This window comes from Oncorhynchus keta, chromosome 31, assembly GCF_023373465.1.
Source record: "Oncorhynchus keta strain PuntledgeMale-10-30-2019 chromosome 31, Oket_V2, whole genome shotgun sequence".
Classification (NCBI taxonomy): Eukaryota; Metazoa; Chordata; class Actinopteri; order Salmoniformes; family Salmonidae; genus Oncorhynchus; species Oncorhynchus keta.
In genome coordinates this window covers 6836239-6980417 of record NC_068451.1, presented here as the reverse complement: position 1 = coordinate 6980417, position 144179 = coordinate 6836239, and the positions used below count along the sequence as shown (strand labels likewise).

Sequence of the window (144179 nt, the reverse complement as noted above, 5' to 3'; positions counted from 1 at the left end):
AAAACACTTCTGTGAGCAGGCCTTTCTAATCGACCTGGCCCGGGTATCCTGGAAGGATATTGACCTCATCCCGTCAGTTGAGGATGCCTGGTTATTCTTTAAAAGTAAAAAATGCAGAACTAAGAACAGATATAGCGCTTGGTTCACTCCAGACCTGACTGCCCTCGACCAGGACAAAAACATCCTGTGGCGGACTGCAATAGCATCGAATAGTCCCCACGATATGCAAGTGTTCAGGGAAGTCAGGAACCAATACACGCAGTCAGTCAGGAAAGCAAAGGCCAGCTTCTTCAGGCAGAAATTTACTTCCTGTAGCTCTAACTCCAAAAAGTTCTGGGACACTGTAAAGTCCATGGAGAACAAGAGCACCTCCTCCCAGCTGCCCACTGCACTGAGGCTAGGTAACACGGTCACCACCGATAAATCCATGATTATCGAAAACTTCAACAAGCATTTCTCAACGACTGGCCATGCCTTCCTCCTGGCTACTCCAACCTCTGCCAACAGCTCCGCCCCCCCAGCAGCTACTCGACCAAGCCTCTCCAGGTAACTCCTTTATCCAAATCCAGATAGCAGATGTTCTGAAAGAGCTGCAAAACCTGGACCCGTACAAATCAGCTGGGCTTGACAATCTGGACCCTCTATTTCTGAAACTATCCGCCGCCATTGTCGCAACCCCTATTACCAGCCTGTTCAACCTCTCTTTCATATAGTCTGAGATCCCCAAGGATTGGAAAGCTGCTGCAGTCATCACCCTCTTCAAAGGGGGAGACACCCTGGACCCAAACTGTTACAGACCTATATCCATCCTGCCCTGCCTATCTAAGGTCTTCGAAAGCCAAGTCAACAAACAGGTCACTGACCATCTCGAATCCCACCGTACCTTCTCCGCTGTGCAATCTGGTTTCCGAGCTGGTCACGGGTGCACCTCAGCCACGCTCAAGGTACTAAACGATATCATAACCACCATCGATAAAAGACAGTACTGTGCAGCCGTCTTCATCGACCTGGCCAAGGCTTTCGACTCTGTCAATCACCATATTCTTATCGGCAGACTCAGTAGCCTCAGTTTTTCTAATGACTGCCTTGCCTGGTTCAGAGTTCAGTGTGTCAAATCGGAGGGTATGTTGTCCGGTCCTCTGGCAGTCTCTATGGGGGTGCCACAGGGTTCAATTCTCGGGCCAACTCTTTTCTCTGTATATATCAATGATGTTGCTCTTGCTGCGGGCGATTCCCTGATCCACCTCTACGCAGACGACACCATTCTGTATACTGCCGGCCCTTCCTTGGACACTGTGCTATCTAATCTCCAAACGAGCTTCAATGCCATACAACAGTCCTTCTGTGGCCTCCAACTGCTCTTAAACGCTAGTAAAACCAAATGCATGCTTTTCAACCGTTCGTTGCCTGCACCCGCACGCCCGACTAGCATCACCACCCTGGATGGTTCAGACCTAGAATATGTGGACATCTATAAGTACCTAGGTGTCTGGCTAGACTGTAAACTCTCCTTCCAGACTCATATCAAACATCTCCAATCTAAAATCAAATCTAGAGTCGGCTTTCTATTCCGCAACAAAGCCTCCTTCACTCACGCCGCCAAACTTACCCTCGTAAAACTGACTATCCTACCGATCCTCGACTTCGGCGATGTCATCTACAAAATAGCTTCCAATACTCTACCCAGCAAACTGGATGCAGATTATCACAGTGCCATCCGTTTTGTTACTAAAGCACCTTATACCACCCACCACTGCGACCTGTATGCTCTAGTCGGCTGGCCCTCACTACATATTCGTCGGCAGACCCACTGGCTCCAGGTCATCTACAAGTCCATGCTAGGTAAAGCTCCGCCTTATCTCAGTTCACTGGTCACGATGGCAACACCCACCCGTAGCACGCGCTCCAGCAGGTGTATCTCACTGATCATTCCTAAAGCCAACACCTCATTTGGCCGCCTTTTGTTCCAGTTCTCTGCTGCCTGTGACTGGAACGAATTGCAAAAATCGCTGAAGTTGGAGACTTTTATCTCCCTCACCAACTTCAAACATCTGCTATCTGAGCAGCTAACCGGTCGCTGCAGCTGTACATAGTCTATCGGTAAATAGCCCACCCAATTTTACCTACCTCATCCCCATACTGTTTATATTGATTTACTTTTCTGCTCTTTTGCACACCAGTATCTCTACCTGTACATGACCATCTGATTATTTATCACTCCAGTGTTATTCTGCAAAATTGTAATTATTCGCCTCCCTCCTCATGCCTTTTGCACACAATGTATATAGACTCTCTTTTTTTTCTACTGTGTTATTGACTTGTTAATTGTTTTACTCCATGTGTTGTCTGTTCTGTGTTGTCTGTTCACACTGCTATGCATTATCTTGGCCAGGTCACAGTTGTAAATGAGAACTTGTTCTCAACTAGCCTACCTGGTTAAATAAAGGTGAAATTTAAAAATAAAAAAAATGTGCATTTACCCTCCTCTACACCATTGCACGTGATGCGTTAATGGTCCTGACAGCGGAGTAATCAAGTTCAATGGAGGACGAAGTGTAACAGAGATGGTTCAATAAACTACCCAAGTAACCTGAAGACCTGTTTTTGCTTCACCAGCAAATGCCTAATGCAAAGCAATCATGCAGACAACCTGGAGGGAAAAAACGTTTTATATTTTTATATTAAACAAACTTTTATATAAAACTCTAATCACTCTTCTCCACAATCTGAAACGATTTGAAATGCAAAAATAATTGTTATAATTTCATCTAATTTTATAATAAATGGTGATGTCACAGGCAGCCCATATATAATGTAGCCTACTTGCCTGTTGGACATACTTGACAACTTGTTAGGCTTGGAGAGGCCTTTGAAAAAGTTATCCAAAATAAACACTTTTTTTTGTTGCAAGTTAAGCCTCTTTTTTTTTCTCTCGTCTGAGAGCCAGGCACAGATGTCCGATCTGGCTGATGAATTGAAACCATCTGAAACAACTCTCCCAGTCTTACTTCAATAAATATATCTTTCAACACGTTTAATGTTAGTTAAACAGAAAAAGGTGAAGAAGAAGAAGGAACAGGTTTTCCAATGTAACCTGTTACAGAGCAGCACTGTCACGGGGCTGAGTCACAGGTAGGCTACTCAGATCCTGGCCTATATTCACAAAGTGTCTCAGAGTAGGAGTGCCAATCTAGATTCAAACTTATAGATTATAATGAATAGATGAGGGACCTGATCCTATATCAGCCCTCCAACCTTGAGACGCTTAATGAATGCAGGCCGTGAACCTGAGGGAGAGGGTAAGTATGTTTACCATAAGTATTTTATAATTCCATAAATGTTTCGCAGGTTTCACCATAACAGTCAACAGTTGTATTCACTTGATTTCACAATATTTCTTTCTTATATTGCCACAAATCACCATTTACATAGTTGTCCATATTTTAATCCCACATTGTTAACGCAGATCCACTTCTCCACACAAAGATCCATGCCATAAAGGCCCTGATGGCCAAGGTGGCATCCAGAGGAGCTATTTCCTCACGAGCAGTTCAACAAAGAGAGTATACCCAGGGCTGGGGCTGTGTTTCCTCACAGAAAGAATAGTTTTTTAAGAAGGGAGAACTTCTCTCTTTTATGAGTCATGTCATGAGTGAGAGCAGTCATTAATGTTATGCTCTAATTACCTAGCATATGCAAGAGTTATTTATGCTCTACCGCAAATAAAGATAAACTAGACAACTATAGATAAAAGGAAAGTAGCATGCAAGATTGTGCATCGGGTAACTGGGTCATTTATTTAATGCGAAATGTTGCCTTTACAGAGGAACATGAATGATGGAATTTCCCTCCTTTGCATGCTATCCTTTTTACTATGTATCTTCAGGTTTGTGTGTGTGTGTGTGTGTGTGTGTGTGTGTGTGTGTGTGTGTGTGTGTGTGTGTGTGTGTGTGTGTGTGTGTGTGTGTGTGTGTGTGTGTGTGTGTGTGTGTGTGTGTGTGTGTGTGTGTGTGTGTGTGTGTGTGTGTGTGTGTGTGTGTGTGTGTGTATTTGAATGCGTGTATTTGAATGTGTAGGTGTGTGTGTATGCGTTTGTGAATGTGTGTGTTTAAATACGTGCAGTCGGTGTGTGCTTGCATTGGTTGCATACCTGCTTGCGAGCGTGTGTGTTCTAAAATACAGTAAATCACCCATATTGCAAAGATAAACCCTTTGAACATACATGTGTGTCATTTGGTGGAGGCTGCGGTTTAAGAGAGAAGTATCACATCTGCAGAAATCAAACACGAGAGAGACTATGTATTGGAAATGTGAATGTGCTTGTGATTAGTCTGTCACTGTGTGATAAACATCATGAGTCAAGTCGACCCCCCCCCACAACCCCAAATGTTGATGTGCACACTCCAGGCAAGGGTGATGTACACATATGTCATATTGTAAACTTCTTGTTGAAACTAAAGGTAGACCAGTATCAATATACAGAGACTCAAACTCTCCATCTGATTGGAGTTCTAAGGGACAGAGAGCACAGAAGTTGTATTTGGCCATTGATTGTTTTTGTTATGCAATACAAAGACGATAACTGGTGTTTTGGAAGTCACTGTTAGAACAATAAACGTGATAACACAGTACTCATCAAGAGGGTTTGATAATATTGTAGACTATAACCCTCTTCTGTTACTCATGTACATATTGATGGGCATGTATATGTAACCATATAGTTTCCATCGCTCTCCTCACCCCTACCTGGGCTCGAACCAGGGACCCTCTGCACACATCAACAACTAACACCCACGAAGCATCGCTACCCATCGCGCCACAAAAACCACAGGGGAACAACTACTTCAAGGTCTCACAGCGAGTGAAGTCACAGATTGAAACGCTATTAGCGCACCACCGCTAACTAGCTAGCCATTTCACATCAGTTACATATAGTCTGTGTGGATACACGCCCACTCACTCACACACAATCACACACACAGCAAAGTAAATTACCACTGGGAGTGTAAGTGTCAGTTGAGCTCCTGGCATGTTGCCCACAGCCCAAACATTGAGTTTATCTCGGAGTGCTCCAGTGGGAGACCGTCTCTGTTGAGGTTAAATATTTAATAAGAGGAATGTCGTCGAAAAGACAGTGATGATGTCAATGACTTGCCCCAATCAAAACTCAAAGCAAAGAGCCGGTTCTCTAAACTTTATGTTGCCGTTTCTGTTTTATTCTGACATTTCACCTTTCTCATAATTTTTGGGCAGTTACTGGATCATACCAACAGATCAAAAGGGGATAAAACGTTGAAATAAGCTCTTTTTCCCCGCATTATACTGACATCCACTAACGGTGTGTAAGATATTTCTTCTGTAATAAAATTACAATAGATTCAGCAGACATTGAGTATGAATTTAAATGTGATCATGACAACCACAATGTAGGCCCTACAGAATAAACTCACCCATACCAAGTCAAGAAGAGTTCAGCTATGCATAGTTCAGCAGTACAGCCAAACTATGACGGTTGGAAATGCAGTCCAGAATGGAAAGAGATTAGAATTCTCATGCATATATAAATGCCTTGGATTTGCATCCGAGGACTATAGAGGGCACTTTAATGCACTCTGTGTCATGGAGTGGAGAAGGCAAGCTCCATCCAACTAATTAGCCAATACAGCAGACATGGCTTCAAATACTATTTGAAATCTTTCGAATACTTTGAGTATTTGCTTTCATCTGCCTGAAGTGCCAGATGGGCAGGGCTTGCCATTTTGAGACTATTCTATTGGCTCCATTATGCCAGGCAATCTCAACCAGACACAAATAAAGTTTTAAAAATGATTTCAAATAGCATTTGAACCCAATGCAGTAAATGAAGAAGACTGGTAACCAGCAACAGCCATGTCACAGAAAAAACAAGATCTGCACACAAAGGAAGAACAACAAATAAGGCTGTGATCTTGCCCCCTCTCCTCCAAATTCATCCCAGCTGTCTCAATTACAGCAAGGTTTTGTTTCTAAAGGCGACGATATTTAATCCACTGTTATATGATTTTGATAGACTGCAAATGCATTCTTACATTAAGATACAGCCCAAAGAAAGTGTTGGCTCTGTGTTTTCTGTTGCATCTAAATTATGGTATCTGTTGGGTGGTCTGGCTCGGGTCATGTTTGTAGACTCCTTAATGTCTAGTTTGACTTCTAGCATCAAAGGCCCTTCCTCTTTGGACCCATAAACTAATTGACAGCTATAAAGTGAGATTTATTATGCATTATTGCTATAGATGGCCATTATATGGATCCCAGTGGACCCCTAAATTCCTAGTCTGGAAACAAGTAAATTGATAGGGCTGTGTGCGTATTTGTGAGTGTGTATGCACAGTTGAGTGTGTGTGACAGATATGAGGTGAAGAGAACTGAGACAGTTTGACCCGTACAGATGTAGGATCTTAATTTGATCACTCATTTGTTAATGACAATTAACAACTGCAAAATGTTTATGTATTTGAGTTTTCAAAATGCTTCTAACATGATTTGCCATAATGAAAAATGTATCGACTCCTACAAAAATGTTAAATAATTATAATCCACATCTTCTGTTGCTGTAAGATTATTTTCCTGCTGTAGCAAAATGACTCAAATTAGGATCCTACATCTGTATAATTTTCATTTTTTATATTTATTTAACTAGGCAAGTCAGTTAAGAACAAATTCTTATTTACAATGAAGGCCTACTTGTAAAGCCCCCCAGCCAAACCCTCCCCTAACCCGGACGAGGCTGGGCCAATTGAGATGGGATATAGGACGGGGCACAATCACAGCCGGTTGTGATACAGCCCGGGATCAAACCTGGGTCTGTAGTGATGCCTCTTGCACTGCAATGCCAAAGACCGCTGCGCCACTTGGGAGGCCATAATTGGAGGCTCCTCAGAGGAGAAAGGGGAGGACCATCCTCCTCAGTGAATTTCATACACATAAAACAGTGAAACATTAAAAAAGGTGTCATTTTTAGATAAAGATGCACTAAATATATTCACGTCACCAAATAATTGATTAAATGACACTTCTTTGCAATGAAGGTCTAGTGTAACCTCAACAGCACTCTGGAGGGTATCACCATGGTGTAGCCGGAGGACAGCTAGTTTACGTCCTCCTCTGGGAAAATTGACTTCAATATAAAGCTTAGGAGGCTCATGGTTCTCACCCCCTTCCATAGACTTACACAGTAATTATGACAACTTGTGGAGGACGTCCTCAACCTATCAGAGATCTTGCAGCATGAACTGACATGTTGTCGACCCAATCGAAGGATCAGAGAATTCATCGAGTACTGAAAGCATATGCTACAGCTAGCTAGCACTGCAGTGCATAAAATGTGGTGAGTAGTTGAATCAAAGAGAGAAAAGGTGAGAGGAGGAGAATGTGTAGATGCGAGAAGGAATTATACAACGAGAAAAGTGATCACGCTGTTTGTATGTAGTTGAAATGAAAGTGAACAGTGTTTGCGTGTGATCAGGAGTGTATTCACTCCACCGATTGTTGAAGAACATTTCTTAAGTGGAAGCAAACAAAATGGGGATAAACATACTTGAATTTGTCTGATAGAAACTGGTATTGAATGTTTCACTGTCTGTAACTTTACTCACATTTTTTTTAAACCTGTGCACCTACGTTGTAAACTCTGATTCATTGGCTAGGTTGTAGCAACCTCATGATGTGAATAGGGAAAATTAGAGTATCATGTAGTAGGTTGTAGCAACCTCATTATGTGTAAAGGGAAAATTAGAGTATCATGTAGTAGCTTAAAAACTTCTTAAGGCTAGGGGGCACTATTTTCACATCCGGATGAAAAGTGTGCCCAAAGTAAACTGCCTGCTACTCAGGCCCAGAAGCTAGCATGTGCGTATAATTAGAAGACACTAACGTTTCTAAAACTGTTAAAATGATGTCTGTGAGTATAACAGAACTTATTTGGCAGGCGAAACCCCGAGGACAAACCATCCAGGAATTATTATTTTGAGGTCACTCTCTTTTCAATGGGTTTTCTATGTGGATCTAGATTTCTAAGGCACTTGCTTGCAGTTCCTATCACTTTAACCAGATGTCAACAGTCTAGAAATTGGTTGATGTTTTTCCTTTGAGAAATGAAGAAGTAGGGCTGATCAGAACGAGGGTCGAGTCTAGTGTACTGTTGTGGTTGGGGAACACGACCTGAAAGCACGCTCCACTTTGTTTTTGTCCAGTATTGAGCACAGTTTATCCTGTCTTAAATTTGATCAATTATTTACGTTTAAAAATACCTCAAGTTGGATTAGTAAAGTTGTTTGAAATGTTTGGATCAGGTTTACAGGTATGGCATATTAGATACTTTGTAGTCATGTTGCGCGAGTTGGAACTGGTGTTTTTCTGGATCAAACGCTCCAAATAAATGGACATTTTGGAGTTATAACGACAGAATTTATCGAACAAATGGACCATTTGTGATGTTTAATGGACATATTGGAGTGCCAACAGAAGAAGATCTTCAAAGGTAAGACGCGAATTATATCGTTATTTCTGACTTTTGTGTCGCTCCTGGCAGATTGAAATGTGATTTTCATATGTTAGTTTGATGGGGTGCTGTCCTCAGATAATAGCATGTACAGTGCCTTGCGAATGTATTCGGCCCCTTGAACTTTGCAACCTTTTGCCACATTTCAGGCTTCAAACATAAAGATATAAAACTGTATTTTTTTGTGAAGAATCAACAACAAGTGGGACACTGAATCATAGAGGGAAGTGGAAGTGGTCTGACATTTATTGGATATTTCAAACTTTCTTAACAAATCAAAAACTGAGAAATACGGGGCGTGCAAAATTATTGACCATGTATCTCTTATAATCTCCACCCAGCACAGCCAGAAGACTGGCCACCCCTCAGAGCCTGGTTCCTCTCTAGGTTTCTTCCTAGGTTCCAGCCTTTCTAGGGAGTTTTTCCTAGACCACTGTGCTTCTACATCTGCACTGCTTGCTGTTTGGGGTTTCAGGCTGGGCTTCTCTATAGCACTTTGTGACATCTGCTGATGTGAAAAGGGCTTTATAAATAAATGTGATTGATTGATTGATACAGAGACATGAAAACCTGCTCCAGAGCGCTCAGGACCTCGGGATAACAGGATAACGACCCTAAGCAAACAGCCAAGACAACGCAGGAGGGGCTTCGGGACATGACTCGGAATGTCCTTGAGTGGCCCAGCCAGAGCCTGGACTTGAACCCGATCGAACATCTCTGGAGAGACCTGATAGCTGTGCAGCGATGCTCCCCATCCAATCTGACAGAGCTTGAGAGTATCTGCAGAGAAGAATGGGAGAAACTCCCCAAATACAGGTGTGCCAAGCTTGTCGTGTCATACCCAAGAAGACTTGAATCTGTAATCGCTATCAAAGGTGCTTCAACAAAGTACTGAGTTAAGGGTCTGAATACTTATGTAAATGTGTTATTACATTTTATAATTTATTTTGTCATTAAGGGGTACTGTAGATTGATGGGGGAAAAGCACTAATACATTTTAGAAAAAAGCTGCAATGTAACAACATTTGGAAAAAGTCAAGGGGTCTGAATACTTTCCGAATGCACACTATATTATATTACATTAATATCGATATAGCTGCCAGTCAGTTCTTCCTGGTGGCTTGCTTGGCTATGGGCTTAAACAGAATTGGAGGACAAATCTCTTCATCATATTATAGTGGTCATAACCAACACCTACTGACCTCATCAAAAGGTTTGGATCACTTGGCGTAACAGCTAAGGAGCTGGGTTGACAGCTGGAAGATCCCAGGTTCAAGGCCTGGTTGAGTACCGCCTGGCTTCGTAACAATGTTCAACACCTCACCGGACCATTAAGTCCTTCATTTACTATGCTTCATCAGTAAAATCTCTCACTTTCACTCTGAAGTTTAAATATGATGATTGGCACAGAAATTGACCAACGCTCCAAGTTTCTGCTTTGATAACCTGCACCAATCAACTGTTCTGCCTGTGGCTATGGAACCCTGACCTGTTCACCGGATGTGCTACCTGTCCCAGACCTATTATTTGACCACGCTGGTCATTTATGAACATTTGAACATCTTGGCCATGTTCTGTTATAATCTCCACCCGGCACAACCAGAAGAGGACTGGCCACCCCTCATAGCCTGGTTCATCTCTAGATTTCTTCCTAGGTTTTGGCCTTTCTAGGGAGTTTTTCCTAGCCAACATGCTTCAAAACCTGCATTGCTTGCTGTTTGGGGTTTTAGGCTGGGTTTCTGTACAGCACTTTGAGATATCAGCTGATGTACGAAGGGCTATATAAATACATTTGATTTGATTTGATCAGTAGATACTCCTTGGTGTGGTCCTCTTCTCCTTGGCAATAGGTATAGTTCCAGCTCCACCCTGACCAGATTGATGTTACACTGATTTCTATTGCTTCATCTAGATTCATACCCACTAAATAAACATTTAAATTGATGCTTTCTAAAATATTGTATTGTAGATTTTGATATATTTAGCGCGGCCATAAAATCTAGATTTCAAGCAAAGTTGCATTTAACAGTTAATCATCTATGCATCAGTCATATGCAATCTTATTTATCACTTGACAAAGTAAAGTTTGTTCTGTAAGGCGCCCTGGATGATCAAATAGGTTTGACATCACTCTTGTATCTAATGAATTGCTTCAGCCATTATGTTCTATCCTCTTTGATCTTCAAAAGAGGTCTTCTTTGGTCTTCCCTCTGTAGCTGTGAAGTCATGTGGCTATCTCTGTCAGAAGAGGTCACGATTGTGGTAATCAAAATGGCAGCCCAATGAAAACAACTCTAGACTTATGAGTGTGTCACACACTCCTCTAGACTTATGAGTGTGTAGCTACTGTGTAGCTGCTGGTTCTCAACTTCTTACCATACCCTATACACAAATAGGGCCCCTCGGAAGACCATTTGGGACTAAATGTTTTTCTCACTCTGTTCTGGATTAGCCTGGTCTTTTTTGTGATTGGTTCAGATATGGCATGTCTGCATTTGTCCTGACAGTGATTGGCCCAACAGTCTGCGATTAATTGCTTGCTGTAAGAATATTTTTTTATTTCAATTTTGTGCTTTTAAATCAAGTTTATCTTTGACTCCCACAAAATTATCAACAAAGCGATCTACCCACAGCAAAAAAACATCTAAATTCAAATTCTTGTGAGTTGTTTTTTTTCTCCATTTCCCACAACCATGCAATGTTTTCTTGTAATGCCTGTTATCCATTGGAAATACTTATGATAGTTACCTGACTCAACATCATAACACAAGATCAATTACAGCAGAAAAAAATGAGAAAAGAAAAGGTCAGATGTAGCCTGTGAGCTTGTGTTTGTTGGTGTGCGTGTGTGTGTATTTTAATTAGAGTGATTAAATGATACAGAGAGAAAGGGAGACACAGAAGGCGAGAGAGACAGCGAGAGGAAGCGAGAGACACTCACCTCACAGTTGAACTGCATCTGGAATGGATCATCTGGGAGGGCTGAAGACTGTAAAGAATTAAGAAGCACTTTAAACACAGCAATATATTTAAATTGAGCGGGCAGATAGGATGTGTGAACTATACCTCCTTGCACTACAGGAATACAGCTTTGTAGAGTGTCTGGAACATATATCCCTTCCTCTTCTCCGTTTCTCCCTCTCCGTCCTCCTGCTCTTCCTTGATGGCTTGGTTTATGTGTCTTGTTAGGTAGGCTGCTTGGTGTTCCATATATTTTCTTTAGGTTTCATCGTTCGTCTTCCAATACAGCTTAGCCCTGTGAAAATCTGTTTCTCTTCAATTGGGAAAGAATATCAATAAAATCAACAGATCAAATATATTTGCAATAAATTCCATAACAGTGAAGGTTAAGATAACGAAGCTCACAATTTGATCAGAAGACAACGTAGATCCAGACCAGGGCTTAAGATATTCAGCAGGAAAAGGTAAACGAGCAAGCTCCCTTCCCATGATTTTTAAAACATGTCATGCACACGCACACACACATAAACACATACAGTTGAAGTTTACATACACTTAGGTTGGAGTCATTAAGACTAGTTTTTCAACCACACCACAAATGTCTTGTTAACAAACTATAGTTTGGGCAAGTCAGTTAGAACATCTTCTTTGTGCATGACACAAGTCATTTTTCCAACAATTGTTTACAGACAGATTAATTCACTGTATCACAATTCCAGTGGGTCAGAAGTTTACATACACTAAGTTGACTGTGCCTTTAAACAGCTTGGAAAATTCCAGAAAATTATATCATGGCTTTAGAAGCTTCTAATAGGCTAATTGACATCATTTGAGTCATTTGGAGGTGTACCTGTGGATGTATTTTAAGGCCTACCTTCAAACTCAGTGCCTCTGCTTGACATCATGGGTAAATCAAAAGAAATCAGCCAAGACATCAGAAAGAAATTGTACACCTCCACGAGACAGGTTCATCCTTGGGAGCAATTTCCAAACGCCTGAAGGTACCACGTTAATCTGTACAAACAATAGTACGCAAGTATAAACACCATGGGACCACGCGTTCTCTCTCCTAGAGATGAACATATTTTGGTGCGAAAAGTCCAAACCAATCCCAGAAAAACAGCACTTTGTGAAGATGCTGGAGGAAACAGGCACAAAAGTATCTATATCTGTCACGCCCTGACCTTAGAGATTATTTTAGTTTCTCTATTTTGGTTAGGTCAGGGTGTGACTAGGGTGGGCAATCTAGTTTTCCTATTTCTTTGTTTGGCCTGGTATGATTCCCAGTCAGAGGCAGCTGTCTATCATTGTCTCTGATTGGGGATCATACTTAGGTAGCCTTTTTCCCACCTTAGTTTGTGGGATCTTGATTTTGTATAGTTGCTGTGTAGCCTGCAGAACTTTATGTTCTTTTTTTATTTTGTTGTTTTTTCAGTGTTCATTTTAATAAAGGTAAGATGTCTGCCTACCACGCTGCACCTTGGTCTCCTCATTCAAACGATGAGCGTAAAAGAAGATCCCACCACCAAAGGACCAAGCAGTGTGGCCAGGGATCCTGGGCCCGGGAGAAAACGGAATGGAGGACATCATGGACATGGGAGGAGGTTATGGCAGGGGACAAGACCCTGCCATGGAAGCAGGCGGAGGCAGCGAAGGAGGATCAACGACGACTCCAGGGTTCGCAACCACGACACAAGCACGAGAGGCAGCCCCAAAACATTTTTTGGGGGTGGCACACGGGGTGGTTGGCAGAGCCAGGTTTCAGACCAGAGCCAACTCCCTGCACTCGCTTTAAGGAGTGTGTGACCGTTCAGGCACCATGTTATGCAGTGATACGCACTGTGTCTCCAGTGCGCATTCACAGACCGGTGCGCTCGGTGCCAGCTCCCTGCACTTGCCATGCGAAAATGAGCATTCAGCCAGGACGGGTTGTGCCGGCTCAGTGTTCCTGGTCTCCAGTACGCCTCCTCGGACCAGGATATCCTGCGCCGGCTCTACGCACTGTGTTTCCAGTGCGCCTTCACAGCCCAGTGCATCCTGTGCCAGCACCCCGCACTTGCCGGGCTAAAGTGAGCATCCAGCCAGGACGGGTTGTGCCAGCTCTACGCTCCAGACCTCCAGTGCGCATCCATGGCCCACTATATCCTGTGCCAGCTCCACGCACCCGGCCTCCAGTACGTCTCCCCAGCCTGGTACGCCCTGTGCCGGCTCCACGCACCAGGCCTCCAGTGCGCCTCCTCAGTCCGGAGCCTCCTGTGAGGGTTCCCAGTCCGAAGCCTCCAGTGATGATCCATGGCCCAAAGCCTCCAGTGATGATCCATGGCCCGAAGCCTCCAGTGATGATCAATGGCAAGAAGCCTGCAGTGATGATCCATGGCCTGGAGCCTGCAGTGATGATCCATGTCCCAAAGCCTCCAGTGATGTTCCATGGCACGAAGCCTGCAGTGATGATCCATGGCCCGGAGCCTGCAGTGATGATCAATGGCCCAAAGCCTCCAGTGATGATCCATGGTCCGGAGCCTGCAGTGATGATCCATGGCCCGAAGCCTCTAGTGATGATCCAAGGCCCAGAGCCTGCAGTGATCATCCATGGCCCGAAGCCTCCAGTGATGATCCATGGCCGGAAGCCTTCAGTGATGATCCATGGCGCGGAGCCTCCAGTGAGGGTTCCCAGTCCAGAGCCTCCAGCGAGGGTTCCCAGTCAGGAGCCTCCCACGTCGGTTCCCAGTCCAGAGCCTCCAGAGACGGTTCCCAGTCCGGAGCCTCCAGAGACGGTTCCCAGTCTGAAGCCTCAAGCGGGGGTTCCCAGTCCGGAGTCCCCGGCGACAATCTACGGTCCGTAGTCCCCGGCAACGATCTACGGTCCGGAGTCCCTGGCGATGACCCATGGTTCGATTCCTCCGGTGATGATTCACGGTCCGGAGCTTCCGGCGAAGATCTCCACACCAGAGGCACCACCGAAGTTGGCGGAGCCACGAGTGGAGCGGGTCTGCATCCCGCACCGGAGCCACCACCAAGGGTAGATGCCCACCTGGACCCTCCCCTATAGGTTCAGATTTACGTCCGGAGTCCGCATCTTTGGGGGTGGGGGGGGGGGGTACTGTCACGCCCTGACCTTAGAGAGCCTTTCAGTTTCTCTTATTTTGGTTAGGTCAGGGTGTGACTAGGGTGGGCAATGAAGTTTTCCTATTTTTTTGTTTGGCCTGGTATGGTCCCCAATCAGAGGCAGCTGTCTATCATTGTCTCTCATTGGGGATCATACTTAGGCAGCCTTTTTCCCCACCTTACTTTGTGGAATCTTGATTTTGTATAGTTGCTGTGTAGCCTGCAGAACTTTATGTTCGTTTTGTTTTCTGTTGTTGTTTTTTTCGGTGTTCATTTTAATAAAAGTAAGATGTTCGCCTACCACCATTGGAGTGGCCATCACAAAGCCTTACCTCAATCCCATAGAACATTTGTGGGCAGAACTGAAAAAGCGTGTGCGAGCAAGGAGGCCTTACACCAGCTCTGTCAGCAGGAATGGGCCAAAATTCACCCAACTTATTGTGGGAAGCTTGTGGATGGCTACCTGACACATTTGACCCAAGTTAAATCATTTAAAGGCAATGCTACCAAATACTAATTTGACCCACTGGGAATGCGATGAAATAAATAAAAGCTGAAATAAATCATTCTCTCTACTATTATTCTGACATTTCACATTCTTAAAATAAATTGGTGATTCTAACTGACCTAAAACAGGGAATGTTTACTGGGATTAAATTTCAGGAATTGTGAAAAACTGAGTTTAAATGTATTTGGCTAAGGTGTATGTAAACTTCTGACTTCAACTGCACACACACACACACACACAGATTAGTGTCGGTTGGTGACATTTCTTTTTTATGAGCACAACCTTAATTCTATTAAAGCATAATGGATGACTGTCATTCATATTCCATTAACTCAGCCCAATGTAACATCAATAGGTTTAAGTCTAGGGGGCACTATTTTCACTTAAGAAGGATGGAGGCCACTGGGTTCTTGGGGACCTTAAATACTTTCCGAATGCACTGTATGTCCTGACATCAAAATGCACCTCCAAATCGACATCATCGACCATATCTTGCTGATCTTGTTTTTACACCTCAATCAAATGACGGGGAAGCGGAAACGTTTAAACATGTCAAAATGGTGTCCAAGTTTGAGCGACTGGAAACAGTGATCTAAGGGAGCTCGCATCCACTTCCACCACCAAAGTTAATGGTGCAAAAATTATGGAATGTTTGAGATAGTAGGTGAGGCATGAAAAAGCCCATGAATAGGCTACTAGGCCCTGGGCTGTTCAACACGATATGGCTCCGTCACAACGTTCTGTAGAATAAGCACCAGACCCGGGTTGAAATACTATTTGAAATCATTTCAAATACTTCAGCTGTGCTTGATTGTGCTTGCCTGCTTGCCCATCCCAAAGGTGCAGACCACGCCCACCTGGCACTCCAAGCAGACCAAAGCAAACGCTCAAAAGTATTTTAAATATTTCAAAGAGTACTTGAACCTAGGTCTGATAAACACATCTCAGGGTGAAGCAGGGCATCCCTCTGCCTCTCTTCTCTTCCCTCTCTCTCTCTATCGTTCTCGCTCTTCTTCTCCAGACAGGGAGAGAACTAGGGCTGAACGACCTCAGTAACACCAAAACGCCCTGCGTTTGGGGTCCAGCACAGCGAGACGGTCGTGGTGATGCCAAACGCTCTGCACTGCCCGGTTGAAAAACACTGTTAGCTGCCGCAACCCATTTATCAAAAAGGGAGCTTGGGGGAACCTTGGTTCTAATTTACAGGTCCTCGGGTCCACAGTGAAGGGAGTGTTGTGGTTTGCCAAGGATGCCAGTGCTACAGCGCCAGAGCTAGTCCTCGAGTCAGTCAGGTCAGAGAGAATCCATTAAAGGAGAAGGGCAAAGGGTTGTTACTGTATAAAGGCTCATACAGTACATGCTTATAAGAAGTTTACAAAGCATTATACCCGCAGGCTTTTAGTAAAATGTTACCAGTTTCTTTTTATGGACTAGAAGAAACAAGTCATAAGATGAGGATTGTGCTGTTTAGACAAGATGATTTGGTAGCACTTCATATGTTTGACTACAGAATATGAATGTGCTATGTATGGTGAATAATGGTAACAAGCAGGTTATCATACACAAGGTCACAGATTTGAATCCTACCCCAACACCTTACCCTACACTTAACCAATCACATCTTGCCTCAATTTAGCCCAACTTCTAACCCTAACCAATTAGGATTACTTGCCTAAATTTAAAGTGGCACTCCAGTCTCCTTTTCACCTCATTTAACATCTGATTTAACAAAAGGTACATCTCAATAGGTGGTTCAGGTTAGTCATAGCATAGCACAAATTCTCTATTCTCTATTCTCTATTGTTCTGTATGCTACTCTAATGTTCCTCAAGCACAAGGAGAGGCCGATGACATCATGGGTTCCCATCAGACCAACTCCTTGAAAGTCCTACTGAACTCCTTGATGCTTTTTTACCTTTGGTGTGTGTACTTTACTGTATTTATACTTGGGATGTCGCTTTTCAACAATAAACGTACAAAATATTGCTGGAGAACGTCTTGAACCAATCTTCCCTAAACTTAACCAATCACATTTGTTTCTGCCCTCGTGGCAGAACAGCCCTCAGAAAAAGATTGAATAAGAGATACTCAACTCTAAAAGTCGCTGACACAAAGAAATATAAAATATATAGAACTCTAGGTCTCTAACATTAGCAAGCTCCCAGTCACTAAACCTATAGGTGCTGAGTCATGTGGCTATATGATGTGGCTTTTCTTGAACATTGCCCACCTCGGGGAAGGCGAGCGAGCAGACAAGGGGTACAAAGACGAGGGGAAAGACAGCGTGAGACAGAAAGAGAAAGAGAGAGAAGAGAGGAGGAGTGCAGACAGACTACATGGGAACTAATTATCTAGCAACTAATAATCCCTACACAATGGCCCCAGGAATGAAGGTTCTGATCCGCACCATGGTGGCTATCCCTGGTCCCGCACATTCTTCCCGCCCAGGTTTAGTTCCTCCGGGAAACGGCACTCACGTTGAGTCTTTTTCCCACTCCCCCGTAGAAGCCAATATCTCTGATCTTTCCCCGGGTCCATATTGCACAAGGTTGGGGGTCGGAGGGAAAAACGTCTGACTCATACCCTTCATGCCTCTTTGTAATAGCTTTTTAAGCATCAAGGTCAGACTCTGCATCACTGTAATGGTTACACAACTTAAAGAATTGTTACAGAAAATCCATTTGATTTTTCTTTGACTACTGATTCATTTTAGTCTATAATCTCTCTTTATGGAGTGCAAAATGCCACATAGGCATATACAGTAATATGTGCCATGGCATGTCAATCATACTACTCTGACTTGTTACAGCCCTCCCAACCTCTGTCACTGCCAGAAATACTTTTTTGGATCCTGGTTCCAATTCAAAGGTATGTAAATCATATCCAGTACATCATTGTTTTTGCATATTGGTGGACATACTTGGAGCTCTAGCTGAAGCATGCTAAGAGATTGTTTATGATGGTTTATGTTTAAAATCTCCCATCGTGGTCTGTAAAGAAAGGGGGAGGCTGGGGAGTAGCTGTGGCATCCCTGACTCGAGGCCAGATAGCATCAAGCTTTAGCAGCCATTAAACAGCTAGTGCTAGATGGGAATGTCATCTTGGCAAAGTGAAACTTAATTTACAGCGATGCTTCTGTTTCATTGCACATACACAGAGAGAGAGAGAGAGAGAGAGAGAGAGATAGAGAACCTCATCAGGCCTGGAAAGCAGCAGCAGCCCACATCTCTATTCCCTCGCGCTTCCCCCTAGACTACTTTGTCAGCATTGCCTCAGTCAGCATTTTACGTCAATAAAGCTCCTCAAAAGCTCTGTTCCTCCTGTATGTGACAGCAAGAGGTTTCAACAGAGATGAACATTCCACAACCGGTGTCTGTGTGTGTCCTTAGTCTTCACACTCCAGTATATGCACACTGAATACTGGTTATTGATAGACTGCCATTCCACAATTCCATGCTATATTTGTTCTTCCAGCCTTTCCCTGACAAAGCAATCCGTGCTCATTCCACACTATACACATCTGGCCAAAATCGAAAACGGAGAAAATAGACATAGAGAGGTCAAAGTGTGTGTGTGTTGTGAATAACAACTTCTACTATAAATCTTGTTATTTGATCAGCTGGAAGAAGAGGGGAGAAGAGGCACTCCAGTAGTGTTAGAGAAGAAAAAAGGAAATGCACTCCACAAAGGAAAAGGGGATGATTTTCACCCATTTCATAACCACCTTTGCCGGGGTCATTAAAATAAGCCAGAAGCATTGTGGTTTGTGGGGACCGGGACAGACCTTAGGTAAACATGTCTTGAAGCAACGTAGAAGGGCGCCGTTAAACCAGAGCTGTTTTTTTTATGTTCTCTGGCGGAGGTCATTGTGGGTTGGATATGGAGACCAGTGTCTGGAAGAGGTTGGGTGGAAACACAGACACAAAGAAACACACAGAAACACACACGGCTGCCAGGGGTGTCACTGTCTCTATCTCTGTCCTTTAAAGGTAACACTTGCACCATAGTGATACTCTGTTGTTGTTCCCCCCCACCCCCCGGGACACATAGTTGTGATGGTCCCCATCTTGTAAGCACCCAAAAGGTTGCATCACAATACCTAGAAAGAAACTGATTTCATCCATTTGTCCCTTCCAGAGACCCACTTAAAGGCGCTGTAAGTGTTCACTTCCGCAAATATTTAAAGTGAGACAGATACAATAGCTTCACCTGGCCACCGAGGAGGGATTGTCATAAGTGGCCTGGATGAACACCAACATAGTCTCATGAGCTTGATGAAAACAGAAGCTAGCAAACGTAGGAGGTCAGAACGGTCTGATGAGATTTGTGTTTAATGAACATTTCCTGGATGTGTGCCCGCAATCTTCCCAGACTGATCTCGCATGAGTCATTACAGGCCTGTTGCAGAATTGTCCAATCAAATTTCCCTATTTACTGTGATCTCTAAAAGGTTTCTATCGGGCATTGTCCTCAAGTGGAATTCAAAAAGTGTTTCAGAGTGTGAGTGCTGACCAAGGATCAGGTCCCCGCTGTCCATATGATGTTATTGATTATGATCTAAAAGGCAAAACTGATCCTATATCAGCAATTCTACTGTGAGACTTGTGCATACGGCACAGAGATTAAAGACCTCTCATGGGGTACTTCTAGCAATTCTGGTTGAATTGGAAGGATGCAAAACTCAAGCCATTCTCAATTATATTGAAGTGAAACAGCAACCCACATTATAAAAGCACCAATATGATACACATGCAGTATGTAGTTTGGCGGTGTGATACGACCCCTGTATGACACACAAAATAGATTTTATAGAGTATGACCGCCGCACCATATGTAGAGAATATTGCCTGTCTGCATCCATGCCAATGTGGGGAATTTCTTTCAGACCTCAGGGACTGCATCTGGTCTCTCTCTCTATCTCTCTCTCTCTCTCTCTCTCTCTCTCTCTCTTCTGATCTTTTTTCAGAGTACTTCTATGTAAAGACGATGAACTTGGTCACCCATTTGCACAGGCCAAAGGTATCCTGTCTCCTCTTGGGCTCTGAGCATATATTTGGGTATGTTTGTCGGGGGGTAGAAAGAGGGGTAGTGTATCTGCCAAGTCACATACACTACTGGCCCACAGATAGGAATTCAGTAACAAAACGGTCCAACACTTCACTGTCTATTGTTATGTCCCTCTGCGATTTTCAGAATTTGTCAATTCTTCAGCCCACTTCAATGCATTTTTATACACTCAGGCACTTTTATCCATGCAAACTACAATGAACCATGGTGCTGTTAGAGTATAACGAAATAACATTCACACAACTGTCTTTAACTTTTTTAATCGGGGTGATTTTTTGTTAAAAGCATAATTATTATCTCTACGTCAACTCTAATTGCAATATCTAATCTTTTTTTTTAGATTATTATTTTTTTTCTTAGAGAAAAAAGTGCTACCTAGAACCTAAAAGGGTTATTCAGCTGTCCCCATAATTGAACCCTTTGAGGAACCATGTTACTGTTACACCAACCCTTTAAACGACTGCCTCGGAACAATATATTGGAAAGGAAAGTGTCTGTGTCTCCGTGGGAGTTGTTCTCTGTGTGGTGTCTGACTGTTTTCTGTGTGGTGTCTGACTGGTGGTGCCCTTGCTGTGACAGAAAGCTTTACACATGGTTCAGGACAAACAGCAGAGGCATGCTGGGAGTTGGAGAAGGAATTGTTTCCTTCTGTGCTTTACCTCTTCACCTGACATTCTCTCCCACGTTGTTACAGAAGAAATCTGTGTTTTACCAAGGCCAGTCCCATGTCATTTCAACGTGGAGTATTGGGTAATATTTGGTAGATACATTGATCAGCGAGATTCCAACCTATTTTCACCCTCTCAAAAAGACAGCCAGAAGTTGGCTGTCAAAGATCCACAGATGATGCAATCTCTATTGCACTACACACTGCCCTTTCCCACCTCACCTGGACAAAAGAAACAGATGTGAAAATGCTATTAATTGACTACAGCTCAGCGTTCAACAACATAGTGCCCTCATCACTAAACTAAGGACCCTGGGACTGGGACCTCCCTCTGCAATTGGATCCTGGACTTCCCGATGGGCCGCCACCAGGTGGTAAGGGTAGGTAACAACCCATCCACCACGCTGATCCTCAACACGGGGGCCCCTCAGGGGTGCGTTCTCAGCCCCCTCCTGTACTCCCTGTTCACTCATGACTGCACGGACAGGCACGACTCCAACACCATCATTAAGTTTGCTGATGACACAACAGTGGTAGGCCTGAGATCACCGACAACGATGAGACAGCCTATAGGGAGGATGTCAGAGACCTGACCGTGTGGTGCCAGGACAACAACCTCTTCCTCAACGTGATCAAGACAAAGGAGATGGTTGTGGACTACAGGAAAAGGAGGACCGAGCACACCCCCATTCTCATCGATAGGGCTTAAGTGGAGCAGGTTGAGAGCTTCAAGTTCCTTTGTGTCCACATCACCAACAAACTATCATGGTTCAAACACACCAAGACAGTCGTGAAGTGGGAAAAACAAAGCCTATTCCCCCTCAGGAGATTGAAAAGATTTGGCATGGGCCCTCAGATCATCAAAAAGCTAAACAGCTGCACGATCGAGAGCATCCTGACTGGTTGCATCACTGCCTGGTATGGCAACTGCTCGGCCTCCGACCGCAAGGCAATTCAGATGGTAGTGCGTACAGCCCAGTACATCACTGGGGCCAAGCTTCCTGCCATCCATGACCTCTATACCATGACCTCTATACCAGGTGTTGTCAGGAAGGAGGAAGGCCCTAAAAATGGTCAAAGACTCCAGCCACCTTAGTCATAGACTGTTCTCTCTGCTACCACACGGCAAGCGGTACCGGAGCGCCAAGTCTAGGTCCAAAAGGATACCCCCAAGCTTCTACCCCCAAGCCATAAAACTCCTGAACAGCTAATCAAATGGCCACCCAGACTATTTGCATTGCCACTTCATCTAATAACACAACCAAATGACCTGGATTGCAGTTGAGATTACAATTTAATACATGGTGCAATGTCGTTTGAGATTCAGTGCAGATTATTATAGCAATTGTGAAGATCTACACAGGCCTGCGAATCCGAACACGCACACTTTCTATGATTACAGTTGAAGTCGAAGTTTACATACCCCTTAGCCAAATACATTTAAACTCAGTTTTTCACAATTCCTGACATTTAATCCTAGTAAAAACTCCCTGTTTTAGGTCAGTTAGGATCACCACTTTATGTTAAGAATGTGAAATGTCAGATAGTAGAGAGAATTATTTATTTCAGCTTTTATTTCTTTCATCACATTCCCAGTGGGTCAAAAGTTTACATACACTCGGGCCTCCCGGGAAGCGCAGTGGTCTAGGGCACTGCATCGCAGTGCTAGCGGTGCCACCAGAGACTCTGGGTTCACGCCCAGGCTCTGTCGCAGCCGGCCGCGACCGGGAGGTCCAGGTGGCGACGCACAATTGGCCTAGTGTTGTCCGGGTTAGGGAGGGTTTGGCCGATAGGGATATCCTTGTCTCATTGCGCACTTGCGACTCCTGTGGCGGGCTGGACGCAGTGCACGCTAACCAGGTCGCCAGTTGCACGGTGGTTCCTCTGACACATTGGTGCGGCTGGCTTCCGGGTTGGATGCGCGCTGTGTTAAGAAGCAGTGCGGCTTGGTTGGGTTGTGTTTCGGAGGACGCATGGCTTTCGACCTTCGTCTCTCCCGAGCCTGTATGGGAGTTGTAGCGATGAGACAAGAAAGTAACTACTAACAATTGGATACGATGAAATTGGGGAGAAAAGGGGGTAACATTTTTAATAATAATAATAAATAAATAAATAAAAAGTTTATATACACTCAATTAGTTTTTGGTATCATTGCCTTTAAATTGTTTAACTTGGGTCAAACATTTCAGGTTACCTTCCAGAAGCTTCCCATAAGTTGGGTGAATCTTGGCCCGTTCCTCCTGACAGAGCTGTGGTAACTGAGTCAGGTTTGTAGGCTTCCTTGCTCGCACACGCTTTTTCATTTTTCAGTTCTGCCGACAAATTTTAGATAGGATTGAGGTCAGCGCTTTGTAGCATTGCCTTTAAATTGTTTAACTTGGGTCAAATGTTTGGGATAGCCTTCTACAAGCTTTCCACAATAAATTGGGCACATTTTGGCCCATTCTTCCTGACAGGTTTGTAGGCCTCCTTGCTCGCACATGCTTTTTCAATTCTTTGCCCGCAAATTTTCTATGGGATTGAGGTCAGCTATTTTTCCACAACTTTGGAAGTATGCTTGGGGTCATTGTCTATTTGGAAGACCCATTTGCCACCAAGCTTTAACTTCCTGACTGATGTCTTGAGTTGTTGCTTCAATATATCCACGTAATTTTCCCCCCTCTTTGATGCCATCTATTTTGTGAAGTGCACCAGTCCCTCCTGCAGCAAAGCACCCCCACAACATGATGCTGCCACCCCCGTGCTCCACGGTTGGGATGGTGTTCTTCGGCTTACAAGCCTCCCCCGTTTTCCTCCAAACATAACGATGGTCATTATGGCCAAACAGTTCTATTTTTGTTTCATCAGACCAGAGGACATTTCTCCAAAATGTACGATCTTTGTCCCCATGTGCAGTTGCAAACCGTAGTCCGGCTTTTTTATGGCGGTTTTGGAGCAGTGGCTTGCTGAGCAGCCTTTCAGGTTATGTCAATATAGGACTCGTTTTACTGTGGATATAGATACTTTTGTACCTGTTTGCTCCAGCATCTTCACAAGGTTCTTTGCTGTCGTTCTGGGATTGATTTACACTTTTCTCACCAAAGTACGTTCATCTCTAGGAGACAGAACGCGTCACCTTCCTGAGTGGGATGATGGCTGTGTGGTCCCATGGTGTCTATACTTGCGTACTATTGTTTGTACAGGTGAACGTGGTACCTTCAGGCGTTTGGAAATTGCTCCCAAAGATGAACCAGACTTGTGAAGGTCTACAATTTTCTGATTTCTTTTGATTTTCCCATGATGTCAAGCAAAAAGGCACTGAGTTTGAAGGTAGGCCTTGAAATACATCCACAGGTACATCTCCAATTGACTCAAATGATGTCAATTAGCCTATCAGAAGCTTCTAAAGCCATGATATAATTTTCTGGAATGTTCTTAGCTGTTTGAAGGCACAGTCAACTTAGTGTACAGTTGTGGCCAAAAGTTTTGAGAATGACACAAATATTAATTTCCACATAGTTTGCTGCTTCATTGTCTTTAGATATTTTTGTCTGATGTTACTATGGAATACTGAAATATAATTACAAGCATTTCAGAAGTGTCAAAGGCTTTTATTGACTATTACATGAAGTTGATGCAAAGAGTCAATATTTGCAGTGTTGACCCTTCTTTTTCAAGACCTCTGCAAACCACCCTGGCATGCTGTCAATTAACTTCTGGGCCACATCCTGACTGATGACAGCCCATTCTTGCATAATCAATGCTTGGAGTTTGTCAGAATTTGTGGAGTTTTGTTTGTCCACCCGCCTCTTGAGGATTGACCACAAGTTCCTGGCCATGAAATGCTCTCCTTGAAGTTGGTAATGATCTGATAAATGGTTGATTTAGGTGCAATCTTACTGGCAGCAATATCCTTGCCTGTAAAGCCCTTATTGTGCAAAGCAATGATGACAGCATGTGTTTCCTTGCAGGTAACCATGGTTGACAGGGGAAGAACAATGATTCCAAGCACCACCCTCCTTTTGAAGCTTCCAGTCTGTTTTTCGAACTCAATCAGCATGACAAAGTGATCTCCAGCCTTGTCCTCATCAACACTCACAGCAGTGTTAACGAGAGAATCACTGACATGATGTCCGCTGGTCCTTTTGTGGCAGGGCTGAAATGCATGTTTTGGGGGGATTCAGTTCATTTGCATGGCAAATAGGGACTTTGCAATTCATTGCAATTCATCTGATCACTCTTCATAACATTCTGGAGTATATGCAAATTACCATCATACAAACTGAGGCAGCAGACTTTGTGAAAATTAATATTCGTGTCATTCTCAAAACTTTTGGCCACGACTGTATGTACATTTCTGACCCACTGGAATTGTGATACAGTGAATTATAAGTGAAACAATCTGTCTGTAAACAATTGTTGGAAAAAATGTATTGTGTCATGCACAAAGTATATGTCCTAACGGACTTGCCAAAACTATAGTATGTTAACAAGAAATGTGTGGCGTGGTTGAAAAATGAGTTTTAATGACTCCAACCTAAGTGTATGTAAACTTCCGACTTCAACTGTACATGTGTTACAAATTTGAATAATTACTGTTACATTAGTTTAAAAGATAGCCTTAACATTACACTATTTGTTGTCTTGACAAAAGTCATATTGAATTGTGTTCCTTTGACAATGCAACCAGATATCAACATTTAAAGGAGGTGTACAGTGCATTCACAAAGTATTCAGACTTTTTACACATTGTTACATTACAGCCTTATTCTAAAATGGATTTAAAAAAGAATAATCCTCATCAATCTACACACAGTACCCCATAATGACAAAGCATAAACAAGTTTTTAGATTTTTTTTTAATACAATAATTTTCTAGAATATCACATTTACATAAGTATTCAGACCCTTTACTCAGTACTTTGTTGAAGCACTTTTGGCAGCGATTACAGCCTTGAGTCTTCTTGGGTATGAGACTACAAGCTAGGCACACCTGTATCTGGGGAGTTTCTCCCATTCTACTCTGCAGATGCTCTCAAGCTCTGTCAGGTTGGATGGGGAGCATCGCTACACAGCTATTTTCAGGTCTCTCCAGAGATCTTAGATTGGGTTCAAGTCCAGGCTATGGCTGGGCCACTCAAGGACATGTCCGAAAGCCACCCCTGTATTGTCTTGGCTGCTTGCTTAGGGTCCTGTTAGAAGGGGAACCTTTGTCCCAGTCTGAGGTCCTGAGCACTCTGGAGCAGGTTTTCATCAATAATCTCTCTGTAATTTGCTCTGTTCATCTTTCCCTCGATCGTGACTAGTCTCCCAGTCCCTGCCACTAAAAATCATCCCAACAGCATGATGCTGCCGCCATGGTTCACCGTAGGGATGGTGCCAGGTTTCCTCCAGACATGATGCTTGGCATTCAGGCCAAAGATTTCAATCTTGGTTTCATCAGACCAGAGAATCTTGCTTCTTATGGTCTGAGAATCCTTTAGGTGCCTTTTGATTAACTCCATGCGGGCTGCCATGTGCCTTTTACTGAGGAGTGGCTTCTGTCTGGCCCCTCTACCATAAAGGCCTGATTGGTGGAGTGCTGCAGAGATGGTTGTCCTTCTGGAAGGTTCTCTCATCTCCACAGAGGAACTCTGCAGCTTTGTCAGAGTGACCATTGGGTTCTTGGTCACCTCCCTGACCAAGGCCCTTCTCCCCAGATTGCTCAGTTTGACAGGCGGCCAGCTCTAAGAAGAGTCTTGGTGGTTCCAAACTTCTTCCATTTAAGAATGGTGGAAGCCACTATGTTCTTGGGGACCTTCAATGCTGCAGAAATGTTTTGGTACCCTTCCCCAGATGTGCCTCTACACAATCCTGTCTCGGAGCTCTACGGACAATTCATTTGACCTCATGGCTTGGTTATTGTTCTGACATGCATGGTCAACTGCCTCTCCAAATCATGTCCAATCAATTGAATTTACCACAGGTGGAATCCAATCAAATTGTTGAATCATCTCAAGGACGATCAATGGAAACAGGATGCATCTTTGCTCAATTTCGAGTCTCATAGCAAACGGTCTGAATACATATGGAAATAAGGTATTTCAGTTTTTTATATTGAATACATATGCAACATTTAAAAAAAATCTGTTTTCACTTTGTCATTATAGGGTATTGTGTGTAGATTGATGAGGAAAACATGTAATTTTATACATTTTAGAATAAATCTGTAACGTAACCAAATGTGGAAAAGGGGTAGGGGTCTGAATACTTTCCGAATGCACTGTATCTACTGCTTGGCTAGTTCGATCTGAGCCACTGGCTTAATCCTGTTCTGTTATTTCTTTCACATTTATTTTTGGTTGAGATGGAGAGGTGAATCCACATATCATTTGTTAACAAGTTAACAGGCTATTTGCCTTATTGCAAAAGTGATACTGAATGGTGTTTGGTTGTCAACGGAACCAAATGTCAATATTTGAAGGAGATGTTTCTTCTGCTTGGATAGCTCCACCTGTGCCAATGAGTCTAGCTTTATCCCAGTTTGTCTACAAATTAATAATTGATTTGTTGGATTCATGTCTCCATTTCAACCAAAAATTGAAGTTAAATAATATGACTACATCAAATCAAAAACTTTAAATGCACTTTAAATACAGTTTGATTTGATTTAATCATATTCTTTAATATTCCACGATATTAATATTCCAAGATTTTTGGTTGAGATGGACACATCATTTAATATGAACTTGTAGATTCCATTTGAAATCAACCAAAGCTTGAAACTCTAGGCCTACTGTATATGTATTGTGTATTTTTTTTGTTGAATCCTGGGCTGAATTTAAACAATAGCTGTTGTCCACTGAAGTCGGTTACCACGCCGAACTGCAGTCAGGTCAAGACCCTGGTGAGGACGATGAGTTCCCTGAGATGTTTACTGACAGTTTGTGCAGAAATTCTTTGTTTGTGCAAACGCACAGTTTCATCAGCTGTCCGGGTGGCTGATTTCAGACGATCCCGCAGATGAAGAAGCCGGATGTGTAGGTCCTGGGCTGGCATGGTTAAACGTGGTCTGCAGTTGTGAGGCCGGTTGAACGTACTGCCACATTCTCTAAAACGACGTTGGATGCGGCTTATGGTAGATAAAATAACATTAAATTATCTGGTAACAGCTCTCATTCCTGCAGTCAGCATGCCAATTGCATACTCCCTCATCTGCTGCATTGTGTGACAAAACTGCACATTTTCGAGTGGCCTTTTATTGTACTCAGCACAAGGTGCACCTGTGTAATGATCATACTGTTTAATCGGCCTATTGATATGCCACACTTTTCAGGTGGATGGATTATCTTGGCAATGGAGAAATGCTCACTAACAGGGATGTAAACTAATTTGAGCACAACATTTGGGAGAAATATGTTTTTAACGCGTATGGAAAAGTTTTGGGATCTTTTATTTCAGCTCATGAAACATGGGACCAACACTTTACATGTTGCGTTTATATTTTCCTTTTATACATATAAAACTAAAAGCATTGTATTTGTTCCATCTGCTCCTGCCACGCCCTCTACTTCTCATCCTGGACCTCCATAAACCTGCCACCACTCCCCCAGTGCTCTCTCCCTCTCTCTCTCTCTCTCTCTCTGTGTGTATGTGACTGTGTGAGTGGAGACAGGTGTGCTGGAAGCAGAGCAGATTCCCATTAGCCGCAACCTGTTCCATAATCAAGAACCCTACAAATACTCAGCCCTGCCACTTCCACACCGCCAGATTGTAGCCTCTACTTAGTCAGTCTGCGGTGCGAGCTGTTTGTTCATCCGCTACAGTCCCGTCTGCTCTGGTACCTGTCTCCAATCCCTCATCTCCTCAGTCCTGCTTCGCTGCCCTGGATCCCCGCTCTACTGCTTCATTGGATTCCGCTCCAGACCTGCTTACCCAGTTCCTAATCTCCTTGACCTCAGCCTCAGTCCGGATTCCCTACTACCCGCCCGAGATCCCCCTGGACTGCACCCCATCTCCTCTCCCGCTTTTCAATAAATACATTGGTTACCTATCCGTGTCTCCTCGTCTGAGTCTGCATTTGGGTTCACCTGCTCCGCCCCGCGCAACAGTATTTGGTTCAAACCATTCTCTAAGACCTAAAAACTCAACTGGAGTTGTACATAAAGGGTGTGACCATAGAGGAAGCTAAACTCCTAGGTATAACCTAGGTATGATCCAATAATTTGTTGGATGGTCAAGTTATCATGGTCAAGTCATGAACAAAGTTCTTGTGAAGATGGGGAGGGGTATGTATGTTATAAAAAAAATCTGTTCTGTTTTTTTTAAAACATAAATCAACTGTACTAGTTGTTCAGGCTCTGGTCTTGTCTGATTAATATGGTCAAGTGCCGCAAAGAAACACCTAGCAAAGCTGCAGCTGGCTCAGAACAGAGCAGCACTCCTTGCCCTTAACTGTACATACAGAACTAACAACATGCATGCTAGTCTTTCTGGGTTGACGAGAGATTAACTGCTTCTTTTCGAGAAATATTACTGTGAAAATTCCAGATTGTCTGCGTAATCAAATAACATTTAGCTCAGACACTCCTACATACCCTACAAGACATGCTACCAGGGGTCTCTTCACAGTCCCCAAGTCCAAAACGAATTTACACCACTGCACAGTATTATACAGAGCCATGATCACATGGAACTTCCGTCTCCAGCAAAATGACCTTTAAAAACAGATTAAACATTGAACAGTGGGGACTGTGAGGAGACACACTAACACACTATTTTTGTTGTATTGTTTGTATTTGTTGTATATCCTGTTTTATCAGTGGTTTGTTTTGTGTTACTTGTATTGTGGGGTTTTTGTGGACCCCGGAAGAGTAGCTGCTGCTTCTGCAAAAGCTAATGGGGATCCAAATAAACAAATACAAATAATGACATTCATATCAACTTTATCAATCAGATGGTTAACAAGAAAATATATGTTTTCCCCTCGCAACTAAACCTGGCTGATTAAGCTAGCCAGGTGATAGTAAAGCTTGGATGAATGTCAGACGTTAGCTGCTGTCAATGGAGTTCATCTGAAATGTACCGTTATATTTCACATGATAAACAAACTACTGTCATGCCTTTTCAGCAGAAATCGATGGACACATATAAAATAGATGGTTACCATACCAAGGAATAACGTTAATAGCATTACTTTGCAGAAATGACTTATCTTTTCCTTTTCAAGCTACTTCCTGAGATTTGATTGATGGATCAATCTAGCAATAGTTGCAGCAATAGGCAGCTGTGTTTTTGGCTGAATGGTCAGGAGTAAAAGGTCCTGTCGCTAGAGCTGCTCAAACCTCGTTTTTACTTGCGAATCTCTTTCTACAAACTTTAAAAAAACATTCAACAAGCTTGCAAATCTCTTAGTAAAGTGATAGAACTCTGAGCGTGCACAGATTCTAAATTTGCAGGTGTATTTTTGATTCACAGCAGAATATTTATAGTCGTAAATGGACAAAAGAAACGTATTGAATGTATTTAAATGTCAAGTTACAAGTTTGCGAACATGGTTATATTTTTCACACATCATGGTACAAGTTTGCAAACCACGAATCTTGCAACCACGAATCTCAATGTGTGACCACGAAATTCACAATACAAACTCATGGGCTTCCGTTATCATTATCCCATAGAAAACTGGTTACCATGATGACATAATCTTGTGGTTTTAAATTTTACCCTCAAAACAACAGTTGCTGACTTTTTCAAATCCAATGTGTTTTCCACAATAGATTCCACAACACAATACATTGACAAAATTTGTTTTACGCAACTTGTGCCCAGTAGGTAATTACTGAAAGGTCTCCTTATCGCATAGAAAGTTCTGCAAATGTGCTTGAGTAGGAGAGGTATTTCTTTATCCATTGGTCTCACTTCATATTTTACCTCATAGATTGAGGTATCAGCCAACCATTTGTTTTACTGGGTAAAAGGCACAAGATAAACAAATTAAAGAGCCCCTAATTGAAGCATCTTGTGGTTTTTAGTATCACACACTGTTCTCACAAAGTTCAAGATGGAAATGTAAGGTATGGTGCCATAGTCCCTCTGCCCAGAGCCCCAGACCCTTTCCCTTCCTCCCCAGGCCCTCTCTCCTGGCAAGAGAAGTGAGAGGTAGTGGTTTCTTGGTTTTCTTTGATCCACACCGGTCCATGACTCTTTGGAGAGGGCAGAGAGTTGTTGTAATCATCTGTGCTGCAGATACATCTCACTGCATGACCTCAGTGGTTCCCCCCTAAAAGATTCAGGGTGCCACAAACCTTGGCAACAATGGTCTCCTCTGTTGTCTCTATCTAATGCAAAGGGCACCAGATAAACAGTGGAGACAAGGTGGCACAGCGGGTAGCGCCCACCACGGAAAAACAAGAGGAATAGGAGAGAGGGGTGGAGGTGCCCACTGGGGAAAACAACACTGTTTCGTTTCAACTGGAGAGAACTATTGGCAGCGGAGCAAGCATGGTATTAAGCCCTCTTTAAACTTACCGTGCAAAACATATTTTTAGCCTTCCCCCCCAGTTTTACATCACAGCCTGACCGCAATCCAGTTACTGACATTCAAACTATAGCCTGCAGTCCAAGCTCTGTATGTTTGCACGAACACCCCAGATGCACAGACGTGGTACGAAGGAGAGGCCTGAACTCCATGACAGCTCATCGTTGGACTTTGGAGAGTGAGGAGCGTCCGAGCGTGTTTGTTTTGGACCAACTATAGACAGACCTACATCTGCCAGCTTCTCTGAGCAAGTGCTCTGGCAGAGAGCAAATGGCTCGGGAAACTGAGATTGCGGGCGGGGAATCGTTTTTGCGTTTCACTTCAGATTAGCGTCGGGTTTCCGAGAAACCCTCGGCTGCACATATTTTTCTTATCAGAAGGTAATTATTTTATTGTTACTTTAAACACTCTGGGATAGTTTGCATACTTGCCTTCCTTAGTGTGTTTCTTTTGAAATACTAGGCCCGTAAGAAACAGATGAGTGTGTTTTCAGTCACATAAAGAAACAAGCTGTGTAGAATAATAAAGGAGAGCAAGCTTTGAACCTTTTTGGTCCTAAAGGGCTGTGGGAGAGCAGTTTCCTTGATGTCCTGTTTCCTTGGTCGCTCCAAGACACAAGTCTTTCTGTGTTAGTTCAGTCATGCACCCTGTTTTACAGATTTTGTAGTCCTTGATATTGTTCCATCAAAAGACCCTTGAAAGTATCGTTATTTAGACTTGTTTGGGCTTTGCTCGTAATTGCTCCCACATGTTTCATTGGAGATCGCTATCTGATCAGATAAAACACTAAACAAAAGTGGAAAACTATTTTCAGGCTAACTAATAAATGCATTTCAATGTAAAAAATGATTTGTAAAGCCCCTGACTCGCTATAAAACACATTCAATCACTGGCTCAATGTGAAGGCAATTTCTTCTTTCCACTTACATCGGAGTTGTCAGTTTGATTGTCTCAGCTCAAAGCTGCCTGTATTCCAATGTTAGGAGGGCAGAGGCTGTTTTACTCTCAGTGACCATGCACGCATTTCCTTTAACTATGATGCTTACTTGTGATTTGTGGCAAAGAGAGAGTACGTAGGTGACGAATTAGCGGCCATTATGAGAATGATGCCGGGTTTTCCTCTCTACTGTGATGCCTACATTACTTCTCATTGGGCAACGACATCAGTTCAAGAACTGTCACCCTTTCATTGGATTTAGGTTCAAAGTTGGGTGAGGAAATAAAATGAAATTCCCTTGCGTTGATGACTTTTTGCAGATCCAATCAGTTTCCCCTATTGATTCAACGTCGTCACATTAAATGTTTTTGTTGATATGGCGTGGAAACAACGTTGATTCAACCAGTTTTTGCCCAGTGGGTTGCTCCCAATATGATTCCAATTTTAGAGGAAAAGTCACTGAACGACTGTAAATTTGTAGCCTGGAATTAACTGATATGAAGTCGAACAATGGTGAAACTGAGTATATCAGTTTGGATTCTAGCCAGGCTAGCAGATTGGATCCTACAGGCAATCTAGGGAAAGGTTCAGCTAGTGTACTACATACACTTGGCCTAACCCTATTGATGGAGACATATAGACCAAACAGTGGTTTACATGCCACAGATTAGGCCCCATAAACACCATTCATTAAAAATGTAGGCATAGAGAACACCTCACACAGCCCCAGCCAGCAGATAATGTCATGATTTATGTGGTGTGATTATCGTGTCCACGGCAAGCTAGAGAACTCAACAAGTGGAAGGTTTTGGGGAAGTGGGGCAAAAATAAACAGAGGATAAAACACATTAGTAAAACATATCCCCTTAAAGAAGAAAACACAATAAGTGCCATAATTCCATCCCAGCTGTGTTTTTCCAACATTGTTTTCATTAGTTTTAGTGATTCACCGTTTGTTCCCGTCTTTCCATCTTTCATTGTTCGATCCTCTACCGTAAATTCCAAACCGGTCTAATCCCACATTAAACTGGCAATAGTCTGTGCACATATTTAATGAAGTGTAGGCGGGTATGAGTGATCTGCAGACAGAGTGTGGATAGATGGAGATCGAGGAGCTGAGATTGCCGCTGCCTCATAGCAAAAACCACAAGCCGTCAAGGGGATCTTCAAATGATATCTAATGACACAAAGTGGGGATGTTGGAACCGCCTTAACAACTGGGTTTGGCTCCACTGAACATACTACCACCTAAAGAAGATGGAATCTCGTTTCTCTACGCTCCCAACCCACAACTTCTCTCCAGTTATTTTGATTGAAATGGCTCAAAGCAGCAGTGGCTCCGTCAGCACTTCGGTAGCACTTTAGTTAAGCTCTGAAACCCCCTTGTCATGAGAGCAGGTTTTCTACAGCAGGGTCTCCACAGCACAGCGCTCTGGAGTGAGAGAGAGAGCTTAGAACGTCAGCAATTCATCTCATTTTGTTTAGTCAGGCCGGTAGAAAGCTGTACTCCCTCACCAGGGCCACCTATCCAGAGCTGCTTCGAGACCCTTCTAATTAACCACACTGAGATATTATCTACAAATGTACATAGACAGTCAATTAGGAGCTTACTTCAATGCGACGCCACGGCTGCTTTGATTATCCCCTCTCGCCGCATGCTGTGGATTTTAAAAAGGCAACTGTGCCTTTTAGCCTCGCTGCATCCTCTGCATCTGGCATTTGTCTAGCTAGTGGATAGGGAGAAAAATATATATTTTCAACGAAAAGAAAAATGTTTATATTTGCTGCCACAGTGTATTAGTGCCCCGCCAAACAATAGCGAGGGAGGAATCGCCTAATTGCATTGCTTATGACGAATCATTGTGCTTTTCGGGCTTTCTGGTTTTATACCAGCTTTAATTTGATGCTGCTGTGGCCTTTTGAGATTTTTCAGGGCTTCACTCCACAGAGGGGGGCTTTAACGCCTGGCTTTGTGTTTTGGAATGACATTTTCCTGTAGGCCAAAATCTGTCCTCGGTTACAGATTTTGAAGAAGTTATGTGATTTGTTTTGCTCTAACAAAATCAAGACCGGGGCCACGCACTACATGTTCCTGTGCTGAACACCTAATCCCCTCACTGAATGGTAACAACGCTGACCTGATTTTGACCTGCATTCCATCAACAGCCATAGTACAGCAATGGAACAGCTCAGGTTCCTCTGTCGTATATCATCTATGTTACCAGGTACAGGTAAGCCATCCAAGGGGAATTGGTTCTCATTCATTAAACTGTACCAGCATTTCTGAACCCTCATATACTTAGGTTAGCTTGAAGACACCACCTCTGGAATCTCCAAACCTTGTTCTATATTGTAGCCTAAGGACAGCAAAATCAGAGGTGAATACATAATTAGCCCTGCAGTGTTATTAAAGACATACCGTAACTGAATGATCTCTCAACTCCATTACTACGCAATCTCAAAGCAAAGCAATGGTGGCCTAACGACAACGTTTACAGTATCCACAGGTGTAAGAGCAACTTAACGTAAAGTGTTACCCAACAGTACAGTCAAATATGAGATGCCTTGACCCGTAGAACAATATGAGGTCCGGTGTTATAAAACATATGATCAGCTCTGAGAGCTCGAATGGGAAACGGTGTTGCCTGGATCTCACGTCCTACTTCTGTGATGTCAGTCACGAACACGCTCCACGGAGGAGGTCCGCATCCATCCAAGAACTTGATTGAGTGAATACCAACCCGCAAGAGGGGTGCCATGACCTCGCTCGTTGGCCCTGGGCAGAGGCAGAGACGAAATAAACAGGCTCTCCTTCCCGCGAGGCTCCAGAAGAGGACCCAAAAAGAAGAAAGGGAAGAGAAGCACTCTGCAAGTCATCTGTCAAACATTTCTCACACTGGCTCCTGGATGAGTGGCCAGAGCACATGGGGCTCCCCCTACTTGCTAGCCCACTTTTTTTATATAGTTCTATAAAAACTAATACACGCAGAATCCTCTATTTTAATACAAGATTGCTTGGTAAATCTGCAATTTATTGCAGTGGTGTAATTTAGCTGTGTCTGCCGCAACTTGCTCTGTCTGCACGAGAGCACTGTGACCTCACTCTCCCTCCAAGACATGGCTTAGACGTACCAGAGTCTGGGAGCACTGATACATGCTTTTGTAAACCTGCCTGAAGAGTAGGGCATAAATAACCTTACCACACAAGTGGAGGAGAATATAGACCCATCTCACATGACAAACATCATCAGGATCACTTTGACTACGTCCTAAATGGCACCCTACTCCCTATATAGTGCACTACTTTTGACAAGAGCCCTATGGGGCCTGGTTAAAAGCAGAGCACTAAATAGTCAATAGGGTTCCATTTGGGATGTACACTTTGTCTGTTTAAAGTCAACCTACTGGATGTCATAAGGTGAATGCACCAATTTGTAAGTCGCTCTGGATAAGAGCGTCTGCTAAATGACTTGAATGTAAATGTAAATGTAAAATTCTTTGCAAAACCCCTATGATACAAAGTGACATAGTATATAGTTTACGAAAGTTCAATCAAGAGGGCTGGTCTGAATGCTTGTTTAAATTCATCAATTAAGCAGAACATAATTGACTTTGTTTCCTATTAAATGGGCATGGTGGGAATGAATACAAACATATCATCATCAGCATAGCGTCTTGCTTCTTCTCCTCTTTCCTATTAGTCATGTGCGAAATGTCATTCACCTATTTACCTCATAGCCTATAAGCACGGCACAGTGATGTATATTCCCTCATGCTGTTAAACCTATGGTCTCACTCTTGCAATTTTCACCATCTCTCTCAACCAATGGGTGTAAATCTTGGGAGGTATTTTTGTCAACTTACACATGTTCTCTCACTTTGCTGTTTTTCAGCAACAGTTGTCGACAACCATTCACTTCCCCATCACATAATAACCATAAGCCCCATCATTGGAACTCCTTTCCCCCAGCGAGGGAGTTTTGATGCCAGCTGCCTAGCATTGGGCTGTCATCAGCATCTGGCTCCGATGAGTATACCCCAAACTATTCAATAAAATTCCATATTGCATTCTGTCTTTGTTGTCTATTCAGTTTAGCCTGTGTTCTGCTTCTGTTAGATAGTTACAATTACAACGAAAACAAATCTTAGTCAAAACGTTTTCCGTATGTTGTCGATGGCTGGTTACATATGGTAGTAATGACTGGTTACACTTTGCAACGTTCATTTTACAACACTTTATTGCTCAAAGAACAACATGTTAAACAGATTAACAGGAATAGGGTATTATCTATGACGTATGATATGACCAGAGTAATACTCCGAAATGACCCTAAATAGAACTCCCACTCTAATCTAAATGGTTAGGAAAATGTGAAGTGTTCTTGAAGCAAAAAGGCAAGACATTGTTTGATTTGCTTCTTTTGCTCCGACAACAGCTCGAATGTTAAAAAGACAGATGAGCTCAAAAGGGCAAAAGGTATAAAACCTGAAAATAATTTAGGAGCATTTGTCTGTTCTCTCTTTGTTTGTCCTAACAAGACTTGACACTTGACATTTCAATACCTTTTGAGAGGAAAATGCAACTTTATGATATGAGGGCGCATTATTTATTTATTCGCAGTGCATTGCTGACGCCGTCCGTTTCAATTTCATCTGTATGAAAATTAACTGAGAACATTCCCTGGTCTGGTCTGAACTTTTCTCCTGCTGCTGTTGCGAGTTTACTGGAGTTGAACACTGGCAGATCCACCTTCAGGGGCAGTGAAAATTGGTTCTACTGCATGGCACTGTGCCATATAGTGTAGTACTACCACAGTAGCCAACTCTACACAATATTATCTTTACTTCTATAAATTGCTAGTGTTGAGTGCAATTTATGTTCTTGCGTCATATACCTGATGATGAAAGTAAAACACGCTTAATTGGCAGTTAAAGTGGTACCTTACGTGTCTCTTCTGACAGGGTAAAATGCCTCTAAATACACAGTCAAGGTAAAACGTTTCAAAATTCATTTAAACCTCATAAAATGGATATAGAGGGCATTATTAGGCTGGGTATGCCTGTTTCTTATTGTCAACGTGCAAGGCCTTTGATGCCATTATCTACGCATTCCACGAGCTATCTGTACAGGTTTCGAGTGTATTAGCCTATATACCGTAGGCTAAACACGTTTATTATATTTGCCAGGGCTGTACTGTCACACACAAAAAATACCTTTAAGATCACATTTTCATCAACGTATCTACTATGAGCACAGATTGTTGCAGAATAACAATGTAATCTAACCAACATTTGCATTTGAGCTGAAACTGGTGCATTTAAGCTAACTTTTTAATCATTTAGTGGACAAGTAATCAGAATGACAGTGTTTTCAGTTAACAACAGCAAAAAGACATGTAGAATGTATGATAAACAGTCCAAAGTTGGTAGTTAGGCCTATATAAATAGTTGTGTATGCCTATAAACTGCACACATGGTGTAGGGTGTAAAATACATGTTATGTGATTGAATAAAGTGCAACTGTAAAACTAAAATAAGAAGGCTATTTATAATCCCAATATATAACCTGACAGAACAGTTGCAATAGGAATAGATGTATAGGATTGACAGTAAAAGGCTTAATGTACACTTCTGTGCATAATCCTCTATGACCCAGGCAAGCAAACCAATGCTTCTGTGTAGCACCCTCTTCTGGAAAAAGCAGCAATGTGCAGAATTATAGCATTTAGTAGCTAGTATCACCAGTACAAGCTACTAACTATATAAATAGGGTCTATATAAAAAAAAACTGCTTTCTCAGTTGGTGATTTAAAAAAAATAAAAAATAAAAAATGAAAGAGCAGAACATTTAGTTTGGGGAGGGAGGGAGGTCACCTCGAAAGACACAGAAAATGTATTTTATTTGTCGTTTTGGGGCGTAGTTTACATTGTTAGTATTTTGCTTGGCTAAACAGCGCCCGTTTGGGAATTTGTTTGGGAATGTAAAATAAGCAGAAGACCTGAGACCACCAGCTAAACGATTTTAGGACATTCCCCAAAATGTAGGTATACTCTTAAGGAGCCTACCGTTACTCCTTAAGATCCAAGGATTATATTTATTACATTCATAGGTAACTGGCTCTGACAGACAAAACAGCCAAAAGCTCATTCTAAAGGTGAATTGATTCCCAATTGCTATACGGTTTTAGAAACATAAAGCCCTTTACTTTCATGTCACATCGAAATAATTTCACAAATGCAAAATATACACTTACTATGCACTGTGTTAACCGACTTCACAGTTGCAGCAGACATTATCGTTCAATGATCAAGTTTACATGCGCACAGTATTCCAGATAGTAACTCATACCCCGCTTAAGGTGTTACTCGGGAGCTGTTTACATGCACCTTTGATAACCCGCTCATAAATATCCCTGTATCTATGAATAAACAGAATATTCCTCATTTAAATATATGGGTTATAAATGGAATAGTAACTGAAATATGAACTCTGACTGTATGCCTATAATTAGGCTGTTGAGTAATATACACTGAACGAAACATGTAAAGTGTTGGTCCCATGTTTCATGAGCTGAAATAAAAGATCCCAGAAATGTTCCATGCGCACAAAAAGCTAATTTATCTCAAATGTTGTGCACACATTTGTTTACATCCCTGTTAGTGAGCATTTCTATTTTGCCAAGATAATTCATCCACCAGACAGGTGTGGCATATCAAGAAGCTGATTAAACAGCATGATCATTACACAGATGCACCTTGTGCTGGGGAAAAGAAAAGGCCACTTTAAAATGTGCAGTTTTGTCACACAACCCAATGCCACATACTGTATCTTGTAAGTTTTGAGGGAGTGTGCAATTGGAATGCTGACTGCAGGAATGTCCACCAGAGCTGTTGCCAAATAATTGTATGTTAATTGCTCTACCATGAACTGCCCCCAACATCGTTTTAGAGCATTTGGCAGTACGTCCAACCGGCTTCACAACCGCAGACCACGTGTGACCACGCCAAATCCATAGATTAGGGCCTAATACGTTTTCTTCAGTTGACTGATTTCCTTAAATGAACTGTAACTCAGTCAAATCTTAAATTTGTTTGCATGTTGCATTTATATTTCTGTTCAGTAAAGATTACTAATGCATTAATTCTATCGATGTAAGACATTATTCTGGTAAGCACAACTTTATTTAGTCTTCTGTGGGAACAAGTTATGATAGAAGAGAAGCTACTGTACATGTATCAAACTATAGTTGACAAACAAATGGCCTACCAAATGTCGGAAATTATAATGTGGCCTAGCAAATGTTGGAAATTATAAGCAGGAAGTTGTCTAAATTAGGGGTAAAAGTAGCCAGTAGTAAATTATAGTAAATTCATTATAGCAGGCAAAATTATTATGTTGGATTGAACTGCGCAGGTAACCTGCTTTTTGAAGTGATTTGTTTGACAATCAGATGAAAACATCATCGCACAACATCCATGTGAAACTGAGCCTGTGCAGACTGCAATAACAACAGTAAACAGGATAAGATGTTTACATGCAACAGTATCCTGTTTTAGATCAGCATATCCCAGGCATCTTATCCCGGTTCTTCATAACCGGGATACAAGCTTTTTCGAAGTGATTGTAAACGAGATATGAGGCTTATACAGTATGTATCAACTCAAAAACAGAATACTTGAGTATCCCGAATAATAACGGGATATTGGTGTGCATGTAAATGTGGACACTGACAACACGTTTCTGGCGGCCGTCATCCATCACACACAGGTGTAGCATGCTAGATAACTAATTAGCACAGGTGGTCCCTCTGACTTCTGTAAATACATGCTGTAACATGGATATATTGCTGTGTGGGAACAGTAACCCCCGCATAGCCGCGGGAAGTAGGGGTGCTGAGGGCGCTACAGCAACCCCTGAAAAAAATCTGAATTAAAAAATAGAATTTTTCATGAAAGTAGTGCACTGCGCTTTTAATAGTCCTTTTATTAGCGGAACAATATGGCTGTGGGTTAAGGGTTATGGCTAAGGTAAGGGTGGAAAAGTCCTAATGATCCTGGATAGCACTGACCCTTACTTGAGCATCACATGGTCAGAGAGGAAGAGGTGAAGTGAGAGATTTCATGCAGCATTCAAAACAACTGGGAACTCTAGGTAAAAACTAGCTCCGACTGGGAAAAATAGTTTTGAAAGGCATCCAACTTGGAATTCCATGTCGAAAACTGCCATCTTTCGAGAGCTCCAGATCAGTGTTCTGGTACATGTATTGTCGATCTGACCCTTTTGGTCACTTTTTTTGTCTTATTATGTCAATGTTAACAACATTGTTACTATTATTATTAACAACATTTATGGGTACAATTCTAAACTTGAAAATGATCAGTTACTTGAATCTTTGGAAAGCATATTCTCCATTGGCTAACCAAGTTCACTAATGCTTGACTTATAGTAAATATTTCTCAGAATAATTTAATTGATAGATGGCCTCCGGGACAGTCCACTTCTATGAATACAAGTTTGAGGCAGTTTATGGAAAGGTTTGATATTATATATATTTGGAGAGTGAAGTTTCTTTATGACCAGTCTTTCACTTGGAGTAATAATATATTTTTGGCTGGTGTCTAAATGTTTTGATAAACAGGGTATTTCGGTTAACATCCTTGCCACTCCCCTTACTGATCATAGAGCTATTTATATTGACATTAAACTTTTTATTTCTGATAATGGCCTTGGCAGAAAATCCTACTGGAAGCTCTATATTAAAACATGAGTTGGTCAAGATGGAGAACTTCTGGAACAAAGCTATACATTACAATTCATACAGTAATAATTGGAAACGTTTTAAATGAGTTTGGAAAATATGGGAATATTTTTGCCAAGACGAGGAGAGCTGAAGAAGAAAGTGTAATTACAAAGATCACCTCTCTTGTTCAAAAGCCTGTTGAAAGTCTCTCAGAGGAGGACAAATCTGTTCTGTATGAGCTACACCACAAGTTGGATGATATGTATAAACTGAAAGCAGAGGGAGCCTTTGTCAGATCTAGGAAGAAGTGGCTAGAGGAGGGTGAACAAAATTAATCTTTTTTTTTCAGGTTAGAAAAATACTACTCTAAAAATAACACAATTCAACAATTAAATACTAATGTTCTCATCACAAATCATCCCAAATTAATCTCTAACTTTAGTTATAGTTCTAAGTATTGTTGATGTTACCTCAACTCTTTTTTTTACTCTCTGGGGGATGTGAAATCAATTGGGGAGGCTGAGAGGGAACAGTGTGATGACCCTATTATAGTTGAAGAGATCATATATTCTATTGAACACCTTAAAAATAATATGTCTCCTGAGACTGATGGTATATCTGCTGAGTTTTCCAAAACATTTTCTCAACATTTAGCCCCATTTCTGTTGGAGGTCTTTTCTGAAAGCATTGCAAATAATGTTCTCCCTCCCAGTTTGACTCAAGGTCTGATTACATGAATCCCTAAGCCCAAGAAATGCTTGCTTCTCCTCGATAATTGGCATCCAATCTGTCTGCTCAATAACAACTACAAAATATTAGCCTCTATATTTGAAAAAAGAATGAAGGCAGTATTGGACTCAATTATAGAAGAAACCCAACCTGGCTTCATGAGGAATATACATATAATCTAATAATATCCGACTGGTGTTAGCCTTATTGACTATTCTGATCTAATCTTTGAAGATAGTTTTATTGTCTTCTTAGACTTGTATAAAGCCTTCGATACAGTGGAACATAAGTTTATATTTCTCTCCCTTGAGAAATTTGGTTTTGGGGAATTATTTTGTAGTACTATTAAAACTCTTAATATGAATGGCAACAGTTCCATTAAATTAAAGCATGGCACTTCTCCCAGATTTGATTTGAAAAGAGGAATTAGGCAAGGTTGCCCAATTTCACCTTACATTTCCCTGCTTGCAACCCAACTTCTTAGAAGTTTTGTTAAATCCAGCGACATAAAAGGGATCTCTGTTGCTGACAGAGATATTATCACAAGTCAGCTTGCAGAGGACATCACCTTCTTTTTCAAAGATGCTGACCAGATTTCTAGAGCAGTCGATAAATATTTTTTCCAAAGCATCTGGTATTTGCCCAATCTTTAATAAGTGGGAATTGTTTGTTGTTAACGACTGTGTGATGCCCTCTATATGCAATATTACAGTAAATAAAAAAGTAACATACCTTGGGATTAACATTTCTAAGGATCAACAGGAAAGATGCTCATTAAATGTCATATTATAGAAAAAAACTAAAAGAAGTTGAACCATTGGTTGCAAAATGATTTATCCTTGAAAGGTTGAGTATTGCTTTCTAAAGCTGAAGGTATCTCCAGACTTACCTATGCAGCTCAGTCCCTACATCTTGACAACAAAATAGGTAAAGCAGTTGCTTTTCAACTTCATCTGGAAAAATCGTAAACATTATATTAGAAAATCTTTCGTTTTGAACACATATGAATATGGTGGTCTGAATTTTTTTGATTTTCCTACTTTGAATAATACTTTTAAGATAAATTGGACTAAACATTTCTAAAAGAATCCTAATTTAATTTGGAATTTCATCCCTCATTACATCTTCTCCCGTTTTGGTGGCTTCAATTGTATGTTACTTTGATAAGATTCCTTCAAAATGATCTGCTTTTCATAGACAAGTATTCTTAGCGTGATCATTAATATATAAACATCATTATTTTCCCCGCATAGGTATTTCATTTGGATGGATATTTTGTATAGAAACAAGTCTTTATTTTTATAGAACAGGTAAGTCTTTAAAAATAAGTAAAAAATGCTGGTAAGTCAACTTTTTAATGCAGAAAGATTGTTACTTAATCATGACAAATGTTTATCTCGTTACAATATTCCTGTTACACATAGAGAGTTTGCCATAGTTTTTGATGCTATTCCATCTGGAACTCTCATGTTGTTTAGAGGTGTAACCAGACCTCACCTTCTTGAACTACCCTTGCTTAATCCAGTTGACTCTCCAATAGGAATAATGTGTTTCTCTTTGCTCCCTCAGAACAACAGATCTATACGTGCTTTATTTCAAAGGTATATTGTATCCATTCCTTATGTCACATCTTACTAGAATACATTTGTCAATAATAGCTGTTGTAAAAAAAAGTCTGGTTATTACCACACATACCTGCTTGTTAGTATTAACCTGCTAATCATTATTTGAAGAAACTCAAAAAATACATGAACATGAACTGTACTTTTTGTGTTGAGCATCCAGAAACGTACATTTATTTTGGCATTGTTTACATGTAAATAAATGATTTGTTTGGATGTATGTTTGTAGTTTTATAATTGTTAATATTCTTGATGACTTTTGTTTTTTTATGGGAGAGTGCGTGCTCGGGTTTCCTTAACTATAATAGGGATAAAGAAACATAATTTTACCTCGTAAAATCGAAATGTGCAAATGTAAAATTCATATTCATGAATGGAAATTCATGAATAAAAAAAAAACACTCTTCCGTGTTGTCTATAAGGAATTAGAACAGTACATTCTACATTCTTCTAATAAGAAAGCTGCTAATGAACTAATCTTCTAATCTGTAATTTGTTGTACCCCCTAGCATATGTTATCATTGTCTGTTTGTATACTTATTGTATGTATGTATACTGGTTTGCCTGCAATAAAACAATTTTTAAAAAGACAAAAAAAATACACGTACTGTCGCTCTCTGATGACATATTTCCGGAATGTGCGGGACGCTACGTTAAAACACGTGGTTCGGGTACTAAGAAGAAGTTGAAGATATCACTTTACATTTTGAGTGTTTTCGCTTATTATTCATCGTCTACCTGTGTGTCAGATAACCTGCCAAGATGGTGAAGCCACGGTTCAAGGGGAAAAGCACGATAAACACCTCGGCGGCCAGCAGTAATCCTGGTAAGTTACAGTTCTTGCGCGATGTATCGTTACTGTTTGTTTACAGCTAATGTTAGCTAGCTAACGTTAGTTGGCTAAGCCGATAGACTTTCTCTCTGAAAATACGAAATGGACAGATCCAACCTTACCTAACTAACGTTATCTATGCAGAAACATTTGGTCCATATGTGACATTCGTGTTAGCTACAAATTGAAAAGTATACAATATGTTTGGCACTGACATAATGAGTTCGCTACAGTAACTACCTAATTTAGCTACACATTATGTCTAACGTTATGCCAAAAACACAACATAACTTTCATAACAACATTGAGAACTACACGTTATATGGATTTCCAATATTGTTCTGACACTGACAATTAATTAACCCTAAATACCACCACCTATAATCTCCAACACTGTGTGTGACATGCAATTGCTATATCACCGTAACTTGACCTTATTACTTACTACCTTTTACAGACCGACCCAAGACTCCTGCAGGTTCAGGCAACAGCATGAGGGACCGAGCAACTGTCAGGCGTCTGAATATGTACAGACAAAAGCAGAGATGGTAAATGATGGGTGGGGGAAAAATGTGACACTTCCCCTGTGACTTACACTAGCATTATAGGAAATAGTTAATATGTAATGCTCAGGTCAGGGGTTGACACATTACCCAGAGAGCACACTAGTTCCTGGTATTCCAAAGTTAGTTCATCTTCATTCTGTCTTGTTTAAAATGATTGTTGTGTAATATATTTGACTGTAACATCCTCTGCCATTAGCAACAACAGAGGCCAGGTGATCAAGCGTTTGTCGTACCAGTCCACTGTTTCTGATGGGACACAGGCCAGAGTGGAGCCCAACATCAAATGGTTTGGTGAGTAGTGCTGTTAACAGCAATTGCCACACTGTCACTGGTTAACCCACACATTTTCTTGTCTGTTTTTATTATTGATTGGACAGGTATAATTGCAATTTGTCTAACAATTGATCAGCTCTGAGCAAGTTCAAACTGTATATAGAATGGTGAAGTTCTTTTCAATAATGACTGGCAAACTCTTGATTTAACAAATCTGTTTTTTATGCCTTTTTGAAAATATCTGTATGAGAGATAAGATGGTAGCCTCAACTCTCTCTCTCACACACTGGATAATTCTTCCCTACTGGTCTCCTCTGTCTCAGCAAACACTCGGGTCATCAAGCAGTCATCCCTACAGAAGTTCCAGGATGAGATGGGTGCAGTGAAGAAGGACCCATACCGCGTGGTGATGAAACAGAGCAGGCTGCCCATGTCACTCCTGCACGACAGAGTCAAGGCACACGTAAGTACCAAACAGGGTCGTATTAATTTGGGCACACTATAGTGTGGTCACGATACCAGCATTTTGACCTCGATAGCAGGTATTTTATTTTTATTTTTATTTTACCTTTATCTTACAGTTAAGAACAAATTCTTATTTTCAATGACGGCCTAGGAACAGTGGGTTAACTGCCTGTTCAGGGGCAGAACGACAGATTTGTACCTTGTCAGCTCGGGGATTAGAACTTGCAACCGGTTACTAGTCCAACGCTCTAACCACTAGGCTACCCTGCCGCCAGTATCATGATATGGAAACAATACCGTTGCAAAAATGTCACCGCATAACCACTGGTCGTAATTTTTTTAAACATATGTTGATAACTATTTTTATTAAACCTTCATTTAGTACATCTAAAATAATATATTACATTTCTTTCAAAAAATAAAACACCATATCAATAACCCCCTAGAGTTGGGGGTTAAGTGTGTGTGAGACTTATTATATATCCTAGATATGACAGACACTTCAATGTTTTTTTTACTGTCATTTTTGCCATTTGTGAATGTGCTATTCAATTTGTTACTATGGACTACAGTAGTAAAGGCCAAATTCAATATTTATCACATTTTAATACTCTTAAGCATTAAATAACAGAATAATATCTCTTCTAAAATGTAATTTGACCTACAGTATCATGGTTAATATAATCATTGATGGCCATAATATTGGGTCATATGACATTCATTAGACCTATGATCCATTTTTCATTACAGCTAAATCATTTTAATTGTTCCAAAACAATGTAAAAAAGTATTTGATGGTCATTTCTGAAGCTTCTGTACTGCAGTAGTCTACACCCCTCAAACTCGACCCTGGACCTCGAAGCCAGTTCCTCTGCTTGTTTTCATTGTTATCCTCTAATCAAACACCAATTTAGACCTGGCAGACCAGGTGGGTATAATACATTTTCAAGTAGAACAGCAAACCAGCATGCTCCGGACCTCGTATGGTAAGAGTTGGTCTACGCAGTACACACCATAGGAATACAATGGATTTTACATAGCATACTACAATTCCAAGAGTGCTCAGCATATGTGGGAACTCCTACAAGACTGTTGGGAAAGCAACCTCATGAAGCTGGTTGAGAGAATGAAGTGCAAAGCTGTCATCATGCAAAGGGTGGATACTTTGAAGAATCTTAAATATGAATATACTTTGTTGGTTACCACATGATTCCATATGTATTATTTCATAGTGTTCAGGTCTTCACTATTATTCTACAATGTAGAAAATAGGGAAAACCCTGGAATGAGTTGTTGTGTCAACTTTGACTGGTACTGTGTGTTCATCATTGTCACTCAAATCATTCAAATGTAGTTGCTAGTAGAATAAGGTTACAATGCAAATGTTCTGTGTACAGTGGCAAGAAAAAGTATGAACCCTTTGGAATTATCTGGATTTCTGCATAAATGTGACAGTCACAACAATATCCGAACTCGGTGTGCTTAAACTAATAACACACACATGGTATTTTTCTTGTCTATTTTGAATACACCATTTAAACATTTACAGTGTAGTTTGGAAAAGGTGTGAACCCCAAGGCTAATTACTTCTCCAAAAGCTAATTGGAGTCACGAGTCAACTAACCTGGAGTCCAATCAATGAGCCGAGATTGTAGATTTTGGTTAGGGCTGCCCTGCCCCATAAAACAACCCATAAAATGTTAGATTGCTGTTCACAAGAAGCATTGTCTGATGTGAACCATGCTTCGAACAAAAGAGATCAGAAGACCCAAGATTAAGAATGGTTGCCTTGCATAAAGCTGGAAAGGGTTACAAAAGTATCTAAAAGCTTTGATGTTCATCCGTCCACGGTAAGACATATTGTCTATAAATGGAGGAAGTTCAGCACTGTTGCTACTCTCCATAGGAGTGGTCGTCCTGCAAAGATGACTGCAAGAGCACAACGCAGAATGCTCAATGAGGTTAAGAAGAATCCTAGCGTGTCAGCTAAAGACTTACAGAAATCTCTATAACATGCTAACATCTCTGTTGACGAGGTTACAATACGTAAATCACTAAACAAGAATGGGGTTCATGGGAGGACACCATGGAAGAAGCCACTGCTGTCCAAAAAATCATTGCTGCACGTCTGAAGTTCATAAGTACACCTGGATGTTCAGTTGTTTTGAAGGAAGGAACATACAACACTGTGGAGAAAAAAAGGCACAGCACACCAACATCAACCTCACCCCAACTAAACTATGGTGTTGGGAGCATCATGGTTTGGGGCTGCTTTGCTGCCTCAGGGTCTGGACAGCTCGCTATCATCGATGGAAAAATGAATTCCCAAGTTTATCAAGACATTTTGCAGGAGAATGTAAGACATCTGTCCATCAATTGAAGCGCAACAGATTGAGATGCTGTGGCATGACCTCGAGCATTTCACACCAGACATCCCAAGAATATTGCTGAACTGAAACAGACTGGTCCAAAATTCCTCCTGACCATTGTGCAGGTCTGGTCCTCTACTACAGAAAACATTTGGTTGAGGTTATTGCTGCCAAATAAGGGTCAACCAGTTATTAAATCCAAGGATTTGCGTACTTTTCCCACCCTGCACTGTGAATGTTTACACGATGTGTTCAATAAAGACATGAACAATTATAATTGTTTGTGTTTAGTTTAAGCAGACTGTTTGTCTATTGCTGTGACTTGGATGAAGAGCAGATCAAATTTAATGTAGAAACCCAGGTAATTCTAAAGGGTTCACATACTATTTCACAGTGGGGAGAAAAAGTTTGACGTTTTGGAACTTAACCTCCCTTGCACTGCTTTGTGGCACCTTTTGCTTAGTAGTTTCGGTTGGCTGGCCCTCATATGCTCTGTACGCAAAGTATTCCCATAGTGTACTTCTGGAGACAGTTTCGTCAACAAGCTGGGGTTGTGGAGGTATGATGTTTTAGTTTGAGGAAGCCATGCTGTCAGTATTTTCTCTCACTCTCCTCTCGCTTACTTTCCAAATGTGGCTCGCGCTGTGTCTGCTGCATGCGCAAGTAATCTGCCCCCTCAAAAAGATTTTGACAAATTACTAGATGAACTAGATCCTCTCAATCCGACTTGAGACACATTTGACACAAGTACCGAAAGTAACAAATTCTAGTATCAAACCTTTTTTCATGTTTTAGTATCGAAATCTACCAACTTTTCGGTAGGCCGTGCTGTATTAGCCCACTGTAGCAAAATGTTTTGCGACTGAAAATGAAAAGTGTTTCAGATGTTTTAGTCTTCTGTTTGGTGCCTAATGAATACAACCCGGTCAAATTAGTACATCCAAGTGACTCAACACTGGGGTGGAGTTGACTACTTGATGCTGGCAAAGCTGTAGCTGTCTGTCTTGTGTAGTCACTGTGATATAAATGTGCATTTTTATTATTACTTTTTGATCCCTATTAGCTTTTGCAGAAGCAGCAGCTATTCTTCCTGCGGTCAACAAAACTCAAAACAGTAACAACTCTGATAGACAAGTCACACATTTTTAAATATATATATAAACAATACTACACTTTTATACAAACAACACAACCCTCAAACAAGAGACTGGCATGCATGTTGTTAGTTCTGTATGTACAGTTAAGGGCAAGGGGTGCTGCTCTGTTTTGAGCCAGCTGCAGCTTTGCCAGGTCTTTCTCTGCTGCACTTGACCATATTACAAGACGACAGTAATCATGATGGGACAAGATCAGAGCCTGAAAAACCAGTACAGTTGATTTGTGTTAAACACAGAACATATTTTTAGTACAGACATAACCCTCCCCATCTTCACAACTTTGGCAATATGACTCGACCGTGATAATTGACCATCCAATGTTATAACTTGGAGTTTAGCGTCCTCGACTTGCTCAATGGTCACACCTTTATGTGCAACTCCAGTTGAGGTTTCAGTCTTAGAAATAATTTGGAACCAAATACAATGCTTTTAGTTTTAATGTAGTTAAGGGTTTATTATGAATCACCCATTCTGATGCTGACAAACACTTCTTTTTTTTTTTCGGTGAGCTTTCTGGCTTTGGTTGCTGAAATGTAGCGTGTGGACTCATTTGCATACATAGTCATTATAGCTTTGGGTAAAATTGTTTGTTAAAAAAGAAAAGAGTAACGGCCCAAGACGACTGCCCTGAGGGACACTGCACATACTTTTGGTCATGTAGTGTGTGTGAACAGCTCATTCCAAAATCATGGCAAATAATATGGAATTGGTCCCTGCTTTGCTGCTATGACATCCTCCATGCTTCTGGGGAGGCTTTCCACTTAGATGTTGGAACATTTCTGCAAGGACCTGCTTCGAGCATTAGTGAGATCAGGCGCTAATGTTGGCCGATTAGGCCTGGCTCGCAGTCGGCGTTCCAATTCATTCCAAAGGCGTTTGATGGGGTTGAGGTCAGGGTTCTGTGCAGGCCAGTCAAGTTCTTCCACATCGATTTCGACAAACCATTTCTGTATGGACCTGGCTTTGTGCACCATGGCATTGAAAGTAGCAGCTCGAGCAGGGCATATATTTGGCAAATTTACTTGTTGGAAAGGTGGAATCCTATGACCGTGCCACATTGAAAGTCACTGAGCTCTTCAGTAAGGCCATTCTACTGTTAATGTTTGTCTATGGAGATTGCATGGCGGTCTGCTTGTATTTTATACACCCGTCAGCAACGGGTATGGCTGAAATAGCCAAATCCACTAATTTGACATATATATATATATATATCACACACACACACACAAGTGTATATGCACTGCTCAAAAAAATAAAGGGAACACTTAAACAACACAATGTAACTCCAAGTCAATCACACTTCTGTGAAATCAAACTGTCCACTTGGGAAGCAACACTGATTGACAATACATTTTACATGCTGTTGTGCAAATGGAATAGACAACAGGTGGAAATTATAGGCAATTAGCAAGACACCCCCAATAAAGGAGTGGTTCTGCAGGTGGTGACCACAGACAACTTCTCAGTTCCTATGCTTCCTGGCTGATGTTTTGGTCACTTTTGAATGCTGGCGGTGCTTTCACTCTAGTGGTAGCATGAGACTGAGTCTACAACCCACACAAGTGGCTCAGGTAGTGCAGCTCATCCAGGATGGCTCATCAATGCAAGATGTGGCAAGAAGGTTTGCAGTGTCTGTCAGCGTAGTGTCCAGAGCATGGAGGTGCTACCAGGAGACAGGCCAGTACATCAGGAGACGTGGAGGAGGCCGTAGGAGGGCAACAACCCAGCAGCAGGACCGCTACCTCCGCCTTTGTGCAAGGAGGAGCACTGCCAGAGCCCTGCAATATGACCTCCAGCAGGCCACAAATGTGCATGCGTCTGCTCAAACGGTCAGAAACAGACTCCATGAGGGTGGTATGAGGGCCCGACGTCCACAGGTGGGGGTTGTGCTTACAGCCCAACACCGTGCAGGACGTTTAGCATTTGCCAGAGAACACCAAGATGGGCAAATTTGCCACTGGCGCCCTGTGCTCTTCACAGATGAAAGCAGGTTCACACTGGGCACGTAACAGACGTGACAGAGTCTGGAGACGCCGTGGAGAACGTTATGCTGTTTGCAACATTCTCCAGTATGACCGGTTTGGCGGTGGGTCAGTCATGGTGTGGGGTGGCATTTCTTTGGGGGGCTGCACATCTCTCCATATGCTCGCCAGAGGTAGCCTGACTGCCATTGGGTACCGAGATGAGATCCTCAGACCCCTTGTGAGACCATATGCTGGTGCGGTTGACCCTGGGTTCCTCCTAATGCAAGACAATGTTAGACCTCATGTGGCTGGAGTGTGTCAGCAGTTCCTGCAAGGACTGGCCTGCCCGTTCCCCAGACCTGAATCCAATTGAGCACATCTGGGACATCATGTCTTGCTCTATCCACCAACACCATGTTGCACCATAGACTGTCCAGGAGTTGGCGGATGCTTTCGTCCAGGTCTGGGAGGAGATCCCTCAGGAGACCATCGGTCACCTCATCAGGAGCATGCCCAGGCGTTGTAGGGAGGTCATACAGGCACGTGGAGGCCACACACACACTACTGAGCCTCATTTTGACTTGTTTTAAGGACATTACATCAAAGTTGGATCAGCCTATAATGTGGTTTTCCACTTTAATTTTGAGTGTCACTCCAAACCCAGACCTCCATGGGTTGATTACATTTGATTTCCCATTGATCATTTTTGTGTGCTTTTGTTGTCAGCACATTCAACTATGTAAAGAGAACTATTTAATAAGAATATTTCATTCATTCAGATCTAGGATGTGTTCCCTTTGTTTTTTTGAGCAGTGTATGTACACACACAAGTATATCTGATGTTAGAAGAACACTTTCTCGGTTCTGTTGGATAAATAACTCTGCAACCATGTGATGTAAAGCCATAGCAAGTGAGGTTTTTCTTTTTTCCCCAATTTATGATCAATAAAATTAAAGGCTTCACTGAAATCTAACAATACAGCTCCACCTATCATTTTATTATCCATTTATTTTAAACATCAGTCATCTGAGTCAGTGCAGTACAAGTTGAGTGCCCTTCTATATATTTTTGCTGAAAGTCAGTAGTTAACTTACCGGTGATTTTGCTACACGACGTTCCTGTAGATAGTTATAAAACCATTATTTTCAACTAATAGTCTATGCATTCCTTCTATGAAAGTATCTGCCTGTTTTGTGGCCGGCTGCTTTGTGTGCGAGTCACTCCTAACTGTGCGCATGGTGGAGGGAGAGAGGCATTTTGAGAAGCTCAAAACGCTACTACAGGAAAATGTACAGTTTTCAAAGCTTCTACTGTTTGTTACATCAAATAGCTTTCGCCTAGTCCTGGGAATTTTATGTATGTACAGTTGAAGTCTGAAGTTTACATACACCATAGCCAAATACATTTAAGCCCTGTAAAAATTCCCAGTCTTAGGATCATCACTTTATTTAGTGAATTAAAAAAAAAAAAATGGCTCCCCAATTTCGTGGTATCCAATTGTTTAGTAGCTACTATCTTGTCTCTCCCGAGCCCGTACGGGAGTTGAAGCAAAGGTTGAAAGTCATGCGTCCTCCGATACACAACCCAACCAAGCCGCACTGCTTCTTAACACAGCGCGCATCCAACCCGGAAGCCAGCCGCACCAATGTGTCGGAGGAACCACCGTGCAACTGGCGACCTGGTTAGCGTGCACTGCGCCCAGCCCGCCACAGGAGTTGCTGGTGCGAGATGAGTCAAGGATATCCCTACCGGCCAAGCCCTCCCTAACCCGGACGACGCTGGGCCAGTTGTGCGTCGCAAGGTAGCCTAGTGGTTAGAGCGTTGGACTAGTAACCGGAAGGTTGCAAGTTCAAACCCCCGAGCTGACAAGGTACAAATCTGTAGTTCTGCCCCTGAACAGGCAGTTAACCCACTGTTCCTAGGCCGTCATTGAAAATAAGAATTTCTTCTTAACTGACTTGCCTAGTTAAATAAAGGTAAGATAAAAAGGTCCTTTTTGCTGCTGTTCTGGGATTGATTTGCACTTTTCGCACCAAAGTACGTTCATTTCTTTGAGACAGAACGCGTCTCCTTCCTGAGCGGTATGACGGCTGCGTGGTCCCATGGTGTTTTATACTTGCGTACTATTGTTTGTACAGATGAACGTGGTACCTTAACATGTTTGGAAATTGCTCCCAAGGATGGACCAGACTTGTGGAGGTCTACAATTATTTTTTTCTGAGGTCTTGGCTGATTTCTTTTGATTTTCCCATGATGTCAAGCAAAGAGGCACTGAGATTGAAGCTAAGCCTTGAAATACATCCACAGGTACACCTCCAAGTGACTCAATGTCAGATGCTTCTAAAGCCATGACATAATCTTCTGGAATTTTCCAAGCTGTTTAAAGGCACGGTAAATGTAGTGTATGTAAATGTCTGACCCACTGGAATTGTGATACAGTGAAATAATCTGTCTGTAAACAATTGTTTGAAAAATTACTTGTGTCATGCACAAAGTAGATGTCCTAACCGACTTGCCAAAACTATAGTTTGTTAACGAGATTTGTGGAGTGGTTGAAAAATGAGTTTTAATGGCTTCAACCTAAGTGTATGTAAACTTCCAACTTCAACTGTATGTATTAAAAAAATTATTGTAGGACATTAGCCCACATTTTACTGATTGGTTAATGAATTATCCTACATGGCTATATAGAAACACTATCATATTTATAGTTATCAATCTAGCTAGATGTTTTGAGATCCCTCTTCCTTTTGGATGTAAGTATTATAGCTTATAGGCCAATATGCACAAAGATGAGCAAAAAATAAATCTGATAATTCTGGATCCTATTTTGACAGGTTTCATATCAAAATATCAATCATGCATTCCCTGTATATGTTAGATGAAATAATAGCTACCATCTCTGTATTACTTGGCACTGAGTAATTGTCCAGAGCCCTGCCACTAATGTGCAGTGAGTGTCCTTGTATTTGTTATCAAGCAACATGGTCAAATTGATCACTATTTGACGTATTGTCCATTTCGCCCTGCTAAAAGAAACGCCCCAAATGTCTCCAAGCAACACTTCTGTCCAGTTCTTCATGTTCTCTCTGAACATTGTTGTTGACTGAGTTTCAGTGTTCTTTTCCCTCTAAATAGCTCCATATGCGTGTAAGACCTTTCAAGATGCTCAAAGCTGTTGGAGATGAATGGCCTTTTCCTTTTTTACTCTCCCTGCTTTCCCCACTCCTCCTTCTCTTGCCATTTTATGTCTTAAGCCATTTCAGGGAATTGAGCCCCATGCCAAAGCAATGTGAGCAAGTCCAGATATGTTGCATAAATTATTTTTAATTGGATGTCAATTTTGGTTCTATATCTTTTGATCTGTTCCTGCTCTTCACTGTTTGTTGGCAGAGTGTTCTCTCGCCATGGTCTTTGTCAGGTCTCTTATTCTATTTTATGGTGATGTTTTCACCATAGTTTCTGTCTTCAGTCAGTAACACGTATTTGGAGTTTTTGCTCCCCTTCAAGGATTTTTTTTTTTGTTGTCAATTTTAAAAGCCAGGGTTAGCAATAGAATACTGCAAAGAAAGACCAGAAGGGGTGGAAGAATGAAACGGGAGGTGATAGACGCATAGTTTTAGAACAACTTCCAAAACATCCTGGCGGGTAGTCAAAGTGAAGCTGAAATCTTAAACATCATTGCTTTTGACAAGATCCATAAACTGTTTTTCTCTTTCTCTCTGTGTTGGAATAGGACTAAGGCTTCCTTTTACGGCTGTGTTGGAGGGTAATTTAACTCCTAATCAGATCTGGCACAGACAATGCAGTTTATTGACCGTTTCACTGCGTACTTGGGGTTGTGTGTGTGTTCTCCACCGTTGTTTATTGGTGGAACCCCTGGAACATGGCCACCAGCTCCGTCGCATAAAGCTTTGCGGTTTGCACCAACTAATTATAACCTAACATATACCTCACACGGAACACACATGGAATTCTACATCACTGTTCTTTCTCTCCACCACTGTTCCACCCAAGAGTTTTGTTCCAGCTGTAACCCCCTCCAAGCCGTTGTGTTTTAGTTCTGCTTGTTTCATCGCAGTGAGAGAAATAAGCTGTTGCTTTAATGGAAGCATTTATTTTGCATTGCATGCACCATTACAAAGCCACACTATACAATGCAGGCGGCCATAAATCTGTTGTGCGAGCACAGAGCTGCTCTCCTCCAGCCCCCCAGGGTTGTGGTTTGTCTGTTAGGCAGCTGAACAACTTGCAGATGTTATGTTTTGAGGACACTTGTGGTTGTAGAGCTCAGACACCCATGGAAAACCATAATAAGAGAGTGCAGCACAGACGTAATTGCATCTATCGTCCCACATTTCCACATCCGTCTTTCACATCTATCGTAAAGTCTTCCCCTTGTCTGTCTTCTGAATGTCTCCCTCCTGCTGTTTCTCTCAGGAAGCAGCTGTGATAGAATGGCCTTTCAAATAGATTGCAAAAGCCACTTTTCCTCCTCCTGTTATCTAACCAATGCAGTCTGTCAAGCAATTTTGACTAAATTATCTCTCCCCATCTCTCCCCTTGGCCACCATCTTCTGCAGAACTCTAAGGTACACATCCTGGACACCGAGGGCTTTGAGACCACGTTCGGGCCCAAGGCGCAGCGCAAACGACCCAGCCTGATGGTGGGAGACGTGAAGGACCTGGCAGAACAGGCCGAGGTCTCGGCACAGACCTACAGCGCTGAGAAGGACCGCGACCTGGTCACCGAGGACGACGGGGTCAGGTAAGTGCAGTAGCTCCTGTCACTTTGGCACTGTTAATTCTGTCACTGGCTACTGTCACTGATGTCACTTCGACTGACAGTGACAATGCCTTCAAACAGTACTGTGCTTTTTCAGGTATTCAATGTCTACCAATAACTACTAACCATTTTCTATTTACTACTACCCCAATTCCATGATTGATATGCCATTTTCTTTGTTTTGATAATCTAGCCTAGGTTTTGATAATATAGCCTAGGTTTTGACTGTATGTCGGACCACATGAGCAGTTCCAGTCTGTGGTTATTGTTAGGGTGTGGGCACCTGTTGAACTGTATGTTATCTACACACAGAGAGGAAGCTCGTGAGGAGATCTTCAAGAAGGGCCAGTCGAAGAGGATTTGGGGAGAACTCTACAAGGTACAGCATCTTTCTATCGGATTGATATAGGAATGTTTATTGTAGTTCACCTTGATCTTTCCTAATAGATACTGCGTACGGTGCAGGTATTAGGGATGCGAACTTGTCACTGTATGTTTCTCATATCGAAATTAATGACAGAATGTGTGCCTACACTTCCTACAAATAGAATATCAAAGTTCAGAGCGTGATGTCCGATATGGCATAATCATGCAATAAAATCATGTGTGATGGCTGTAAGCAGCTCTCCGCATCCCCTAACTAGCCATTAGTCTACTCGGCTGCTTTTCTCCTTCCATTCTTTCTGTTCAGCTCTCAGTTAAACAAAAAATGTTATTTAGCCTTGATGGCGAGCTGGGGTGTGCAGGCAGTGATGGGGTTGAATATGCATCTTTTCATTTCACCTGTAAGGCTTAAGCAGGCTGACTAAGCTTTGTTGTCATGCAGCCTCAGAGTCACTGCCATAGAGGAAAAATGGAGCACAGTGACTCATGTCCAAACCACTTTTTACTGCAAATTGGGGCTAATGTTATATAATTTTATAAATCATGTCACGGGCTGTTTTTATACTACTCACGGGCCGCAAGTTTTTGGTTTGATAACAAGCAACCTTGTTTAGTCATGTTAGCTAACAACATGGTACCATGGTTATGCACACATTTTGCTGGCACAGGGATAAAGGAATAGGGATAGATACTTCAAATGTAGGCTGCATATGCATAATCACTGTAATTCTAAGCTAAATCTGAATAAAAATGTCCTTTTCTGGTGTTCCTTAAATTCTGTTTGGTGCCTAACATTTGGGAGGAGTGTGTGAGAGGGATGTGTGAATGAGTGAGCGGGAAAGAGGATCATTGCATTTATACTCCTTCCTACATTGAGGCCTTTAAATATGAACAAATCAGCTATTTTCTGCCTTGGCCTTTTCTATTACATCGTATGAATTTGGTATTTTAACAACCTCTTTCTGGCACATTTTTGGGCCCTCATCGGTTTGCATCTCTGAAGTATAGGGATTTTACATTTACATTTAAGTCATTTAGCAGACGCTCTTATCCAGAGCGACTTACAAATTGGTGCATTCACCTTATGACATCCAGTGGAACAGTCACTTTACAATAGTGCATCTAAATCTTAAAGGGGGGTGAGAAGGATTACTTATCCTATCCTAGGTATTCCTTAAAGAGGTGGGGTTTCAGGTGTCTCCGGAAGGTGGTGATTGACTCCGCTGTCCTGGCGTCGTGAGGGAGTTTGTTCCACCATTGGGGGGCCAGAGCAGCGAACAGTTTTGACTGGGCTGAGCGGGAACTGTACTTCCTCAATGGTAGGGGGGCGAGCAGGCCAGAGGTGGATGAACGCAGTGCCCTTGTTTGGGTGTAGGGCCTGATCAGAGCCTGGAGGTACTGAGGTGCCGTTCCCCTCACAGCTCCGTAGGCAAGCACCATGGTCTTGTAGCGGATGCGAGCTTCAACTGGAAGCCAGTGGAGAGAGCGGGGTGACGTGAGAGAACTTGGGAAGGTTGAACACCAGACGGGCTGCGGCGTTCTGGATGAGTTGTAGGGGTTTAATGACACAGGCAGGGAGCCCAGCCAACAGCGAGTTGCAGTAATCCAGACGGGAGATGACAAGTGCCTGGATTAGGACCTGCACCGCTTCCTGTGTGAGGCAGGGTCGTACTCTGCGGATGTTGTAGAGCATGAACCTACAGGAACGGGCCACCGCCTTGATGTTAGTTGAGAACGACAGGGTGTTGTCCAGGATCACGCCAAGGTTCTTAGCGCTCTGGGAGGAGGACACAATGGAGTTGTCAACCGTGATGGCGAGATCATGGAACGTGCAGTCCTTCCCCGGGAGGAAAGAGCAGCTCCGTCTTGCCGAGGTTCAGCTTGAGGTGGTGATCCGTCATCCACACTGATATGTCTGCCAGACATGCAGAGATGCGATTCGCCACCTGGTCATCAGAAGGGAGAAAGGAGAAGATTAATTGTGTGTCGTCTGCATAGCAATGATAGGAGAGACCATGTGAGGTTATGACAGAGCCAAGTGACTTGGTGTATAGCAAGAATAGGAGAGGGCCTAGAACAGAGCCCTGGGGGACACCAGTGGTGAGAGCGCGTGGTGAGGAGACAGATTCTCGCCACGCCACCTGGTAGGAGCGACCTGTCAGGTAGGACGCAATCCAAGCGTGGGCCGCGCCGGAGATGCCCAACTCGGAGAGGGTGTAGAGGAGGATCTGATGGTTCACAGTATCGAAGGCAGCCGATAGGTCTAGAAGGATGTGAGCAGAGGAGAGAGAGTTAGATTTAGCGGTGCGGAGCGCCTCCGTGATACAGAGAAGAGCAGTCTCAGTTGAATGACTAGTCTTGAAACCTGACTGGTTTGGATCAAGAAGGTCATTCAGAGAGAGATAGCGGGAGAGCTGGCCAAGGACGGCACGTTCAAGAGTTTTGGAGAGAAAAGAAAGAAGGGATACTGGTCTGTAGTTGTTGACATCGGAGGGATCGAGTGTAGGTTTTTTCAGAAGGGGTGCAACTCTCGCTCTTTTGAAGACGGAAGGGACGTAGCCAGCGGTCAGGGATGAGTTGATGAGCGAGGTGAGGTAAGGGAGAAGGTCTCCGGAAATGGTCTGGAGAAGAGAGGAGGGGATAGGGTCAAGCGGGCAGGTTGTTGGGCGGCCGGCCGTCACAAGACGCGAGATTTCATCTGGAGAGAGAGGGGAGAAAGAGGTCAGAGCACAGGGTAGGGCAGTGTGAGCAGAACCAGCGGTGCCGTTTGACTTAGCAAACGAGGATCGGATGTCGTCGACCTTCTTTTCAAAATGGTTGACGAAGTCATCTGCAGAGAGGGAGGAGGGGGGGGGGGGAGGATTCAGGAGGGAGGAGAAGGTGGCAAAGAGCTTCCTAGGGTTAGAGGCAGATGCTTGGAATTTAGAGTGGTAGAAAATGGCTTTAGCAGCAGAGACAGAGGAGGAAAATGTAGAGAGGAGGGAGTGATTTAGATCAACTAAGAACTCTCAAACCCTGAATCTGCTTCCTCTCTCAATCTCACTCCTTAACCCGCAGGTGATAGACTCGTCAGACGTCATCATACAGGTGCTGGATGCCCGCGACCCCATGGGTACGCGCTCGCAGAGCATCGAGACCTACATGAGGAAGGAGAAGCCTTGGAAGCACCTGATCTTCGTGCTCAACAAGTGCGACCTCATCCCCACCTGGGTCACGGTAAGAGACCCCTTTTATCCTGAGACAAATACACGTGTAGTGGGGTAATAATTATCGTATATGAGGATTACACTGAACAAAAATATCAATGCAATATTTAAAGTGTTGGTCCCATGTTTCATGAGCTGAAATAAGAGCCCAGAAATGTTCCATACACTCAAATTTTGTGCACAAATGTGCTTACATCCTTGTCAGCATTTATTTTTGCCAAGATAATCCATCCTCCTGACAGGTGTCGCATATCTAGAAGCTGATTAAACAGCATGATAATTACACAGGTGCACCTTGTGCTGGAGACAATACAAAGCCAGTAAAAAAGAAGGCCGTACACTGTTAAAGGCCCATCTCTAAATGTGCAGTTTTGTCACACAATGCTACAGATGTCTCAAGTTTTGAGGGAGATATGAATTGGCATGCTGAATGCAGGAATGTCCACCAGAGCTGTTGCCAGAGCATTGAATGTTAATTTCTCTACCATAAGCCGCCTCCAAAATCATTTGCGAATTTAGCAGTAAATCCAACTGGCCTCACAACCGCATACCACTTGTAGAGGTCCTCGGCTGGCGTGGTTACATCTGGCTTTTTCAACTGCGGGATCGTCTGGGACACCCGGACAGCTGATGAAACTGGGTTTGCACAACCAAAGAATTTCTGAACAAACTGTCAGAAACCGTCTCAGGGAAGCTCCTCTTCGTGCTCGTCATCATCACCAGGATCTTGACCTGACTGCTTTTCAGTGTCGTAACTGACTTCAATGGGCAAATGCTTACCTTTTTGATGGCCACTGTCACAATGAAAAGTGTGCTCCTCAGGGATGAATCCAGGTTTCAATTATACCAGGCAGATGGCAGAGCACGTGTTTGGGCGAGCGGTTTGCTGACGTCAACGTTGTGAACAGAGTGCCCCGTGGTGGGGTTGTGGTATGGGCAAGGCATAAGCTACGGACGACGAACACAATTGCATTTTATTGAAGGTAATTTGGAATGCGTGGAGATACCATGACAAGATCCTGAGGTCCGTTGTCGTGGAATTCATCCGCCGCCATAAACTCATGTTTCAGCATGATAATGCACAGCCCCATGTCGCAAGGATCTGTACACAATTCCTGGAAGCTGAAAATGTCTCAGTTCTTCCATGGCCTCCATACTCACCAGACTGAGAATGTTTGGGATGCTCTGGATCGACGTGTACAACAGCGTGTTCCAGTTCCCGCCATTATCCAGCAACTTCTCACTGCCATTGAAAAGGAGTGGAACAACATTCTACAGGCCACAATAAATAGCCTGATCGATCAACTCTATGCTAAGGAGATGCGTCGTGCTGCATGAGGAAAATGGTGATCGCACCAGATACGGACTGTTTTTCTGATCCACTCCCCTAACTTTTAAAAAAGGTATCTGTGACCAGCAGCTGCATATCTGTATTCCCAGTCATGGGAAATCCATAGATTAGGGCCTAATGAATGTATTTAAAATGACTGATTTCCTTATAGGAACTGTAACTCAGTAAAATCATTGAAATTGTTGCATGTTCCGTTGATATTTTTATTCTGTGTATATACACCTCCCATACGTCTCATAATAAGACTAAGCAATTGGCCTATTTAAAATATGTTTCTGACTCCAAAAGATAAATGTCAATATGCATGAGACTGTTTGAGTTAAAGTAATAGGCAATCAAGAAATGTCTGATAATGGAGTTCTAAATAGAAGTGTGTTTAATGGCTTTGTAAAATGAGACACAAAGCTTAAGCTGCAAGCATTACAAGGCATTATTCCAAGCCTATAGATCTTATCCTTAGCTTTCAAGACAAAGCATGAACAAATATGCCTATTAGGCCAGAGACCTAGAAGCCTAGGAAATGAGAATTGATCATACAACCTTCCTCCGTGGACTGGATACAGGGTAAGAGGGCGAACAGACCTTGATTCCATTGATACCTTCTGAGGTGTAACCTTTTCAACCTAAAAACAACTACAATTGACCAATCAAACGACACCAAGTTTATAGTAACCTGATCACCAAGGCCCAATCTCAACAGGATGTCACAGCATTTAAAGGCTTGTGTGGGGTATGAGACCATTGTAAGTAAGACAGAATTCCTGAAGACAATAACCCCTTTGCATAGAGTAATTCAGTGTTCACCCTGTACAGATGAGTTACCACTTCTGACTCACTTCCCACTTCTGACACTATTTTTTGGGGGCTCCCGAGTGGCACAGCGGTCCAAGGTACTGAATCTGTGCTAGAAGCATCACTACAGACCCTGGTTCGATTCCAGGCTGTATCACAACCGGCTGTGATTGGGAGTCCAATAGGGCGGTGCGCAAGTGGCCCAGCACTGTCCGGGTTTGGCTATCATTGTAAATAAGAATTTGTTCTTAACTGACTGGCCTAGTTAAATAAAGGTTTAAAAAAACACAGATCATACATCCATATAGATAGCATCAGTTATCCTCGCCTACAGCTCCAGGTGACAGAGAGCACATCAATTAGGGCCGAGCCCAGAGGTGAGGCCAAGTCACAAGGGCCGAGTCTCAAATCCAAGTCATGCATTCTGAGCAAATCAAGTAAAAAAAATCTGTACATGCAATGACATAACCTTATGTCCCAAGGTCTCGATTTGTAGTTATGTCTGACTTTAACATTTAAAAAAAATCAAAAATAGATCTTTTAGGTGTTTTTTTTTTCTCATGTCTGTGAAGTTTGATTTTTTTTTAAATTAGGTGAAAAATAAAGTAGCAAGTTCTATCTGCAATCCAATCACAACAAATGCCAGACCAATCAGAACACATGTCTGAGTAAATGTATGTCCATGTCTGTCTGACTTAGGTCTATCTGTTTTGTTTTCAAACCAGAAACGCTGGGTAGCCGTGCTCTCCGCAGAGTACCCCACCCTGGCCTTCCATGCCAGCCTCACCAACTCGTTCGGCAAGGGCTCCCTCATCCAACTCCTCAGGCAGTTTGGCAAGGTAGGTACCACTTTCTCACACATGAGTCTCCCACTCCACACGGACCGAACTAAACCACCCATTTGGTCAAAAGTAGGTCCCTAAGGGGCAGAGGTTGGTACAAATGGGCAACTTTTGTCATGGCGCCCTACTCTAACCACCCTTTTGAGCGTGCGGCTCCACACGAGGTTCTCCCATCTGCTGCCGAGCTATTGTTGGTATGCACAGGCCATAAAACAGGGTCTTGGATGCTCAGAGGAGGCTTAGTTAACATAAATCAAGTTGAAAGGTATATCGCTGACACTTTCCCTGTTGGGTTTAAGATAACCATGTTGAGTAGAAAACATACTAAGGTTTCCATGATCTCTGTGTGTGAACTGAGGTTCTTTAGGCATTTGCCCCACTCCGGCGGTTTACGTTGTTGGCCTCGGCTCACAGACATGTCAGAGAGATAACGAGGCAAAGAAACGGTTAAAATAAATGGCTGTTAGAATTGACCTTTCGGGACAAAGTGGAGAGACTAATATTTATACCTACCTCTTGGTTTTGACAGATTTTTCATCCATGGTGTAGACTTATCTGCTTCCAGTAGCTATTTTTCTCTGGTGAAAACAAGCTTTTTTAGATTACATGGTCATAAGTTTTATTAGTATTGGCCTCCGTCGAAGTGCTTTCTAGAGTTGTGGCTCTCCGGAATTGAAGACAGGTTAAGTTTAGACTATTGTTCAGGAAACTGCTATTTTAACTTGTTTTGCCTCTTCAGCTCCACACAGACAAGAAACAGATCAGCGTTGGATTCATTGGCTACCCCAACGTGGGAAAGAGCTCTGTCATCAACACTCTACGCTCCAAGAAGGTCTGCAACGTGGCACCCCTCGCCGGTGAGACTAAGGTATGGTATCATTCCCCTCAAGGATATCTTCAAAATAAAAACACTTGAACATAAGCCGATATTGATACCGGAGGTGTCATGAGCAAATTACATATGTCCATGTAATCTCAATAAAGGCCAATGCAGGGGGGACAATCTCACGCTATTCCCTTGATTGCTAAGAGAGCACACAACATGGGATGTTGCAGGCAGCACTGTTTGTATATCAATCTGCTACTCATAGCCTAAGTAACTTCCCAACGATGTGCTGAAGTGTATGTATTTAAACCCTTCGCCTCGACTATATACACCATCGTTCAAAAGTTTGGGGTCACTTAGAAATGTCTTAGTTTTCCATGAAAACATACATGAAATAAGTTTGTCAAATTAATTGGAAATATAGTCAAGACGTTGACAAGGTTATAAGTAATAATTGTGTCCTTCAAACTTTGCTTTCGTCAAAGAATCCTCAATTTTCAGCAATTACAGCCCTGCAGACCTTTGGCATTCTAGTTGTCAGTTTTGTTGAGGTAATCTGAAGAGATTTCACCCCGTGCTTCCTGAACCACCGCACACAAGTTGGACTGGCTTGATGGGCATATCTTACGTACCACACAGTCAAGCTGCTCCCACAACAGCTCAATAGGGTTGAGATCCGGTGACTGTTATATTATAGACAGAATACCAGCTGACTGCTTCTTCCCTAAATAGTTATTTCATAGTTTGGTGCTGTTGTAGAAGGAAATTGGCTTCAATTAAACGCCGTCAACAGGGTATGGAATGGCGTCGCAGAATGGAGTTATAGCCTCCCTTCTTCAAGATCCCTTTTAACCTGTACAAAGCTCCCACTTTACCACCACCAAAGCACCCCAGAGCATCACATTGCCTCCACCATGCTTGACAGATGGCGTCAAGCACTCCTCCAGAATCTTTTCATTTTTTCTGCGTCTCACGAATGTTCTTCTTTGTGAGCCGAACACCTCAAACTTAGATTTGTCTGTCCATAACACTTTTTTTTTTACAATCTTCCCCTGTCTAGTGTCTGTGTTCTTTTGCCCATCTTTTTCTTTTTATTGGCCAGTCTGAGATATGGCTTTTTCTTTGTAACTGCCCTAGAAGACCAGCATCCCGGAGTCGCCTCTTCACTGTTGACATTGAGACTGGTGTTTTGTAGGTGCTATTTAATGAAGCTGCCAGTTGAGGACTTGTGAGGCGTCTGTTTCTCAAACTAGACACTCTAATGTACTTCTCTTGCTCAGTTGTGCACCAGGGCCTCCCACTCCTCTTGATATTCTGGTTAGAGCCAGATCTGTTCTGTGAAGGGAGGAGTAGACAGTGTTGTATGAGATCTTCAGTTTCTTGGCAATTTATTGCATGGAATAGCCTTCATTTCTCAGAACAAGAATAGACTGACGAGTTTCATACATGTCTACATTGTATTTCTGATCAATTTGATGTTATTTTAATGGACAAATCTTTTGCTTTTCTTTCAAAAACAAGAACATTTCTAAGTGACCCCAAACTTTTGAACGGTAGTGTACGTCTGATACCTGGCAGAGACGTGGCCAAAAAGCAAGAAAAACAATAACCCTCATCCTTCATTTCCTCTCTCTGGACCCGTTTATCCTGTTTGGAACCAAACGGTGGATCTGGAGGTCTGGAAACCCCACTGAGGGTCATACTATCGGAGATGGCCGTCTGTTGCCAGAGCTGTGAGCGTGCAAAAAAAAATCAGTTTTTTTCTCTCCCCTTTGGGATCTATCAGATCGGCGTGTAACCAGCAAGAGTTTATCGCCCAATGCAAGGTGGCTCTTGCCAGAGGCTGCTAGCGTCTGTCTGTCTGCCTTTGTCTGTGGCCAAACAAGGTTGTTCAGCATTGGGCTGGCCCTCCTCGCTCTCTCTCGCCCCGGTTGTTTGAATGGATGTGCAATGTGTTTGTGTTTCTGTGTATAAAAAAAAAGCTTGTCAAATATTTCCGTCGTCCAAATTGGGATATGAGTATTGGTTTTCAGGCAGAAGAGAAAAAGAAATGTGATTCTCAGTACAGTAGCCAGCTCCTCTCAAAAGCAGGGGAATAGACCTTCTTACCAGGGGTTGGAACTGAAATTATTTTCCAATTGTTTTGTTCTTTTTCAAACCTCTGAAATCAATACTTTTTTTCCATTTACCTCAACATTAAATGACTTAACCAATGGATAGAACCGCTTGCTATGGAGCAGGCAGGCTATGCACATGCATTGGACAGACAAGTGTAGTGTAGGGTGCGGTATGCGACTGAAATTGGGAATCTTGTTCTTATGACATGCATTATCTGAATTAGGCCTACAGAAGTATACCTACAGAGGAGTGGCTTCTATGAAGGAACTTTGAATGTCTTTGAATTTCAGAGATTTGGCTTAACTAATGTTGGACCAGAGCAAGCCCTTTATCATGACGCTGTTCCATTACATTACACATAATGCCGCCTAGAGTTTGAGAGCTAGACCAGAGCTAGCTAGCTAACAAGCTTTATAAGGCTAGTAATGTTTTCTGTCCCATTATGGCGTCTGTAAGCACACAGGCAGCGCCATTGAGACCAATACAACATTGCGATCTCTATGCAACAACTGGTCAGAGAATGAGGAAGTGGATAGAAACTCATTTCATATGATTATCATTGAAATTAACGTGTGTGTGTGTGTGTGTGTGTGTGTGTGGGTGGATTTGTAAGATTATAAATGACCAACCACCCAGTTTTGGTGTAGTTAGGTCTATTTCCCTGCTTTTGAGAGGAGCTGGCTACTGTACCGGGAGATTTCCAGCAATTGTGCTAAGCGAACTTCAATCTCCAAACTGCACGCTGCCATATAAAAATGGTATTCATGAGTTCGTCTGACTCTGGGCAAGTAGATAAACAACCTAAATCAGACCTAAATTAGATGGTCGCCCCCCAGGTAGTAGGGTAGGAAACAACACATCTGCCTCTCTGACCCTCAACATGGGGGCTCTCTGGGTGTGTGCTCCTGTACTCCCTGTTCACCCACAACTGAGTGGCCAGGCAGGACTCAACACATTAAGTTTGCCGACGACATGGCGGTGGTAGCCCTGATTTAGAGCTGTTAAGTTGACCGTATTACCACCACCAGCGGTCACGAGTCATGAAGGCAGTCAAATTCTGTGTGACCGTTTAGTCACGGTAATTAGGCTTTTCCAAGCTCTGATGCTGCTGATGATCATTAGTAGCCTGCCAAACTGCCAGGTACTGAGCACTCTATTGTCCCCTCTATTCACTCTGATATCGATGCAAATGTGATCAAAAATCTAATCGAACACTTCAGGAGCTCATGTTGCGCAACATTTCTGTAAGCTATGCAATTTGGTGTTCGCTAGTCCTACTGACCTTTTTGCTGACAAAGTACATGTGGACAGTTCTGTGGTGCGCTCTGAATTGTCTGTCCTCTTTTTTTAAGATCTGTTTGGTTTATGTTGATGCACTAGGGTCTTTTTTTCTGTTACATTATCAAATGTGATTGTCCCAAACAGGGGAAAAGTTGTGAATAGGCTCCAAGTATAAAATCATTAGATCCTGTTACTTAGCTGATCTTGGGCCCGGTCTCTTCTTCCAGGTGTGGCAGTACATCACTCTGATGCGACGCATCTTCCTCATCGACTGCCCCGGTGTCGTTTACCCCTCTGAAGACAGTGAGAGCGACATCGTGTTGAAAGGAGTGGTATGTTTTTATTTTTCTCCATCAATAATCTATATGGTTGTATTTGTTTTGTGGAAAACCATTTATTATATTTTATTTGAGTAGGCAGGGTTGTGTGTGTGTGTGTATATGTATGTTCAAAGTATTGGGATGGTGGAAAATGGTTTGTTTTGGCTCTGTACTCCAGCACATTGGATTTGAAATGGTTAAAGTGCAGACGGTCGGCTTTAATTCGAGGGTATTGTCATCCATGCTGGGTAAACTGTTTGGAAATGTACTTTTTGTGCCTGGTCTCCCCCCCCTCCCATTTTAGGGGAACAAAAATATTTGGACAAATTCACTTCTGTATTATAAAATAGTCAAAAGTTTAGTATTTGGTCCTATATTCCTAGCATGCAATGGTTTCGTCAAGCTTGTGACGCCAAACTTGTTGGATGCATTTGCTGTTTGTTTCAGATTATTTTGTGCCCGATGGAAATTAATGGTAAATAATGTATCATTTTTGTGTCACTTTAATGGTGAATAGAATGTTTCCAAACACTTGTATATTAATGTGGATGCTACCATTATTACAGATGGTCCTTAATGAATAGTGAATAATGATGGGTGAGAAAGTTAGACGAACAAATAGCATACCCCCCTCCCCTCCCAAAAATGCTAACCTCCCCTGTTATTGTAATGGTGAGAGGTTAGCATGTTTTGGGGGTATGATATTTGTGTGTCTAACTTTCTCACTGATAATTTTGTATACTTCCATGTCTAAACCTGTACCATTTCTAACCTAACAAGTGTATCATTGTACGCTTCACTGCTGTTTCCCAGGTGCAAGTGGAGAAGATCCGTAACCCGGAGGAGCATATCCCGGCGGTGCTAGAGCGGGCCAAACCAGAGTACATCCAGAAGACGTACCGCATCCCCACCTGGAGCTCCCCAGAGGACTTCCTGGAGAAACTGGCGATGCGCATGGGCAAGCTCCACAAGGTCAGGGCCTGGGTCATATTAATTGGAGCACACCGTAGCAAAACATTTTAATGGAAAACAAAAAGTTTTGCTTATTGGACAATCCCAGATAGTCCCTCCCTGTTCCAATCAGTTGTCTCTTGTTTGGTACTTAACATCTCCCTGGAGTGTATCAAAGGGGGCTGGAGTCACAGTCCAGGGTCATTGACTGTAGGCTGTTGGTCGCTCCAGATCTGTTTGTGCTTCATAGCCAACCCCTATGGTTGTCGTTTGGCATGATAATGACCATTGGCAAGACAGCACAGATCTGAGACCACCAGGCTACATTGTCTGGGCTGCTTGTCTTCATTTCTGACCATCTTTCATCTGTCTGAATTGGCTTTATAACTCTTTGTGGTCAATGGAATTTGAGTGTCACAATATACAGTGCCCTGCGAAAGTATTCGGCCCCCTTGAACTTTGCGACCTTTTGCCACATTTCAGGCTTCAAACATAAAGATATAAAACTGTATTTTTTGTGAAGAATCAACAACAAGTGGGACACAATCATGAAGTGGAACGACATTTATTGGATATTTCAAACTTTTTTTAACAAATCAAAAACTGAAAAATTGGGCGTGCAAAATGATTCAGCCCCTTTACTTTCAGTGCAGCAAACTCTCTCCAGAAGTTCAGTGAGGATCTCTGAATGATCCAATGTTGACCTAAATGACTAATGATGATACATACAATCCACCTGTGTGTAATCAAGTCTCTGTATAAATGCACCTGCACTGTGATAGTCTCAGAGGTCTGTTAAAAGCGCAGAGAGCATCATGAAGAACAAGGAACACACCAGGCAGGTCCGAGATACTGTTGTGAAGAAGTTTAAAGCCGGATTTGGATACAAATACCAAGATACCAAGCTTTAAACATCCCAAGGAGCACTGTGCAAGCAATAATATTGAAATGGAAGGAGTATCAGACCACTGCAAATCTACCAAGACCTGGCCGTCCCTCTAAACTTTCAGCTCATACAAGGAGAAGACTGATCAGAGATGCAGCCAAGAGGCCCATGATCACTCTGGATGAATTGCAGAGATCTACAGCTGAGGTGGGAGACTCTGTCCATAGGACAACAATCAGTCGTATATTGCACAAATCTGGCCTTTATGGAAGAGTGGCAAGACGAAAGCCATTTCTTAAAGATATCCATAAAAAGTGTTGTTTAAATTTTGCCACAAGCCACCTGGGAGACACACCAAACATGTGGAAGAAGGTGCTCTGGTCAGATGAAACCAAAATTGAACTTTTTGGCAACAATGCAAAACGTTATGTTTGGCGTAAAAGCAACACAGCTCATCACCCTGAACACACCATTCCCACTGTCAAACATGGTGGTGGCAGCATCATGGTTTGGGCCTGCTTTTCTTCAGCAGGGACAGGGAAGATGGTTAAAATTGATGGGAAGATGGATGGAGCCAAATACAGGACCATTCTGGAAGAACCTGATGGAGTCTGCAAAAGACCTGAGACTGGGATGGAGATTTGTCTTCCAACAAGACAATGATCCAGAACATAAAGCAAAATCTACATTGGTATGGTTCAAAAATAAACATATCCAGGTGTTAGAATGGCCAAGTCAAAGTCCAGACCTGAATCCAATCGAGAATCTGTGGAAAGAACTGAAAACTGCTGTTTACAAATGCTCTCCATCCAACCTCACTGAGCTCGAGCTGTTTTGCAAGGAGGAATGGGGGAAAAATTCAGTCTCTCGATGTGCAAAACTGATAGGCATACCCCAAGCGACTTACAGCTGTAATCGCAGCAAAAGGTGGCGCTACAAAGTATTAACTTAAGGGGGCTGAATAATTTTGCACACCCAATTTCAGTTTTTGATTTGTTAAAAAAGTTTGAAATATCCAATAAATGTTGTTCCACTTCATGATTGTGTCCCACTTGTTGTTGATTCTTCACAAAAAAATACAGTTTTATATCTTTATGTTTGAAGCCTGAAATGTGGCAAAAGGTCGCAAAGTTCAAGGGGGCCGAATACTTTCGCAAGGCACTGTATATTAGTCCTGAAAGGTGTATGTTCAGGATTTATCTTTGTGTATTTGAGAAGCTATAGGTCAGTGGTAAAAATTATCTTCCCTAAACATACTGTTTTTGTATGGGCCTTTATTTTAATCAGTTTGATATTCTACACTCGACCCTAAAGCTTATTTGGAACTCATCAATCCAAGTGGCACAAGGTCTGTATAAGGATGCTCCATTTATTCCTACTTTATTTTCTTCTCATGTTTCCGTAATGCATGATCTGTTGCAGGGGGGTGAGCCAGACCTTACCTGTGTCTCCAAAATGGTGCTGAACGACTGGCAGAGGGGACGCATCCCCTTCTTCGTAAAACCCCCTGGCTGTGAGGAAGAGCATGAGGTGAGGGGTGGAAGAACGGCTGGAATAAAACCCTCTGTCTCGCATACAAAAACAAAGAGACATTCCCAACAGTAATGTTAGCACATATTCTAGTTATAGTCTGCCACCCTCTGGCTAAATGTAAAATATCATCACAGGACTTGCCAAGAGTGCATGCTTGGTCACATTGACTTTTCTTTTTATTTGATTTATTTGACAAGTAAAAATAGATATAAAGCTGCTCCAGCCCGGACAACAATGCATGCATTAAAATTATTTAGGCTAAAACCCAAAGTCTTATTTCCGTTGTGGTCATCTCAGGTGAGCAACAAGATTTGACCACTCTGAAATGTACACATGGTCTGCATGCATCCCGATTCTCTACCTTTCTCCTGAAGTGTGCACTTTCACACACTCCCGATTTGTGGATTTAATTGGATTGGTGTAAGCATTGGCTGAAGCTAGTTTCCATTTTTAAATCCACGCGAATAACTGCAAGTGCCCACTTCAGGTGAATCGAAACCTAGCCATGATTATGAAAACTGTACTGACTGGTGTGTTGTTTTCAGGGCAAGGATAAACTGCCAGTGGAGAGGGCACCAGAAGCTACAGAGTGTGTACAGGAAGAAGGAGCAACAGAGGAGCAGTGCAAGGAGATGGTGGCTGCAATGTCGGCCGAGCAGGAGGCCCAGCAACAGCAGAAACACAAACATGAGCAGGTGCAGAAGATCCTCTCCAATGTCCGGCAGAATTTCGGCAAGATCAACGTGGCGCCCGAGTTCAACGACGAAGACCTGGCACCCGTGCAGACAGACGACCTCGCTTTCTCTGACCTGTCCGGCTCGGACGTGGAGAAGGATAGCGAGGAAGAGGAAAATGGAGAGGAAGAGAAGGGGGATGGGGAGACAGCAGCCGGTGACGCTGAGGCCGCTGCCACCACCCCAGCCGGTCAGCCTGCCAAGGTGGAGGAAAAAAAGAGTTCTCGTGAGACGATCCGCGAGCTGGACGGGAAGATTGCGAAGTACAAGCAGTTCCTGGACCGGGCCAGACTCAAGCGCTTCTCCGCCATCCGGTTTGCCTTATTCTTCTCAGTTCTCCCCACCACTTATCATTTCAGTCTTGTTTTGAATATGTGCTTAATTAAGCTCCCATCAACCCCAGAGCTTGTCCAAAAGACGGACATAGCTCTGTCCCAAGTGGCACCCTATTCCCTATATAGTGTACTACAAAAATAGTGCTCTGTGCAGGAAATAGGATGCCATTTGGGACGAAGCCATAGAGAGATGAAGGGTGCCTGGGTCCTTTGAGGTGACACATGATTGGCAGCTGCTCATACTGTTCTGTCTGATCGATGGGGTTTATCATTTGTTGATTTGTTCCGCGCACTCACCTACCGTCTCTCTCGCTGGAGAACTTCAGCTCACGCCCCCTCGCTCAACAACGTCAAATAAGAGTCGTCTGCGGCCAATTTGCTTTCCATTGTCGGCTCAGCGAATAACAACTGGACTACACCGTCTGGATGTGTAGGGAGTAATGAGGTTATGTGACGTCTCTACTTTTCTTTTTTTGTACAGGATTCCAAAGGAACTTTCTGACAAAGTGCTCACAGACATGAAAGTGAAGCAGGCGGGGAATAACCCACAACCTAAAGGTAACAACTTCAATTTCAATTTAATTGTGATTTTCCTTCCTTTAACCTGACATCCCAAATGCAGGGGTTAAAGTTCTGTCACTGACGGATTTCTGTCGTATGGATTTAAAAATATATATATTTCAAATTGAAAAGGACTGGAATTGGTCAAAATTGCAGTTTAATACATTTACAAAATGATCCTCTTTACCCTAAAACCATGATGCTCATTACTCTTTTGTTACATGAAAGGGGAGGTTAACTTCCCTCCAGACATTCGATCTGAGATCAACTTTAGTGTCAGTCATGGGATTTATTTTCCCATGAAATGTATTCCATCAAAGAATAAAAGGGCCTTCTCGCAAAATATGCACCTTCCTTTACACAAGTCTTCATGGATGGCAGCAGATAAAATGTATAACTAGAGTAGGTATTTGGCCAACGACCACTGTTAAACTGACCACCAAACAAGCAATCAAACCATATAAAGGGGGATACCTAGTCAGTTGTACAACTGAATGCCCGTAACTTCTTGACGCACCGATCCCTTTAGCGGGATCATTTTCGTCAACATCCGCTGAATTGCAGAGCGCCAAATTCAAATTAAATTACTAAAAATATTTAATTTTCATGAAATCACAGGTGCAATATAGCAAAACACCTGGTGTGTCAGATTTCAAAAAAGCTTTACAGCAAAAGCTATCCAAGCGTTTGTTAGGACATCTCTCTCAGCAGACAAAACATTAAACAGCTAGCAGCAAAGTAGATTGGTCACGAAAGTCAGAAAAGCAATAAAATGAATCGCTTACCTTTGATCTTCGGATGTTTGCACTCACGAGACTCCCAGTTACACTAAGTTTATTTTGTTCGATAAATTATTATATTTTTATATCCAAAATACCTCCATTTGGTTGGTGCGTTTTGTTCAGAAATCCAGGCTCGTGCAGGTCACGACGGGGCAGACAAATTCCAAATAGTATCTGTAAAGTTCTTAGAAACATGTTAATGTTATACTCACAGACAATATTTTGACAGTTTTGGAAACTTTAGAGTTTTCAATCCTAATCTGACAATTATATGCATATTCTAGTTTCTGGGCCTGAGAAATAGGCAGTTTCATTTGGGTACCCTTTTCATCCAAACATCAAAATACTGCCACCTACACTCAACAGGTTAACTGAAACGTCTTACACATTTAACCCATCGCCTCTGAATCAGAGGGGCTGCCTTAAGTTGAAATCCACGTATTCGGCGCCCGGGGAACAATGGGTTAACCGCCTTGCTCAGGGGCAGAAAGACAGATTTTTACCATGTCAGCTCAGGGATTTGATCCTTTTGGTTACTGGCCCAACGCTCTAACCACTAGGCTGCCTGCCACCCCAATGGGAATGTCCTATTAAGTGTTTTAGTAATTCCATGCCTACGGGTCATCCACTTACTTGCCAACCTTTCTGTTCCTCAGCCGTAACACAGGTCGGCAAGAAGAGGAAAACCGAGGAGGCAGAGGAGCCCACGCGTCCACACAGAAGTTTAACATCCAAGCAGGTACTGCATGTTCACTTACCCTGCTGTTTGACATCAAACAGGCCCATCCATCTTGACTGGATGCCTCTGATGGAAAGCCACTCCCCTACCGCTATTGTTAATGGAATGACGGCCCTGTTCCTTCTTAAGCTTAAATCTCCCTCATTTGTCGCCCCCGCAGAGGAGAGCAGCGGATCGTGCTCAGAAGGTGAAGAAAGTTGGAACGCGCTATTACGAAACACACAACGTCAAGAACAAGAACAAGAACAGAAAGATGCCTACGGCGCCCAGCGAGGGCAAGAAAGCCAAGAGATCGAAGCGCTAGTCTGGGGTTCGAGACACCAAATTGGGTCATTTCTAATAAATATTTATTTTAATGACCCTGTCATTGTAATGACTTGTTTTAAGTTGTCTTGGTACCTACCCTTGGCATCTTGATGGAAAGTGATTTGGGTTAGGTTGCATTGAGTGAATTAGATTTTGATGAACCTAATCGCTTGACACCTTAACCTAATCCTGAGTGACAACGATCAATGTTGCGTCAAACTATTACTTAAACTCATAAGGAGTTTCACTACGAAGTGAAAGGATGAGTCTGTCATCCAAAAAAAGTATATTTGTACTGCATAGCCTGGATGCCAGTCTGTTTTCATTATTTTGCTAACTCCTTATGGAACTGTCAAATTTGGCATGACAATTCCATAAGGAGTTGGCTAGAGAGCAGAAACACACTGGCACCCAGGTTATGTACAGCACTTTTGGAAAAAAAAAGTGACACAATTTTTCTCCAAATATACATGTCATAAAATAAAGAATATGAACAAATGATTAGAATTGTTTTATTTATTCCGCTATAGTAATGCAATGCTTTATGGTTATGAAGTAGACTTATTACATAATGCTGTGTTGGACGATCTGAAATCTGCCAGTTATAGATCACTTGTGGAATGAAGGGGTCACTTTTTTGGCGCAATGAACCCTTCCAGCTGGGCCTGTAAAGGAGAAGAAATTGAAATGTTAAATATCTATCAAATATACACATAAGTATGTGGACACCCCTTCAAATGAGTGTATTCAGCCATACCTGTTGCTGACAGGTGTATAAATTTGAGTACGCAGCCATGCAATCTCCATACAAACATTTCAGTAAGGGCATTCTACTGCCAGAGCTCAGTGACTTTCAATGTGGCACTGTCATAGGATGCCACCTTTCCAAGAAATCAGTTTGTCAGATTTCTGCCCTGCTAGAGTTGCCACGGCCAACTGTAAGTGTGGTTATTGTGAAGTGGAAACGTCTAGGAGCAACAACGGCTCAGCCGCTAAGTGGTAGGATACAAGCTCACAGAACGGGGCTGACGCGTGTAGTTTGGAACTCCCTACCGAGTTCCAAACTGCCTCTGGAAGCAATGTCAGCACAAGAACTGTTCATTGGGAGCTTCATAAAATGGGTTTCCCATGTCCGAGCAGCTGCACACAAACAGTGCCAAGCGTTGGCTGGAGTGGTGTAAAGCTTGCCGCCATTGGACTCTCGAGCAGTGGAAACGTGTTCTCTGGAGTGTTGAATAACGCTTCAACAGACAAACCTGGGTTTGGCGAATGCCAAACCAGACTCAATGTCCTTGAGGGGCCGGACTTGAACCTGATCGAACATCTCTGGAGAGACCTGAAAATAGCTGTGCAGCAACGGTCCCCATCAAACCTGAGACAGCTTGACAGGATCTGCAGAGAAGAATGGGAGAAACTCCAAATACAGGTGTGCCAAGCTTGTGGTGTCAACCAAAAAGACTCGAGGCTGTAATTGCTGCCAAAGGTGCTGCAACAAAGTACTGAGTAAGGGGCCTGAATACTTACGTAAATGTTTTTTTTTTAATATATATAAATTAGCAAACATTTCTAAAAATCTGTTTTCTTTGTCATGAATACTTATGTAGATTGATGGGAAATAAATATTTTAGAATAAAGTTGTAACCTAATAAAATGGAAAGTCAAGGGTTCTGAATACTTCCTGAAGGCACTGAACGAAAGTATAAATGCAATATGTAACAATTTCAAATATTTACTGAGTTATAGTCCATATAAGGAAATCCGTCAATTCAAATAAATTCATTAGGCCCTAATCTATGGATTTCACATGACTGGGAAAACAGATATGCATCTGTTCGTCACAGATACAGTTGAAACTGGGATTAATCTGTGAAGCGCACCCTTCTTCAGCGTGCCAGTGCCCATCAAAGGTGAGCATTTGCCCACTGAAGTTCGTTACGACGCTGAACTGCAGTCAGGTCAAGACCCTGGTGAGGACAACAAGCATGCAGATAAGCTGACCGTTTGTGCAAAAATTCTTCAGTTGTGCAAACCCACAGTTTCATAAGCTGTCTGGTTTGCTGGTTTCAGAAGATCCCGCAGGTGAAGAAGCCGAATGTGGAGGTCCTGGGCTGGCGTGGTTACACGTGGTCTGCAGTTGTGAGGCCGGTTGGACGTACTGCCAAATTCTCTAAAATGACGGAGGTAGCTTATGGTAGAGCAATCTACATTGGACATTCTTGCAGTCAGCATGCCAATTGCACATTCTCTCAAATGTTGACATCTGTGGCATTGTGTTGTGTGACAAAACTGCACATTTTAGAGTTTGTTTTATTGTCCCCAGCACAAGGTGCACCTGTGCAATGATGCTGTTTAATCATCTTTTTGATATGTCACACCTGTCAGGTGGATGGATTATCTTGGCAAAGGAGAAATGCTCACGAACAGGGATGTAAACAAATTTGTGCACAATATTGAGAAATAAGCTTTTTGTGTGTGGAAAGTTTCTGAGAATTTATTTCAGCTGGTACCAACACTTTTGATGTTGCGTTTATTTTTGTTAAGTATATTTTAAATTACATAAATTGATTGATTTCATTCCAAAAACTTTCTAGGAGTTAGGAAAATCCTGCCTTATTTGGAGCGACAATGCCCATAGGAGTTGGCAAGACTGCACAGAGATGGTGACTGGGCGCCTTTACCTTGAGCTGCTGGTTGGTTCTCTTCAGGAACTAAATCTCCTCTGTGTGTTTCTTCTCCACCTGCCTTCTCTGTCTCCCTCTTCTCAATGGCCTCCGTCTTGGCCTTCTGCTCGTTAACCTGTCTCTCTAGGTCCCGCTTCTCGTTCTACACGTCGGAGATCTACACAAGTAGATGCAAATCAAATTCACTTTGGGGTAAAAGGTTTATAATCATTCAATGGCATAGCATTATCTTTAGCTTTATCTGTAAGATGAAGTGCTAAAAGATGAGAGTTCTCTGACGTCATGGGCTGGGTTTCGACAGGGAGTCTAATTCTGATATTTGTTTTCACTAATTTGATATTTTAACCAATCAGATCAACTCGGACACAGATTAAACCCACTGAAATTGCCTTTTAGTTCAGGACCGGGTTTATACTAGCCTAATCTAGGTCCTCTTGGAAACTGGCCCGGCTTTTGAATTTATATCCAACACACTTTTCCAATATTACTACCATCCATGCACCTCATCTTTCCTTCCTCTCTCTCCTTACCGAAGCACTGGGAGTAGAGCTCCCTGAGGACTGGGCAAATGCCAGTCTCCCTGGCCTGTCTGCTGCAGCTGTGGACTACAACACTTTCGTTCCGTTGTAATATTGCAGACATTCTATCATATTTACAATGAGGTAAGGGTCCAGCTGATTCTATAGGTGCACCACATCCATGCGGGTACACAGCGTGCTAGACACCTGCTGCACCCACAGCTGGTTGGTCTCCATACATTCCCTGTAACAGTGGTACAGCTGAGATTAACACAGGGTTGCCAGATTTCAGGTTTTACAAAACTGGGAATATTGGTTAATTTCCCTAAGGGGGAAAAAATAGGGAGACGGGTGTTAAAGATGTGTGCGTGTCATGTCATACCGGGGTGGTAGGATGGCATTGAGGATCTCCTCGGTTTGTTGGCATCGGCTGAGGGGGTCTTGGGTTTGGGTGGAGGTGACACAGGTCCAGTCATGGCAGGCTGTTGTGGGGCCACTTTGAGGCTGTGCCTGAATTTGCAGTACTCATTGAGATTAGAAGAATATCAATCTTCAGCCAATTTGATGTTGAAAAAAAGCAAAGACAATTGTTTGACATCTCTCACCGCTCACTAGGAACATTGGCATGATATTGATTTCAAAATAATGCCTGTGGATGTAATAATGTATGTTAGATACCACTATATGGATACATTTAGTTACATGCAGCTACTGTAAGTAACGTTCGCAGCCAGCATGAAACACGTTTTGTTAACGTTACTCTACCTTTGGTGACTTATTTTATGTTTCTGCTCACCAAGACTGGGTTGTCATATTTCAGCAGAGAATCAGCTGGAGGCATCATTGTGATACTTTGATTACTGCAAAAAAAACGTGGTTTGTTGTAGCAAGTAATGTCTCAATGGATTTATGTATGTGTTGTTGAAATGTGAATTGATAACTCTTTATTTTTTTACCATGGCAACTTAATTCCATGCGCGACTCACTAACCTCTCCCAGCGGCTCGAATGCATTATTTAGTTGTTTCAGGAAAATTAAGTACATTTAATTATAACATATGTAGGTGCATTACCTCATTGTAAATATGATAGAATATGTCTGCAATATTACAACGGAACGAAAGTGTTGTAGTCCATAGCCACGGTGAAAAATATAAAAAGCGTTCTGCCGGAAGTGGAAACGCGTTTCCTTGCGCACAATAGGAAAACTTTCTCAGCGTTTGCAGTGGAGTTTGTTGTTCACGTTTTATACATATGTATTCGCTGTACCCTTTATTTAGTCGATTAACAACGATTGGTTGAGTTTCATAATGGATAAAGAGAGACGACATAAAAGAGTGAAATCTCCTGTGCGACACTCAAAACCGAAAATCAAACAAGAGAAACTGAGCCCTGCTAGGCCCCAGAGATCACGCCACTCGAGTTCGGGGTCCAACGGCAGCCCAAGCCCACCGCCACAGAGGAGACGAACGAGCAGGTAGCTAGCCTGATTTCATGGGTGTATGTATTGTAGTTAGCGAGCACAAATTACACAGTGCGGTTGCAAGTCCACGATTTTACACAATATCAATAATAGCAACTAGTTAACCATTTAGCTAACCAGCAGGCGCCATTGTTATGAGTTAGTCTTGGAACGTTAACGTCAGTCCTCAATTAGCCCTTATCATGACTCTGTTACATTTTACACAAGTCATTGGACAAATGAGTCTTTGGAACACGTCGCTGGCGGTGCGGCTTTGGAAGTATAAGGACCTTATTTTTAGTATTATATAATACTAAAAAAAAATGTTAAATTGATACACGCCTTGATAAGGTTAAGGTTAGTGTTCCCACACTGAAATATCTCAATGTTAAAGTGCTTGTTTACGGAAGACGAGTCTACCGACCACCTGTGCTATCTTGCTAGCATGCTCCATCCCAACACCCGTGTGTAAGCGTAACTCGGGAAGTGTAGTTATATCTGGTGGAGGCTACCATAGCCGAATGGATCTTCAAAACGTTTGGATTAAGTGTTTTTTTTCTCTCTGATGATGGATAACTGCCATATATGTTTTGAAAGACGTATGGGAAGTGATGATTATTGACGTTTCTAAACGTTAAAACGGTGTCAGGATTGTACCAACCATGTGAACTGAGTTGGTAGTGGGCAAAGTAAATGACTGAACTGTGGGGTCAAAGCAGAATGCTGCCTAGTTTCCCCTCAATTAGCTATTTAAGTCAAATTTAATGTTAGTTGACTGGAAACAGTGAGAGAATAGAATTCAAATAAAACTGTCACAAACACTGGAGACTTTACCGTGAAATGCTTGCTTACGAGCCCTTGCCATTGATGCAAAGTTTAAAAATGAAATGGTAAGGAGGAATAAAATAAAATAGCACTACCATTGACTAACCTGTACCCCTACACATTGACTAACCTGTACCCCTGCACATTGACTCTGTACCTGTACCCCCTGTATAAAGTCTCATTTTTGTTATCTGATATTGTTCACATAATATACACTGCTCAAAAAAAGAAAGGGAACACTAAAATAAAACACCTTACATCTGAATGAATGAAATATTCTTAAATACTTTTTTCTTTACATAGTTGGAATGTGCTGACAACAAAATCACACAAATTATCAATGGAAATCAAATGTATCAACCCATGGAGGTCTGGATTTGGAGTCACACTCAAAATTAAAGTGGAAAACCACACTACAGGCTAATCCAACTTTGATGTAATGTCCTTAAAACAAGTCACAATGTGTGTGTGGCCTCCACGTGCATGTATGACCTCCCTACAATGCCTGGGCTTGCTCCTGATGAGGTGGCGGATGGTCTCCTGGGGGATCTCCTCCCAGACCTGGACTAAAGCAACCGCCAACTCCTGGACAGTCTGTGGTGCAACGTGGCGTTGGTGGATGGAGCAAGACATGATGTCCCAGATGTGCTCAATTGGATTCAGGTCTGGGGAGCGGACGGGCCAGTCCATAGCATCAATGCCTTCCTCTTGCAGGAACTGCTGACACTCCAGCCACATGAGGTCTAGCATTGTCTTGCATTAGGAGGAGCCCAGGGCCAACCACACCAGCGTATGGTCTCACAAGGGGTCTGAGGATCTCATCTCGATACCTAATGGTAGTCAGGCTACCTCTGGCGAGCACATGGAGGGCTGTGTGGCCCCCCAAAGAAATGCCACCCCACACCATGACTGAGCCACCGCCAAACCGGTCATGCTGGAGGATGTTGCCGGCAGCAGAACGTTCTCCACGGCGTCTCCAGACTCTGTCACGTCTGTTACGTGCTCAGTGTGAACCTGCTTTCATCTGTGAAGAGCACAGGGCGCCAGTGGCGAATTTGCCAATCTTGGTGTTCTTTGGCAAATGCCAAACGTCCTACATGGTGTTGGGCTGTAAGCACAACCCCCACCTGTGGACGATGGGCCCTCATACCACCCTCATGGAGTCTGTTTCTGACCGTTTGAGCAGACACATGCACATTTGTGGCCTGCAGGAGGTCATTTCGCAGGACTCTGGCAGTGCTCCTCCTTGCACAAAGGCGGAGGTAGCGGCCCTGCTGCTGGGTTGTTGGCCTCCTCCACGTCTCCTGATGTACTGGCCTGTCTCCTGGTAGCGCCTCCATGCTCTGGACACTACGCTGACAGACACAGCAAACCTTCTTGCCACATCTTGCATTGATGTGCCATCCTGGATGAGCTGCACTACCTGAGCCACTTGTGTGGGTTGTAGACTCAGTCTCATGCTACCACTAGAGTGAAAGCACCGCCAGCATTCAAACGTGACCAAAACATCAGCCAGGAAGCATAGGAACTGAAGTGGTCTGTGGTCCCCACCTGCAGAACCACTCCTTTATTGGGGGTGTCTTGCTAAATGCTTTTAATTTCCACCTGTTGTCTATTCCATTCGCACAACAGCATGTGAAATTTATTGTCAATCAGTGTTGTTTCCTAAGTGGACAGTTTGATTTCACAGAAGTGTATTTGACTTTGAGTTACATTGTGTTGTTTAAGTATTCCCTTTATTTTTTTGAGCAGTGTATATATACTTTCGTTTATTTAGGAAAGATTTTCTTAACTGCATTGTTGGTTAAGGGCTTGTAAGTAAGCAATTCGTGGTAAGGTTGACAATACCTGTTGTATTCGGCGCATGTGAGGAATAAGTTTTATTTTATTTGACAATATGTACTGCGAGTACCAGGTCATTGTGCATAGGTACGAGCTATTTGTGGTAGATAGAGGTCGACCGATTAATCGCAATGGACGATTAATTAGGGCCGATTTTAAAGTTTTCATAACGATCGTAAATCTGTATTTTTGGGCGCCGATATAAAATGTAAACTTTTTTTATACCTTTATTTACCTAGTCAAGTTAGTTAAGAACACATTCTTATTTTCAATGACGGCCTAGGAATGGTGGGTTAACTGCCTTGTTCAGGGGCAGAACGACAGATTTTCACATTGTCAAATCGGGGGATCCAATCTTGCAACCTTACAGTTAACTAGTCCAATGCTCAAACCACCTGCCTCTCATTGCACTCCACGAGGAGCCTGCCTGTTATGTGAATGCAGTAGAAGCCAAGGTAAGTTGCTAGCTAGCATTAAACTTATCTTAAAAAAAAACAAAAAAACAATCAATCATAATCACTAGTTATAACTTCACATGGTTGATGATATTACTTGTTTATCTAGCGTGTCCTGCGTTGCATATAATCAATGCAACGCTGGGGGTGATTTTAACAAAAGCTCATTTGCAAAAAAAGCACAATCGTTGGACGACTGTACCTAACCGTAAACACCAATGCCTTTCTTAAAATCAATACACAGAAGTATATATTTTTAAACCTGCACATTTAGCTAAAAGAAATCCAGGTTAGCAGGCAATATTAACCAGGTGAAATTGTCATTTCTCTTGCGTTCATTGCACGCAGAGTCAGGGTATATGCAACAGTTTTGGCAGCCTGGCTCATTGCGAACTAATTTGCCAGAATTTTACATAATTATGACATAACATTGTAACAAGAATATTTAGACTTAGGGATGCCACCTGTTAGATAAAATACCGAACGGTTCCGTATTTCACTGAAATAATAAACGTTTTGTTTTTGAAAGGATAGTTTCCGGATTCGACCATATTAATGACTAAAGGCTCGTATTTCTGTGTGTTATGTTTTAATTAAGTCTGTGATTTGATAGAGCAGTCTGACTGAGCGATGGTAGGCAGCAGCAGGCTCTTAAACATTCATTCAAACAGCACTTTTGTGCATTTTGCCAGCAGCTCTTCGCAAGCACAGCGCTGTTTATGACTTCAAGCCTATCAGCCTAATGGCTGGTGTAACCGATGTGAAAGGGCTAGCTAGTTAGCTGGGTGTGCACTAATTGCGTTTCAAACGTCACTCGCTCTGAGACTTGGAGTAGTTATTCCCCTTGCTCTGCAAGGGCCTAGGCTTTTGTGGAGCGATGAGTAACACTGCTTCGAGTGTGGCTGTTGTAGATGTGTTCCTGGTTCGAGCCCAGGTAGGGGCGGGGAGAGGGAAGGAAGTTATACTGTTACACTGGCAATACTACTTTGTGCCTATAAGAACATCCAATGGTCAAAGGTATATGAAATACAAATGGTATAGAGAGAAATAGTCCTATACATACTATATTAACTACAACCTAAAACCGCTTACCTTGGAATATTGAAGTCCATGTTAAAAGGAACCACCAACTTTCAAATGTTCTCATGTTCTGAGCAAGGAACTCAAACGTTAGCTTTTTTACATGTCTCATTTTGCACTTTTAAATAGGCCGATTTAATCGGTATCGGCTTTTTTGGTCCTCCAATAATCGGTCGACCTCCACTGGATATGCACATGAAGACGGTAAAGTCACTAGGTATCAAGATTGATAATAAGAGTAAAATAAAGAACAGAGCAGCATTAGCAGCAAATGATGAGTGTAAAAGTGTGCGAGTTTGTATTGTCTGTGAGAGTGTCAGTGTAATGTGTATGTAGTCTAGTGAGTGTGCATAGGGCCAGTGCAAGATGGTCAATGCCGATAGTTCTGGTACCATTTAACTGGCTATTGAGCAGTCTTATGGCTTGGGGGTAGATGCTGTCTGAGAGCCGATCGTCCGGCAGCAGAGTGGATAGTCTATGGCTTGGGTGGCTGGAGTCTTTGGCAATTTTTCAGGCCTTCCTCTGACTGTGATGTACTGGGCTGTCCGCACCACCCTCTGAAGTGCTTTGTGCTCAAGGGTTGGTGCATTTGCCATACCAAGAGGTGATGCAGCCTGTCAAGATGCTCTGGATGGTGCAGCTGTAAAACTTTTTGAGGATCAGAGGGCCCATGCCAAATCTTTCCAGACTCCTGAAGGGGAAGAGATGCTGCCGTTCCCTCTTCACGACTGGGGGTGTGCGTGTGGACCATGTTAAGTCCTTAGTGATGTGGACGCCAAGGAACTACGCATGCTCTCCCCTCATTCTCCTATAGTCCACAATCAGCTCATTGATCTTACTGATGTTGAGGTTGTTTTCCTGGCACCACACACTGCTAAGACTCCGACGACCTCCCTGTAGGCTGACTCGTCGGTGATCAGGCCTACCAGCTTTGTTGTCAGCAAACTTGATAATGGTGTTGCAGTCGTGCACGGTCATGCAGCTGTGTGGGTGAACAGGGAGTACAGGAGCGGACTAAGCAAACACCCCTGAGGGGCCCCCATGTTGAGTGTTAGCTTGGCGCGGTTGTTGTTGCCTAACCAGGATCCAGTTGCAGAGGGAGGGGTCCAGTCACTGGGTCCCCTAGCTTAGTCAACTCCTTGCTCATAACCATGGTGTTGAACACTGAGCTGTAGTCTTTGAAAAGCATTCTCACATAATTATTTCCACTCTTGTCCAGGTGGGAGTGGGCAGTGTGAAATGCAATTGAGATTACACCGTCTGTGGATCTGTTGGGGCGGTATGCGAATTGGAGTGGGTCTAGGGTGTGTGGGATGATGGGGTTGATGTGTTTCATGACCAGCATTTCAAAGCACTTCATAATTACAGATGTGATTGCTACAGGGCAATAGTCATTTAGGCAGGCTACCTTGAATCTCTTGGGAACAGGGGCTAATGGTATTCTGCTTGAAACATGTTGGGGTTACAGACTGGGACAAGGAGATATTGAACATGTCTGTGAAGACACTGCCAGCTGGTATACGCATGCTTTGAGAACGTGCCCTGGTATTCTGGCCTTGTGATTGTTAACCTGTTTCAAACATTCTGCTCGCATCGGCCACAGAGAGCTGTATCACAGTCATCTGTAAAAAATGGACTTTCAAGCAAGGCACAGTGCTCTATTCTTTGAAGCAAGCATGAAAGGCATTTAGCTTGTTTGGGAGTTCTACATCACAGGGCTACTCTGGGTTTTCCTTTGTAATCCCTTATCGCCTGCAAGCCCTGCCACATCACGAGTGTCTGTATTAGCAAAACAGCCTTGTAGCCTCGCGCCTGCTCCCACCACTTCTGTATTGAGCACTCCTTTTTGAGCTTTGTTAACAGGAAGCAGGAGAATGGAGTCATGGTCGGATTTGCCCAACGGAGGACGAGGCAGGGCCTTGAATGTGTTTAGTCTGATTAATCAGGCAGTAATACATGGTTAATTGGTACACAGCCTGAAACAAATGTCTCCAGAATGTTTAATAAAATTACATTTAAACATTACTGGTTGTCTGAGTGGTTTGTCCTTCATCTTCTCCAATTTGAGAAAATATCCACAGGAAGGTATTGTTTACCCAACTTTTTAGAGAGCCCGTAGGTATATGGTTCGGAACGAGGTAAAATTATTTTTAAGGAACCAATTATATATGTATATACCAATTAAACATGATTTTGCAGTCATTAGTTTCAGGCTGTATATACCAATTAATTCTGTGTTACAGTCTGATTAATCGGACTAGCTATAAATGGTACATTTGCCAGTGGCAACTGAAAGCTACTGGCCCAAATGGGGGAAAAAATATATACTGTCCCGGGCCAAGATCTCACGTGAAAAAGGATAACTTGCACATAATTTCAATATCAGGTAATTGTATACATATTTTGCCGGCCGAGCAAGTAGCCTATAATAACCTACCCTCCATACACTAATAATTGCATTGTAAACTTGACAATTTAATGTTTACATTGATTTAGAGGGAAAAAATCTTATCGTATTCTCAGGTTGTTATTGTTAACAATTTTGAACAGTCAGCAGGCTAAAGGGCCCTATAGAATCAGTTTTATCTTTTTCTAAATTCCATTTCCCAGATTTGTTATTCCCGGTTTCTGAGTTTCCTATTTTTGTCAGGGTTTCACTCTCAAAATCACACTTTTTAAATGTTTTATAGAAAATGATACAAATGTGACATTCTACACCCCGAACAATGCATAAACCACATCAGGGGACTACATTTTTTCCAGACCTCATAAGTGATTTTAGGGGAGGGTGAATTTGCCTTTCAATTCAATTGCACACCTAGCCAAGAGACAGTTGTTTGGCTAGTGGTGTTTCTCTACTGTACAGTGTAGCCTAAATTTGATGCCAGAGTTTGCAAAACAAATGCTGACCCAATTGCTCAAAATCATCATGATATCATTCTGCCAGGTAGATCTACATTAGAGGTTGACCGATTAATCGGAGTGGCCGATTAATTAGGGCCAATTTCAAGTTTTCATACTAATCGGAAACCGGTATTTTTGGGCGCCGATTTGCCAATATATATATTTTTTTGCACCTTTTATTTTAGCTTTATTTAACTAGGCAAGTCAATTAAGAACACATTCTTATTTTCAATGACGGTTAACTGCCTCGTTCAGGGGCAGAAAGACAGATTTTCACCTTGTCAGCTCGGGATCCGACATGCCTCTCTCTCGTTGCACTCCACAAGGAGACTGCCTGTTACGCAAATGCAGTAAGCCATGGTAAGTTGCTAGCTAGCATTAAGCTTATCTTATAAAAAACAATCAATCATAGTCACTAGTTAACGACACATGGTTGATATTACTAGATATTATCTAGCGTGTCCTGTGTTGCATATAATCTGACTGAGCATACAAGTATTTTAAGTGTCTGAATGAGCGGTGGTAGGCAGAAGCAGGCGCGTAAACATTCATACAGCACTTTCGTGCGTTTTGCCAGCAGCTCTTCGTTGTGCGTCAAGCATTGCGCTGTTTAGGACTTCAAACCTATCAATTCCCAAGATGAGGCTGGTGTAACCGAAGTGAAATGGCTGGCTAGTTAGCGCGCGCTAATAGCATTTCAAACTTCACTCACTCTGACCCTTGGGGTGGTTGTTTCCCTTGCTCTGCATGTGTAACGCTGCTTCGATGGTGGCTGTTGTCATTGTGTTGCTGGTTCGAGCCCAGGGAGGAGCGAGGAGAGGGACGGAAGCTATACTGTTACACTGGCAATAGTAAAGTGCCTATAAGAACATCCAATAGTCGAAGGTTAATGAAATACAAATGGTATAGAGGGAAATAGTCCTATAATTCCTATAATAACTACAACCTAAAACTTCTTACCTGGGAATATTGAAAACTCATGTTAAAAGGAACCACCAGCTTTCATATGTTCTCATGTTCTGAGCAAGGAACTTAGACCTTAGCTTTCTTACATTGCACTTTTACATTCTTCTCCATAACGTTTTTGCATTATTCAAACCAAATTGAACGTTGTTTCATTATCTACTTGAGGCTAAATTGATTTTATTGATGTATTATATTAAGTTAAAATACGTGTTAATTCAGTATTGTTGCAATTGTCATTATTACAAATACATTTCTTTTCTTCGGTATCGGCTTTTTTGGTCCTCCGGTAATTGGTATCGGCGTTGAAAAATCATAATCGGTCGACCTCTAATCTACATAGCAGTCCTAATTGTAATTTTAACATTTTTTTTAAGGAAAGTATTCAGAAATGTCCATTCAAACAAATCATGATGACTGAATTGCGCATCGCAGGGATTTAACCATATCTTCGGACCAAACTTTTTAAATACCTGGTTTGCATACCCATTTGTTGCCTTAGCTTTTTCTGGTAGTTATCATAAATTGAGACGTCTTCCCTACTGCTGTCGTTCTTCTGTGAGCTGCTCTACGTGACAACCAGTTGAGAGCTGCATCCTCTTGCTGCCCAACAGATTATATTCCTCTCAAAGGCTGTGTGTGCGATGCGTGTAATAAATAATATACACAAAGAAGTAACAGCTTTGGGAATTTATGTTTTTCATCAATTATATAGCCCTGAAAATAGCATTATTACAATATATTTTTTTTACTAGCCCAAGCAGGCCATTGACAGGGCTGATTGACTCCCTAGGCCAGCGATCATCCTGTATGTCAAACCCTGTATTACAAATTATTTGTCAGATGTCGCTCAGAGAAGAATCCAGTAGGAGCTGTCCGTTGTAGCTAGCTAGCCTTGGTGTTAAATTACTCCACTATTGGTTTTTAAAGCGTTTCCTTGTTGATTTGATTGACTAGATCGCCACCCAGGACAAAAGGTCATTCGCCAGGTAGAAGGGCGTTGGGAAGACGAGACAGATCGCCCAAAAACACCGGCAGGAGCCGAAGCCCTCCCCGCAGTGCCGATGTCAGAATAAAGCGGGTGATTCTGCCACTACTTATGAGTAAATGTAACAATTGGGGAAATGCATTAATGTAATATTTTAATGCAGCAATTATCTTCTTTAAATAGTAACACTTTACCAACTAATTTTGACCCCATGCTTGACTCTGGAATCAGGTTAATTCCCCTATCTCCTGTCCCACTGTCTCCCCTATAGGAGCAGGATGACCACCGCGGTGCCGATGACCGTAGAAGGCGTGACCGCAATGACAAACCAGAGCCCTCAGAGCCACCAGTGCGGCGAAGTAGGTGGGAGCAGGCTGACGGACCCAGAGAATCTGACAGACCCAGGGAGAGAAAACGAGTGGAAAGAGAGCGGGGTGGAGGTGGGGACAGGCCCAGAGAGCGTGAATCCCGCTCCTTCCAGGAGCAGCAAGCTGAGAGACAGCAGCATGACAATCAACGACGGGACAACCGGCACCGGTTTGAGGAGAACAACGGTGAGGGGCAAGCTTTCGGACAAGGTACCCAAGAGGGGGGCGAGGGCAAAGACAGCCCCCCAGTTGATAAAGAGAAGCCCAACTTTGAACTGTCTGGCGCGCTCACGGAAGATACCAACACGTTCAGGGGGGAAGTGATCAAGTACAACGAGCCCCCTGAGGCTCGCATCCCTAAGCGCAGGTGGCGACTGTACCCCTTCAAGAACGATGAGCAGCTCCCGGTCATGTACGTCCACAGGCAGAGTGCCTACCTGATGGGGCGGCAGAGGAAGATTGCTGATATCCCCATCGACCACCCCTCTTGCTCCAAACAGCACGCAGTGTTCCAGTACAGGTGAGATCTGACAATCATTTGGTTGCTCAAATCAGGCCCTCGGGATGACATTATTTTAGCTGCTGATCCTTCGAAAATCATCTCTATGTTTTGAAATTATGACATTTTCCCATCTTACATCATTTCCAAACATTTTGTTGAAGTCTGACACTTAACATCTGGTTAATGCAGTTCTGTTGGGTTTATGTGATTTCAATCTCTAGGTCAGGACTCTCCAACCCTGTTCCTGGAGAGCTGCCCACCTGTAGGTTTTCGTTTCAACCCCAGTTGTAACTAGCCTGATTCAGTTTATCAACCAGCTAATAACTAGAATCAGATGATTAGGGTTGGAGCGCAATCCTCCATGACGGTAGCTCTCCTGGAACAGTGTTGGATAGGCCTGGACAGGCCTGCTCTAGGCTATGTAGTTCTGCGTTGGGACACTTTCAACCTTTGGGTAATGTAGTTCTGTGTTTGCTGATTTCCAGGCTGGTGGAGTTCACGCGTTCTGATGGAACTGGCGGGCGGCGGGTGAAGCCCTACATCATTGACCTAGGTTCGGGCAATGGCACCTACCTGAACAACCAGCGCATCGAGGCGCAGCGCTACTACGAGCTCAAGGAGAAGGACGTGCTCAAGTTTGGCTTCAGTAGCCGCGAGTACGTCCTGCTGCATGAGTTCTCCGACACGGCCGAGGTGGACGCCAGGGCGGAGGAAGATGACGAGGGCCTGGACGAGGGCCTTGATGAGGAAATGCAAGACCTCTGAGCCTTTTCGAATAGTTGACTTGCGTTTTTCCGTCCTACTTTCCTTTGAAGTAATCACAGATCTTAATTGGTTGGATTGTTGAAAGTAATAGGATTTTGCTTAGTTAAACCTATTCAGTCACTTATAAATATGTGCTTACCTCAGGGAAACAAGGAAGGGGAAATGCACATTCTTTCAAGTTTTCTGACAGTGCCACAGATTATCCCATCAAGTGTATTGTGGGAAAATAATGTTCTCACCGATGCCTGCCACCTGTTGGCCATCATCTCTTTAAAAACATGAATGGAACAATGACCTGACATGATGGCATGTTGGGTTAAGCATCTTTCCGGGTTAACAGAACAAATAAAAAAAAGTGGTAGAAGTCGGTGTGGTCTCTATTTGGCGGTCATAAAAACCTGCTTTAACCTGCAGTAACCGGGTCTCAGTACTCTCTATTCTCAGGACATTAGTATAAGATCAGTAGTGTGGTTTATTCCCCCCCCTCCCCATATATCTGACTGCATACGTTCAACACAAGTGCTCAAATGCCAGAAAGAAGTTCCTTGACAAAATAAATATTTTGTTATTATATTTTTGGAATACAACATTGAATACAAAGTAAGGCTAGCCTTCAGCAATAGACTATATCCAGACCTTAACTGTAAATACACTGGATGTATTGAATGTGAATGCTGGATTCATCATATGGTGTACTGTATTTGGATTTGAGCGTTGCAAGTTGCAAAGAAAGCATACGCGTATATGTATCTGCTTTAAATGTGTGTTTCTTGTGATGTAGGAAAAAAGTGTGTATTGCAGTGTATTCTCGTTTGTCCGGTCTTTACCACTGAATTGACTAGGCTATGGAGGTTTCTGGAGAAAAATCATACCACACTGTAAAGCATGACTATTCCTACGACAAAGACAATTTTGTTTTTTTACTTTTTCAGACACCATCTACATTGTAGTTCCATTTTAGATGTTTTGTATTGTACATAAAGGTTGTGAAAGACTTAGTTTTGTTGATGTTTGTTCGTAGTTCAGGTTTACATCTGCCATTCCTTTGATGGTTTACTATATGGTCAAGTAAACCATCGTAACCTTACAGTAAGCCACATCAAGTGATATACCAGAGGTAAATGTTGCAACTTCTACAAATGAATGTATCCAAAATTCTGATAACCATGGTTATTTCAGTTTTATTAGCCTCCCCTGCCTGCATTGTGTGAGTAACATTTTCTCATACATTTCTGTCATATCATTACTAATAGTATCACGTAGACCCCTCAAAATTAACTCTGGACCACACTGCATTTGTTAGGTACTGATTTAGACCTGGGACACCAGGTGTGTGCAATTAATTATCAGGTAGAACAGAAAACCAGCAGGATCTGGACCTCGTAGGTTAAGAGTTGAGTAACCCTGGTGGTTCTCAGTGTGGGCCACGGAGGTACTGCAAGATAAAAAAAAATTACATGAATATTACAAAATGCATTTTGGCCAAAGACCGCTATCTGTCGAATAAGTTGAGGGTGTAATGCAATTTAATAATATTAAAGGAGCTAGATGTAATATTTTTGTATTAAAATTTCATAAAAGTCCTTTCCCCCCAAAAAAGGTTATTGTGGGCAGACACAATTGCATTCTAATGGTGCAGCCTTATTGGTCAACAAAAGGCGAACGTCTCTTGTCAAATTGACTGCGGCCAGCAAATGTTAAACGTAGAAATCGCTCAGCCCCAGTCAATTTGACGAGATTTGCTGGTCCCAGTCAGTTGGTCGTCACTCATTTCTATAACTACATAGTCATAAACCCCGCCCATTTCTACAAATTCTCTAACATTTTAATCTAACCCTAACAGCCACAATGCTAACCTTAAATTAAACCCTGACCTATTTTTGTTGTAGCCAATTTTGACTTTTGGCATCTTACTTTGGGGATATGGTAGGGGTTGAATGTTTACCAAAATAAAACGAAGTGCGCAACTATGGGACAAAACACGGGGTTGGCGTAGATTTTTGACATAATTTGTTAACATATTCTATCCAATGTTTATTGAAAACACAAGGTTGAACAATGAGCACTTGTTTCTCAAATACATCGTTAGGTTTACATTAGATAGAGAGCTTTTTTTGTTGTTGCCATATTAGCATAGATGTGACAGTCAAAACACCTACAAATAAGACATAAAATGAGCTGAAATGAGCCACTAAAGATTCACCAAATGGCAGTTTCTTGACATTTTTGCTAGCTCTGGCCATCCAGAACCATAACACACTGCCTTCTGCCCCTTGTAAGCTTCCACATCGTTTTTGCGACGTCAGCTAACCTGTCTATTCAACCTAAAGGAAAGTCATGTTGATAACGAGATAGTAGTCTTTTGTTGACCAATAACAACGCTCTACCATTAAATGCAATTTTGTGTGGACCTAATACATTTTTGGGGGAAATAATATTGTGAAACACTCATTCCACTATTATTGTCGATATGAAGAATATTTTTAGAAATAACAATGAAAACAATAACATATAGCCTAGCACCTTTATTCTACAATGTATGTTCTTAACCCTGGGCAACATGAGTCTTGGAGGCTCCATAGTACTCAGTACTTCTTGTAATTCCCTTTAAAATGTTTTTGGAACATAAACATAATTTTGTTATCTGCCTCATGGCAACATGTGTAGAATTGCAGGATATAAGCTTGGAAAATGACACATTTTCTCTCTGATGCTGTGTCGAGACTGGATGTTGAAGCAGCCTTTTATGCAGTAAGTAGCAGGAGGCAGCAGGATCAGGTGCAAAAGAGTGTCCAGTTTATTAACAGTGAAAGGTGGTTCCTGGTGAATGACGGAATCAAATGAATGAATATTTACACAATGTTTACATATTTACAATATGAACAGACTCTCAAAATACAGATTTAAATCTAAATCGAAAACTTAAGCCTTAATCAGACCTACCCTACTAAACCAACTATAGCAGGTTGGGCTATAGACAGCCTCCCACACAGCTCACATAGCAGAGCCAGAACATATTTCCAGCTCACAGGTACCTTTATACATATGTCCCCTCCATGTGGACTATACCATTAAACATGGGGCTCTTTTCCCAAATATGTCATATTAACCCTTATACAATTTCCACGGCCCTGCGGAAACCAAATGAACATAATATAAAAATCCCCATCAAAATCCTGTTTAAAAATGATATATTTCTGCATGGGATGGCTCCGCATCAGTGGTGAAGGTGGCAGCACTACTTCTAATGCGTCCGAATGGTTTGACCTACAAACTATTATGGAAGGCAGGTCCTCACCAGACATCACTGGAAACAACGTCGCCTATGGGCACAAACCCACTGTCGCTGGACCAGACAGGATTGGCAAAAAGTGTTCTTCACTGACGAGTCGCGGTTTTGTCTCACCAAGGGTGATGGTCGGATTTGCATTTATCGTCTAAGAAATTAGCGTTACACCGAGGCCTGTACTCTGGAGCGGGATCGATTTGGAGTTGGAGGGTCCGGCATGGTCTGGGGCGGTGTGTCACAGCATCATCGGACTGAGCTTGTTGTCTTTGCAGGCAGTCTCAACACTGTGTGTTACAGGGAAGACATCCTCCTCCCTCATGTGGTACCCTTCCTGCAGGCTCATTCTGACATGTCCCTCCAGCATGAAAATGCAACCAGCCATACTGCTCGTTCTCTGCGTGATTTCCTGTAAGTCAGGAATGTCAATGTTCTGCCATGGCCAGCGAAGAGCACAGATCTCAATCCCATTGAGAATGTTTGGAAACTGTTGGATCGGAGGGTGAGGGCTAGGGCCATTCCACCCAGAAATGTCCAGGAACTTGCAGGTGCCTTGGTGGAAGAGTGGGGTAACATCTCACAGCAATAACTGAAAAATCTGGTGCAGTCCATGAGGAGGAGATGCACTGCAGTATTTAATGCAGCTGGTGGCCACACCAGATACTGACTGTTATTTTGATTTTGACACCACCTTTTTTCAGGGACACATTATTCAATTTCTGTTATTCACATGTCTGTGGAACTTGTTCAGTTTATGTCTCTGTTGTTGAATCTTGTTATGTTCATACAAATATTTATACATGTTAAGTTTGCTGAAAATAAACGCAGTTGACAGTGTGAGGACGTTTCTTTTTTTGCTGAGTTTATTTGGTATTCTATTAGGATCCCCATTAGCTATTGCAAAAGCAGCAGCTTCTCTTCCTGGGGTCCACACAAAACATGAAACATAATACACAATGACATAATACAGAACATAAATAGACAAGAACAGCTCAAAGACAGAACTACATAAAACATGTAAAAAGGCACACGTAGCCTACATATCAATGCATTCACACAAACTATCTAGGTCAAATAGGGGAGAGGCGTTGTGCCGAGAGGTGTTGCTTTATCTGTTTTTTTGAGACCAGGTTTTCTGTTTATTTTAGCAATATGAGATGGAATGAAGTTCCATGCAATAAGGGCTCTATATAATACTGTACGCTTTCTTGAATTTGTTCTGGATTTGGGGACTGTGAAAAGACCCCTGGTGGCATGTCTGGTGGGACAAGTGTGTGTGTCAGAGCTGTTTAAATTGACTATGCAAACAATTTAGGATTTTCAAAACATTGTTTCTTTTTAAGAAAAAGTAGAAATGATGCAGTCAGTCTCTCCTCAAATCTTAGCCAAGAGAGCCTGGCATGCATAGCATTTATATCAGCCCTCTGATTACAATTAAGAGCAAAAAGTGCAGCTCCATTCTGAGCCAGCTGCCCCTTAATTAACTAGGTCTTTCCTTGCATTACTGGACCACATGACTGGACAATAATCAAGATCAGACAAAACTAGAGCCTGCAGAACTTGCTTCTTGGAGTGTGGTGTCAAAAAAGCAGAGCATCTCTTTATTATGAGATGAGCTATGAAAATGCAAATTTTCCTCTGCCCCAAGGCAAAATGTGTAGAATTACAGGAAATGGGCTTTAAAACAGCAACAGTTTCTATCAGTGTCATAGCGAAATGTGTAGAATAGCATAAGATTAGCTATAAAACGACAAATGTATCTCTACCACATAGCAACATTTCTGCAGTTTTACCCAACGAATTTCTGGCTACACCACTACGTAGTCAGCAGAGGTCGTAGAAGAGCCTCTCTAAATCTAACAGTTAATCTGGGCTAGACATGGGGCAAATTCGTTTCACATGGCCCGGTGCCCCTGGTGAGTAGAGATTCAGTTAAGGACCAATGGAATGGTCTAAAATATACAGACTACGTCGACCGGGTGCACCGAGCCACGCAAAACGAAATCGCGCATTGCAACCGGGGATATGGGAGGGGTTAAAGACGTGTAGAGATTATGGAACAGTTCGCGGAATGTCACTGGAAACTGGGGCGAGACGAGACGTACCTGGGGAATTTGCAGGAACAGAGCTGCACTGTCTATGAAGGGTATTCAACACTGGAATATGCGTTCTTGAATATTTTGAGAAATGTATACCACCGAACGCAGGCGTATGAGCCTGCACGAGGTTAAGAGAAAGGATCCTGTTTGGGTATCAGCTGGAAGTTTATGGCAGGACCCTTTGGCTATTGAACTCAGCACCTCGAATAAACACATTATTTCCCCCCGGAGCCGGACAAGGGCTGTTGCTGTTGCATACATTGTCACTGAGGATGCATCCCTGCCACAGACAGAAGAGAACTTGTCACTGAAGTCCGTGAAAGAAGCCTGCGCGGAAACGCACGCGGTGTTCAAAACCATTCCTTTCGAGAGAATATCGCTTGGGACGACTGACATTCTTGATATCTTCTACAATGCAGGCAAGTATAGTCATACCGACTGTCTGTAAGGCATTGGCCACACCACACGACTTAATTATTCTAAAGTGTTGTTGGCCAACAAGTTAGTGTGTGTGTGTGTGTGTGCGCGCGCGCGTGTGTGTGCGTGTGTGTGTGTGTTCTGCACCCAGGTATTTTAAGTGCGTACCTGCGCTGAACGGGTGTTTTCGAATTTCGACACCCCAATTTGACCCTTCTCTCTTGACAGATGTGGCAGTGGTGGAAATGAGTGATACTTACTGCCAGCAGTCCCTCTTCTATCACCTGGGTGTAAGAGAGAGCTTCAGCATGACCAATAACATCATCCTGTATTGTCACAAGCAGGACAGTGACCTGGAAGCACTCAAGGTACACCCAGGGCATCGTGAGAGTTTAAAACTATTAAATGATTGAGGAAGGGACCAAGTTGGCTTTTTGCCATCTCACTTTGGGGGTTGTAAACAGATATTAGGGTGTGACATTTTGGAAGATGTCCCCTCCATTGCCACAACAATCTCACCACCAGTTGCTTAATATTGCCAATAACTACTGCTGTACTTAAATAAATAAAAACATTTGCAACATATTTTTAGCCCTGATTTCTCTGATATAAGTTGATCCTAGGGTTGTTTTCTCTGGCTTGTTGAACAAAGATTGAATTGCAGTCTTTTATGGGTTTATAGGTCAATGGATTTCCTATGACCTATCAAGCGGATGTGTGTGTTTAGTAGATATGTGTGTTTTTAAAGCAGCACCGCTATTAGAGCACGATACCACTCTGGTATGGATAAGGTACCAAGGTGTGTACTCCATTATCATAAGACAATGGAACAGTGTTCATAACCTCCATTTATGTTAATTAAGCTTTTTGCGGAGATGTGACTTAAGCAAAAACATTTCCTCATATTTGAACAGATGTTAACACAGTGGTACAAAAGTGAATATTGTGTATGTTTCTGTTCGCTAATAGTGTGCTGGGCTTTCGGCATAAAATATTCACGTATGCTGCATATAGATAACGCTTGTATGTTAATGTCCGTATGTGTGTCTTCCCTCAGGAGCAGTGTGGGAGCTACACGTTCATCCCGTATGTAGTGTTGCCACAGGGCAAGGTGTTTGCCTGCGACGCGACCCTCGTAAACAGCATTAAAGAACTGATGCAGCCAAGCTTCCAACTGGAACCCCTCCTCACCCCACTGGTAGAGAGGCTCATTCAACTGCTGGATAATGTGCACGTTCATGCCAGGTCAGCATGTCATGCTACCCACGCTGCATGTCTAATTATTCCCTTATGACTCCCTTGTTGTGTTTTTACACTTAGTTTTGCTCAACCAAACTGCTTGGTTTGATAGGGAGAATAGCAGCAAATAATGTACAAGGTTACGCTTGGAAATGTCTAGACTGCCCATCTGCAAATGTCTTTCAGTTAGCGATTATCAGTCTTTCGTGCTGTATACAATATATGCCTCTGGATCAAGAGCAGTTTCAGGTGCTAAGTGCCTTGCTTAAGGGTACAACTGTCTCTCTTATTAGTGAGTACTTCCGGGAGTCCATCCGGCATGAGATCCGCACAGCCCGGGAGCGCTTCAGTGGCCAGGACTTGAGTCAGGAGCTGGGCCGCATCCAGAAGCGCCTTGACACGGTGGAGCTGCTCAGCCCAGACATCATCATGAACCTACTGCTGTCGTACCGGGATGTCCAGGTGGGCTTAGCTATGGGAGCGAGGGACCTGGATATCATGTTTATTAGGTTACACTGTAGCAAAGCTTTGTGTAATAGAAAATGAAAATGAGCGCTTCTTATTGGACAAGTCCAGGTAGTTCCTACTATTTGGTGCCTAATGAACATGACCGAGGGCTCAGTGGTACTGTGTTTGCCAGTGGCAAGACTGCCCTTATTTATGTTATGCTGGCTGTTGTGTTTGGGCAGTATATATTTGGGCATGGGCTCACTTTTATGGCTGTGGAATGCTTTTGTGGTGTTTTAAACAGAGAATCGGCGGTATGACGTTACCACGAGCAGAAGAATGAACCACGCATGTTGCAGATAGGCGTGATGCAAGACAGTTCGTAACTGCTGCAATGTGATAGCTGCAGGACCACAATTGCTGAGAAGATTAGCCTCGTGCTCATACTTTTAGTTGTTGTGGAAATTGGCCCGACTCTACAGTTTACGACAAGCATCGCTGAATCTACCTTTAAAACCTGTGTGTTGGTGTGGTGGATCTACAGTCTGCATGACGGTTGCCTGTTTTTGCATGACGGTTGCCTTCATTGAAACATTAATGCTCTTTGTCTGCGAACACAAATACCAATATAAAGGGGATTGAATGCGAACAATGATTAGATGACAGCCCTCCATGGTCATTCTAAGTTTAAAAAAATAAACTCATCTTATCGGGGTCTCAGTTGTAGGCAAGAACACTGTCTAGTAGGGATTGGCTGATATTATGATAGTATTGGATATCGAAGCTGATTGACAGCCATCGTTGATGGTGAAGACATCGTGACGTTTACAGACAATGTATAGCCTGTTTCAACTTGATTGGCACCAAGCAGTAAAGAGCTGCCCGGGCAACCCACAGCAGGGCCATGCCAAGTGGCCTATTTCTTTGCTATAGCCTGCATAACCTATTTCAATATATATGTTATAAACAATTTATACAATGCAAAAGAACAATGTAGACAAAGCTAAGATTTTCACCAAAGCAGCTCAAAATGTCGTGTCAGAAACATATATATTTTTTCTCTCTTCGTGTCGGGTGATCTGGGCATATAGCCGAAGCCTATACATTTTTTAAAACTTTTATAGCGGACAATCCGGTGTCGGATTATTTAAAAAGCCTAGATTTGTATTTTCTCTCCATTTGATATGAATATGACACCTGTTTTTATGCATGCTGGCTTTCTCCTGCCTCCTCCCTCTGTGCTACTTCCTGATCAAACAATACATTTATTTAACAGAGCTCTCAGACAGTTTCAAGTTGCTTTTGAATAAACTTAACATGATAGGCCTACGGTAATAATGAGAGGTACAACAAACAATAGCAAGATAGAAAAATAGAATGAGTAGTTTGTTCAAACCTTACAGTTGAGCCAAGCTTAGTCTGAAATAAATGATTCATTCCTCCTACTTGCCGTTGCGAACCAAATGGCCAAAAGCCAAATCCTACTAATTACAAACGCTTATAAAAAGCATTAAGACGAGTTAACATTATAAAAGATATTTCCCAAGTAGGCCATTCCAATAAAGTGTTTAATGTCCTAAAGTTGCAGCTTTCAAATGGAAACAAGTGTGAAAGTCAGAATCTATAGGTGATTCTCTGATACAGATTTATTTTGAATGGCAACTATTACAGGCAACAAGAAGTGAACTTGTGCAAACAATATTTTGGTGGACAAATTAAGTCAAAAGGAAACTTACAGCTGAGCCAAGCTTATGAAAGAAATGATGTGTAGAGTAGGCCTATTTCAATAGCCTATTATTAGCAATGTACAGAACCTACCTACAACGTATACAAGCCTTGGCCTAATAAGAGAGGAAGATTTGTCAAAAATGCAAACCATTGAATAATTATCCAGTTCTGGGGACAGCAGAGTTGCTTGCTCTGCAGCCAGGCCCTTCATTATTTACAAAACATAATATATCACAGAAGCACAGCCCATGAGGCTGTCTTGCGTGTCGGCACACACTTCTTTTATGCCACAGCTCCAACAGAGAGGAATAGGCTACTAAAATATATTTTTAGCAGTCTTTTTAGTGTCCATTTTACAATTGTATTTATTTTAAATAAATACAAATATACAGCACCTGTTGCAAGTTTGGACACACCTAATCATTCCTGGGCTTTTCTTTATTTTACTATTTTCTACATTGTAGAATAATAGTGAAGACATCAAAACTATGAAATAACACATATGGAACCATGTAATAACCAAAATAAGTGTTCAACAAATCAAAATATATTTGAGATTGTTCAAAGTAGCCACCCTCTGCCTTGATAACAGCTTTGTACACTCTTGGCATTCTCTCAACCAGCTTCATGAGGTAGTCACCTGGAATGCATTTCAATTAACAGGTGTGCCTTGTTAAAAGTTAATTTGTGGAATTTCTTTCCTTCTTAATGCGTTTGAGCCATCAGTTGTGTTGTGACAAGGAATGGGTGATATACAAAAGATAGCCCTATTTGGTAAAATACCAACTCCATATTATGGCAAGAACAGCTCAAATAAGCAAAGAGAAATGCTTTACTTTAAGACATGAAGGTCAGTCAATCTGGAAAATTTCAAGAACTTTGAAAGTTTCTTCAAGTGCAGTCGCAAAAACCATCAAGCGCTATGATGAAACTGGCTCTCATGAGGACCGCCAGGAAAGGAAGACCCTGAGTTAGAGGATAAATTCATTAGTATTACCAACCTCAGAAATTGCAGACCAAATAAATGCTTCACAGAGTTCAAGTAACAGACACATCTCAACATCAACTGTTCAGAGGAGACTGTATGAATCAGGCCTTCAAGCTGCAAAGAAACCACTACTAAAGGACACCAATAAGAAGAAGAGACTTGCTTGGGCCAAGAAACACGAGCAATGGACATTAGACCGGTGGAAATCTGTCATTAAGTCTGAGGAGTCCAAATTTGAGATTTTTGGCTCTAACCGTCTTTGTGAGACGTGGAGTAGGTGAACAGATGATCTCCACATATGTGGCTCCCACCGTGAAGCATGGAGGAGGTGTGATGGTGTGGGGGTGCTTTGCTGGTGACACTGTCAGTGATTTATTTATAATTCAAGGCACACTTAACCAGCATGTCTACCACAGCATTCTGCAGCGATATGCTATCCCATCTGGTTTGCGCTTAGTGGGACCATCATTTGCTTTTCAACAGGACAATGACCCAACACAACTCCAGACTGTGTAAGTGCTATTTTGACCAAGAAGGAGAGTGATGGAGTGCTGCATCAAATGACCTGGCCTCCACAATCACCTGCGCTCAACCCAATTGAGGCAGTTTAAATTGAGTTGGACCCCAGAGTGAAGGCAAAGCAGCATATGTGGGAACTCCTTCAAGCATTCCAGGTGAAGCTGGTTGAGAGAATGCCAAGAGTGTGTAAAGCTGCCATCAAGGCAAAGGGTGGCTACTTTGAAGTATCTAAAATATATTTTGATTTGTTGAACACTTATTTTGGTTATTACATGGTTCCATATGTGTTATTTCATAGTTTTGATGTCTTCACTATTATTCTACAATGTAGAAAAAAGTTATAATAAAGAAAAACCCTTGAATGAGTAGGTGTGTCCATACTTTTGACTGGCACTGTATATATATTTGGCTTGGCAAATAGGGGGGATATTAATTTTATGTCACCATTTTTTTTTTTATGGCTACTTAATCAAGTTAGAACAAAGGTTGACATCGCCCAACCCTAACAAGTACCGCAAGGGTTCAAGTAAATCAATTTGAATGAGGATCTTCACTCTGTGTGTCTATTTAAACATGTTAAAGGTGTCTGCAGCCATGCCTAATTTATAATGAATTGAAATCAGATATGTTATTATAATGTTTATAAAGGGTTTGCTGTAATCCAGTCCTCTTTCTGACTTCAGGACTACGATGCCATTATCAAACTGGTAGAGACTCTGAACAACTTGCCCATGTGCTTGGTGGCTGCCCAGCAGAATATCAAATTTCACTACATATTTGCTTTAAACAGGTACCATTGTTCCTCCACTTGTGTATTGCTCACATATTCTGTTTGACGATAGTCTTTCACATTATATAATAGAAGGAAATAATGTGTATACAACACTAAATGGGTTAAAGCCTTCCCCCATTTTAACACTTAATTAGTGCGCTTTCTGAAACCACCTTACTGTTTTTCCCCCTTCCCCCATTTTAACACTTAATTAGTGGGCTTTCTGAAACCACCTTACTGTTTTTCCCCCTTCCCCCATTTTAACACTTAATTAGTGGGCTTTCTGAAACCACCTTACTGTTTTTCCCCCTTCCCCCATTTTAACACTTAATTAGTGGGCTTTCTGAAACCACCTTACTCTTTTTTCCCCCTTCCCCCATTTTAACACTTAATTAGTGGGCTTTCTGAAACCACCTTACTCTTTTTCCCCCTTCCCCCATTTTAACACTTAATTAGTGGGCTTTCTGAAACCACCTTACTCTTTTTCCCCCCTTCCCCCATTTTAACACTTAATTAGTGCGCTTTCTGAAACCACCTTACTGTTTTTTTCCCCCTATCTTTATTATTTTAAACAGCTTGAAATAAGCACACAAGATTTTCTTCAAGAAATTTACCCGACACTTTAAATTTGCAGCACAACACATGCTGTTGATTCTGAGGATTCCATCTGTCATAATGTTTCCTAATCTTTGACCTTCAGGAGGAATCGTCCAGGTGACCGTGCCAAGGCCCTGGAGGTGATTCTGCCCATTGTGGAGTCAGGTGGCCGGGTGGTGTCGGACGTGCACTGCCTCTGCGGCCGTATCTACAAAGACATGTTCATGAGCTCTGGCTTTAAAGACCATCGCAGTCGAGACCAGGCCTGCTACTGGTGAGACATACCATTACAGTGTCTATATTAGTACAGCCTTCGAGTCACAAGGAGTTTGTGTCAGAGGCAGTCTGGACTTGTAAGTCGTCCTAATATGCACACCGTAGACACAGCATCCCTTCACTCACTCCAGTCAAGTCCTCCTTACTAGCACTCTACTATGTTACTATGTTATCCCTTTGAGTTCCCTCCGTCCTTTCAGTTACACTTTACTTGAGTCCTCTGTCATAAAGGCTGCATAACACTGTTAGAATTATAACATAGCAGATGGCATAAACAGTCACGACACACCTGATACTATATGTTACTCTGTTATTAAACAAATCATTGCTTAGGTCAGCTCATTGACGAGGCAGCAATATGTATTAGATAATGAATCAGTTTTAATCTCCCTTCATGGATTCTCCCCCAGGTACGGCAAAGCCTTCGAGACAGAGCCCACCCTTCATTCCGGCATCAACAACGTTGTCCTCTTGATGGCTGCCGGCCACGAATTTGACACCTCCATCGAGCTGCGGAAAATAGGTACATTTGTTCTCACCGACACTCCACTGCCCTGAATCGGTAGCCTGTCAAAGGGAACTAGTGTGTTCATGTTTTGTTTTGTTTAATTGCTTAAATAAACTACAATTGCCTTATTTTTTTTAATCCATATCTGTGATCAACCGAGTGTGGGCTAATTGTTGGTGCAGTCGTAATCCCTGCCAATCTCTATCATCATTGCTAACAGCCTGCATAAAGACACTAAATAATTATACCCGTACATTATTTATCAATGCATGTCACTGTTATTCTGGGCTTCTGTGCCATGTCATGCGTCTCTTTTTTTTCTTTTGTTACATTTCGATGCCATACTGAAAATATAAATATAATACTAATATTCTCACCATCTAGCATGTTTGTCTGTCTGCACTCATCTGTGTTTGTGTGTGTGTGTATCCAGGAGTGACCCTGAGCAGCCTCCTGGGGAGGAAGGGCAGCTTGGAGAAGATGCAGGACTACTGGGACGTAGGCTTCTACCTGGGAGCCAGCATCCTGGCTAACGAACACCGGAAGGTCATCGAGGCTTCAGAGAAACTCTACCGGCTCAATGCACCCATGTGGTGAGAGGAGTCACAATTCATTTAGTCAAATCCTATGGTCATTGTCACTGCAAACATTCGTGACAGGACAAACAGATCTGGGACCAGGCAGGCATTATTGATGTGAAATATATGAGCATATCATTCTAACAGATTCAAATCAAATCTAACTTTGTCACATGCGCCGAATACAACAAGTGTAGACTTTACCGTGAAATGCTTACTTACAAGCCCTTAAGCAACAGTGCAGTTCAAGAAGTTAAGAAAATATTTCCCAAGTAGAAGAAAATAAAAAGTAATAAGAAAAAGTAACACAATAAGAATAACAATAACGAGGCTATATACAGGGGGCACCGGTACCGAGTCAGTGTTTGGGGGTACAGGTTAGTTGAGGTAATTTGTACATGTAGGTGGGGGTGAAGTGACTACGCATAGATAATAAACAGCCAGTAGCAGCATTGTACAAAGGGGAAAGGGGGTGTCAATATATATTGTCCGGTGGCGATTTCATTAATTGTTCAGCAGTCTTATGGCTTGGGCGTAGAAGCTGTTGAGGAGCCTTTTGGTCCTAGACTTGGCACTCACGTACCGCTTGCTGTGCGGTAGCAGAGAAAACCGTCTAGAACTTGGGTGACTATAGTCTCTGACAATTTTCTGGGCTTTCCTCTGACACCGCCTATTATATAGGTCCCAGGTGGCAGAAAGCTTGGCTCCAGTGATGTACTCAAAAAAACACAGATGTTGTATGCACCTTGTTTTTGAGATTGAGATGATTAGAAACCAGAATGAGAGGGCACATTTCAAAATATCTTGTTAAAGGGCCCGTACAGTCATTCGGATTATCATGTAAAATAGCCTTTATATTTTTTCCCGATTTTTAAAAATGCTCAGAATTTGAGAAAAATGCACTTTTTCTCTCATGTCTAACTATCAGTAAGGCTGAAAAGACAGGCTGAGTAGGCAGGGAGCTCACCTTGACTGACATTTCTTTGAAATACTTATGTCAAGCAACTTGGACGTAATGAGCTGTGTCGTGCCTCTGGCTATCATTAAAGGTGAAGTCTGTTATTTTATCAAATCAATTCTCTGTAATTATTATTACTTGATTAAACTAATCATGTACATTTTAATTAACTAGGAAGTTTAATATCTGATCAATTAGTCTTCAATTACTGAATTATTCTTTACCTTACGTCAGTCTCATTTCAAACGTCGTAGAATTCTTGGTTATCTGCACAACCCAGCCTACACCATGAATCATCCATAGACCAATTGGCTTAATTATTTATTTACTAACTAACTAATGTTGGGACATGGTAGAATTGGGCGGGAGGATCCCTTTGTCTTACTGTGAAACTCTCTTAATTGCATGGTCAGGGAGAGTCTCTGTGGTATTTACGACCTGGGGCAATAAAACCTGGGTTTAGGAGAGGGAGGGAGAGTGAGAGAGGGGGAAGCCATGATCTACACCCAGAAAGGTCCATGTCATGACAGCGGTGTTGCAGTGAGATCATGAAGATAGCTAGCTTGTTCATCTTGGACAATTTCAGTTGAAACTGGACAGGGTGAGGTCTGGGTATCCCTCATATGAGTGTAGATCATGGCTTCCCCCTCTCTTTCTCACTCTCCCTCTCCTAAACCCAGGTTAAATATATACAGTGGGGCAAAAAAGTATTTAGTCAGCCACCAATTGTGCAAGTTCTCCCACTTAAAAAGATGAGAGGCCTGTAATTTTCATCATAGGTACACTTCAACTATGACAGACAACATGAGAAAAAACATCCAGAAAATCACATTGTATGATTTTTAATGAATTTATTTGCAAATTATGGTGGAAAATAAGTATTTGGTCAATAACAAAAGTTTATCTCAATACTTTGTTATATACCCTTTGTTTGCAATGACAGAGGTCAAATGTTTTCTGTAAGTCTTCACAAGGTTTTCACACACTGTTGCTGGTATTTTGGCCCATTCCTCCATGAAGATCTCCTCTAGAGCAGTGATGTTTTGGGGCTGTTGCTGGGCAACACGGACTTTCAACTCCCTCCAGAGATTTTCTATGGGGTTGAGATCTGGGAGAACTTGCACAATTGGTGGCTGACTAAATACTTTTTTGCCCCACTGTGTGTGTGTGTGTATGTATGTATGTGTGTATATGTATGTTGACTGCCAGACTATGTTCATAAACCATGACTATCAATGATGTCAAAATCTCCCATTTGGCATGCCTCTTCTGTTGCAGTTTGCAGAAGCACCGACAGATATATTACATGACAACTGAGTCTACATTTTGAACGACCCCCCCCCCCTTTTGTTCCATGATGACTAAAGAACTAGCTAGCCAGTAACTAGCAGACACAGATGAAAGGGGAAACTTATCATTTTTTTTGGCCATAGATGAACAGGAGAATCCTGTAATCTGATGTCACCCTGCAGTCAAATTTTGGCACCAGTAGACTAGCTAGCTATGCAAACACACCTTCTGTGCTGATGGTTACCAGGCGGTACTTATTTAAATTAGGTAAGAGAATACGACATTACCATTGGTATATTCAAATTAGGGCTTTATGTGATGTAACACAAAGCCCTAAATATTTCCACCATCTGAATTCAAGTGCTTGACAACGGGGGAGGGGACCAGTAACTTTATGATCAGACTCGATCAATGTACCAGCAACAGTCATTTTTCATACTTAGGTCATCCAACTCTGATCTGGTTTCATCCAAATATCATCCATTTGATGAAAAACATGTTTTTTTGCGGGACCTTTAATGTTAAAGATAGGGGAAAGGGGTCCCCTTAATGGACACTAAGAAAAATATTGGTATGGCCTCTTTAAGGTCAATGTCAATCTCTGTTTAAGGTCAACTTTATTTTGATTTTCAAATACTTACTTGCATCTTTCTTTTGAGGTATGTGGGCTCGATCATGGAGACGTTCATCTTGTATCGTCAGTTCACCGAGCCCCCAGTGGTGAAAATGTCTAAACAGGAGACTGTGGACTTCTGGATGGAGCTGATGCTGCAAGCCTGCAAGCCTACTGTTTCCACTGACCGCTGCCCAGTAAGACCTCACCACATCACATTCAGCTTTATTTAGTTAGTTTAGTCTTGACTGCTGCAAAGACACTCTGTCAGACTCCACCACTCCCAGTTCCTCAAACCCTTTGTGAGATCTCAATAGATTCTCTCTGTCTAGTATATAACAGTCTGGGCATTCAAATTAGAGGTTGACCGATTTAATCGTAATGGCCGATTAATTAGGGCTGATTTCCAGTTTTCATAACAATCGGAAATCTGTATTTTTGGGTGCCAATTTGTCGCTTAAAAAAAATTGATATATTATTATTTTTGTGTTCTTTTATTGAAATAGGCAAGTCAGTTAAGAACACATTCTTATTTTCAATGACAGCCTAGGAACGGTGGGTTAACTGCCTTGTGCAGGGGTAGAACGACAGATTTTCACCTTGTCAGCTCGGGGGATCCAATCTTGCAACCTTACAGTTAACTAGTCCAGCGCAATAACGACCTGCCTCTCTCTCGTTGCACTCCACAAGGAGCCTGCCTGTTACGCGAATGCAGTAAGCTAAGGTAAGTTGCTAGCTAGGATTAAATTTATCTTATAAAAAACAATCAATCATAATCACTAGTTAACTACACATGGTTGATACACGCTAGATAATATCCAAGTATCTGACTGAGCAGTGTTAGGCAGAAGCAGGCGCGTAAACATTCATTCAAACAGCACTCTTGTGCGTTTTGCCAGCAGCTCTTCGTTGTGCGTCAAGCATTGCGCTGTTTATGACTTCAAGCCTATCAACTCCCGAGATGAGGCTGGTGTAACCGAAGTGAAATGGCTAGCTAGTTAGCGCCCGGTAATAGAGGTTCAATCTTCACTCGCTCTGAGCCTTCTAGTAGTTGTTCCCCTTGCTCTGCATGGGTAACGCTGCTTCGATGGTGGCTGTTGTCGTTGTGTTGCTGGTTCGAGCCCAGGGAGGAGCGAGGAGAGGGACGGAAGCTATACTGTTACACTGGCAATACTAAAGTGCCTATAAGAACATCCAATAGTCAAAAGTTAATGAAAATCAAATGGTATAGAGGGAAATAGTCCTATAATTCCTATAATAACTGCAACCTAAAGCTTCTTACCTGGGAATATTGAAGACTCATGTTAAAAGGAACCACCAGCTTTCATATCTTCTCATGTTCTGAGCAAGGAACTTAAACCTTAGCTTTCTTACATAGCACATATTGCACTTTTACTTTCTTCTCCAACATTCTGTTTTTGCATTATTTAAACCAAATTGAACATGTTTCATTATTTACTTGAGGCTAAATTGATTTTATTGATGTATTATATTAAGTTAAAATAAGTGTTCATTCAGTATTGTTCTAATTGTCATTATTACAATTATTTTTAAATGTCATATTAATCGTTATCGGCTTTTTTGGTCCTCCAATAATCTGTATCGGTATCGGCATTGAAAAATCATAATCGGTCGACCTCTAATTCAAATGCAGAGCAGTAAAAACATATTTGCTTTAACATGTATTTTAACTGCACCGTCATGGTTAGATCAATTTGCTAATGAAGTTGGCACTTGTCATCACCCTGCCGGGATAGTTTGTCACATTAACAATGTTAGGTGCCATTCTGCAGCAAAAGTATTTATAAAAGTAACATTTTAATGCTAAAAACTGTTAGCACCATTAACCGTTGCCGTTCCTCAGGTTCTGATCCTGGAGCCGACCAAAGTGCTCCAACCCACCATAGTGTGTGTGAGTGAGGAGGACGACAGCTGCACAGTTCAGCTCAACCACATCACACCCCTGAAGGTACAGACCATGTTTGGCATGACAATGACCATAAGAGTTGGCTAATACAGTACAAGCAGATCTGGGACCAGGTAAACGGACCCCTACCGCCTCGTAGATATTTAACTACTGAGTTATGCTGTACAGGTCTACAGTTTTCAACGTGTCAAGACATTGAAAATGGTAGTTCAGGAATGGTGTGAGACAGAATGGTGTGTTTTAACTAGAATAGGCGTGGAGTGTTTTCTTAACGGCACCACGTCAGTGATGGGGAAAGAAGACACGCCTAATGAGGAAGTGTGCGTGCGAGGCCGCCAGTGTGTGCAGGCACGTGCATACTTTGTGTGTGTGTGTGTGTGTCTGTGTGTTTAGGTTGTTGAGTGAGCATTTTGACATTCTGCCATGTCTTCCCTTCCATAGAAAGGCCAGAAAGCCCAGTGGACTTTCCCTGCCTCGCAAATCCGGGGAGTGAGGTACGGTAACAGACAGTACAGAGTGTGCTAACATTTACTGTGTGTGGTGTTCACGCCTGCAGCCCATGCACATCATCAGGGCTCGTCTACCAGACCTAGATTTAAATACTATTTGAAATATTTCAGTGTTTGCTTTAGCCTGATGGGCGGAGTTTGCAGGTTTGCAGGTTTGCGACTACTCTATTGGTTCCATTGTGCTCAGTCAAGCCCAGCTTTTAGTATTTCAAAGGATTTGAAATAGTATTTGAACCCAGGTTGCGGTCTACTGAGTCTAAACACTTTTAACTGTCTGGCGGACTTGGCCACTGGCCATCAGGGTGTTTTTGTCTGTGCTGTTCTCAAAGACTGTGACTGGATATGTGTGAGTCCGTGTCTATTTGGCTGTGGAGGTCACTGTATTTTCCCCTTTTTTTTGCTTACCGAACTGCCTCCAGGGGCAGTAGATATATTTATTTGATTTCAGTTTGCATTTGCAACACTATCAACCGGTGACTTGAAACGTATCAGTATTTCAATCCATACGAGACACAAAGAAAAAGTTTCTCTCTGAATTGCAGAGCCACATATTGAATGTGTTATTATTGGCTTTTCTTGTCTTGATTCGTATTCCTTTTAACTTTGAGTACTTGTTGTGATGCCACTGTTCGCTTTGAAGTGTTGTGTAGCTCCTCCTCTTTTGACCTGTTCAGTGTTTCCAAGTTTGACGAGCGTAGCTGCTTCCTGTATGTCCTGGAGAACTCGGATGACTTCCAACTCTGCTTTCCCAGCGAGCTGCACTGTAAAGGGTGGGTCCCACACACATACAAAACACAGACACACGCTCACGCACGCACAAACACACACCAAAAGACAGCCTTTAGCCCAGCTGTCTAGCAGGAACTGGCGTAACAACCGACCATATCAACCAATGATTCATTCCCCACATAAAACGTACATACAGATTGGGCCTGTTCATTTGACCATTATCACATTATTTGATTGTGTTGGCATGACAACTGTTCATGTTTATTTTACACTGGCATATGGAAATAGAGCCTGCTTCTCTCTCCCCTTTCTGTGTGGATTGATAGGTGTATGTATTTTACGTTGTGTGTTTATACAGTACATTATTATCTAGGTGTTGTGTATTGGGACACAGTAAATACCCAGTGTTATCCAAGACCTTCTGAGAAGGAAGGAAATAGGAAGTGGTTTTCATAGTAGTATTTGCGGAATCAGTGAAAGGCAAATAACTAGCAATTGAAAGGTCCCCTTTAATATGTCATGACATAAGATTGATAACAGTGCTGTGTACTGAATTTGTTTGTCTGTGTTTCAGCAGGTCTTATCTATGACTTGCCTGTGAGGTCCATGAATATATGACTGTCTTTCCATATGATTTAGTTTCTTGTGTGTGTTGTTTCTCCATCAGGTTCTGTGAGCTGGTCAACTCTCTCCTAAGCCAGGCAGAAGCCCCAGTGGAGTACCCCAGCGAGCTCACTGGAGGATTACTGGAGGTCAGCTAGGCTCTTTCTCAATTCATCTTGCCTCGATTTCCTCTTTTCTTGCTCCTTTCTGAAAGCGCATTGGAAACCAGGGTTCGAGGGGAGAGACATCGGACCGTCTCCTCCAATACGTTTGAAGAGGAGGTGAGGAGAAAGGATTCAAGGAATTGCGGAGAGACAAATTGAGATGGGGCCATAGAAGCCTAGAATCCTCCCTCTCGAGGCTGTTTTTCTGTTTCTGACCCCCCTTCTACCCTACCAGTACACAAACAAGCCCTGTCATGATGGGGTCAAAAGGTGAAAAGTTTCCCTTAACCCCTCCCCAATGGTTAACGTATTCCCGACTCCTCATTTTTTGTGTGTTAAGTTCCTGGAATTCACAGAACATTGGATTCAGTCCAGCATGTCACTCCAGCAAACCTGGGTTCAAATACAATTTGAAATCATTTCAAATAGTATTTCAGTTCACTGCCGTTCAGAGCAGCAGAAGGTTTCTAAATTAGCATATTCCTTTTCTGTTGTGGTTGCCTGTGAAATTCTTTACAATATTTCTGACCTACACACTCAAACTAATTTTTTTATGAAACACACATTTGGTTTCACATCTGACTTCCTGTTGAATTAAACCTTCTCCCTTACCTCCTGCAGTTTATCTATGAGACCAGCGAAAACGGAGACAAGGTGGTTCTGGGTAAAGGAACCTATGGCGTGGTGTATGCTGGGAGGGACCTGAGCAACCAAGTCCGCATCGCCATCAAGGAGATCCCAGAGAAAGACAGAACGTATGGAAAACACATTTGCCCTTTTTACTTTTTGTTTGCATGGTCCCAGATCAGTTTTTTCTGTATTGTCAAACAATGACCATACTTGTTGACACAACAAAACAGATCTGGGACCAGGCTACTTTTCTTTGCACATTATACCATAAATCCCAATTATTATCTGAGCCTAATATGTATAATGTATTATATAATTCTGAGCGAAACGATTCACGATTAATGATGAGAATAATGAATGTGCATATGTTTTCCTCAACATTCCAAATGTGTAATGTTTGTCCAGTATCCCCATAGCTACACCGGAATCTACTCCCTGAAGAGATGGATGTCTATTTAGATTTCTCCATTCCTTGTTTACGAGCCTTCGACCTCGACTAAGAGCTTAGCCCCATAGTTCAAGAAATGTTAATACTAAGTTCCTCTGCAGAACTAATGGCCACATAGGACAAAGCAGCACATGACCTGTGATTTGTAAAGCTCTCATCATATTCATACAGTATGTATGGGTCACAGCTACACCATGTCAGCACAACTGCCAGATTAGAGTGTGAATTTTGTCGTTTTTCAATGACGGCACAGCTCGCACTAACATTGTTTATGTTTTGTAGCAATGTTGTTATAACTGCAGATGAACACAATGTCCCATTTGCTAATGCTATGCTAAATCTAGTGCCAATGCTAACTGTTGGTTCTCTCCCCCATCTGCGTGTGAATCTCAGTTACTCCCAGCCTCTGCATGAGGAGATAGCTCTGCACAAGAGGCTGAAGCACAGGAACATCGTTCAGTACCTGGGCTCTATGAGTCAGGACGGCTTCATCAAGATCTTTATGGAGGAGGTTCCTGGAGGTACAGAGGATAGAAATAGAATTTATTTAATTCTATATTAAAATCTCATTCTGTTTCTATGGTCCCATAAACCAGGTCACATAGAACCAGTTTATTCAGTGTTCTAATTTCGATTTTTGTTCCTGTCTACTACAAATTAGTAGTCTTTAGACAAGTCTTTATATCACTCCTTCACTCAGTATGTACAGTATTCATTCATTCTCTCACTGACGAAAGCTTTGGTAATCTTATACTGTCCTGCTTTAACTTTTAAACTGCCGTACAACTAATGGTTTCAGTCTTCACTTCTCAGTTTTTGTGTGTCTCTCTACTACTCATTCTCCTTCCTTCAATCTCTATCTACCACTCACACATTCTGGTACTGTATTCTCTCATCAATAATTTCACTATTGCTCATCTTTCTCTGCCCCCCTAATTATGAAACTGTCACATGTGCCGAATACAATAGGTGTAGACTTTACCGTGAAATGTTTAATTACAAACCTTTTCCCACCAATGCAGAGTAAAAACCAAAAAAAATTACAATTAAATAGCATAAAAGGAAATGTTAACACAATAAAATAACTAATGAGGCTATATACAGTTGAAGTCAGAAGTGTACATACTCCTTAGCCAAATACATTTAAACTCAGTTTTTCACAATTCCTGACATTTAATCCTTGTAAAAATTCCCTGTCTTAGGTCAGCTAGGATCACCACTTTATTTTAAGAATGTGAAATGTCAGAATAATAGTAGAGAATTATTTATGTCAGCTTTTATTTATTTCATCACATTCCCAGTGGGTCAGAAGTTTACATACACTCAATTAGTATTTGGTAGCGTTGCCTTTAACTTGGGTCAAACATTTCAGGTAGCCTTCCACAAGCTTCCCACAATAAGTTGGGTGAATGTTGGCCCATTCCTCCTGACAGAGCTGGTGTAACTGAGTCAGGTTTGTAAGGCCTCCTTGCTCGCACACGTTTTTTCAGTTCTGCCCACAAATTTTCTATGGGATTGAGGTCAGGGCTTTGTGACTGCCACTCCAATTCCTTGACTTTGTTGTCCTTAAGCCATTTTGCCATAACTTTGGAAGTATGCTTGGGGTCATTGTCCATTTGGAAGACCCATTTGCAACCGAGCAACACAATTCTTTCCACATTTTCCTACCTCATGATGCCATCTATTTTGTGAAGTACACCAGTCCCTCCTGCAGCAAATCAACCTTTTTTTTATGGCGGTTTTAGAGCGGTGGCTTCTTCCTTGCTGAGCGGCCTTTCAGGTTATGTCGATATAGGACTCGTTTTACTGTGGATATAGATACTTTTGTACCTGTTTCCTCCAGCATCTTCACAAGGTCCTTTGCTGTTGTTCTGGTATTGATTTGCACTTTTCGCACCAACGTACGCTCATCTCTAGGAGACAGAACGCGTCTCCTTCCTGAGAGGTATGACGGCTGCGTGGTCCCAAGGATGCACCGGACTTGTGGAGGTGTACAATTATTTTCTGAGGTCTTGGCTTATTTCTTTTGATTTTCCCATGATGTCAAGCAGAGACACTGAGTTTGAAGGTAGGCCTTGAAATACATCCACAGGTACACCTCCAATTGACTCAAATTATGTTAATTAGCCTATCAGGAGCTTCTAAAACCATGACATTTTCTGGAATTTTCGAAGCTGTTTAAAGGCACAGTCAACTTAGTTTATGTAAACTTCTGACCCACTGGAATTGTGATACAGTGAAAATAAGTGAAATCATTTCTCTTTAAACAATTGTTGGAATAATTACTTGTCATGCACAGCGTAGATGTCCTAATGGACTTGCCAAAACTCTAGTTTGTTAACAATAAATTTCTGGAGTGGTTGAAAAACTAGTTTTAATGACTCCAACCTAAGTGTATGTAAACTTCCAACTTCAACTGTACAAGGAGTACCAGTACTGAGTCAATGTGCAGGGGTACGAGGTAGTTGAGGTGTTTGCGGTAATATGTACATGTAGGTAGGGGTAAAAGTGACTAGACAATCAGGATCGATAATAAACAGAATAGCAGCAGTGTGAGTGTGTGTGGCTTCAATATGCGTGTGTGTGTGTCTGGAGTGTCAGTGTAGTATGCTTGAGTGTGTGGGTAGAGTCCAGTGAGTGTTCATAAAGCCAGTGCAAGAATGTCAGTACAAAAAAAATGGAGGTCAATGTAAATAGTCTGGGTAACCATTTGAGTAACTGTTTAGCAGTCTTGCGGCTTGGGGGTCTTACGACTTGGTGCTCCGTTACCGCTTGTGCAGTAGCAGAGAGAACGGTCTATGACTAGGGTGGCTGGGGTCTTAGACCATTTTTAGGGCCTTCATCTGACACCGCCTTGTATAGATGGAAGGGAGCTTGGCCCCAGTGATGTACTGGGCTGTACGCACTACCCTCTGTAGCGCCTTGCGGTCAGATGCCAAGCAGTTGCCACACCAAGTGGTGATGCAGTCAGTCAATATTCTCTCATATTTTTGAGGATCTGAGGTCCCATGCCAAATATTTTCAGCCTCTTGGGGGGGGGAAGGCGTTGCCATCACACCCATGTTGGGAAGCATCACTGACTCTGGACTATGGAGCTATCACATACGTGAGAGTAAAGAGGAGGGGATAGCATTCATATGTTAGAATTATACAGTGCATTCGGAAAGTATTCAGACCCCTTGACTTTTCCACATTTTGTTATGTAACAACGTTATTCTAAAACTTATTAAATTGTTTTTTTTTCCCCTCATCAATCTTTATACAATACCCCATAATGACAAAGCAAAAACAGTTTTATTTTTTATTTTTGCAGATGTATAAAACAACAAATCACATTTACTCAAGTATTCAGACCCTTTACGCAGTACTTTGTTGAAGCACCCTTGGCAGCGATTACATCCTTGAGTCTTCTTGATTGAGTGTGATGCTACAAGCTTGGCACACCTGTATTTGGGGAGTTTCTCCCATTCTTCTCTGAAGATCCTCTCAGATGGGGAACCTTCGCCCCAGTCTGAGGTCCTGAAAGCTCTGGATTATTTTCATCAAGGATCGCTCTGTACTTTGCTCCATTCATCTGTCCCTTGATCCTGACGAGTCTCCCAGTCCCTGCCGCTGAAAAACATCCTCACAGCATGATGCTGCCACCACCACGCTTCACCGTAGTGTAACGCAGGTCAACTAATGTTGAGTACTTATCCTTACTAGTGAGATTCCAGTAACCAATCATATTATACTATATTGCTATTGATATGTTTTAAGTTGAGCGATATTACAAATCAGCTGTCAGAAGCTGCATGACGTGAAGTTTATTTTGAGCCAAACAATATTCTCTTAGTCCCTCTCCTAACCTCACGTTATACACCAGTTGGCGCCAACATGCTGAAAAAGAGCTAGAACGGAACGTGATGAGCTACTGCCATTCCATGAAAGAAAACTTTCATTTCAAATCTTTGAGAAGTTTTATAAAACTGAACTAAAAAGAGAGACCTGGATATTAACACTCACTTATCTGTACGAACGTGCTGTGAAGCGATTGAGGGAACGGTTGATGCCAGGATTTGTTGAGTTTTCATAAGGAAAACGAGCTGCTAATGATTAGGCTAGCTAAACTATTGCTAGCATTTTGTGCGCGTTCATACTGAACCAAGCATACGCACAAGCCATTAACATTTAGGCTAGCTCAGCTATCGATCAATTGAAATGGCAAACGTTAGTGAGCATGCTAATCATGCATGGCAAACTATTTTTGTTTTCATACTATCATGAAATGTGATTAACTAGTATCACAATCCATTTTTGGTACACCTATGTTTTAGATTACTTTATAATAAATGACGTGTAGGTGTTAAGCACTAGTACTTTTCATTTACCCAGGCTAGTTTATTGGTCAGTCCACTTGAGCCTGGTGCTGTAGTCAAAATACTTTACACTTTTAACTAAGTTTGATTTCTTAGTCCTGTAAGAGATTAAAGCTAAGCACTATATTAATGGTTATATGAAAGGTACTTATAGTGTGTGTGTGTGTGTGTGTATATATTTTTGACCCCACGGGGTGAGATCTTGCGTGGAGCCCCAGATCGAGGGAGATTATCAGTGGTCTTGTATGTCTTCCATTTCCTAATAATTGCTCCCACAGTTGATTTCTTCAAATCAAGCTGCTTACCTATTGCAGATGCAGTCTTCCCAGCCTAGTGCAGGTCTACAATTTTGTTTCTGGTGTCTTTTGACAGCTCTTTGGTCTTGGCCATAGTGGAGTTTGGAGTGTGACTGTTTGAGGTTGTGGACAAGTGTCTTTTATACTGATAACAAGTCCAAACAGGTGCCATTAATACAGGTAACGAGTGGAGGACAGAGGAGCCTCTTAAAGAAGTTACAGGTCTGTGAGAGCCAGAAATCTTGCTTGTTCGTAGGTGACCAAATACTTATTTTCCACCATAATTTGCAAATAAATTCATAAAAAAATACTACAATGGGATTTTCTGGATTTCCCCCCCTCATTTTGCCTGTCATAGTTGAAGTGTACCTATGATGAAAATTACAGGCCTCATCTTTTTTAAGTGGGAGAACTTGCACAATTGCTGGCTGACTAAATACTTTTTTGCCCCACTGTATATGCACTGTCAACTGTGGGACATTTATTTAGACAGGTTTGTGCCTTTCCAAATCATGTCCAATCAATTGAATTTACCACAGGTGGATCAATCAAGTTGTAGAAACATCTCAAGGATGATTCATGGAAATAAGATGCACCTGAGCTCAATGTTGAGTCTCCTACTAATGGCAATAAGGTATTTAAAAAAAACATTAATACATTTGCAAACATGTCTTACCATGTTTTCGCTTTGTCATTATGGGGTATTGTGTGTAGATTGATGTGGGGGGAAAATGTAATCCATTTTAGATTAAGGCTGTATCTTAACAAAATGTGGAAGTCAGGGGGTCTGAATGCACTGGAAAAAAGGACAGTACAAATCCCTACTATTTCAGCTACATACTGTTGTGAAGGCTTAGTGAAACTCACTGGAATATTACGAAATTATCATATTTCAGTTATCAGGAAGTCTGGAGGTCGCGTGTGTGTGTGTGTGTGTGTGTTTGTGTGTGTGTGTGTGTAACTCAATGCAATAGCTACAGGCGGCGTATCACACCGGATGTGTGGGTGTTTCCAGTATCCCAGCGATAGAGGAAAAATGAATTTCACAATGCAATCAAGTCACTGATTGTACCAGTGTTAAAGAAAGTGAAAATACTTTAAATAGTCATGTTTTTTTATTTCAGCTTCTGACATTTTATCTTTGTGAATATTCTGGGCCTTGTTTCCCAGAGCCTTCGTAGCGTTAAGATCATCATTAGAACCTTCTTACGATGTATGTTTCGTAGCTGAGGTGTTTCCCAGTTCCTTCGTTAGTAACGTGGCACATTTAGTGATCCAGACCACTCGTAGCACAGCCAAAGTGCATCATTAGGTGCTTTTTTTGTTGTTGTTGCCCTTTCGGATCACTTTATTCACAGAAGATCTTCGCTAAACACAGCATAAACATCTAGGTGTTTTCTGTCTGACTGTGACGGCTGTTATCTTCAGAACTAAGTTGACTACAAATACAACAAGTGAAGAATAGAATGATGCTTGGAATGAAAACCGAGATGACTGCATTAAAAGATGCATAGCCTGCATGGGCTATTTCCATCAATTGAGTTCTATTTTTCGACTAGGGTATTGTCTATTATTTTTGCTTAAGTGTTTCATGATGTGTGACAACGTGGTCAATAATGTGCCCAATCTGTGACGTAGTGAGGTATTGTTGGGTAAGCATAATAAGCTGCCTCAATAGCCTATTTTCAGCCGTAGGTGGTAATATCTCTAGGAGCTGATCCTTGGTCAGTATTGTGGAATCGTTTTAATGTTAAGATTTGAATGGAGAAATCTGACCTAAAAGCAGTGCTGCTTTTCTTTTGATTCTATCAGTGTCGATACGTGGTATAACAACGCACTAAGCGAATGTTTTCTTTACGTGGTTGTCTGGGAAACACTCGTAGAGTTAGCTCATAAATAACGATGTGTCTGGTACGTCATTGAAACGAGGCCCAGAGGTGTTGCGAATCCTAAATTGAACCCCTTGCCTATCTAACTGTAACCCATTCCAATGTCATGTCTCCCATTGTAGGAAGCTTGTCCTCTCTCCTGCGTTCCAAATGGGGACCCCTGAAAGACAACGAGGCCACCGTCATTTTCTACACCAAACAGATCCTTGAAGGGCTTAAGTACCTCCATGACCACCAGATAGTCCACAGAGACATCAAGGTGAGGTGTCCTCAAGGAGATCGTTTGTTGTTGCTGCTAAATAAATGTTCAAAAAAGTACCAATGCCACAGCAGATTTTAATTCACACAGTCCGAGCTGGTTGTGTTGGAGTGAAACAGAAAGGGACTTCCTGGACTTGAGAAACGCTCCTTTATTATTTCCATTTCTAAACGTTTTGCTACTTTGTGCCCCACTGAGCATGAACCTGGTGGATGTTGCTTACTCAACTCCTGTGTTACCATGTTTTATGGGGAAAGTGGATCCAGTGGAATCGACCGATTTTTATGATTTTTCAAAGCCGATACCATTAAACGGACGTTTAAAAAAATATATATATATATTTGTAATAATGACAATTACAACAATACTCAATGAACAGTTTTTTATTTTAACTTAATATAATACATAAAATATATTTAGTCTCAAATAAATAATGAAACATATTCAATTTGGTTTTAATAATGCAAAAACACCGTGTTCAAGAAAGTAAAAGTGCAATATGTGCCATGTAAAAACGTTTACGTTCCTTGCTCAGAACATGCGAACATATGAAAGCTGGTGGTTCAATATTCCAAGTTAATAAGTTTTAGGTTGTAGTTATTATAGGAATTATAACACGTCGGCTGTTTCTCTCTATACCATTTGTATTTCATATACCTTTTAACTATTGGATGTTCTTATAGGCACTTTAGTATTGCCAGCCTAATCTCGGGAGTTGATAGGCTTGAAGTCATAAACAGCGCTGTGCTTCAAGCATTGCTAAGAGCTGCTGGCAAATGCAGTAGTGTGCAGTTTGAATGAATGCTTACGAGCCTGCTGCTGCCTACCACTGGTCAGACTGCTCTATTAAATATCAAATCAGACTTAATTATAATATAATAAACACAGAAATTACAAGCCTTTGGTCATTAATATGGTCAAAATACGGAAACTATCATCTCGAAAACAAAAGTTTATTCTTTCAGTGAAATATGGAACCGTTCCGTATTTTATCGAACGGGTGGCAACCCTAAGTCTAAATATTGCTGTTACATTGCACAACCTTCAATGTTATGTCATAATTATGTACAATTCTGGCAAATTAGTGTACAGTTCGCAATGAGCCAGGCGGCCCAAACTGTTGCATATACCCTGACTCTGCTTGCACTGAATGCAAGAGAAGTTGACACAATTTCCCTACTTAATATTGCCTGCTAACATGAATTTCTTTTAACTAAATATGCAGGTTTAAAAAATATATACTTTTGTGTATTCATTTTAGGAAAGGCATTGGTGTTTATGGTTAGGTACATTTGTGCAAAGATTGTGCTTTTTTCGGCAATTTGTTCTTGTTAAATCATCACCCGTTTGGCGAAGTTGAAGTAGGCTGTGATTCGATGATAAATTAACACGCACAGCATTGATTATATGCAATGCAGGACAAGCTAGTTAACCTAGTAATATCATCAACCATGTGTAGTTAACTAGTGATTATGTTAAGATTGATTGTTTTTTTTATAAGATACGTTTAATGCTAGCTAGCAACTTACCTTGGCTCCTTGCAGCCACAAGGTGCCTTAATTAATTGGCCATGCCGATTTAATTAGTCGACCTCTACAGTGTAAAAAACCCAGTCATTTTCTCACAGGGTGACAACGTGTTGATTAACACCTACAGTGGTGTTCTCAAGATCTCTGACTTTGGCACCTCGAAACGACTGGCGGGAATCAACCCCTGCACAGAGACCTTTACAGGTGTGTGTATGTTTGATGCCTGTGTATGAGTGTGGTTGGGTAATGTGGCCATGCTTTTTTTTTCATATGAACATTTTATATTTGACTTTGTTGGTATGAAATGATTTACATGTGTTGCCTACATGTTTGTGTAGGCAGGTATCTAAATGTCTCTGTGGTGTTTTAGGGACCCTGCAGTACATGGCTCCAGAGATCATCGACCAGGGCCCGCGGGGTTATGGGAAGCCTGCAGACATCTGGTCCTTGGGCTGTACCATCATAGAGATGGCCACGGGGAAACCACCCTTCCACGAGCTGGGCAGCCCACAGGCAGCCATGTTCAAGGTAATCTTTCTCTTGGAAACCAGAAGGTTTGATAATTAGTATGTTATTACATTGTAACCTATACTTTGTTAGTAATTGTGAATACTAGATAAATGCTGGACTGTAAAGAATTCTACCAGCTGAAACCAGGGTTGTGTTCAGAAAGCTTCAAACTGAAGATATACTGAAACCGGGAGGGACTACCTGAACATGTCCATTGCAAAATGTTTTACGTCGCGTGCCCTACTGAACACAACCTTGAAGTGTACGTACTCTGTTTCCATCTCCCTCTAGGTTGGTATGTTCAAGATCCACCCGGAGGTGCCGGAGTGTATGTCAGTTGAGGCCAAAGGCTGCATCATGAGCTGCTTCACACCGGACCCAGACAACAGGGCCACGGCCTCTGAGCTGCTCAAGGATTCCTTCCTCAAATCCACCTCCCGGAGGAAGGCCAAGCCAGAGCCTGAAACACTGCCTACAGATGCTGGTGAGTCATCTTCATTGTTATTGTAATCATCATAATCAGAGAGAGTGTTATTTTAATCATCATATTTATAGTCATCATCATCAGTGCCAGAGTCCAGTCTTGTGGTAGCACTGCCTACTCTGGACCACATACCCCCCTACGATGGGAACACAATCCCTTTCCTGGCCTCTCAGGCTAGCTGTCTGTCTGTTCTTTTACAAATACATATAAAATACAAAAGGGGATCCTAATTTCAATCACCACACTCATTATTTTCATAATTGTCTGAAATATGAATTATTATAGCCCTTGTCTGTGTACAGTCTTCCTAATTCAGAAAGGCTACGCTCATCGCCATTCCGTCACCATTATTGGGGCAATTAATGACTCTGTCCTGCTTTGTGTCCTGTAGGTGACATCTACCAGCGGAGTATGTCTGTCCCAGTGTCTATACGTGTGACAGATACAGACAGGGACACTGACAGGATGGACCTGTCGTGCTCATGGGACCTCCGGAGGACCATCTCCCCCCTCAGAGGAAAGGACATTACAAAGAGCCCACCCAGCACCAGAGGCTTCCTGCCGTAGGCCAAAACATCCTATACCCTCTGGTTCCCCATTCGATTACATCCGATTTGTGAAACAACTTCATTGTAGATCATTGCCTTACTGTAAATGCAATATAATGCCATAGATAACCTCAACATAGACCATGGCTTTTCCTAAATTGTCTGAAAAATCCAGCTGCTCCGTGATGAGCTTCCACCATGTGGTCTTATTTTCCAATCACTGCAGATAGAGGGGGGAGTAGAGGAGAGGTCAGATTTTCAAGCAATTGAGATGGAGCCCATGCTGTATATTGCCAAAGACCATATTTGTATGGCAGAATGTTTTATCTATGTGACATTGGTGTATATCTGTCTCCCCCTTGTGTTGGCCAGGGTGTCAGAGGAGCCCAGTACTGTGGACATGACGTCTAGTCCAGCCACGTCAGGGGAGAACCTGGGCCTGTTCCTACTGAGGAAGGACAGCGAGAGGAGGGCCACACTGCACAGGATCCTCACTGAGTACATCACCGATGTGGTGCACAACATCCAGAACACACTACCTCAGGTAGAGAGCGAGAGATCTTGGGCTGTATGTGTCAGAGTAGGAGTGCTGATTTAGGATCTGTTTTGCCTTTTGGATCATAATGAATAAGACAGGATGGACCTGATCTTAGATCAGTACTGCTAGTATTTGACCATTTTTGAATATGGGCCCAGAGAAGGGTCTATCCCTAATTGAGATAGCCAACTCCTGATAAATGCAATGGCTTAGGATTGTTATGAGGGCATGCACCCAACCGATCTGAGCATGCATATATCTATAGCAATTAAAAACAACGTATGGTGAAATAATATGTCACTTAGCAGACTTAGTCATGCGTGCATACATTTTACGTCTGGATGGTCCCAGGAAAGTGAACCCACGACCCTGGTGTTACAAGCACCATGCTTTGCCAACTGAGCTACACAGGACCACAAGGCACTTAAACAGAGTATACCCTTATCAGGAGTCTGCTGTACATGTTAGGTGTGAAAGAATGAGTGTTTATGTCTGCATTTTACATTTGTAGGTTTCTTTGTCTATAATTATTTTATCGCGTTTCCTCTCTCCTTGCCTCTAAGCAAACAGACGTTGGGTCCGTGACCTCAGAGCACATCTCTGAGCTGATTGGCTGCCTGCGGGAGAACATCCGCTCTCCAGACAGAAGGCACCTGACCAACAGCCTGGTGAAGTTGCGCTCCACACTGCTTGCTACTGCAGTACCCCTCAAAAACCTGCGAGCTGTGCTCTTCAGCTTCCAGGATGCGGTAGGTCACTGGAGGTCACGGTTGTGTTCATTAGGGTATGCAACGGAAAACATTATAAACGTCTTGCAACATCTTATTGGACTAGTTTGGGTAGTCCCTCCCTGTTTTTTTAAATTTGGTACATAATGAACATTACCCAGGAGTTGCAAAGCCAGTCCTTGAGGGCAGTAGCCCTGCCAGTTTCTACCTGGCATGTAAACGATTGCGTACTGTCATTGATTGGCCATATATTTCACACACATGGTTCCTCAAGTATTAGATAGTTAGTAATCACAAGGCAAGGGCGGATGTGGAATTAAACAGGGGGAGTCTTATATGTGTCAATAGGCAAGAGATTTACCACTCGACCACAGGCTCTGTGTCACACCCAGTAGTATTGTGCTAACCCATTCTTCTCACTCCCTCGTGTGTGTGTGTGTGTGTGTGTGTGTGTGTGTGTGTGTGTGTGTGTGTGTGTGTGTGTGTGTGTGTGTGTGTGTGTGTGTGTGTGTGTGTAGGTGAAAAAGGTGTTGAGGCAGCAGCGGGTGAAACCTCACTGGATGTTTGCTCTGGATAACCTTCTGAGGCAGGCCGTACAGGACGCCATCACTGTGCTGTTACCAGGTAAGAACCAGCAGCGTCAGGCCTAATTCCATCTCAACTTCTATCAGTTGTTTAGACATGGAAATTCCTCATAGAACTACAGTTCAATTTCAAGATATGAGTCCCAACCCGGCCATTCAAATACCTCACTACCTTCCAACCCCTGTCCCACCTCCACACACACACACACACTTGCTCACACACACCTCGATGACTTGCAGAGCTCAAGCTTCAGCTGCAGTCTTCCTTTGAGACGGAGGAGAGTAGCCCAGAAAGAGAGCAGCAGCCCAGTGAGCTAGCAGAGCTTTTGCCTGCAGTCCTCTCAGATGACCAGGTGGCGGCGCCAGCCGACACAGAGCCCATAGAGGAGGTTTCAGAAAGCCCCTGCTTACCCAATGGCCTCCAGTACAACACTAACTGTCCCCTCAGTCAGGAACTGAGAGATCTACGGCTAGAGACGCGCAGGTTCAGTACCATTTACCTAGCTGTTTATATTACATTGCTTTTTGGCGTGGCATAAATGCATTTGTGTTGTCATTTTATTCTTTGTTCCACCTTTTAACGTGGGGGTTTCCTTTTTTTTCACCTTTAGTATAATGGGCTTTAAAATGTAAAGAAAATAAGGTCATTTCTACAGATTCAGTGAACAATGCCAGCACACCACCAAGGATTACATTGTAACCAGTTACAAAATGGACAGTGAAGTGATATGTGTAAATAGTGAAATGTACTGTTACTTCAGGCCTGGTCCATAACGACTAAGTGTGTTTTAGACTGCTGACCCAGCTGAGTGAGAAAGAGAGGGAATACCAGGAGCTACTGAGGAACTCTGTCCAGAGTAGACCGGGTCAGATCGACACTATCAGGAACACATCAGAACCCACAGGTAATGTTTTCAGCTCCTACTCCACCCCGAAGCAGTCTGACTATTGCTAATGTCAGCACATTGAAGGCTAGAGTGTTGGTAAAGATTGTAGGTTTGGGCGAGGTACCTTAGTGAGCCAAATTCTGGGTCACTCTGCCACGCCTTAGTATGTAGCAAGGCCAAACACTCCTTGCCCAACAAGTAATGAATATCAACCGTTAAATCCTCTTGTGTGTTTTTGTATACATGTAGATACTGGAGGTTGAAGGCCCACAAGTTACAGCCTGCCTACTGTAATATTCCTAAAATGGAGATATGTAAATGCCATTGAGACACTTGGTAGGCCTTGTGATTCACACCCTGTGTTTCTAGATCTATCTCCACGCCTCACCCTCAGGCAGTGGATTTCTGCTCTACTGGTTTGAGTTTAAGGCATATGGCTCATTGCTGCTGAGATACGAGAGTTCGAACCAGATGTGTCAGTCATGATAATGATTTAGAAACTGGCATAGGAAAATGTTGGACTGTTTTTGTTTATTAGACCCTTAATTACCTTATTTCCCCATGTTAACATATACTGTCGCGATTAGCCCAGACTGGGGCTAACACCTTAACCATTTCTGAAAATCTGTATTTGAAATACTCATACTGTTCAGCTTAGTAGCATGATGGTGCAAACTGTTGACCAGATCATGCCGACTTGTCTTCTCATCCTCCCGTAGATACAGAGTTGTCCCTGCAGATTAGTTCGAACTCAGAAGTCAAGTCCTTGGTTTGCTGGCTGAAGGCTATCCCAGTAGATCAGGACACCATAGACAAGGTAAGGAACTTCAAAAATACCTTGTGATTTAATGATGTGGGGATTGGTTACCAAAATATGGTGTGACTATTGATTGATGGGTAACAACTACATGCGTGGAATAAACCATCTAACTGGTGAAAAGAGTGAGCCTTATTCACATTATAATAATATGACAAGTCACAAAAGTCTAGACCACGAAAAATCAGAAAAAAGATTACCTAATCCATTATGACAATATTCTCTTTATGATGTAGCTCAGTTTCAGTCAGTGTTTGCGTGAGGCTAGAGGCTTGTTCTCACCAATGTTGTGTAAGTAGAATTCATGCTGTGCTTTTGTTTCTAGTTACTCTCTCACGAGTTCACCTTGGACTGTCTCCTCACCATGGCCTGCAGGGATGACTTGATGTACTGTGCCATAAGGTGACCTGCCTCCTCCAATCATGTTCACACATCCTTAAAGCAGAAACGGGAAACATCTGCGCTTAATGAGGAAAACCCGCTGTTCTCTGTTTGGATGGTTGTTATGTTGTTATTCAAAGTACTGTGAATTGCTGAGATTTGTCAATGTGGATACATGTGGATGTGACTAGGGATCTGTGCAGTGTGAGGGTGTATGGATGTGACACACACACACGTGGACACACACCCACACACAAAGGGTCTGTACGGTAATGGTTGTTTTCTTTACTGTAACTGTTTCTCCACAGAGGAGGGATGCTGTGTCGTATCTGGGCGGCCATCACAACATGGAGGAAGTCACAGCTCAAATCTCAGCTCAGCACACACTCTGAAGAGAGCGAGGACACATTCTCGGATGGGTAGTCAGTCACATGTTCCATGAATAGGCTGGTCCTATAAGCACAACATGGTACAGATTTACTGTGTGTGTGTGTGTGTGTGTGTGTGTGTGTGTGCGTGCGCGCATGTGCAGTTTTCTGAGAACAAGATAATCATGTCAAAAAAAGTGGACCTACCTTAGTATTTCCTTAAAGTTGTTATATTGAAACTGAAATGGTTACAGAAAGATGGATGACCAGTAAAGGATGTCTTTTTCTGTAATTTCTTATTGTGAATAACTATACTTATAAAAACGGGTTTGAGAAATCTGCAATCTGATTGGCTGAAATGGCGTTCTAAACCATTTGACAATTCAATTCTTTGACAATATTTGAAATGCATACGCAGGGGAAAGGGGAATATTTAGGGCCAACAGCTGTCATATTTTTACCTCAACAGACAATCCATGCCTCCATGGATACTTTATATTCCCTTATTAGTTTGGTGTGTAGTATGAAACAAAATAACTTATTTCTATTGTACCTCTTTAATGTACACCATTTCTGAGATCTTAGAAGGGCCTAAAGCTTGAAGAAAAGGTATGTTATTGATGGTAAATATACACTTTTGCGAGTCTGCACTGGTGACTGGTCATTAAAATAAGCGGGAATAGTGGTGGTGTCTGTAAGAGGTGTATATGGGTCTTTTGATAAAGAAAGGTGCCAATGTTCATGTTAAAAACTGTCATGTTTAAATATGATTTTCTTTCAGTTTCACAGGGATAAAAGTCCAGGTAGGCATAATGACACTGACGCCACCTAGCAACGACAAAACATTTACATGTCATTCAAAATGTCACATGAAACGTGGACACTGCATGTTTCGTTGTCATGCCTAGTAGCCAGGTCTGTTTGTGCTTTAGTCAACTTCTCTATAATTTATAGCCATGCTAAACATTTCTGAAGAATGGAAAAGATAAACAGCTTCTATATGTTTTTATAGTTTATGAAATACAATGGGTCCTGTCAAGAAATTTGATGATCAATAATTAAATCTATATAATCTGTGAATTTATCAAGCATTTTGTTTGGCTGAGGGAAAACTAGCCATCAAATGCTTGCTTTCTCTGTCCTTGTTTCCTTCACTCCTTGCCTCTCTGAATGTGCATTGGGGCCTGAGGGGAGGATCCTTCACTCCTCTCCCACAATGTGCTTTGAAAGGGAGGTGAGGAAACAAAGGGAGAATCGCAATTGCATCCTCACGTCCTCTCGCCGCCTCACAGTCCATTGGATTAAAAACGTGAGAGGGGAGTGAAGGAGACGAGGGCAGAGGATGCAACGAATCAAGGAAATGCAATTGAGATTATTCCAAGGACAGAGGAAGCAAGTATTTGACAGATAGTGACAGTGAGTGAGGGACTGAGCTACCATAATACCCATGGGTGGTGACATGGTGAAAGATCCACCTTACTTGGTTGAATTTTTCCCATATTGCTTACACCTGTCCAATCCTCTCAGATTTACATTTGTACATTTTAGTCATAAAGCAGACACACTTATCCATTGACAATTTACAGGAGGTATGAGGGTTAAGTGCCTTGCTTAAAGGCACATCAACAGAATTTTCACATAGTCAGCTCAGGGATTCAAACCAGCAACCTTTCAGTTACTGGCCCAAACATTATTAACCACTTGACTACCTGTTGCCCAGATCTCCACAAGTGTCTAGGGGAAGAGGTTGTTTCTGGACAGGACCCCACAACCCTTTGTGTTTGTGGTGGACCTTCAGCACAACACTTGATGCATGGTCGGATGTTTAATTCCATTGCTGTACACACGGATTTGCACATGGTGCCGTGGCTGTGTCCAGATTACACCTATCAGGCAGTTCTGTGTAGTTGATTAGTAATTCATAAATAATAGATGCATAGAATGGAGTTGGAAGGGTGAACTACTTTGAAAGGACAGGAAGTGTTAGCTGTGCACTTGACCAATGACAGGCATTCCACATTAAACCCCACACGTGAACATTGAAAGTCATTTAAAATATGTTTTATTCCAAACCAACAATTTGGCTGTTTTCACATTCCTTGTAACTCGGAAGAAAATGTACACTGACTGTAATCTTATCTCAGGAATCCTGACTTAATGTTGTCCACGAAGTAGGCTAATTATGTTGACTGCCGTAACATGAACACAATGTTCTGTTAATCCTGGAGATCAACAGTAATTCCTGCACTTTGGCTGTTGTTCAATCACATGCGGTATAACGAGCTTGACTGTCATTCCACAAATAATCCTGAATCAGATGATGTAGTGCGATAATGTCCCCTCATACTAAACAGCTGGACATCAAATGCGCATCAAACAACTATTGTAAACGAACATATTCTTGTCTATAGTGAATACATCATTTAAACATTCACAGTGTAGGTTGGAACAAATAGGTGAACCCCGAGGCTAATGGCAGGAGTCCGCTAACCTGGAGTACAATCATTGAGACGAGATTGGAGATGTTGGTTAGAGCTGCCCTGCCCTATTAAAAACACACACAAAATGTTAGTTTGCGATTCACAAGAAGCATTGCCTGATGTGAACCATGCCTCGAACAAAAGTGATATCAGAAGACCCAAGATTAAGCTGGAAAAGTATCTCTAAAAGCCTTGATGTTCATCAGTCCACGGTAAGACAAATTGTCTATAAATGGAGAAAGTTCAGCACTGTTGCTGATGACTGCAAGAGCACAGCGCAGAATGCTCAATGAGGTTAAGAAGAATCCTAGAGCTAAAGACTTACAGAAATCTCTGGAACATGTTAACATGGCTGTTGACGGGTCTACAATACTTAAAACACTAAACAAGAATGGTGTTCATGGGAGGAAGCCACTGCTGTCCAAAAAAAACCATTGCTGCACGTCTGAAGTTTGAAAAAGAGCATCTGGATGTTCCACAGCGCGACTGGTCAAATATTCTGTGGACAGATTAAACTAAAATTGTGTTGTTTGAAAGGAACACAGGGTCTGGACAGCTTGCTATCATCGACAGAAAAAAATGAATTCCCAAGTTTATTAAGACATTTTGCAGGAGAATGTAAGACTCTGTCCATCAATTGAAGCTCAACAGAAGTTGGGTGATGCAACAGGACAATGACCCAAAACACCGAAGTAAATCAACAACAGAATTGCTTCAACAGAAAAAAATATGCCTTCTGGAGTGGTCCTGGAGAGTCCTGACCTTAACCTGATTGAGATGCTGTGGTATGACCTCGAGCGGTTCACACTAGACATCCCAAGAATATTGCTGAATTGAAACAGTTTTGTATTGAGGAATGGTCTAAAATTCCTCCTGACCGTTGTGCAGGTCTGATCCGCAACTACAGAAAACGTTTGGTTGAGGTTATTGCTGCCAAATAAGGGTCAACCAGTTATGAAATCCAAGGGTTCCCATACTTTTCCCACCCTACACTGTGAATGTTTACACGATGTGTTCAATAAAGACATGAAAACGTAGAATTGTTTGTGTTATTTGTTTAAGCAGACTATGATTGTCTATTGTTGTGACTTAGAATTTTATTACCAATTTATGCAGAAGTCCAGGTAATTCCAAAGGGTTCACATACTTTTTCTTGCCACTGTAATTATTGAAGAACCCTGTTAATGACATCACATGTTTTATTAATGTTAAAGTTACTTCCAAATTGCTTCCAAATTCTCTACAATTATGTTTGAGGCAGCGTGGTAGAGAAATGCACATTCAATTAGCTGCCAACAGCTCTGGTGGACATTCCTGCAGTCAGCATGCCAATTGCATGTGTTCTTGTGTGACAAAACTGCACATTTCAGGTGGATGGATTATCTTGGTAAAGGAGAAATGCTCACAAACAGGGATGTAAACAAATTTGTGCACAAAATTTGAGAAGTTTTTTGTGCATTTGGACAATTACTGGGATCTTTTATGAAACATGGGACCAGTGTAGATTGATAGGTAGCTCCTGTGATGTATGATCACTTCCACATCCTATGTCTTGGCTGATGTGTTACCATGATTCCATCACATAATGCCATGACAGTTAGCACTGTCGCAGGCTGCATCGACTGTCGCTGTCATCTCAGTCATTGCATTCAATTATCCCATGAGGAGAGTTAAAAGAACCCCTTGAGTATTAAGCATGTCATTCTAATAGGATAAAAACTGTTTGTGGTTGTCAGAGGTGTGCCAGGGAAACATTCCCTGCATCATTACACCACCGACACTAGCCTTTACTGTTAGGCACCAGGCAGGTTGGGCCCATGGTCTCCGGACGACCCAACAAGGCCGGACGTTTCTGAGATACTGGAACCGGGTTCGCCTGGCACAAGTGGTCATACCACGCTCAAAATCTCTTAGGTCACTCGTTTAGCCCATTCTAACATTCGTTCGAACAGTAACTGAATGCCTCGATGTCCATCTGCCTGCTTTATATAGCAAGCCACGTTACTCACTGTGTGTAGGAGCAAACTATTTCCGTGAACGGGGTGGTGTACCCAATAAACTATCCACTGATTGTATGTTCCCAGTTTTATATCTTAATGTGTTCACATGAAGAAAGACCTGAGTATTATGCATGACTGTAACAGCTCCAAACATTTGCCCACTGCAAGAAATGTTCACTGGTACCCTAGTTCATAGAAAGACCCACATGTTGAAAGATCAATAGAAGGAAAGATGATCATATTTGCGTGTGAGTGTACAGTGTACACACGCCCCTGCTCTCACTCACTCACGCCCACACACAAACACACAGTCTGGTGGAAGAAGTGATGCAGTGGTGCCCACACTGTAAAATGCCACACATGCTTCCCCATCTGTTTTCATACTGTTGACATCACCATGGAGACAAGTGTTTGGGCCTTCCTGTTATCTCAGGCCATATGTCTACACATTGTGTTTGTGTGTGTTTCATTCATTTAGTTGTGTAATTATTCCCCAGTATTCTCTATGGTCCTATATGCAATTGGTGAGATGGGACAATGAAGTCAATTATTTTCATAACTAGAATAAGTGCTGGAACTATTAGAGGGCTAGTGAAGTATAAGTCTACTCAAACACTGCGTCATACGGGATATGAAGTCATTTAGGGACTGGGCTTGGTTCACTTTAATATATGAAAAACACCCACAAAGGCGTAACAGTAATGTCTGTTTTTTTATTTAGATAAATGTTTATGTCCTCTCCTTTCTTGTCTTTATAAGAGTGTTTTACCCTATTGCTATTGGACGTAGCACATGAGGGTACAGGATTAAAAACATCCAGAGAAATGAGTTCCGAATAAAAAATAGTACATTTACATTTTAGTCAATTGGCAGCCGCTTTCATCCAGAGCGACTTACAGCTCATCTTAAGATAGCTAGTCAGGACAACCACATATCACAGGCACAGTAAGTACACTTTTCTGCAATTTAAGTAGGTGTCAGCAAAATCAGAGCTCGAAAGGGGGGCAGTCAAGTGCAAGTGTTGGTTTAGGAAGTTGTTTTTGTTGGTGGGTGGGTCGAGGTGAGGAGGGTTATTATTTAAGATTATCTTTGACGTGGTAGGGTTATAGGTTCTTGCGAAAGATTGGCAGGGACTCTGCTGTCCTTGCTTCAGGGTGAAGCTGGTGCCACCATTGGGGTGCCAGGACAGAGAAGAGCAATGACTGGGCTGAGTGGGAGCTGCCCCCCTGTAGGGGTGGAGGGCCGAGAGACCAGAGGTGGTCTTGTAGTGGATTCGAGCTTCGACTGGAAGTCAGTGGAGGTTGCAGAGGAGCGGGGTGACATGGGAGAACTTGGGAAGATTGTCCAGGGTCACGCCAAGGTTCTTCGCACTCTGGGAGGGCGACACTGTGGAGTTGTCAACCATAATGGAGAGGTCTTTGTATGGGCAGGCCTTCCCCGGGAGGAAGAGCAGCTCCGTCTTGTCGAGGTTGAGCTTGAGGTGATGGGCCAACATCCAAGCTGAGATATCTGCCAGGCACGTAGAGATGCGTGTCACCATTTTACAACCTAGGTTTAGGTGGAAGAGGAATGAGAACTGGCAGCAGTGTCGATAAAGATGCGAGCCATCTTGGCCAAACTGTACGCGGCGCTGTCTATGACCGTGGAGCTGAATCAGTGACACAGTTGATGTCGGAAGTTTACATACATTTAGGTTGGAGTCATTAAAACTTGTTTTTCAATGACTCCACAAATTTCTTGTTAACAAACTATAGTTTTGGCAAGTCGGTTAGGACATCTACTTTGTGCATGACACAAGTACTTTTTCCAACAGATTATTTCACTTATAATTCACTGTATCACAATTCCAGTGATACATACACCATGTTGACTGTGCCTTTAAACCGTTTGGAAAATTCCAGAAAATGATGTCATGGCTTTAGAAGCTTCTGATAGGCTAATTTACATAATTTGAGTCAATTGGAGGTGTACCTGTGGATGTATTTCAAGGCCTACCTTCAAACTCAGTGTCTCTGCTTGCATCTTTGGAAAATCATAATCAGTCAAGGCCTCAGAAAAACATTTTGTAGAGTCAGGTTCATCCTTGGGAGCAATTTCCAAATGCATGAAGGTACCACGTTCAACTGTACTAACAGTAGTACGCAAGTATAAACACCATTGGACCACGCAGCCGTAATACCGCTCAGGAAGGAGACGCGTTCTGTCTCTTAGAGATGAACATACTTTGGTGTGAAAAGTGCTAATCAATCCCAGAACAACAGCAAAGGACCTTGTGAAGATGCTGGAGGAAACGGGTACAAAAGTATCTATATCCACAGTAAAACAAGTCCTATATCGACATAACCTGAAAGGCCGCTCAGCAAGGAAGAAGCCACTGCTCCAAAACCGCCATAAAAAAAAGCCAGACTACGGTTTGCAACTGCACATGGGGACAAAGATTGTACTAAAGGCAATGATACCAAATACTAATTAAGTGTATGTAATCTTCTGACCCACTGGGAATGTGTTGAAAGAAATAAAAGCTGAAATAAATCATTCTCTCTACTATTATTCTGACATTTCACATTTTTAAAGTGGTGATCCTAACTGACCTAAGACAGGGAATGTTTACTAGGATTAAATATCAGGAATTGTGAAAGACTGAGTTTAAACTCAATTTGGCTAAGGAGTATGTAAACTTCCGACTTCAACTGTATATGGTCGCGTCACAGTCCATAGTGCTTAATTATTTGGGATTGTACACCATGCACATCTTGGCGGACAACGGACAATAACCAATGTAAGAGTTGTAAATCATGCTCTTTATACAGATAGTGTTCCTTGCCTTTGCAGCGTCCTATTGTACCTCAATGGGAGCTCGTGTAGAGGCTTGTGGAGCCAAGTCCGAAGATGTCCTGATGATGTTGGACGGTACATTCCATCACCAAGAGTTGCAGTCTGTTTTGGAATGGGTGGCCAGCAGTGAATTCCTGAACATCTTTAAAACTAAGAGCATTGTATTTGGTACAAATCATTCCCTTAGTTCTAGACCTCAGCTGAATCTGGTAATGAATGGTGTGGCTATTGAACAAGTTGAGACTAAATTGCTTGACGTTACCTTAGATTGTAAACTGTCATGGTGAAAACATATAGATTCAATGGTTGTAAAGATGGGGAGAGGTCTGTCCTTAATAAAGAGATGCTTTTTTGACACCACACTCCCAAAAGCAAGTCCTGCAGGCTTTGATCAGCAGGTGACTTAAGAGTTAGCAATCCTGGAGGGGCAAGTTATACCACAGTGGGGGTAAGTTGTAGAGCTAGGGAGAGGGTGTCAGGGTTGGAATCTCTTTCCATTCGTTGGAGCCTCCCTGTTGCCTCATTGATCCTCAAAGATGACTTGGGACTTGGAATAATTGGTGTTGCCATGCCAAGCAGTCTGCTGCTGTTTTATATATCCAGATAAAGGTGTTTGAGTGTTTATGGTGGGCATATTGGATTCTTAACATGCACTACATGGCCAAGTATGTGGACATTCCTTCAAATTAGTGGATTTGACTATTTCACACTTGTTGTTGACAGGTGTATAAAATCGAACACACAGCCAAGCAATCTATATAGACAAACATTGGCAGTAGAATGACCCGTACTGAAGAGCTCAGTGGCTTACAATGTGACACCGTCATAGGATGCCATCTTTCCAACAAGTCAGTTGGTAAAATATCTGTCCTGTCAACTGTAACTGCTGTTATTGTGAAGTGAAAACGTCTATAAGCAATAACGGCTCAGCCGCAAAGTGGTAGGCCAGACAAGCTCACAGAATGGGACTGCTGAGTGCTGAAGCACATAGTGCTTAAAAATCATCTGTTCTCGGTTGCAACACTCATGACTGAGTTCCAAACGGCCTCTGGAAGCAACATCAGCACAAGAACTGGCCGAGCAGCCGCACACAAGCCTAAGATCACCATGTGCAATGCTAAGCATCGGGTGGATTAGTGTAAAGCTTGGCGCCATTGGAGCAGAGGAAACACGTTTTCTGTATTGATGAATCACACTTCACCATCTAGCAGTCCGACGGACGAATCTGGGTTTGGTGGATGCCAGAAAGCATAGTGCCAACAGTTTGGTTGTGGAGGAATAATGAGACTCTTTGCCACCAAAACATTTACGTCAATAAAAGGGAAACATTGGAACATTATTCCTGACATCCAAATGTTAAGAATCGTCGGTGGGGATCAAAAGGATAATCATGTCATATTGTTTATTATTTTGTGATGTCATTAAGGATTGTATTACAAAGTAACTGTAACTCTGAAAGTGTAAGCATTCTATGTATCAACTTTACATCTAAATGTTGTATAAAATATATGATTAAATATGAGAATACTTTTGTGAAGATAGCAACGTGATTTTAGCCTTCTAAATGAGAGTTTATCATTTCAATTTGTGCCCAGTCAATAACCACGCCAAAGTGAGCACAGACATTGTGTCGGCGTGATGGAACATCCCTCTTTTTACCCGAGGATAAAAGCCCAGCCGATGTACAGTACGACCAAACAGACGCACATCACGAATGGTTAAGACTACAATACCAGAAAGCGTGGAGCGATGGCTACATGGCTGAAAATGGTGAGTACAGGACATTGCCGGGCTACTACTGGCGTGTAAAGTGGTTGTGAGATGAACCCTGATTAATCAATCCTTGAGATCACTACGAGACCAAAAGACGTTAGGCCATGGTCCACACATTGAAATGGTTAGAAACTCTGAAGCTCTCAACCTCTACACAAGAAGATGAACTCACTAGACCTTATCATATCAGTCTGCAGCTGGCATGTAAAGTCATCTAGAACTTTTTATAAAGACACAAGGTGGGAAGGAGAATCCCATCCGACAACCGTTGGTACATCTGAAGTAGCTGTTCTAACAAACGCTTCACTACCAGAGAAACTCTACAACCTAGAAGGCCATTGTGACCTCTTGTGGACGACCAGAGCCTTACATTGAGCCACTCCCCATAGACGGCTCGATTGGTTTCAACAGACGATCTAGAAAGACATCTACGCATCAATATATATATTGTATTTCTTATCCGAATGAGCGATGCACATCAACCAATGTATTACTATTCCTTCGAGCATAGGTTCCAAATGTATCCAAGTGTTCTCTCTATGTCTCTCCCTCTCTTTACCTACCCCTCCCTCTCCAAATGTATAACAAGCCATCATATCTTGTCAGTCTACTAGGGACTTTTATCTCATGTAGGTGTGTTTGTATTCTGTGTTATTATTTAGTTAGTTAGTGATTCTTCAATGAGGTTAAGGTTCTTGCAGATATCAAGGAGTATGCGACGTTCAGAATGAGACTGAGGTAAGGATTAATAAGTAAGTGACTGTTATTGATGTAAGAGATAACTATATATCTTTAGAGTCGGGAGATACTAACTCGTTAAACAACTTTTCCAGTGGTGCAACAAATTCCTAATGAGTTAATTGTTACATGATTAATTTAGTCAAGTAACAATTAAACATAGTAAGTTGATAAAATAAATAACAGTCATCAGATTAATGATAATCACATCACGACAGCCCCCATATACAAAGCGAGGTCCATACAAAAATGATTTGTTGAGATCGGTGTGGAAGAATTTGACGAGTGCACAGAGCCCTGACCTCAACCCCATCGAACACCTTTGGGATGAATTGGAATGCCAACTGCGAGCCAGGCCTAATCGCCCAACATCAGTGCCCGACCTCTTGTGGCTGAATGGAAGCATGTCCCAGCAGCAATGTTCCAACATCTAGTGGAAGGCCATCCCAGAAGAGTGGAGGCTGTTATAGCAGCAAAGGTGGGACCAACTCCATTTGAATGCCCATACTTTTTTACGCAAAAATAATCTTGAGTACAGGTCATTTGTGCAGTACACAAATCTGAAAAATGGCTATGAATTTAAAATGTGTACATATACAGGTGATTAAACCACCATTTAATGATAATGTGGCAGCCATATTGGAATTTGGACTCTATTGGATTTGGAGACAAATCTAGTGGGGTCCCCTGAATTAATTGCAAGACTACGGGCTAAATCCTTTATGGAACCTCCTTAGATCCGATTACAATAGCCACAACATCAAAAAACGTGTAACTGTATGCATTTTTGTCAGGCAGTACCACACTGCACTGAATGAGAGGAAATCTGACTTGGAAAGTTGTGTATTGAACCAAAAAGTGAAGTTCATCATAACTATTCATAGTTGATACTTCCTCCTATGGTATCTGTGTTTACAGGTCTATATTTCCACAATTATTTAAGATATCCTAATGCTGTTTGTTTGTATATGTAGGGCAGACAATATTCTGTTTTCAGCCTGCAGCGCTATGGCACCACAGACTGCACAAGAGGTGAATTCTGCCTCCCGTTTGTCTGAGAAGGAGAAGAGGAACAAGCGCCCCTTATTCGAGAGAATATTTTCTGCCATGACCAGACTTGTGAGTATCAGTACTAATCTCTCTCTGTGGCAATATACTGTACATTGGTTAAAGAACCAATAAATCGAGCCAGGCGTTCGCTGCTGTGTCCTTGGACCAAGGTGTCAACAGACAAACTTTGTCCACGACTTTCCAATATTAATTTCAGTAAAACATTTCATAGTGTGCAGGTATAGTGCATTATGATGGGGCAAATTATGCATTGTAAGACTTGATATAAGCATGAATAACACCTTTTATAATGTCTTATCTTAGAATGATCTTGATTAAATAGCAACCTCTTTGTTATTTTGCATTACAAGACGTAACTCTGTATAAGTCAGGATGGCATCCAAATGTACATTTAGGTAAATGTAGATTGATATGTGTCTCTTGTGATGTGTGATCACTTCCACATCCTATGACTTGGCAGATGTGTTACCATGGTTCCATCACATAATGCCATGACGGTCGGCACTGTCGCAGGCTGCGCTGACTGCAGCTGTCTTTTCAAAGGCATTCCTCATAGGATAATTGAACGTAAAGTCAAAAGAAGCCCTTGAGTCGCTGCTGTAACAGGCTTTGTACCTCAGTGGTATTAAGCATGTCCATCTAATGGGATAGAAAATGCTTGTTGTCGTCAGAAGTCATTCCTGTAGGATTGTATTGGTATTATGTTGAGTTCCTCTGTGTAAACATGATTGCGTCCAATCTGATGTGGGACAGAAAACTAATTGACAGTAAAGCGGATAGGAAATTCAATGTAAGATGGTTGGTTGACAGTGGGGCTTTTTAAAAGGTTTTTATGTACTCTGAGTGATGGAACGTTCTATTAACTAATTTTAGCTGCCAACACTGCACCAGTGGATGTTGGACAGGCCCAATTGACTGTATGTATCTACTGAAAACTGAATACTAAGCCTGCAGCGTTCTTCCTGCTCTCATATTTGATACACTATGTATTCCATCAAAATGTACTGTTTGCATTTCTAAGTTTATAGGTAAACTAAGGACAACAGTTAGCTCTGTTTTCATTGCTTATAACCTATAACACTCCTCAATCCTCTTCTCTCCCCATCCTCCCCCACTGCAGTGCTGGCTGGAGGGTGGGGCTAATCCATTGATAGGCGAATAATGAGAATCTATGTCAAGGGGATTGGGGTCTCTTTAAGAGTCCGGCCTAAACCACTGGGGACTAACATGGGGGTTGTTATGCTAAAATAGATCATTCTGGTGTACTGCTTGTAAACATCTCTTTGGACTAATAGTATACAAGAAGAGTTTATTCTGTAAGACTGCATCCGACTGCATCCTAAACACTGCATCCACTTGGTCATATTGAGGGGCACAGCTGTAAATAACCAGCTCATCTGCCTAATCATACTGCAAACTACAGACAATTTTCAAAATCAATAACATGCTGTGTTGCTTCTACTGAGCTCTTGTGTGTATGTGGTGCATCCCAAGGTGGAAGCTGTCCTAATACGGACACCATATTCTACACAGAGCACAGACTCTTATCTTCTGAGTGTGTATGCTATAACTGTGTAGCGAGGGCATATAGCAGGCAGCGTGTGAGCTCACTCCTCAGTGTCGTCATTCCCTTTTGATGATAAGAATGTGATTACTCCCGTGGGTAAGGGACCTTGGCCTGTATTTCAGTTGGTTGACTGAGTCTCGTGGTGGCCAGTTAAAAGGGAATGGGACTTTTTAATGACCATGTTGGCGGCAATGGTATGATATATGGACAATGATGAGAGAAAATTAATTACTGTAACAGACATTGTCATAAGAAAATCTGTTCATCTGCCAGCTGTCCAAATGTACCCATAGTGCGTGCGTGCGTCCGTGCGTGGCAGGCAGGCAGCAGGCCCTGACCATAGTAAGCTGTTTATTCTCTGTGTTGATTGGGGCGTGATAGTGACTTGGGTGGGTTATCTAGGTGAAATGTATTTCTATGGTGGCCTGATATGGTTCCCAATCAGAGGCAGCTGTTTATCGTTGTCTCTGATTGGGGATCATATTTAGGTAGCCATTTCCCCATGGTTATTCGTGGGATCTTGTCTAGTTAGTTGCCTGTGTGCACACCAGTAGCGTCACGTTTGGTTTGGTTTGTTGTTTTTGTTCTGTGAGTTTCAGTTTTTTTAAATTATGTGGAACTCTACGCACGCTGCGCCTTGGTCTACTCATTACGACGTGTGTGTGTGAAGGTTAATGGAAAATGGAGTGTCACAGTCACCAGGGCTTGACCTTTTAACCTTTCCCCTTAGTTATCTCAACCTGCTGTACCTGTGTGACACTTTTACACTTGTCTGCCCATGTGACATCTAATCAATACATTTTTTCACAGAACAGTGACCTAAGCCCAACAGTTGGCTGCAGACGGCAAAGCAAATGTGAGCATTTCTACCTAATAGCTCAGTCTATAAACCCAGTGCACCACACTTGCTTGTCTCTTTCTTTTTTAATGACAATTATTTACATTAATACATTCCTTAAAAAACATGTTGTCTTTCCTAACAGCATGAATCTGTCCTTCTCTTGGTCATCCTTCTAAATGAAAAGCACTGATGTACTCCCGCTCAAATTAAATGATTTGTTCAGAGTGTATCTAAATACACGCAATTACATTTCTTGACACACAACAATTCATAAATGTGCTGAACAATGGAGGTTAAGGAATACTCTGTTAGGGCCAGTAGGAGAGGAGGGAGAATCCAAATGTTCAGCTGCAACCAGAGGACAAGGGAAGGAGGTGCCATTCTCTCGTTTATTTTTCCCTCTCTCTCTCTCTTTCTCTCTGGTTTGTCATGGTAATGGGGGCACTGAGGGAGGCTCTTTAAGCTGCTGCTGAGGGGGGTTGTGTGCATGTGAAGGGGGGTCCGGTGAAATAGAGTGTTGCAGTCATATAAACATGGAGTGCACTGAAGCAGAAGGAGGATAAAGGGGGTGAAAAGGGGGTATGGCGCGGGACCCTGAGGGCAGGCAAGGTGGACTGAGTGCATAGAACCATGCAGGACCACGTGTTGTGGAGAGGCCTGGAGTTAGCCTCTTGTGCCCTGTTGCCCAACAGAAAACATGTTTGGCGTCACATTAGTCTGAAATGTGTATAATTTCTTCCACTTACATAATGCTTAACTTGGTAGACCCTTACCAAAAAACACAGGCTTCTGGCAAACAGTTGTGGCAAACCTTTGGCCAATTTGTCGCAAATTTGCGGCAAACTCATATTCACATGCACATTTGTTTTGTTGCCAACTGTTGAGGTATATTCTGAACTTCTGGCAAACTATTCTGGGAAACTTCCAGCGAACATTTTGTTTACTGCGAACTCAGTATGAATATGCAAATCAGATCAGGTTTTTGGTTACTGTGTGTTAAACATGAAATATATCTAAATAAATCAAATCACGTAACTTTAAATTAACTTACTTCAAATTAAAAAAAATAAACATACTAAATGTAGTAAATATACTGTATATATTTAATTCAATGTCTTTTAACATATAGAAAATAAATCCAAAACGACATGAAATCATCAGCATGGTAAAGAAGAACATAGCAAAGACAAATAAATTGTTTAATCTTTTTATGTAGCTACAACATTTACATGAGAGAAGTGTGAACACTATGGGGGATGTTGACCTTAGGATGTTTAAAGGGACAACTACAGAATTATTTACATGAGCCAAATGATAACTGAGCAATAGATTAACCAATGGAAGTTTAAAAGACAATCAACAAAATATGAGTAATTAAAACAACAAAAACAAAATCAAATCCATTTCAGAACTATTGTCTTTTTGAGAGAACTTCGGAGAGTAGAGGAGAGATGAAGGCCAAGTCCTTCATCCAAAGCTTGTTGAATGCATGCACTGAAACAATCAAAAAAAATTAGGATAATGAAAACAACTACTGAAAAAGATGTATATTTTGGCGTGTTAAAAGGTACAAATGTAGTTATGCCTAATATGGCAATTCATATTATATATATATATTTTTAAGAGTAACAATAAAACATATATATATATATATGTTTTGTTGTTACTCTTTAAAAAATGCTTGGTTAAAAATAACCCAATTTGGGTAATTTCGACAACCCAGCGCTAGGTCAATGTCGGACAAAACACAGAATTGGGTTAATTCAACCCAGTGCCTTGGGTTGATGGCTTGACCCAACTGCTGTGTAAATTGGACTGTATTACTGGGTTAAATCAACCCAGTGTGTTGGGTTGTGCCACAAACCCAGCAAATTGGGTTGGTAGCTTGACCCAGCAGCTGGGCAACCAGGTTTTCCTTTAGCAGTTTGCCTGTGCTTAGCTGTATTCTGTTTCTTTTTATCCTAAAAAACTCCATAGTCCTTGCCGATGACAAGCAGACCCATGACATGATGGAACTATCACCACGCATGAAAATATGAATGGTACTTGGTGATGTTTTGAGTTGGATTTGCCCAAAACATAACGAGGTCATATTCAGGTCATGAAGTTATTTTTTTGCAGTTTTACTTTAGTGCCTTATTGATAATATAATATAATATAATATATGCCATTTAGCTTTTATCCAAAGCAACTTACAGTCATGTGTGCATACATTCTACGTATGGGTGGTCCCGGGAATCGAACCCACTACCCTGGCGTTACAAGCGCCATGCTCTACCAACTGAGCTACAGAAGGATGCATGTTTTGAAATATCTTTATTCTGTACTGGCTTCCTTCTTTTCAGGTTAGTATTGTGGAGTAACTACAATGCTGTCGATCCATCCTCAGTTTTCTTCTATCACAGCCATTAAAACCTCTTAAGGATAGGCGGGATGTAAATATCTCAACTGGCCAATTGCCAGGGGAAATGCAGAGCGCCAGATTCAAATAAAATGCTATAAAATTCAAACTTTCATTAAATCACACATGTAATATACTCAATTAAAGCTACACTCGTTGTGAATCAAGCCAACATGTCAAATTTTTAAAATGCTTTTCGGCGAAATTATCTGATAGCCTGCACCATCTGCACCAGCAGTGAACAAAGGAGTTAGCATATTACAACCCTGCAGGCGCTACACAAAACGCTGAAATAAAACATAAAACATGCATTACCTTTGACGAGCTTCTTTTGTTGGCACTCCAATATGTCCCATAAACATCACAATTGGTCCTTTTGTTCGATTAATTCCGTCCATATATATCCAAAATGTCCATTTATAAAGCGCGTTTGATCCAGAAAAAAACAGCTTACAAAAACGCAACGTCACTACAAAATATAAAATATTTCAAACTACATTTGTAATACAACGTACGTATTTTTAAACGTTAATAATCAATGAAATTGTAGGCGGGGCAATCTGTATTCAATACAGGAAAGAAAACAAACCAGCGCTGCTTTTCACGTCTTGCACAACTCACAAAAGTTTCCCCAGTTCCGAGTTGGCCTACTTCTTCATTGCACAAAGGAATAACCTCAACCAAATTCCAAAGACTGGTGACATCCAGTGGAAGCGGTAGGAACTGAAAATAGGTTCCTATGAAATATCCCATGACAAAGACAATGCAGGGAACAGAGAGGGGGAAAAAATAGCTTCAAGAGGGGGCAGAATTCACTCTGCAACTGTTTTAAAGCCACCATTGGCCTCATGGTAAAATCCAGAGTGGTTTTCTTCCTCTCTGGCAACTGAGTTAGGAAGGACACCTGTGTTTTTGTCATGACAGGGTGTATTGATACACCATCCAAAGTGTAATTAATAACTTCACTCTGCTCAAAGGGATATTCAATGTAAGCTTTTTTATGTTTACCCATCTTCCAATAGGTGCCCTTCTTTGTGAGGCATTGGAAAGCCTCCCTGTTTTGTGGTTGAATCTGTGTTTGAAATTCACTGCTCGACTGAGGGACCTTACATATAATTGTGTGTGTGGGGTACAGAGATGATGTAGTCATTTAAAAATCATGGTAAACACTATTATTAAGTCCATGCAACTTATTATGTGACTTGTTAAGCACATCTTTATTTATTTTTTACTATTTTGACATTGGGTGCAGGCCAGTGACACAAAATTGTAATTTGAAACTGTTTTAAATTCAGGCTGTAATACAACAAAATTTGGAAAAAGTCAAGGGGTGTGAATACATTTCTGAAGGAACTGCACATTACTAAGGTTGCTGTGTTCTAAATTGGGAGTCATTTTACAGCTTGCATTGATGGTATCACATTTCTATAACTAAATAGTTCGATTAAAAATAACTGATAGCAGTTTTGGCGGACATTGACAACAAACGGAAATGTGTTCAGAAGAAATAAATATACACAATATGTAAAAACCAGCTCCTCCTCCCTCGACAGAGATCGATCATGTCGAAATCTGAAGCAGACAGCTTGCTACGGCCCACCACATTCAACAACTTCTAGACAAACACACTGCTATAAATAATTACTTAAAAATATGCAATTAACTGCGTTATAATACTGATCTACTTTGTTACATAATGTGTCGTCACATATGTGTTATTTGAGGACCTGCAGTAGAAAGTGTGTGGGGGGTGAAGATCTTGAGGGAGCTGCACCAAACAAACTCTCCAATTAAAGGAAACCCAGCAAACCGGGAACATTCCCATAACATTAGCTAAGATAAAAGACATGGCTTGGGAAACAAACATTGCATGTTTAACTCCCACATGTTCAGATTGTCAACATATGAAGCGTAAAAAAAAATATGGTTGTGTTTGAATGAGTAACTGCTGTTCAAATGTCCTGTGAAAGAAATCATGTGAAGATTGTCAACATATGAAGTGTAAAAATGTGTTTGTATCATTAAATGCTGTTCGAAAAAAGTCCTCAAATGCGAATTGCCATTAAATTTGGAGAAAACATAATGGAGATGTATTCCAATCTGCTTTAATTTGCATGCTGAGAATGTTATGGTAATATTGGGTCAAACTTAAATATAACATTGTAAAAATGTTCTTGAAGTGTTCCAAGACGAGGTAAAATGTATATTGCATGAACATCAATTGAATATTATGTTCAACCTAAAACAAATATGCTATTAATGTCATAAAAGCCGACTTATTTCATTCTTACAACATAAAGGGAATGTCCTGTGCAACCTATGTGAAAATCACAAGAATATTCTTGCAACATACCAGACAGCTCCCATAACATAATTAAATGTGCTGGGTGCCTTTTTAAAGAACTTAGACCATTCTAACAATATTCTTGGAATGTCCTGTGCAACTTATCTTAAACGTTGTATCAATGTCATCACAACTAAGCATATTTTGTGTTTTGTTCTAGGAACCTTTAAAGAACTTAGTAAGGCTGTTCTGTCATCATTCTTGCAACATCAAATGAATGTTTTTTTGCACCCTGATACTAACATCATCTGAATTTCAGCACAACTAGACAGTTTTTGTGTTTTGGGAACCTATGTCTTGTCATGTCCCCACAATGTTCCCACAACCTAAAGAAACATTCTGGGAAACTTTAAAGAACAGACAAAATGTGTTCTAGGAATGTTCTTGTAACATCAGATGAATGTTTTTTTGTAACCTAAAATAAACATTGTAGGATCCTCCGCACAACTGGAAAGGTATTGTGTTTTGGGAAAATATATTTTGTGATGCACCCACAATGTTCCCACCAGACTGTTCCCAAAACCTATTGAGGCATTCTGTGAACTTTTAACTTCTTGCGTCGAGCCATCCCGGATCCGGGATCGTGACTACAGCCTCAAGCCCTTTACCATAACGCAACGTTAACTATTCACGAAAATCGCAAATGAAATGAAATAAATATGCTAGCTCTCAAGCTTAGCCATTTGTTAACAACACTGTCATCTCAGATTTTCAAAATATGCTTCTCAACCATAGCAAAATAAGCATTTGTGTAACAGTATTGATAGCTAGCATAGCATTTAGCGTTAGCATTCAGCAGGCAACATTTTCACAAAAACCAGAAAAGCATTCAAATAAAATAATTTACCTCTGAAGAACTTCGGATGTTTTCAATGAGGAGACTCTCAGTTAGATAGCAAATGTTCAGTTTTTCCTGAAAGATTATTTGTTTAGGAGAAATCGCTCCGTTTGGTGCGTCACGTTTGGCTACCAAAAAAAAAGAAAATTCAGTCATCAAAACGCCAAACTGTTTTCCAAATTAACTCCATAATATCGACTGAAACATGGTAAATGTTGTTTAGAATCAAGCCTCAATGTGTTTTTCACATATCTCTTTGATGATATATCGTTCGTGGAAGTCTCCTCTCTCCCCTGAATCACATGGATGATGCGTGCAGCTTGGGGATTACGCAGCAATTTCGACAAAGGACACCGGGCAGACACCTGGTAAATGTAGTCTCTTATGGCAAATCTTCCAATGATATGCCTACAAATACGTTACAATGCTGCAGACACCTTGGGCAAACGGCAGAAAGCGTAGGTTCGTTCAGGGCACATTCACAGCCATATAAGGAGACAATGGAAAACAGAGCCTCAAAAATAGTCTAGGACCACATAATTACCACATAAACCTGGATTCCTTTTATTATTATTTTTAGTCATGACTGATCACTCCTGTAGATTTTTGTAAATGTATTTATTTAAAGTGCTTTTTTTTGGGACCAAGTTTCCATTTGCTTTTTGTTTTTGACAGTTTACTTGAATAGTTTACAATGTGTCATC

The 144179-nt window shown here is 42.1% G+C and overlaps 3 protein-coding genes and 1 long non-coding RNA gene across 8 annotated transcripts; 3 read left to right on the top strand and 1 right to left on the bottom strand.

Moving 5' to 3' along the window:
• The first annotated feature begins 43999 nt into the window (after nucleotides 1–43999).
• LOC118364283 (nucleolar GTP-binding protein 2-like) lies at nucleotides 44000–74235 on the top strand. The gene is made up of 16 exons (XM_052489380.1): nucleotides 44000–44200; nucleotides 44664–44754; nucleotides 44969–45063; nucleotides 45369–45508; nucleotides 55585–55769; nucleotides 56100–56166; nucleotides 59229–59387; nucleotides 62246–62359; nucleotides 63102–63230; nucleotides 66815–66919; nucleotides 67721–67879; nucleotides 70167–70274; nucleotides 70823–71325; nucleotides 71828–71904; nucleotides 73346–73428; nucleotides 73589–74235. Exons 1-16 carry the CDS (start codon nucleotides 44137–44139, stop codon nucleotides 73730–73732), a joined length of 2223 nt encoding a protein of 740 aa, XP_052345340.1. The 5' UTR covers nucleotides 44000–44136; the 3' UTR covers nucleotides 73733–74235.
• Nucleotide 74236: 1 nt separating this feature from the next.
• Nucleotides 74237–78097, bottom strand: LOC118364285 (uncharacterized). 5 transcript variants are annotated; one of them, XR_004821548.2, is made up of 6 exons: nucleotides 77890–78051; nucleotides 77699–77793; nucleotides 77316–77483; nucleotides 76946–77177; nucleotides 76413–76572; nucleotides 74237–74399 (listed from the first exon to the last, which is right to left on the bottom strand). It is a non-coding gene; the product is annotated as an uncharacterized LOC118364285 (long non-coding RNA). The 5 variants fall into 5 exon arrangements; XR_004821551.2 differs by having other exon boundaries at nucleotides 77316–77443; nucleotides 77730–77793; nucleotides 77890–78049; XR_004821550.2 differs by having other exon boundaries at nucleotides 77730–77793; nucleotides 77924–78044.
• A 5-nt stretch (nucleotides 78098–78102) lies between these two features.
• On the top strand, nucleotides 78103–90084 carry LOC118364284 (smad nuclear-interacting protein 1-like). The gene is made up of 4 exons (XM_035745703.2): nucleotides 78103–78409; nucleotides 87421–87544; nucleotides 87723–88339; nucleotides 88807–90084. The coding sequence occupies exons 1-4, from the start codon at nucleotides 78243–78245 to the stop codon at nucleotides 89084–89086; spliced, it is 1188 nt and encodes a 395-aa protein (XP_035601596.1). The 5' UTR covers nucleotides 78103–78242; the 3' UTR covers nucleotides 89087–90084.
• A 4340-nt stretch (nucleotides 90085–94424) lies between these two features.
• On the top strand, nucleotides 94425–126696 carry LOC118364282 (mitogen-activated protein kinase kinase kinase 5-like). The gene is made up of 28 exons (XM_035745700.2): nucleotides 94425–94890; nucleotides 95117–95256; nucleotides 95946–96133; nucleotides 96421–96589; nucleotides 100493–100599; nucleotides 101282–101452; nucleotides 101865–101977; nucleotides 102396–102555; nucleotides 105448–105598; nucleotides 107266–107370; nucleotides 107770–107822; nucleotides 108512–108607; nucleotides 109234–109318; nucleotides 109955–110088; nucleotides 110805–110932; nucleotides 117077–117213; nucleotides 118841–118946; nucleotides 119113–119270; nucleotides 119544–119736; nucleotides 120128–120299; nucleotides 120657–120828; nucleotides 121386–121571; nucleotides 122069–122174; nucleotides 122375–122618; nucleotides 122927–123039; nucleotides 123741–123838; nucleotides 124164–124240; nucleotides 124528–126696. The coding sequence occupies exons 1-28, from the start codon at nucleotides 94560–94562 to the stop codon at nucleotides 124640–124642; spliced, it is 4008 nt and encodes a 1335-aa protein (XP_035601593.1). The 5' UTR covers nucleotides 94425–94559; the 3' UTR covers nucleotides 124643–126696.
• The last annotated feature ends 17483 nt before the right edge of the window (nucleotides 126697–144179 follow it).

Coding starts and splice junctions, on each gene's coding strand:
- LOC118364282 (XM_035745700.2), top strand. CDS start 94,560: ATGTATACCACCGAACGCAGGCGTATGAGCCTGCACGAGGTTAAGAGA. Junction 102,556..105,447: donor CGGCTCAATGCACCCATGTG/GTGAGAGGAGTC, acceptor CTTTCTTTTGAG/GTATGTGGGCTCGATCATGG. Junction 124,241..124,527: donor TTGATGTACTGTGCCATAAG/GTGACCTGCCTC, acceptor GTTTCTCCACAG/AGGAGGGATGCTGTGTCGTA.
- LOC118364283 (XM_052489380.1), top strand. CDS start 44,137: ATGGTGAAGCCACGGTTCAAGGGGAAAAGCACGATAAACACCTCGGCG. Junction 44,201..44,663: donor GGCGGCCAGCAGTAATCCTG/GTAAGTTACAGT, acceptor TACCTTTTACAG/ACCGACCCAAGACTCCTGCA. Junction 71,905..73,345: donor GAATAACCCACAACCTAAAG/GTAACAACTTCA, acceptor TCTGTTCCTCAG/CCGTAACACAGGTCGGCAAG.
- LOC118364284 (XM_035745703.2), top strand. CDS start 78,243: ATGGATAAAGAGAGACGACATAAAAGAGTGAAATCTCCTGTGCGACAC. Junction 78,410..87,420: donor CAGAGGAGACGAACGAGCAG/GTAGCTAGCCTG, acceptor TTGATTGACTAG/ATCGCCACCCAGGACAAAAG. Junction 88,340..88,806: donor CACGCAGTGTTCCAGTACAG/GTGAGATCTGAC, acceptor GCTGATTTCCAG/GCTGGTGGAGTTCACGCGTT.